This window comes from Oncorhynchus nerka, linkage group LG16 (genome assembly GCF_034236695.1).
Source record: "Oncorhynchus nerka isolate Pitt River linkage group LG16, Oner_Uvic_2.0, whole genome shotgun sequence".
NCBI lineage: Eukaryota > Metazoa > Chordata > Actinopteri > Salmoniformes > Salmonidae > Oncorhynchus > Oncorhynchus nerka.
In genome coordinates this window covers 44549699-44669108 of record NC_088411.1, presented here as the reverse complement: position 1 = coordinate 44669108, position 119410 = coordinate 44549699, and the positions used below count along the sequence as shown (strand labels likewise).

At 45.2% G+C, this 119410-nt stretch overlaps 2 protein-coding genes across 2 annotated transcripts; one reads left to right on the top strand and one right to left on the bottom strand.

Moving 5' to 3' along the window:
• The first annotated feature begins 41044 nt into the window (after window positions 1–41044).
• LOC115126539 (cadherin-related family member 1-like) lies at window positions 41045–91479 on the top strand. Its single transcript, XM_065002694.1, has 16 exons — window positions 41045–41137; window positions 42519–42664; window positions 44966–45016; window positions 45156–45245; window positions 45511–45597; window positions 51806–51922; window positions 59310–59453; window positions 62550–62628; window positions 62900–63000; window positions 63647–63853; window positions 71051–71203; window positions 71609–71773; window positions 73511–73578; window positions 75119–75347; window positions 79299–79553; window positions 88547–91479. The coding sequence occupies exons 1-16, from the start codon at window positions 41101–41103 to the stop codon at window positions 89165–89167; spliced, it is 2550 nt and encodes an 849-aa protein (XP_064858766.1). The 5' UTR covers window positions 41045–41100; the 3' UTR covers window positions 89168–91479.
• A 21198-nt stretch (window positions 91480–112677) lies between these two features.
• LOC115124367 (leucine-rich repeat, immunoglobulin-like domain and transmembrane domain-containing protein 2) lies at window positions 112678–119314 on the bottom strand. Its single transcript, XM_029653784.2, has 3 exons — window positions 118956–119314; window positions 117834–118621; window positions 112678–117136 (listed from the first exon to the last, which is right to left on the bottom strand). Exons 1-3 carry the CDS (start codon window positions 119063–119065, stop codon window positions 116292–116294), a joined length of 1743 nt encoding a protein of 580 aa, XP_029509644.1. The 5' UTR covers window positions 119066–119314; the 3' UTR covers window positions 112678–116291.
• Window positions 119315–119410: the final 96 nt, after the last annotated feature.

Sequence of the window (119410 nt, the reverse complement as noted above, 5' to 3'; positions counted from 1 at the left end):
TTCAGTGTCTGTATGTAACCTTGGAAACAAGCTCGTTTTGTTCTCTGTAAATACGGAACGCCTTTTGCGTGTCTAAAAAATATGTACCTTGACGCGTTCCGTACTCAAATGCCATTAAACGTCCTGTTTATGATGCCATTGGCACCTACATGAATAACATTATTCTAACGTTACTGTTAAAATAGCAGGTACATTTGTGTCTTTTTGTCGAGACCAAAACATTTTTCAATCAAAAATAATGGTTCTGAAACCAAAAACGAGGCCTTAAAGTAAAAAAAGAAACCGCAATCTAACACTTTGTAATAGAATGAAAAACTTTATGTATTTTGAAAAATGTATTTTTTATTATTATTATTTTTTAAATTCCGCTATCAACCACCCTTCATGTTGGCTAGACTGTCCCCTTTGCTTGCAGTGGTAAAAAAAAATAATCGCTTTTGAAACTGTTTTGTTCTTCGTTTGCACTTTTGAACCAAAGCTGTGGGCAGTCTTCCGTCCAACTTCTACATAGCTAAGTTAGTAGTTAGCTCCTACGATTCAGTGTCGGTTCATAACATTCTACTATATCACATACTGTACATACATACCGTAGAATGATAAATCACGCAATTATTATTCTCAAGCTAACCAAAAGCATTTAGCTACAAATGCCTGTTCTCGTCATTTTCAATTGAATTCATCGAACTTTTTTTCATGGCAACTCATAAGTAGGTCATGTCCTATTTGTTTCATAGTCGAAACATAGTCGCCTGTATGTACATACATACAGTACATACATACAGTACTGTACAGAAGTGTTAGGCACATGTACAATTCTGTAAAACACATCCGTTTTTAAATGTAAAAAAAAAAATACTATGAAGGAACATTTTCTTATTTCACCTTCTCTTGTATCAGGTGACATATTTGCAGTGAGCCTTGTACAAGGTGGACTCACCACGATTTATGCAGGAGTGGTGTTACCACCAGTGAGCCTTGTACAAGGTGGACTCACCACGATTTATGCAGGAGTGGTGTTACCACTATCTGTTGACCGGGACCCTGAAGGACCCTAACAAAAGGACAGTGTACATGACACAGAGTTGTCCCTATTAAGCGAAACGGTGTGTTGATGAAATTGAAAGCATATTCTTCTCATTAATCTTAGTTAGTGGTGTTACAGGATACAGTACTACAAATGAATAACATAAAGATAGACCTAGCACCTTTGCTTGTGTATAATGCACCTGTGCTTTCAGATCGAAGATGCCTTCGACCTGTCACCCTACACTGAAGGAATCCTCAACTGTGACTACACATGCCCCATCAACTTGGATCACAAGGAGAGCATAGTAAGGTATGTGAAATGTTTTCTTATTTGAACAAAGCACCCATTAGCCTTCATGGGTTGATACATTTGATCTGAGTTGAAATTGTGTTGATGTTGCAACAGCCCACAATTTGTGTGAACTGATTTCATTCAATAGGTTTCAAACTAATCTGTTTTTAGAGTACATTATCATGACCGTTCATACAGCAAGATATGCAGTAAGATATGCAAATCTCAATGAATGTCCATGTCTCTATCTTTTTAGAGCTATTTTGTGACATATCTTCGAACACCAAAACCCTTAGGTGGCTCCTGTAACGGTTCTCTTGTGGTGAAGGAGAGTCGGACCAAAACGCAGCGTGTAGATTGCGATCCATGTTTATTCAACAAACGTAAACACGAATCTATAATAAACGCTACAAAACAATAAACGTAACGAAAACCGAAACGCCTAATACTGGTGCACATACACACAGAACAAGGACATCAAGACACTAAGGACAATCACCCACGAAACACTCAAAGAATATGGCTGCCTAAATATGGTTCCCAATCAGAGACAACGATACACACCTGCCTCTGATTGAGAACCACTCCAGACAGCCATAGACTTTGCTAGATAACCCCACTAAGCCACACACCCAACACCCCACAAAACCCCAAGACAAAACACACCACAATAAACCCATGTCACACCCTGGCCTGACCAAATAAATGAAGAAACACAAAATACTTCGACCAGGGCGTGACAGAACCCCCCCCTAAGGTGCGGACTCCCGAACGCACCTCAAAACAATAGGGAGGGTCCGGGTGGGCGTCTGTCCATGGTGGCGGCTCCGGCGCCGGACGTGGACTCCACTCAAACACTGTCTTAGTCCCTCCTCCTCGCATCCTTGGATAGTCCACCCTCGCCGCCGACCATGGCCTAGTAGTCCTCACCCAGAACCCCACTGGACTGAGGGGCAGCTCGGGACTGAGGGGCAGCTCGGGACTGAGGGGCAGCTCGGGACTGAGGGAAGCTCAGGAGTGAAAGGAAGCTCAGGAGTGAAAGGAAGCTCAGGAGTGAGAGGAAGCTCAGGCAGGTTGATGGATCTACCAGACCTGGCTGGCTGGTGGTTTCGGCAGATCCTGGCTGACTGGCAGATCCTGGCTGACTGGCGGATCCTGGCCGACTGGCGGATCCTGGCCGACTGGCGGATCCTGCCCGACTGGCGGATCCTGGCCGACTGGCGGATCCTGGCCGACTGGCGGATCCTGGCCGACTGGCGGATCCTGGCCGACTGGCAGATCCTGGCCGACTGGCAGATCCCGGCCGACTGGCGGATCTGGCAGATCCCGGCCGACTGGCGGATCTGGCAGATCCCGGCCGACTGGCGGATCTGGCAGATCCCGGCCGACTGGCGGATCTGGCAGATCCCGGCTGACTGGCGGATCTGGAAGAGTCTGGTTGACTGGCGGATCTGGAAGAGTCTGGTTGACTGGCGGATCTGGAAGAGTCTGGTTGACTGGCGGATCTGGAAGAGTCTGGTTGACTGGCGGATCTGGAAGAGTCTGGTTGACTGGCGGATCTGGAAGAGTCTGGTTGACTGGCGGATCCTGGTTGACTGGCGGATCCTGGCTGACTGGCGGATCCTGGCTGACTGGTGGATCCTGGCTGACTGGCGGATCCTGGCTGACTGGCAGTTCTGGCAGATCCCGGCTGACTGGCGGATCTGGAAGAGTCTGGTTGACTGGCGGATCTTGAAGAGTCTGGTTGACTGGCGGATCTGGAAGAGTCTGGCCGACTGGCGGATCCTGGCCGACTGGCGGATCCTGCCCGACTGGCGGATCCTGGCCGACTGGCGGATCCTGGCGACTGGCGGATCCTGGCCGACTGGCGGATCCTGGCAGACTGGCAGATCCTGGCAGACTGGCAGATCCCGGCCGACTGGCGGATCTGGCAGATCCCGGCCGACTGGCGGATCTGGCAGATCCCGGCCGACTGGCGGATCTGGCAGATCCCGGCCGACTGGCGGATCTGGCAGATCCCGGCTGACTGGCGGATCTGGAAGAGTCTGGTTGACTGGCGGATCTGGAAGAGTCTGGTTGACTGGCGGATCTGGAAGAGTCTGGTTGACTGGCGGATCTGGAAGAGTCTGGTGACTGGCGGATCTGGAAGAGTCTGGTTGACTGCGGATCTGGAAGAGTCTGGTTGACTGGCGGATCCTGGTTGACTGGCGGATCCTGGCCGACTGGCGGATCCTGGCCGACTGGCGGATCCTGGCCGACTGGCAGATCCTGGCCGACTGGCAGATCCCGGCCGACTGGCGGATCTGGCAGATCCCGGCCGACTGGCGGATCTGGCAGATCCCGGCCGACTGGCGGATCTGGCAGATCCCGGCTGACTGGCGGATCTGGAAGAGTCTGGTTGACTGGCGGATCTGGAAGAGTCTGGTTGACTGGCGGATCTGGAAGAGTCTGGTTGACTGGCGGATCTGGAAGAGTCTGGTTGACTGGCGGATCTGGAAGAGTCTGGTTGACTGGCGGATCTGGAAGAGTCTGGTTGACTGGCGGATCCTGGTTGACTGGCGGATCCTGGCTGACTGGCGGATCCTGGCTGACTGGTGGATCCTGGCTGACTGGCGGATCCTGGCTGACTGGCAGTTCTGGCAGATCCCGGCTGACTGGCGGATCTGGAAGAGTCTGGTTGACTGGCGGATCTTGAAGAGTCTGGTTGACTGGCGGATCTGGAAGAGTCTGGCCGACTGGCGGATCCTGGCCGACTGGCGGATCCTGCCCGACTGGCGGATCCTGGCCGACTGGCGGATCCTGGCCGACTGGCGGATCCTGGCCGACTGGCGGATCCTGGCCGACTGGCAGATCCTGGCCGACTGGCAGATCCCGGCCGACTGGCGGATCTGGCAGATCCCGGCCGACTGGCGGATCTGGCAGATCCCGGCCGACTGGCGGATCTGGCAGATCCCGGCCGACTGGCGGATCTGGCAGATCCCGGCTGACTGGCGGATCTGGAAGAGTCTGGTTGACTGGCGGATCTGGAAGAGTCTGGTTGACTGGCGGATCTGGAAGAGTCTGGTTGACTGGCGGATCTGGAAGAGTCTGGTTGACTGGCGGATCTGGAAGAGTCTGGTTGACTGGCGGATCCTGGTTGACTGGCGGATCCTGGCTGACTGGCGGATCCTGGCTGACTGGTGGATCCTGGCTGACTGGCGGATCCTGGCTGACTGGCAGTTCTGGCAGATCCCGGCTGACTGGCGGATCTGGAAGAGTCTGGTTGACTGGCGGATCTTGAAGAGTCTGGTTGACTGGCGGATCTGGAAGAGTCTGGCCGACTGGCGGATCCTGGCCGACTGGCGGATCCTGCCCGACTGGCGGATCCTGGCCGACTGGCGGATCCTGGCCGACTGGCGGATCCTGGCCGACTGGCGGATCCTGCCGACTGGCAGATCCTGGCCGACTGGCAGATCCCGGCCGACTGGCGGATCTGGCAGATCCCGGCCGACTGGCGGATCTGGCAGATCCCGGCCGACTCGGATCTGGCAGATCCCGGCTGACTGGCGGATCTGGAAGAGTCTGGTTGACTGGCGGATCTGGAAGAGTCTGTTGACTGGCGGATCTGGAAGAGTCTGGTTGACTGGCGGATCTGGAAGAGTCTGGTTGACTGGCGGATCTGGAAGAGTCTGGTTGACTGGCGGATCTGGAAGAGTCTGGTTGACTGGCGGATCCTGGTTGACTGGCGGATCCTGGCCGACTGGCGGATCCTGGCCGACTGGCGGATCCTGGCCGACTGGCAGATCCTGGCCGACTGGCAGATCCCGGCCGACTGGCGGATCTGGCAGATCCCGGCCGACTGGCGGATCTGGCAGATCCCGGCCGACTGGCGGATCTGGCAGATCCCGGCTGACTGGCGGATCTGGAAGAGTCTGGTTGACTGGCGGATCTGGAAGAGTCTGGTTGACTGGCGGATCTGGAAGAGTCTGGTTGACTGGCGGATCTGGAAGAGTCTGGTTGACTGGCGGATCTGGAAGAGTCTGGTTGACTGGCGGATCTGGAAGAGTCTGGTTGACTGGCGGATCCTGGTTGACTGGCGGATCCTGGCTGACTGGCGGATCCTGGCTGACTGGTGGATCCTGGCTGACTGGCGGATCCTGGCTGACTGGCAGTTCTGGCAGATCCCGGCTGACTGGCGGATCTGGAAGAGTCTGGTTGACTGGCGGATCTTGAAGAGTCTGGTTGACTGGCGGATCTGGAAGAGTCTGGCCGACTGGCGGATCCATGGATCCTGCCCGACTGGCGGATCCTGGCCGACTGGCGGATCCTAGGCCGACTGGCGGATCAGAGCCGACTGGCGGATCCTGGCCGACTGGCAGATCCTGGCCGACTGGCAGATCCCGGCCGACTGGCGGATCTGGCAGATCCCGGCCGACTGGCGGATCTGGCAGATCCCGGCCGACTGGCGGATCTGGCAGATCCCGGCCGACTGGCGGATCTGGAAGAGTCTGGTTGACTGGCGGATCTGGAATAGTCTGGTTGACTTGCGGATCTGGAAGAGTCTGGTTGACTGGCGGATCTGGAAGAGTTATTGACTGGCGGATCTGGAAGAGTCTGGTTGACTGGCGGATCCTGGTTGACTGGCGGATCCTGGCTGACTGGCGGATCCTGGCCATTGGTGGATCCTGGCTGACTGGCGGATCCTGGCTGACTGGCAGTTCTGGCAGATCCCGGCTGACTGGCGGATCTGGAAGAGTCTGGTTGACTGGCGGATCTGGAAGAGTCTGGTTGACTGGCGGATCTGGAAGAGTCTGGTTGACTGGTGGATCTGGAAGAGTCTGGTTGACTGGCGGATCTGGAAGAGTCTGGTTGACTAGCAGATCTGGAAGGGTCTGGTTGACTAGCAGATCTGGAAGGGTCTGGCTGACTGGCAGATCTGGAAGAGTCTGGCTGACTGGCGGATCCTGGCAGACTGACGGATCTGGCTGCTCCATGCTGACTGGCGGCTCTGGCTGCTCCACACTGACTGGCGGCTCTGGCTGCTCCATATAGGCTGACAGCTCTGGCGGTCTTACAGAGGCAGCTCTGGCGGCTCCGTGCAGACTGGCAGCTCCTTGCAGACTGGCAGCTCCTTACAGACTGGCAGCTCCTTGCAGACTGGCAGCTCCGTGCAGACTGGCAGCTCCGTGCAGACTGGCAGCTCTGGCTGCTCCATGCAGACTGGCAGCTCTGGCTGCTCCATGCAGACTGGCATCTCTGGCTGCTCCATGCAGACTGGCAGCTACGTGCAGACTGGCAGCTCTGGCTGCTCCATGCAGACTGGCAGCTCTGGCTGCTCCATGCAGACTGGCAGCTCTGGCTGCTCCATGCAGACTGGCAGCTACGTGCAGACTGGCAGCTCCTTGCAGACTGGCAGCTCCTTGCAGACTGGCAGCTCCTTGCAGACTGACAGCTCTGGCTGCTCCATGCAGACTGACAGTTCTGGCTGCTTCAAAAACAGCTCTGGCTGCTCCATGCAGACTGGCAGCTCTGGCTGCTCCATGCAGACTGGCAGCTCTGGCTGCTCCATTTTGAGACTGGCAGCTCTGGCTGCTCCATCTACTGTAGCTCTGGCTGCTCCATGCAGACTGGCAGCTCTGGCTGCTCCATGCAGTTGTGTCACTGTAGCATTGTTATGTCACTGTAGCATTGTTATGTCACTGTAGCATTGTTGTGTCACTGTAGCATTGTTATGTCACTGTAGCATTGTTATGTCACTGTAGCATTGTTATGTCACTGTAGCATTGCTATGTCACTGTAGCAATGTTATGTCACTGTAGCATTGTTATGTCACTGTAGCATTGTTATGTCACTGTAGCATTGTTATGTCACTGTAGCATTGCTATGTCACTGTAGCATTGCTATGTCACTGCCTGTTTTTTGAGTTTCATGTTAAAAGACACTGGATGTCATGTACCACCAAACTGTAAAGGAGACAGCTCGATAAATTATATGGGGAGAGAAAGTCACCCCAGGAGCCATATGAGGAGAGAAAGTCACCCCAGGAGCCATATGAGGAGAGAAAGTCACCCCAGGAGTCATATGAGGAGAGAAAGTCACCTCAGGAGTCATATGAGGAGAGAAAGTCACCTCAGGAGTCATATGAGGAGAGAAAGTCACCTCAGGAGTCATATGAGGAGAGAAAGTCACCCCAGGGGCCATATGAGGAGAGAAAGTCACCTCAGGAGTCATATGAGGAGAGAAAGTCACCCCAGGGGCCATATGAGGAGAGAAAGTCACCCCAGGGGCCATATGAGGAGAGAAAGTCACCCCAGGAGCCATATGAGGAGAGAAAGTCACCTCAGGAGTCATATGAGGAGAGAAAGTCTCCTCAGGAGCCATATGGGGAGAGAAAGTCACCCCAGGAGCCATATGAGGAGAGAAAGTCACCCCAGGAGCCATATGGGGAGAGAAAGTCACCCCAGGAGCCATATGAGGAGAGAAAGTCACCCCAGGAGCCATATGAGGAGAGAAAGTCACCTCAGGAGTCATATGAGGAGAGAAAGTCACCTCAGGAGTCATATGGGGAGAGAAAGTCACCCCAGGAGCCATATGAGGAGAGAAAGTCACCCCAGGAGCCATATGAGGAGAGAAAGTCACCTCAGGAGCCATATGAGGAGAGAAAGTCACCTCAGGAGTCATATGAGGAGAGAAAGTCACCTCAGGAGTCATATGAGGAGAGAAAGTCACCTCAGGAGTCATATGAGGAGAGAAAGTCACCTCAGGAGTCATATGAGGAGAGAAAGTCACCCCAGGAGCCATATGAGGAGAGAAAGTCACCTCAGGAGCCATATTTTTTTATTTGATTTATTTCACCTTTATTTAACCAGGTAGGCAAGTTGAGAACAAGTTCTCATTTACAATTGCGACCTGGCCAAGATAAAGCAAAGCAGTTCGACAGATACAACGACACAGAGTTACACATGGAGTAAAACAAACATACAGTCAATAATACAGTATAAACAAGTCTATATACAATGTGGGCAAATGAGGTGCGATAAGGGAGGTAAAGGCAAAAAAGGCCATGGTGGCAAAGTAAATACAATATAGCAAGTAAAACACTGGAATGGTATATTTGCAATGGAAGAATGTGCAAAGTAGAAATAAAAATAATGGGGTGCAAAGGAGCAAAATAAATAAATAAATTAAATACAGTTGGGAAAGAGGTAGTTGTTTGGGCTAAATTATAGGTGGGCTATGTACAGGTGCAATAATCTGTGAGCTGCTCTGACAGTTGGTGCTTAAAGCTAGTGAGGGAGATAAGTGTTTCCAGTTTCAGAGATTTTTGTAGTTCGTTCCAGTCATTGACAGCAGAGAACTGGAAGGAGATGCGGCCAAAGAAAGAATTGGTTTGGGGGTGACTAGAGAGATATACCTGCTGGAGCGTGTGCTACAGTTGGGAGATGCTATGGTGACCAGCGAGCTGAGATAAGGGGGGACTTTACCTAGCAGGGTCTTGTAGATGACATGGAGCCAGTGGGTTTGGCACTGTATGAAGCGAGGGCCAGTCACTGAGCGTACAGGTCGCAATGGTGGTAGTATATGGGGCTTTGGTGACAAAACGGATTGCACTGTGATAGACTGCATCCAATTTGTTGAGTAGGGTATTGGAGGCTATTTTGTAAATGACATCGCCAAAGTCGAGGATTGGTAGGATAGTCAGGTTTATGAGGGTATGTTTGGCAGCATGAGTGAAGGATGCTTTGTTGCAAAATAGGAAGCCAATTCTAGATTTAACTTTGGATTGGAGATGTTTGATATGGGTCTGGAAGGAGAGTTTACAGTTTAACCAGACACCTAAGTATTTGTAGTTGTGCGTATTCTAAGTCAGAGCCGTCCAGAGTAGTGATGTTGGACAGGCACTAGGTGCAGGTAGTGATCGGTTGAAGAGTATGCATTTAGTTTTACTTGTATTTAAGAGCAATTGGAGGCCACGGAAGGAGAGTTGTATGGCATTGAAGCTTGCCTGGAGGGTTGTTAACACAGTGTCCAAAGAAGGGCCAGAAGTATACAGAATGGTGTCGTCTGCGTAGAGGTGGATCAGAGACTCACCAGCAGCAAGAGCGACCTCATTGATGTATACAGAGAAGAGAGTCGGTCCAAGAATTGAACCCTGTGGCACCCCCATAGAGACTGCCAGAGGTCCGGACAGCAGACCCTCCGATTTGACACACTGAACTCTATCAGAGAAAGTTTGTGAACCAGGCGAGGCAATCATTTGAGAAACCAAGGCTGTCGAGTCTGCCGATGAGGATGTGGTGATTGACAGAGTCGAAAGCCTTGGCCAGATCAATGAATACGGCTGCACAGTAATGTTTCTTATCGATGGCAGTTAAGATATTGTTTAGGACCTTGAGCGTGGCTGAGGTGCACCCATGACCAGCTCTGAAACCAGATTGCATAGCAGAGAAGGTATGGTGAGATTCGAAATGGTCGGTAATCTGTTTGTTGACTTGGCTTTCAAGACCTTAGAAAGGCATGGTAGGATAGATATAGGTCTGTAGCAGTTTGGGTCAAGAGTGTCCCCCCTTTGAAGAGGGGGACGACCCAGCTGCTTTCCAATCTTTGGGAATCTCAGACGACACGAAAGAGAGGTTGAACAGCCTAGTAATAGGGGTGGCAACAATTTCGGCAGATAATTTTAGAAAGAAAGGGTCCAGATTGTCTAGCCCAGCTGATTTGTAGGGGTCCAGATTTTGCAGCTCTATCAGAACATCAGCTGAACGGATTTGGGAGAAGGAGAAATGGGGAAGGCTTGGGCGAGTTGCTGTTGGGGGTGCAGTGCTGTTGACCGGGGTAGGAGTAGCCAGGTGGAAAGCATGGCCAGCCGTAGAAAAATGCTTATTGAAATTCTCAATTATGGTGGATTTATCAGTGGTGACAGTGTTTCCTATCTTCAGTGCAGTGGGCAGCTGGGAGGAGGTGTTCTTATTCTCCATGGACTTTACAGTGTTTCCTAGCCTCAGTGCAGTGGGCAGCTGGGAGGAGGTGTTCTTATTCTCCATGGACTTTACAGTGTTTCCTAGCCTCAGTGAAGTGGGCAGCTGGGAGGAGGTGTTCTTATTCTCCATGGACTTTACAGTGTCCCAGAACTTTTTTGAGTTAGTGTTGCAGGAAGCAAATTTCTGCTTGAAAAAGCTAGCCTTGGCTTTTCTAACTGCCTGTGTATAATGGTTTCTAGCTTCCCTGAACAGCTGCATATCACGGGGGCTGTTCGATGCTAATGCAGAACGCCATAGGATGTTTTTGTGTTGGTTAAGGGCAGTCAGGTCTGGGGAGAACCAAGGGCTATATCTGTTCCTGGTTCTAAATTTCTTGAATGGGGCATGTTTATTTAAGATGGTTAGGAAGGCATTTAAAAAAAATATCCAGGCATCCTCTACTGACGGGATGAGATCAATATCCTTCCAGGATACCCTGGCCAGGTCGATTAGAAAGGCCTGCTCGCTGAAGTGTTTCAGGGAGCGTTTTACAGTGATGAGTGGAGGTCGTTTTGACCGCTGACCCCATTATTTTTATTTCAATGAGGCAGTGATCACTGAGATCTTGGTTGAAGACAGCAGAGGTGTATTTAGAGGGGAAGTTGGTTAGGATGATATCTATGAGGGTGCCCGTGTTTAAGGCTTTGGGGAGGTACCTGGTAGGTTCATTAATAATTTGTGTGAGATTGAGGGCATCAAGCTTAGATTGTAGGATGGCTGGGGTGTTAAGCATGTTCCAGTTTAGGTCGCCTAGCAGCACGAGCTCTGAAGATAGATGGGGTGCAATCAGTTCACATATGGTGTCCAGAGCACAGCTGGGGGCAGAGGGTGGTCTATAGCAGGCGGCAACAATGAGAGACTTGTTTTTAGAGAGGTGGATTTTTAAAAGTAGAAGTTCAAATTGTTTGGGTACAGACCTGGATAGTAGGACAGAACTCTGCAGGCTATCTTTGCAGTAGATTGCAACACCGCCCCCTTTGGCAGTTCTATCTTGTCTGAAAATGTTGTAGTTTGGAATTAACATTTCAGAATTTTTGGTGGTCTTCCTAAGCCAGGATTCAGACACAGCTAGAACATCAGGGTTGGCAGAGTGTGCTAAAGCAGTGAATATAACAAACTTAGGGAGGAGGCTTCTAATGTTAACATGCATGAAACCAAATAAATAAAAAGAAGTATGTAAAAGAGAGCGCCCTGGGAATAGGAGGGAGCTAGGCACTGCAGGGCCTGGATTCACCTCTACATCGCCAGAGGAACATAGGAGGAGAGAATAAGGGTGCGGCTAAAAGCAATAAGAATTGCCTAGAACGTCTGGAACAGAGAGTAAAAGGAGGTTTCTGGGGACGATAAAATAGCATCAAGGTATAATGTACAGACAAAGGTATGGTAGAAAATACAGTGGAGGTAAACCTAGGTATTGAGTGATGAAGAGAGAGATATTGTCTCTAGAAACATCATTGAAACCAGGAGATGTCATTGCATGTGTGGGTGGTGGAACTAATAGGTTGGATAAGGTATAGTGAGCAGGACTAGAGGCTCTACAGTGAAATAAGCCAATAAACACTAACCAGAACAGCAATGGACAAGACATATTGACATTAAGGAGAGGCATGCTTAGTCGAGATCAAAAGGGTCCAGTGAGTGGAGAGGTTGGTTGGGGGTCACGAGCGATTTAGACAGCTAGCCAGGCCATCGGTAGGCTAGCATAGGATGGAGCTCTGTTATTAGCCACCTCTTGCGTTCCGGAGTAGATTAGTGGCGTTCCGTGGGTAGAGGGGATTAATCTAAATCACACAACAACAACAAAAATAAAAACAATAGATATAGTTATAGAGGCCCAAGAAGAAAACATAATAATAATAAAAATAAATCAATTGTCTGATTGTCTATTCAGATAGCAGCCGGTAAGACAGCTAACGGTTAGCAGGCCGCAGATGGGCGTTCAGGTAACGTCGCGACGGAGGAGCCAGCCGGATCTCCTTCGGGTAGATAACGGGCAGTCCAGTTGTGAAGGCCCGGTGGGGCTCCAGGAGTAAAACGGGTCCGGATAGGTGACTGCAGCCCAGGAGTGATTGATGGAACTCAGGAGTGATTGATGGAGCTGGCTAGCTCCGGATTAATTGATGTTTGCTCCGGAATCGACGAAAGCCGATAGTAACACGGATAGCAGCTAGGTAGCTGTGAGATCCAGGAATGAATGTCCAGAGAGCAGTTGAAATCCAGGGACATGGAGAGAAAAATTGGTCCGGTATGTTCCGTTCCGAGCCGCGCTGCGCTGCGCCGTACATGAGGAGAGAAAGTCACCTCAGGAGCCATATGAGGAGATAAAGTCACCCCAGGAGCCATATGAGGAGAGAAAGTCACCTCAGGAGCCATATGGGGAGAGAAAGTCAGCTCATGAGCCATATGACTCCTCTGCAACTGGATAGCGTTTTATAGATCACTGCATTACTAGAACGTACTACAGATTCACCTCTGAACTTGGAACCTGTATGTCCAACGGTATTGCCGTGAACATGTTACAATTATTCACACGTGATTATTTTGACGCTGTTCTACTACATACATGTTGATTGTTACACGGTATTTATCAGTTTCATATGTTCAAATGTTGGGTTTGTTTTTAGAGAGAAGTGTTAATTAACAAAGCTGCTTTGTGGAAAATAAATCGGTTTACAATACGTTTAATTGTAAAACATAAAAAAATACAAATTACATTTCATAAAAGCTCTTTTCAATGACTGAAACTGTTTGTTTACATCATACCAGTTAATAAGAGGGGTTGTTTTCTTTTCCAACAAAAAAAATACACATTTTTGCCGTTATCAAGAGTGGCACTGTGGCTAAAACAATATCCTACAGAGTGTGGGAGATCTGCACCTAAAGAGGCTGGAGACTCAGAACTAATCGTATATGTCCTGACCAAAAGATGAGCAGTCAGTGGTAGGGTTCACTTGACATTGCAGCACGGCAAGATTCTCAGGAGACAAAGGGGGCGTGGGATGTCCAGATGATCCTCCTCATGAAGCAGGTTCTCCACCTGCTGAATCTGGAATGCTCAAAATGAACAAATCTGTATTAGTGACGATACATTTAAAGGAAAATCTGTCAAGCCATCACACAGACACATACCTCTGCATAGTCTGGCTCAGACACAGGTGTGTGGAGCATTCCGATATGCCACAGCTGGTGAGGTGTCAGGTTCGCCCTCTGTACATAAAGGGTGATTATTCCAACTCTCTGTGAAATGCTGCAGATCTATTCCCTAGTGCACTACTTTAGGCCAGAGCCCTATGGCACCCTATTCCCTAGTGCACTACTTTAGATCAGAGCCCTATGGCACCCTATTCCCTACATAGTGCACTACTTTATATCAGAGCCCTATGGCACCCTATTCCCTACATAGTGCACACTTTTGACCAGGGGCCAATAAGGAATAGGGTGCCCTTGGGAACGTACTCCAGTCTGTTCATAGGGCCTTGAGTCCCTACCAGCGTATATTTCAAAAATATGGATCACTTTTTTCCCCTCAGATGTCCCACTTCGTCCTTCCCAGCCCTCAACATGTGCTCAGCTTTGAAGGCCTTATTAGGTCGCTAACCATGCTTTTCGCTAGAAGCAAATTAGAACAGACAAGCGGCATGTCGAACGGCATGAGGTAACAAGCGGAGTATTTTATTTAATACATTTTAGAATAAGGCTGTAACTTAACAAGAAAAAGTCTCTGGTTGAGAAAATGCCAAGAGTACAAAGCTGTCATCAAGGCAAAGGGTAGCTACTTTTGAAGAGGGGGTCAGATAATCAAATCAAATCAAATTTATTTATATAGCCCTTCGTATATCAGCTGATATCTCAAAGTGCTGTACAGAAACCCAGCCTAAAACCCCAAACAGCAAGCAATGCAGGTGTAGAAGCACGGTGGCTAGGAAAAACTCCCTAGAAAGGCCAAAACCTAGGAAGAAACCTAGAGAGGAACCAGGCTATGTGGGGTGGCGAGTCCTCTTCTGGCTGTGCCGGGTGGAGATTATAACAGAACATGGCCAAGATGTTCAAATGTTCATAAATGACCAGCATGGTCCAATAATAATAAGGCAGAACAGTTGAAATTGGAGCAGCAGCACGGCCAGGTGGACTGGGGACAGCAAGGAGTCATCATGTCAGGTAGTCCTGAGGCATGGTCCTAGGGCTCAGGTCCTCCGAGAGAGAGAAAGAAAGAGAGAATTAGAGAGAGCACACTTAAATTCACACAGGACACCGAATAGTACAGGAGAAGTACTCCAGATATAACAAACTGACCCTAGCCCCCCGACACATAAACTACTGCAGCATAAATACTGGAGGCTGAGACAGGAGGGGTCAGGAGACACTGTGGCCCCATCCGAGGACACCCCCGGACAGGGCCAAACAGGAAGGATATAACCCCACCCACATTGCCAAAGCACAGCCCCCACACCACTAGAGGGATATCTTCAACCACCAACTTATCATCCTGAGACAAGGCCGAGTATAGCCCACAAAGATCTCCGCCGCGGCACAACCCAGGGGGGGGAGGGGGCGCCAACCCAGACAGGAAGATCACATCAGTGACTCAACCCACTCAAGTGACGCACCCCTCCCAGGGACGGTATGAAAGAGCCCGTGACTCAGCCCCTGTATTAGGGTTAGAGGCAGAGAATCCCAATGGAAAGAGGGGAACCGGCCAGGCAGAGACATCAAGGGCGGTTCGTTGCTCCAGAGCCTTTCCGTTCACCTTCCCACTCCTGGGCCAGACTACACTCAATCATATGACCCACTGAAGAGATGAGTCTTCAGTAAAGACTTAAAGGTTGAGACCGAGTTTGCGTCTCTTACATGGGTAGACAGACCATTTCATAACAATGGAGCTCTATAGGAGAAAGCCCTGCCTCCAGCTGTTTGCTTAGAAATTCTAGGGACAATTAGGAGGCCTGCGTCTTGTGACCGTAGCGTACGTGTAGGTATGTACGGCAGGACCAAATCAGATAGATAGGTAGGAACAAGCCCATGTAATGCTTTGTAGGTTAGCAGTAAAACCTTGAAATCAGCCCTTGCCTTGACAGGAAGCCAGTGTAGGGAGGCTAGCACTGGAGTAATATAATCCAATTTTTTGGTTCTAGTCAGGATTCTAGCAGCCGTATTTAGCACTAACTGAAGTTTATTTAGTGCTTTATCCGGGTAGCCGGAAAGTAGAGCATTGCAGTAGTCTAACCTAGAAGTGACAAAAGCGTGGATTAATTTTTCTGCATCATTTTTGGACAGAAAGTTTCAGATTTTTGCAATGTTACGTAGGTGGAAAAAAGCTGTCCTTGAAATGGTCTTGATATATTTTTCAAAAGAGAGATCAGGGTCTAGAGTAACGCCGAGGTCCTTCACAGTTTTATTTGAGACTACTGTACAACCATTAAGATTAATTGTCAGATTCAACAGAAGATCTCTTTGTTTCTTGGGACCTAGAACAAGCATCTCTGTTTTGTCCGAGTTTAAAAGTAGAACGTTTGCAGCCATCCACTTCCTTATGTCTGAAACACATGCTTCTAGCGAGGGCAATTTTGGGGCTTCACCATGTTTCATTGAAATGTACAGCTGTGTGTCATTCGCATAGTAGTGAAAGTTAACATTATGTTTTCGAATGACATCCCCAAGAGGTAAAATATATAGTGAAAACAATAGTGGTCCTAAAACGGAACCTTGAGGAACACCGAAATTTACAGTTGATTTGTCAGAGGACAAACCATTCACAGAGACAAACTGATATCTTTCCGACAGATAAGATCTAAACCAGGCCAGAATTTGTCCATGTAGACCAATTTGGGTTTCCAATCTCTCCAAAAGAATGTGGTGATCGATGGTATCAAAAGCAGCACTAAGGTCTAGGAGCACGAGGACAGATGCAGAGCCTCGGTCTGATGCCATTAAAAGGTAATTTACCACCTTCACAAGTGCAGTCTCAGTGCTATGATGGGGTCTAAAACCAGACTGAAGCATTTCGTATACATTGTTTGTCTTCAGGAAGGCAGTGAGTTGCTACGCAACAGCCTTTTCAAAAAATTTTGAGAGGAATGGAAGATACGATATAGGCCGATAGTTTTTTTATATTTTCTGGGTCAAGGTTTGGCTTTTTCAAGAGAGGCTTTATTACTGCCACTTTTAGTGAGTTTGGTAAACATCCGGTGGATAGAGAGCCGTTTATTATGTTCAACATAGGAGGGCCAAGCACAGGAAGCAGCTCTTTCAGTAGTTTAGTTGGAATAGGGTCCAGTATGCAGCTTGAAGGTTTAGAGGCCATGATTATTTTCATCATTGTGTCAAGAGATATAGTACTAAAACACTTGAGCGTCTCTCTTGATCCTAGGTCCTGGCAGAGTTGTGCAGACTCAGGACAACTGAGCTTTGAAGGAATACGCAGATTTAAAGAGGAGTCTGTAATTTGCTTTCTAATAATCATGATCTTTTCCTCAAAGAAGTTCATGAATTTATCACTGCTGAAGTGAAAGCCATCCTCTCTTGGGGAATGCTACTTTTTAGTTAGCTTTGCGACAGTATCAAAAAGGAATTTCGGATTGTTCTTATTTTCCTCAATTAAGTTAGAAAAATAGGATGATCGAGCAGCAGTAAGGGCTCTTCGGTACTGCACGGTACTGTCCTTCCAAGCTAGTCAGAAGACTTTAGGTTTGGTGGAGCAGCAGTGAGGGCTCTTCGGTACTGCACGGTACTGTCTTTCCAAGCTAGTCGGAAGACTTACAGTTTGGTGTGGCGCCATTTCCGTTCCAATTTTCTGGAAGCTTGCTTCAGAGCTCGGGTATTTTCTGTGTACCAGGGAGCTAGTTTCTTATGAGAAATGTTTTTAGTTTTTAGGGGTGCAACTGCATCTAGGGTATTGCGCAAGGTTAAATTGAGCTCCTCAGTTAGGTGGTTAACTGATTTTTGTCCTCTGGCGTCCTTGGGTAGACAGAGGGAATCTGGAAGGACATCAAGGAATCTTTGTGTTGTCTGTGAATTTATAGCACAACTTTTGATGTTCCTTGGTTGGGGTCTGAGCAGATTATTTGTTGCAATTGCAAATGTAATAAAATGGTGGTCCGATAGTCCAGGATTATGAGGAAAAACATTAAGATCCACAACATTTATTCCAAGGGACAAAACTAGGTCCAGAGTATGACTGTGACAGTGAGTAGGTTCAGAGACATGTTGGACAAAACCCACTGACTCGATGATGGCTCCGAAAGCCTTTTGGAGTGGGTCTGTGGACTTTTCCATGTGAATATTAAAGTCACCAAAGATTAGAATATTATCTGCTATGACTACAAGGTCCGATAGGAATTCAGGGAACTCAAGGAGGAACTCTGTATATGGCCCAGGAGGCCTGTAAACAGTAGCTATAAAAAGTGATTGAGTAGGCTGCATAGATTTCATAACTAGAAGCTCAAAAGACGAAAACGTCATTTTTTTGTTTTGTAAATTGAAATTTCCTATCGGAAATGTTAGCAACACCTCCGCCTTTGCGGGATGCACGGGGGATATGGTCACTAGTGTAGCCAGGAGGTGAGGCCTTATTTAACACAGTAAATTCATCAGGCTTAAGCCATGTTTCAGTCAGGCCAATCACATCAAGATTATGATCAGTGATTAGTTCATTGACTATAATTGCCTTTGAAGTAAGGGATCTAACATTAAGTAGCCCTATTTTGAGATGTGAGGTATAATGATCTCTTTCAATAATGACAGGAATGGAGGAGGTCTTTATCCTACTGAGATTTCTAAGGCGAACACCGCCATGTTTAGTTTTGCCCAACCTAGGTCGAGGCACAGACACGGTCTCAATGGGGATAGCTGAGCTGACTACACTGACTGTGCTAGTGGCAGACTCCACTATGCTGGCAGGCTGGCTAACAGCCTGCTGCCTGGCCTGCACCCTATTTCATTGTGGAGCTAGAGGAGTTAGAGCCCTGTCTATGTTGGTAGATAAGATGAGAGCACCCCTCCAGCTAGGATGGAGTCCGTCACTCCCCAGCAGGTCAGGCTTGGTCCTGTTTGTGGGTGAGTCCCAGAAAGAGGGCCAATTATCTACAAATTCTATCTTTTGGGAGGGGCAGAAAACAGTTTTCAACCATCGATTGAGTTGTGAGACTCTGCTGTAGAGCTCTTCACTCCCCGTAACTGGGAGGGGGCCAGAGACAATTACTCGATGCCGACACATCTTTCTAGCTGATTTACATGCTGAAGCTATGTTGCGCTTGGTGATCTCTGACAAGATAATAACCATGAAGGTTATAGTAGAGGGGGTCAGATAATAACCATGAAGGTTATAGTAGAGGGTCAGATAATAACCATGAAGGTTATAGTAGAGGGTCAGATAATAACCATGAAGGTTATAGTGGAGGGGGTCAGATAATAACCATGACGGTTATAGTAGAGGGTCAGATAATAACCATGAAGGTTATAGTAGAGGGTCAGATAATAACCATGAAGGTTATAGTAGAGGGGGTCAGATAACCATAAAGGTTATATTGGAGGGGGTCAGATAATAACCATGAAGGTTATAGTGGAGGGGGTCAGATAATAACCATGAAGGTTATAGTGGAGGGGATCAGATAATAACCATGAAGGTTATAGTAGAGGGTCAGATAATAACCATGAAGGTTATAGTGGAGGGGGTCAGATAACCATGAAGGTTATAGTGGAGGGGGTCAGATAATAACCATGAAGGTTATAGTGGAGGGGGTCAGATAACCATGAAGGTTATAGTGGAGGGGGTCAGATAACCATGACGGTTATAGTAGAGGGTCAGATAATAACCATGAATGTTATAGTAGAGGGTCAGATATTAACCGTGAAGGTTATAGTGGAGGGAGTCAGATAATAACCATGAAGGTTATAGTAGAGGGTGAGATAATAACCATGAAGGTTATAGTGGAGGGGGTCAGATAATAACCATGAAGGTTATAGTGGAGGGGATAATCAGAAGGTTAAGGGGGTATAATAACCATGAAGGTTATAGTGGAGGGGGACAGATAATAACCACAAATATTGGAGGGGGTCAGATATAGTTATAGGAGGGGTCAGATAATAACCATGAAGGTTATAGTAGAGGGGGTCAGATAATAACCATGAAGGTTATAGTAGAGGGGGTTAGATAACCATGACGGTTATAATGGAGGGTGTCAGATAACCATGAAGGTTATATTGGAGGGGGTCAGATAATAACCACGAAGGTTATAGTGGAGGGGTCAGATAATAACCGTGAAGGTTATAGTAGAGGGGGTCAGATAATAACCATGAAGGTTATAGTAGAGGGGGACAGATAATAACCATGAAGGTTATAGTGGAGGGGGACAGATAATAACCATGAAGGTTATAGTAGAGGGGGTCAGATAATAACCATGAAGGTTATAGTGGAGGGGGTCAGATAATAACCATGAAGGTTATAGTGGAGAGGGGGATCCATGAGATAATAAATAACCATGAATGTTATAGTAGAGGGGGACAGATATTAACCGTGAAGGTTATAGTGGAGGGGGTCAGATAATAACCATGAAGGTTATAGTAGAGGGTCAGAGAAGGTTATAGTGGAGGTCAGATAATAACCATGAAGGTTATAGTAGAGGGGGTCAGATAATAACCATGAAGGTTATAGTGGAGGGGTCAGATAATAACCATGAAGGTTATAGTGGAGGGGGTCAGATAATAACCATGAAGGTTATAGTGGAGGGGCAGATAATAACCACAAAGGTTATAGTGGAGGGGTCAGATAATAACCATGAAGGTTATAGTAGAGGGGTCAGATAATAACCATGAAGGTTATAGTAGAGGGGGTCAGATAACCATGAAGGTTATAATGGAGGGGGTCAGATAATAACCACGAAGGTTATAGTAGAGGGGTCAGATAATAACCATGAAGGTTATAGTGGAGGGGTCAGATAATAACCATGAAGGTTATAGTAGATGGGGTCAGATAATAACCATGAAGGTTATAGTAGAGGGTCAGATAATAACCATGAAGGTTATAGTGGAGGGGGACAGATAATAACCATGAAGGTTATAGTGGAGGGGTCAGATAATAACCATGAAGGTTATAGTGGAGGGTCAGATAATAACCATGAATGTTATAGTAGAGGGGTCAGATAATAACCACGAAGGTTATAGTGGAGGGGGTCAGATAATAACCGTGAAGGTTATAATGGAGGGGGTCAGATAATAAACCACGAAGGTTATAATGGAGGGGTCAGATAATAACCACGAATGTTATAGTAGAGGGGTCAGATAATAACCATGAAGGTTATAGTAGAGGGGACAGATAATAACCATGAAGGTTATAGTAGAGGGGGGTCAGATAAACCATGAAGGTTATAATGGAGGGGTCAGATAATAACCATGAAGGTTATAATGGAGGGGTCAGATAATAACCATGAAGGTTATAGTAGAGGGGGTCAGATAATAACCATGAAGGTTATAGTAGAGGGTCAGATATTAACCATGAAGGTTATAGTAGAGGGGTCAGATATTAACCATGAAGGTTATAGTGGAGGGGGTCAGATAATAACCATGAAGGTTATAGTGGAGGGGTCAGATAATAACCATAAGGTTATAGTGGAGGGGGTTAGATAATAACCATGAAGGTTATAGTGGAGGGGGTCAGATAATAACCATGACGATTATAGTAGAGGGGGTCAGATAGCCATAAAGGTTATATTGGAGGGGGTTAGATAATAACCGTGAAGGTTATAGTAGAGTGTCTAGACAACACTGTGTGTACAGAACAGACAGGAGGCGTCCATCCACCTTGTATATCTCCACAGACAACATGCGTAGCTACTAGCGCCAGATGACAAAGGCTTAGTCAGATAATCCTCTTGTCAGCCATCTGCCCCACGGCCGTCCCACACTGCCCCTCTAAAATTAAACCACAAAACCAGGGCACTAACATCTGTAACTAGCCAGGTACTTCCATCAGAAAACCAGACATGTGTTGCTGCTCGGGTTGGATTTTAATCATTTAAATCACAGCAAATACTATTTACGTTATGATATGGTCTGATTGGACGGAATATGTTCGATATTTGTACGTAGAGAAACGGTAGGCTTTCAGTTAGATTATAATGCAATGCTTGATGTGTCCTGGCGGTTGCTGTGGATGTCTGCTGCTGCCTTGAATCTGTTAACGTTTCAGATAGGTTCACCAGTAGTGAGGGGTGAGAATGTCTTTACTTGAAGCCACAATCAACACATGGCGTACGATGTTTCAAGAAAACATCTGCAGACAATAGATTATATTGTTGCTCTTAAACAAAGTGGTAAATCCATCAAGTGGAGGTGGACATACAACCGTTTCAAGGATCCTGTCTATATAGTCCGGATCAGTAGGGTCTCTAGTGTAGACCAGGCCTACACTGCCTTGTCCTTGTCATTGTTGTGTATGTACAAATAGCTAATCTCACTGACCTGGCCCACAGGGCTTTCTCTCTGTCTGTCAAGCGAGGGTGGATAGGCCTTTACAAACCTTTAGCATATCATCCCAGGCACTACCAGTAGGGGACTAGCAGTAGACCACCCTGGTAACAGACTACTGAGTTCAGTAGACCACCCTGGTAACAGACTACTGAGTTCAGTAGACCACCCTGGTAATAGACTACTGAGTTCAGTAGACCACCCTGGTAACAGACTACTGAGTTCAGTAGACCACCCTGGTAACAGACTACTGAGTTCAGTAGACCACCCTGGTAATAGACTACAGAGTTCAGTAGACCACCCTGGTAACAGACTACTGAGTTCAGTAGACCACCTTACTTATAGACTACTTGTTCAGTAGACCACCCTAGTAACAGACTACTGAGTTCAGTAGACCACCCTAGTAACAGACTACTGAGTTCAGTAGACCACCCTGGTAACAGACTACTGAGTTCAGTAGACCACCCTGGTAACAGACTACTGAGTTCAGTAGACCACCCTAGTAACAGACTACTGAGTTCAGTAGACCACCTTACTTATAGACTGCTGAGTTCAGTAGACCACCCTGGTAATAGACTACTGAGTTCAGTAGACCACCCTGGTAACAGACTACTGAGTTCAGTAGACCACCCTAGTAACAGACTACTGAGTTCAGTAGACCACCTTACTTATAGACTACTGAGTTCAGTAGACCACCCTACTTATAGACTACTGAGTTCAGTAGACCACCTTACTTATAGACTGCTGAGTTCAGTAGACCACCCTGGTAATAGACTACTGAGTTCAGTAGACCACCCTGGTAACAGACTACTGAGTTCAGTAGACCACCCTAGTAACAGACTACTGAGTTCAGTAGACCACCTTACTTATAGACTACTGAGTTCAGTAGACCACCCCAGTAACAGACTACTGAGTTCAGTAGAGCACCCTAGTAACACTACTGAGTTCAGTAGACCACCCTGGTAACAGACTACTGAGTTCAGTAGACCACCCTAGTAATAGACTACTGAATTCAGTAGGGTCTAACAGTAGACCACCCTAGTAATAGACTACTGAGTTCAGTAGACCACCCTAGTAATAGACTACTGAGTTCAGTAGACCACCCTAGTAACACTACTGAGTTCAGTAGACCACCCTGGTAATAGACTACTGATTTCAGTAGACCACCCTAGTAATAGACTACTGAGTTCAGTAGGGTCTAACAGTAGACCACCCTAGTAACAGACTACTGAGTTCAGTAGACCACCTTGGTAACAGACTACTGAGTTCAGTAGACCACCCTGATAATAGACTACTGAGTAAGGACTGTCTAGCTCTGCAACTGACCTGGCCCACAGTTCTTTCTCTGTATCTCTGTCTTTTAGACAGACCCATTGACATACAGTGCCTTGCGAAAGTATTCGGCCCCCTTGAACTTTGCGACCTTTTGCCACATTTCAGGCTTCAAACATAAAGATATAAAACTGTATTTTTTTGTGAAGAATCAACAACAAGTGGGACACAATCATGAAGTGGAACGACATTTATTGGATATTTCAAACTTTTTAACAAATCAAAACTGAAAAATTGGGCGTGCAAAATTATTCAGCCCCTTTAACAGTGCAGCAAACTCTCTCCAGAAGTTCAGTGAGGATCTCTGAATGATCCAATGTTGACCTAAATGACTAAGGATGATAAATACAATCCACCTGTGTGTAATCAAGTCTCCGTATAAATGCACCTGCACTGTGATAGTCTCAGAGGTCCGTTAAAAGCGCAGAGAGCATCATGAAGAACAAGGAACACACCAGGCAGGTCCGAGATACTGTTGTGAAGAAGTTTAAAGCTGTAAACACAACAAAATGTGGAATTGTTTAAGTGAAATTATTATTATTATTATAGGTATGACAACTTAAGGCACTGCATCACGTTGTGAGATGAGGCGAGATATCTCCTAGTCTCTCTCTGTGGGGAACAGTCTGTTAGATATCTCCTAGTCTCTCTCTGTGGGGAACAGTCTGTTAGATATCTCCTAGTCTCTCTCTGTGGGGAACAGTCTGTTAGATATCTCCTAGTCTCTCTCTGTGGGGAACAGTCTGTTAGAATCAGTCTGTTAGATATCTCCTAGTCTCTCTCTGTGGGGAACAGTCTGTTAGATATCTCCTAGTCTCTCTCTGTGTCTCTCTCTGGGAACAGTCTGTTAGATATCTCCTAGTCTCTCTCTGTGGGGAACAGTCTGTTAGATATCTCCTAGTCTCTCTCTGTTAGATATCTCTAGTCTCTCTCTGTGGGAACAGTCTGTTAGATATCTCCTAGTCTCTCTCTGTGGGGAACAGTCTGTTAGATATCTCCTAGTCTCTCTCTGTGGGGAACAGTCTGTTAGATATCTCCTAGTCTCTCTCTGTGGGGAACAGTCTGTTAGATATCTCCTAGTCTCTCTCTGTGGGGAACAGTCTGTTAGATATCTCCTAGTCTCTCTCTGTGGGGAACAGTCTGTTAGATATCTCCTAGTCTCTCTCTGTGGGGAACAGTCTGTTAGATATCTCCTAGTCTCTCTCTGTGGGGAACAGTCTGTTAGATATCTCCTAGTCTCTCTCTGTGGGGAACAGTCTGTTAGATATCTCCTAGTCTCTCTCTGTGGGGAACAGTCTGTTAGATATCTCCTAGTCTCTCTCTGTGGGGAACAGTCTGTTAGATATCTCCTAGTCTCTCTCTGTGGGGAACAGTCTGTTAGATATCTCCTAGTCTCTCTCTGTGGGGAACAGTCTGTTAGATATCTCCTAGTCTCTCTCTGTGGGGAACAGTCTGTTAGATATCTCCTAGTCTCTCTCTGTGGGGAACAGTCTGTTAGATATCTCCTAGTCTCTCTCTGTGGGGAACAGTCTGTTAGATATCTCCTAGTCTCTCTCTGTGGGGAACAGTCTGTTAGATATCTCCTAGTCTCTCTCTGTGGGGAACAGTCTGTTAGATATCTCCTAACAGTCTCTTAGATATCTCCTAGTCTCTCTGGGAACAGTCTGTTAGATATCTCCTAGTCTCTCTCTGTGGGGAACAGTCTGTTAGATATCTCCTAGTCTCTCTCTGTGGGGAACAGTCTGTTAGATATCTCCTAGTCTCTCTGTGGGGAACAGTCTGTTAGATATCTCCTAGTCTCTCTCTGTGGGGAACAGTCTGTTAGATATCTCCTAGTCTCTCTGTGGGGAACAGTCTGTTACATTAGATATCTCCTAGTCTCTCTCTGTGGGAACAGTCTGTTAGATATCTCCTAGTCTCTCTCTGTGGGGAACAGTCTGTTAGATATCTCCTAGTCTCTCTCTGTGGGGAACAGTCTGTTAGATATCTCCTAGTCAGTCTGTTACATTAGATATCTCTAGTCTCTCTCTGTGGGAACAGTCTGTTAGATATCTCCTAGTCTCTCTCTGTGGGGAACAGTCTGTTAGATATCTCCTAGTCTCTCTCTGTGGGGAACAGTCTGTTAGATATCTCCTAGTCTCTCTGTGGGGAACAGTCTGTTAGATATCTCCTCTCTCTCTGTGGGGAACAGTCTGTTAGATATCTCTCTCTCTCTGTGGGGAACAGTCTGTTAGATATCTCTAGTCTCTCTCTGTGGGGAACAGTCTGTTAGATATCTCCTAGTCTCTCTCTGTGGGGAACAGTCTGTTAGATATCTCCTAGTCTCTCTCTGTGGGAACAGTCTGTTAGATATCTCCTAGTCTCTCTCTGTGGGGAACAGTCTGTTAGATATCTCCTAGTCTCTCTCTGTGGGGAACAGTCTGTTAGATATCTCCTAGTCTCTCTCTGTGGGGAACAGTCTGTTAGATATCTCCTAGTCTCTCTCTGTGGGGAACAGTCTGTTAGATATCTCTAGTCTCTCTCTGTGGGGAACAGTCTGTTAGATATCTCCTAGTCTCTCTCTGTGGGAACAGTCTGTTAGATATCTCTAGTCTCTCTCTGTGGGGAACAGTCTGTTAGATATCTCCTAGTCTCTCTCTGTGGGGAACAGTCTGTTAGATATCTCCTAGTCTCTCTCTGTGGGGAACAGTCTGTTAGATATCTCCTAGTCTCTCTCTGTGGGGTCTGTTAGATATCTCCTAGTCTCTCTGTGTTCTGTTAGATATCTCTAGTCTCTCTCTGTGGGGAACAGTCTGTTAGATATCTCCTAGTCTCTCTCTGTGGGGAACAGTCTGTTAGATATCTCCTAGTCTCTCTCTGTGGGGAACAGTCTGTTAGATATCTCCTAGTCTCTCTCTGTGGGGAACAGTCTGTTAGATATCTCCTAGTCTCTCTCTGTGGGGAACAGTCTGTTAGATATCTCCTAGTCTCTCTCTGTGGGGAACAGTCTGTTAGATATCTCCTAGTCTCTCTCTGTGGGGAACAGTCTGTTAGATATCTCTAGTCTCTCTCTGTGGGGAACAGTCTGTTAGATATCTCTAGTCTCTCTCTGTGGGGAACAGTCTGTTAGATATCTCCTAGTCTCTCTCTGTGGGGAACAGTCTGTTAGATATCTCCTAGTCTCTCTGTGGGGAACAGTCTGTTAGATATCTCCTAGTCTCTCTCTGTGGGGAACAGTCTGTTAGATATCTCCTAGTCTCTCTCTGTGGGGAACAGTCTGTTAGATATCTCTAGTCTCTCTCTGTGGGGAACAGTCTGTTAGATATCTCCTAGTCTCTCTCTGTGGGGAACAGTCTGTTAGATATCTCCTAGTCTCTCTCTGTGGGGAACAGTCTGTTAGATATCTCCTAGTCTCTCTCTGTGGGGAACAGTCTGTTACAGTCTCTCTCTGTGGGGAACAGTCTAGATATCTCCTAGTCTCTCTCTGTGGGGAACAGTCTGTTAGATATCTCCTAGTCTCTCTGTAGGAACAGTCTGTTAGATATCTCCTAGTCTCTCTCTGTGGGAACAGTCTGTTAGATATCTCCTAGTCTCTCTCTGTGGGGAAACAGTCTGTTAGATATCTCCTAGTCTCTCTCTGTGGGGAACAGTCTGTTAGATATCTCCTAGTCTCTCTGTGGGGAACAGTCTGTTAGATATCTCCTAGTCTCTCTCTGTGGGGAACAGTCTGTTAGATATCTCCTAGTCTCTCTCTGTGGGGAACAGTCTGTTAGATATCTCCTAGTCTCTCTGTGGGGAACAGTCTGTTAGATATCTCCTAGTCTCTCTCTGTGGGGAACAGTCTGTTAGATATCTCCTAGTCTCTCTCTGTGGGAACAGTCTGTTAGATATCTCCTAGTCTCTCTCTGTGGGGAACAGTCTGTTAGATATCTCCTAGTCTCTCAGTCTGTTAGATATCTCTAGGGAAACAGTCTGTTAGATATCTCCTAGTCTCTCTCTGTGGGGAACAGTCTGTTAGATATCTCCTAGTCTCTCTCTGTGGGGAACAGTCTGTTAGATATCTCCTAGTCTCTCTCTGTGGGGAACAGTCTGTTAGATATCTCCTAGTCTCTCTCTGTGGGGAACAGTCTGTTAGATATCTCCTAACAGTCTGTTAGATATCTCTCTCTCTCTGGGGAACAGTCTGTTAGATATCTCCTAGTCTCTCTCTGTGGGGAACAGTCTGTTAGATATCTCCTAGTCTCTCTCTGTGGGAACAGTCTGTTAGATATCTCCTAGTCTCTCTCTGTGGGAACAGTCTGTTAGATATCTCCTAGTCTCTCTCTGTGGGGAACAGTCTGTTAGATATCTCCTAGTCTCTCTCTGTGGGGAACAGTCTGTTAGATATCTCTAGTCTCTCTCTGTGGGGAACAGTCTGTTAGATATCTCCTAGTCTCTCTCTGTGGGGAACAGTCTGTTAGATATCTCTAGTCTCTCTCTGTGGGGAACAGTCTGTTAGATATCTCCTAGTCTCTCTCTGTGGGGAACAGTCTGTTAGATATCTCCTAGTCTCTCTCTGTGGGGAACAGTCTGTTAGATATCTCCTAGTCTCTCTCTGTGGGGAACAGTCTGTTAGATATCTCCCTAGTCTCTCTCTGTGGGGAACAGTCTGTTAGATATCTCCTAGTCTCTCTCTGTGGGGAACAGTCTGTTAGATATCTCCTAGTCTCTCTCTGTGGGGAACAGTCTGTTAGATATCTCCTAGTCTCTCTCTGTGGGGAACAGTCTGTTAGATATCTCCTAGTCTCTCTCTGTCTGGGTCTCTCTCTGTGGGGAACAGTCTGTTAGATATCTCCTAGTCTCTCTCTGTGGGGAACAGTCTGTTAGATATCTCCTAGTCTCTCTCTGTGGGGAACAGTCTGTTAGATATCTCCTAGTCTCTCTCTGTGGGGAACAGTCTGTTAGATATCTCCTAGTCTCTCTCTGTGGGGAACAGTCTGTTAGATATCTCTAGTCTCTCTCTGTGGGGAACAGTCTGTTAGATATCTCCTAGTCTCTCTGTGGGGGACAGTCTGTGGGGAACAGTCTGTTAGATATCTCCTAGTCTCTCTCTGTGGGGAACAGTCTGTTAGATATCTCCTAGTCTCTCTCTGTGGGGAACAGTCTGTTAGATATCTCCTAGTCTCTCTGTGGGGAACAGTCTGTTAGATATCTCTAGTCTCTCTCTGTGGGGAACAGTCTGTTAGATATCTCCTAGTCTCTCTGTGGGGAACAGTCTGTTAGATATCTCCTAGTCTCTCTCTGTTAACAGTCTGTTAGATATCTCCTAGTCTCTCTCTGTGGGGAACAGTCTGTTAGATATCTCCTAGTCTCTCTCTGTGGGGAACAGTCTGTTAGATATCTCCTAGTCTCTCTCTGTGGGGAACAGTCTGTTAGATATCTCTAGTCTCTCTCTGTGGGGAACAGTCTGTTAGATATCTCCTAGTCTCTCTGTGGGGAACAGTCTGTTAGATATCTCCTAGTCTCTCTCTGTGGGGAACAGTCTGTTAGATATCTCCTAGTCTCTCTCTGTGGGAACAGTCTGTTAGATATCTCTAGTCTCTCTCTGTGGGGAACAGTCTGTTAGATATCTCCTAGTCTCTCTCTGTGGGGATACAGTCTGTTAGATATCTCTAGTCTCTCTCTGTGGGGAACAGTCTGTTAGATATCTCCTAGTCTCTCTCTGTGGGGAACAGTCTGTTAGATATCTCCTAGTCTCTCTCTGTGGGGAACAGTCTGTTAGATATCTCCTAGTCTCTCTGTGGGGAACAGTCTGTTAGATATCTCCTAGTCTCTCTCTGTGGGGAACAGTCTGTTAGATATCTCCTAGTCTCTCTGTGGGAACAGTCTGTTAGATATCTCCTAGTCTCTCTCTGTGGGTCTGTTAGATATCTCCTAGTCTCTCTCTGTGGGAACAGTCTGTTAGATATCTCCTAGTCTCTCTCTGTGGGGAACAGTCTGTTAGATATCTCCTAGTCTCTCTCTGTGGGGAACAGTCTGTTAGATATCTCCTAGTCTCTCTGTGGGGAGTCTGTTAGATATCTCTGTCTCTCTCTGTGGGAACAGTCTGTTAGATATCTCTAGTCTCTCTGTGGGAACAGTCTGTTAGATATCTCCTAGTCTCTCTCTGTGGGAACAGTCTGTTAGATATCTCTAGTCTCTCTCTGTGGGGAACAGTCTGTTAGATATCTCCTAGTCTCTCTCTGTGGGGAACAGTCTGTTAGATATCTCCTAGTCTCTCTCTGTGGGGAACAGTCTGTTAGATATCTCCCTAGTCTCTCTCTGTGGGGAACAGTCTGTTAGATATCTCCTAGTCTCTCTCTGTGGGGAACAGTCTGTTAGATATCTCCTAGTCTCTCTCTGTGGGGAACAGTCTGTTAGATATCTCCTAGTCTCTCTCTGTGGGGAACAGTCTGTTAGATATCTCCTAGTCTCTCTCTGTGGGGAACAGTCTGTTAGATATCTCCTAGTCTCTCTCTGTGGGGAACAGTCTGTTAGATATCTCCTAGTCTCTCTCTGTGGGGAACAGTCTGTTAGATATCTCCTAGTCTCTCTCTGGGGAACAGTCTGTTAGATATCTCCTAGTCTCTCTCTGTGGGGAACAGTCTGTTAGATATCTCCTAGTCTCTCTCTGTGGGGAACAGTCTGTTAGATATCTCCTAGTCTCTCTCTGTGGGGAACAGTCTGTTAGATATCTCCTAGTCTCTCTCTGTGGGGAACAGTCTGTTAGATATCTCCTAGTCTCTCTCTGTGGGGAACAGTCTGTTAGATATCTCCTAGTCTCTCTCTGTGGGGAACAGTCTGTTAGATATCTCCTAGTCTCTCTCTGTGGGGAACAGTCTGTTAGATATCTCCTAGTCTCTCTCTGTGGGGAACAGTCTGTTAGATACGTAGATATCTCCTAGTCTCTCTCTGTAAGGGAACAGTCTGTTAGATATCTCCTAGTCTCTCTCTGTGGGAACAGTCTGTTAGATATCTCCTAGTCTCTCTCTGTGGGGAACAGTCTGTTAGATATCTCCTAGTCTCTCTCTGTGGGGTCTGTTAGATATCTCCTAGTCTCTCTCTGTTCTGTTAGATATCTCCTAGTCTCTCTCTGTGGGGAACAGTCTGTTAGATATCTCCTAGTCTCTCTCTGTGGGGAACAGTCTGTTAGATATCTCCTAGTCTCTCTCTGTGGGGAACAGTCTGTTAGATATCTCCTAGTCTCTCTCTGTGGGGAACAGTCTGTTAGATATCTCCCTAGTCTCTCTCTGTGGGAACAGTCTGTTAGATATCTCCTAGTCTCTCTCTGTGGGGAACAGTCTGTTAGATATCTCCTAGTCTCTCTGTGGGGAACAGTCTGTTAGATATCTCCTAGTCTCTCTCTGTGGGGAACAGTCTGTTAGATATCTCCTAGTCTCTCTCTGTGGGGGGGGAACAGTCTGTTAGATATCTCCTAGTCTCTCTCTGTGGGGAACAGTCTGTTAGATATCTCCTAGTCTCTCTCTGTGGGGAACAGTCTGTTAGATATCTCCTAGTCTCTCTCTGTGGGGAACAGTCTGTTAGATATCTCCTAGTCTCTCTCTGTGGGGAACAGTCTGTTAGATATCTCCTAGTCTCTCTCTGTGGGGAACAGTCTGTTAGATATCTCCTAGTCTCTCTCTGTGGGGAACAGTCTGTTAGATATCTCCTAGTCTCTCTCTGTGGGAACAGTCTGTTAGATATCTCCTAGTCTCTCTCTGTGGGGAACAGTCTGTTAGATATCTCCTAGTCTCTCTCTGTGGGGAACAGTCTGTTAGATATCTCCTAGTCTCTCTCTGTGGGGAACAGTCTGTTAGATATCTCCTAGTCTCTCTCTGTGGGGAACAGTCTGTTAGATATCTCCTAGTCTCTCTCTGTGGGAACAGTCTGTTAGATATCTCCTAGTCTCTCTGTGGGAACAGTCTGTTAGATATCTCCTAGTCTCTCTCTGTGGGAACAGTCTGTTAGATATCTCCTAGTCTCTCTCTGTGGGGAACAGTCTGTTAGATATCTCCTAGTCTCTCTCTGTGGTCTGGATATCAGTCTCTCTCTGTTCTGTTAGATATCTCCTAGTCTCTCTCTGTGGGGAACAGTCTGTTAGATATCTCCTAGTCTCTCTCTGTGGGGAACAGTCTGTTAGATATCTCCTCTGTGGGAGTCTCTAGTCTCTCTGTGGGGAACAGTCTGTTAGATATCTCCTAGTCTCTCTCTGTGGGGGAACAGTCTGTTAGATATCTCCTAGTCTCTCTCTGTGGGGAACAGTCTGTTAGATATCTCTAGTCTCTCTCTGTGGGGAACAGTCTGTTAGATATCTCCTAGTCTCTCTCTGTGGGGAACAGTCTGTTAGATATCTCCTAGTCTCTCTGTGGGGAACAGTCTGTACATTAGATATCTCCTAGTCTCTCTCTGTGGGAACAGTCTGTTAGATATCTCCTAGTCTCTCTCTGTGGGGAACAGTCTGTTAGATATCTCTAGTCTCTCTCTGTGGGGAACAGTCTGTTAGATATCTCCTAGTCTCTCTCTGTGGTCTCTCTGTGGGGAACAGTCTGTTAGATATCTCCTAGTCTCTCTCTGTGGGGAACAGTCTGTTAGATATCTCCTAGTCTCTCTCTGTGGGAACAGTCTGTTAGATATCTCCTAGTCTCTCTCTGTGGGGAACAGTCTGTTAGATATCTCTAGTCTCTCTCTGTGGGGAACAGTCTGTTAGATATCTCCTAGTCTCTCTCTGTGGGGAACAGTCTGATACATTAGATATCTCCTAGTCTCTCTCTGTGGGGAACAGTCTGTTAGATATCTCCTAGTCTCTCTGTGGGGAACAGTCTGTTAGATATCTCCTAGTCTCTCTCTGTGGGGAACAGTCTGATACATTAGATATCTCCTAGTCTCTCTGTGTGGGAACAGTCTGTTAGATATCTCCTAGTCTCTCTCTGTGGGGAACAGTCTGTTAGATATCTCCTAGTCTCTCTCTCTGTTAGGGGTGGGGAACAGTCTGTTAGATATCTCCTAGTCTCTCTCTGTGGGGAACAGTCTGTTAGATATCTCCTAGTCTCTCTCTGTGGGGAACAGTCTGTTAGATATCTCTAGTCTGTGGGGAACAGTCTGTTAGATATCTCCTAGTCTCTCTCTGTGGGGAACAGTCTGTTAGATATCTCCTAGTCTCTCTCTGTGGGAACAGTCTGTTAGATATCTCCTAGTCTCTCTCTGTGGGGAACAGTCTGTTAGATATCTCCTAGTCTCTCTCTGTGGGAACAGTCTGTTAGATATCTCCTAGTCTCTCTCTGTGGGGAACAGTCTGTTAGATATCTCCTAGTCTCTCTCTGTGGGGAACAGTCTGTTAGATATCTCCTAGTCTCTCTCTGTGGGGAACAGTCTGTTAGATATCTCCTAGTCTCTCTCTGTGGGGAACAGTCTGTTAGATATCTCCTAGTCTCTCTCTGTGGGAACAGAGATATCTCCTAGTCTCTCTCTGTGGGGAACAGTCTGTTAGATATCTCCTAGTCTCTCTGTGGGGAACAGTCTGTTAGATATCTCCTAGTCTCTCTGTTAGATATCTCCTAGTCTCTCTCTGTGGGGAACAGTCTGTTAGATATCTCCTAGTCTCTCTCTGTGGGGAACAGTCTGTTAGATATCTCCTAGTCTCTCTCTGTGGGGAAACAGTCTGTTAGATATCTCCTAGTCTCTCTCTGTGGGGAACAGTCTGTTAGATATCTCCTAGTCTCTCTGTGGGAACAGTCTGTTAGATATCTCCTAGTCTCTCTCTGTGGGGAACAGTCTGTTTAGATATCTCCTAGTCTCTCTCTGTGGGGAACAGTCTGTTTAGATATCTCCTAGTCTCTCTCTGTGGGAACAGTCTGTTAGATATCTCCTAGTCTCTCTCTGTGGGGAACAGTCTGTTAGATATCTCCTAGTCTCTCTCTGTGGGGAACAGTCTGTTAGATATCTCCTAGTCTCTCTCTGTGGGGAACAGTCTGTTAGATATCTCCTAGTCTCTCTCTGTGGGGAACAGTCTGTTAGATATCTCCTAGTCTCTCTCTGTGGGGAACAGTCTGTTAGATATCTCCTAGTCTCTCTCTCTGTGGGGAACAGTCTGTTAGATATCTCCTAGTCTCTCTCTGTGGGGAACAGTCTGTTAGATATCTCCTAGTCTCTCTCTGTGGGAACAGTCTGTTAGATATCTCCTAGTCTCTCTCTGTGGGGAACAGTCTGTTAGATATCTGTTAGATATCTCCTAGTCTCTCTCTGTGGGGAACAGTCTGTTAGATATCTCCTAGTCTCTCTCTGTGGGGAACAGTCTGTTAGATATCTCCTAGTCTCTCTCTGTGGGGAACAGTCTGTTAGATATCTCCTAGTCTCTCTGTGGGGAACAGTCTGTTAGATATCTCCTAGTCTCTCTCTGTGGGAACAGTCTGTTAGATATCTCCTAGTCTCTCTCTCTCTGTGGGAACAGTCTGTTAGATATCTCCTAGTCTCTCTCTGTGGGGAACAGTCTGTTAGATATCTCCTAGTCTCTCTCTGTGGGGAACAGTCTGTTAGATATCTCCTAGTCTCTCTCTGTGGGGAACAGTCTGTTAGATATCTCCTAGTCTCTCTCTGTGGGGAACAGTCTGTTAGATATCTCCTAGTCTCTCTCTGTGGGGAACAGTCTGATTTAGATATCTCCTAGTCTCTCTCTGTATCTCCTAGGGGGGAACAGTCTGTTAGATATCTCCTAGTCTCTCTCTCTGTGGGGAACAGTCTGTTAGATATCTCCTAGTCTCTCTCTGTGGGAACAGTCTGTTAGATATCTCCTAGTCTCTCTCTGTGGGGAACAGTCTGTTAGATATCTCCTAGTCTCTCTGTGGGGAACAGTCTGTTAGATATCTCCTAGTCTCTCTCTGTGGGGAACAGTCTGTTAGATATCTCCTAGTCTCTCTCTGTGGGGAACAGTCTGTTAGATATCTCTAGTCTCTCTCTGTGGGGAACAGTCTGTTAGATATCTCTAGTCTCTCTGTGGGGAACAGTCTGTTTAGATATCTCCTAGTCTCTCTCTGTGGGGAACAGTCTGTTAGATATCTCCTAGTCTCTCTCTGTGGGGAACAGTCTGTTAGATATCTCCTAGTCTCTCTCTGTGGGGAACAGTCTGTTAGATATCTCCTAGTCTCTCTCTGTGGGGAACAGTCTGTTAGATATCTCCTAGTCTCTCTCTGTGGGGAACAGAGATATCTCCTAGTCTCTCTGTGGGGAACAGTCTGTTAGATATCTCCTAGTCTCTCTCTGTGGGGAACAGTCTGTTAGATATCTCCTAGTCTCTCTCTGTGGGGAACAGTCTGTTAGATATCTCCTAGTCTCTCTCTGTGGGGAACAGTCTGTTAGATATCTCCTAGTCTCTCTCTGTGGGGAACAGTCTGTTAGATATCTCCTAGTCTCTCTCTGTGGGGAACAGTCTGTTAGATATCTCCTAGTCTCTCTCTGTGGGGAACAGTCTGTTAGATATCTCCTCTCTCTGTGGGGAACAGTCTGTACATTAGATATCTCTAGTCTCTCTCTGTGGGGAACAGTCTGTTAGATATCTCCTAGTCTCTCTCTGTAGGAACAGTCTGAACAGTCTCCTAGTTAGATATCTCCTAGTCTCTCTCTGTGGGGAACAGTCTGTTAGATATCTCCTAGTCTCTCTCTGTGGGGAACAGTCTGTTAGATATCTCCTAGTCTCTCTCTGTGGGGAACAGTCTGTTAGATATCTCCTAGTCTCTCTCTGTGGGGAACAGTCTGTTAGATATCTCCTAGTCTCTCTCTGTGGGAACAGTCTGATTTAGATATCTCCTAGTCTCTCAGTCTGTGGGGAACAGTCTGTTAGATATCTCCTAGTCTCTCTCTGTGGGGAACAGTCTGTTAGATATCTCCTAGTCTCTCTCTGTGAGGAACAGTCTGTTAGATATCTCCTAGTCTCTCTCAGTCTGTGGGGAACAGTCTGTTAGATATCTCCTAGTCTCTCTCTGTGGGGAACAGTCTGTTAGATATCTCCTAGTCTCTCTCTGTGGGGAACAGTCTGTTAGATATCTCCTAGTCTCTCTCTGTGGAAACAGTCTGATACATTAGAATCTCCTAGTCTCTCTCTGTGGGGAACAGTCTGTTAGATATCTCCTAGTCTCTCTCTGTGGGGAACAGTCTGTTAGATATCTCCTAGTCTCTCTCTGTGGGAACAGTCTGTTAGATATCTCCTAGTCTCTCTGTGTGGGGAACAGTCTGTTAGATATCTCCTAGTCTCTCTCTGTGGGGAACAGTCTGTTTAGATATCTCCTAGTCTCTCTCTGTGGGGAACAGTCTGTTAGATATCTCCTAGTCTCTCTCTGTGGGGAACAGTCTGTTAGATATCTTCTAGTCTCTCTGTGTGGGGAACAGTCTGTTAGATATCTCCTAGTCTCTCTCTGTGGGGAACAGTCTGATTTAGATATCTCCTAGTCTCTCTCTGTGGGGAACAGTCTGTTTAGATATCTCCTAGTCTCTCTCTGTGGGGAACAGTCTGTTAGATATCTCCTCTCTCTGTAGTCTCTCTCTCTCTGTGGGGAACAGTCTGTTAGATATCTCTAGTCTCTCTCTCTGTGGGGAACAGTCTGTTAGATATCTCCTAGTCTCTCTCTGTGGGGAACAGTCTGTTAGATATCTCCTAGTCTCTCTCTGTGGGGAACAGTCTGTTAGATATCTCCTAGTCTCTCTCTGTGGGGAACAGTCTGTTAGATATCTCCTAGTCTCTCTCTGTGGGGAACAGTCTGTTAGATATCTCTAGTCTCTCTCTGTGGGGAACAGTCTGTTAGATATCTCTAGTCTCTCTCTGTGGGGAACAGTCTGTTAGATATCTCCTAGTCTCTCTCTGTGGGGAACAGTCTGTTAGATATCTCCTAGTCTCTCTCTGTGGGGAACAGTCTGATATCTCCTAGTCTCTCTCTCTGTGGGGATTAGATATCTCCTAGTCTCTCTCTGTGGGGAACAGTCTGTTAGATATCTCCTAGTCTCTCTCTGTACATTAGATATCTCCTAGTCTCTCTCTGGGGAACAGTCTGTTAGATATCTCCTAGTCTCTCTCTGTGGGGAACAGTCTGATATCTCTAGTCTCTCTCTGTGGGGAACAGTCTGTTACATTATATCTCCTAGTCTCTCTGTGGGGAACAGTCTGTTAGATATCTCCTAGTCTCTCTCTGTGGGGAACAGTCTGTTAGATATCTCCTAGTCTCTCTCTGTGGGGAACAGTCTGTTAGATATCTCCTAGTCTCTCTCTGTGGGGAACAGTCTGTTAGATATCTCCTAGTCTTTCTCTGTGGGATATCTCCTAGTCTCTCTCTGTGGGGAACAGTCTGATACATTAGATATCTCCTAGTCTCTCTCTGTGGGGAACAGTCTGTTAGATATCTCCTAGTCTCTCTCTGTGGGGAACAGTCTGTTAGATATCTCCTAGTCTCTCTCTGTGGGGAACAGTCTGTTAGATATCTCCTAGTCTCTCTCTGTGGGGAACAGTCTGTTAGATATCTCCTAGTCTCTCTCTGTGGGGAACAGTCTGATACATTAGATATCTCCTAGTCTCTCTCTGTGGGGAACAGTCTGTTAGATATCTCCTAGTCTCTCTCTGTGGGAAACAGTCTGATACATTAGATATCTCCTAGTCTCTCTCTGTGGGGAACAGTCTGTTAGATATCTCCTAGTCTCTCTCTGTGGGGAACAGTCTGTTAGATATCTCCTAGTCTCTCTCTGTGAGGAACAGTCTGTTAGATATCTCCTAGTCTCTCTCTGTGGGGAACAGTCTGTTAGATATCTCCTAGTCTCTCTCTGTGGGGAACAGTCTGTTAGATATCTCCTAGTCTCTCTCTGTGGGGAACAGTCTGTTAGATATCTCCTAGTCTCTCTCTGTGGGGAACAGTATGTTAGATATCTCCTAGACACCATGTCATTTAAATAAATAAATAAATCAGTGTGATTATGTTGAATCAACGTGGAAAACTGATTAGATTTGCAAAAAGTTATCGACATAAGGGAATTGACTTTTTGTGTTGATTTTACAATGAATTCACGTTAGTTGATAACTCAACCAAACGTAAATCAAAACTAGAGGTTGAACTGACATCTGTGCCCAGTGGGTAGCCTCTGTGGGGAACAGTCTGTTAAATGAGATACCTCCTAGTCTCTCTCTGTGGGGAACAGTCTTACATTAGATATCTCCTAGTCTCTCTCTGTGGGGAACAGTCTGTTACATTAGATATCTCCTAGTCTCTCTCTGTGGGGAACAGTCTGTTAGATATCTCCTAGTCTCTCTCTGTGGGGAACAGTCTGTTAGATATCTCCTAGTCTCTCTCTGTGGGGAACAGTCTGTTAGATATCTTCTAGTCTCTCTCTGTGGGGAACAGTCTGTTACATTAGATATCTCCTAGTCTCTCTCTGTGGGGAACAGTCTGATACATTAGATATCTCCTAGTCTCTCTCTGTGGGGAACAGTCTGTTAGATATCTCCTAGTCTCTCTCTGTGGGGAACAGTCTGTTAGATATCTCCTAGTCTCTCTCTGTGGGGAACAGTCTGTTAGATATCTTCTAGTCTCTCTCTGTGGGGAACAGTCTGTTACATTAGATATCTCCTAGTCTCTCTCTGTGGGGAACAGTCTGATACATTAGATATCTCCTAGTCTCTCTCTGTGGGGAACAGTCTGATACATTAGATATCTCCTAGTCTCTCTCTGTGGGGAACAGTCTGTTAGATATCTCCTAGTCTCTCTCTGTGGGGAACAGTCTGTTAGATATCTCCTAGTCTCTCTCTGTGGGGCACAGTCTGTTACATATCTCCTAGTCTCTCTCTGTGGGGAACAGTCTGTTAGATATCTTCTAGTCTCTCTCTGTGGGGAACAGTCTGTTAGATATCTCCTAGTCTCTCTCTGTGGGAAACAGTCTGATACATTAGATATCTCCTAGTCTCTCTCTGTGGGGAACAGTCTGTTAGATATCTCCTAGTCTCTCTCTGTGGGGAACAGTCTGTTAGATATCTCCTAGTCTCTCTCTGTGGGGAACAGTCTGTTAGATATCTCCTAGTCTCTCTCTGTGGGGAACAGTCTGTTAGATATCTCCTAGTCTCTCTCTGTGGGAAACAGTCTGATACATTAGATATCTCCTAGTCTCTCTCTGTGGGGAACAGTCTGTTAGATATCTTCTAGTCTCTCTCTGTGGGGAACAGTCTGTTACATTAGATATCTCCTAGTCTCTCTCTGTGGGGAACAGTCTGTTAGATATCTCCTAGTCTCTCTCTGTGGGGAACAGTCTGTTAGATATCTCCTAGTCTCTCTCTGTGGGGAACAGTCTGTTACATTAGATATATCTTAGTCTCTCTCTGTGGGGAACAGTCTGTTAGATATCTCCTAGTCTCTCTCTGTGGGGAACAGTCTGTTAGATATCTCCTAGTCTCTCTCTGTGGGGAACAGTCTGTTAGATATCTTCTAGTCTCTCTCTGTGGGGAACAGTCTGTTAGATATCTTCTAGTCTCTCTCTGTGGGGAACAGTCTGTTACATTAGATATCTCCTAGTCTCTCTCTGTGGGGAACAGTCAGTTACATTAGATATTTCCTAGTCTCTCTCTGTGGGGAACAGTCTGTTAGATATCTCCTAGTCTCTCTCTGTGGGGAACAGTCTGTTAGATATCTCCTAGTCTCTCTCTGTGGGAAACAGTCTGTTACATTAGATATCTCCTAGTCTCTCTCTGTGGGGAACAGTCTGTTAGATATCTCCTAGTCTCTCTCTGTGGGAAACAGTCTGTTACATTAGATATCTCCTAGTCTCTCTCTGTGGGGAACAGTCTTACATTAGATATCTCCTAGTCTCTCTCTGTGGGGAACAGTCTGTTAGATATATTCTAGTCTCTCTCTGTGGGGAACAGTCTGTTACATTAGATATCTCCTAGTCTCTCTCTGTGGGGAACAGTCTTACATTAGATATCTCCTAGTCTCTCTCTGTGGGGAACAGTCTGATACATTAGATATCTCCTAGTCTCTCTCTGTGGGGAACAGTCTGTTAGATATCTTCTAGTCTCTCTCTGTGGGGAACATTCTGTTAGATATCTTCTAGTCTCTCTCTGTGGGGAACAGTCTGTTACATTAGATATCTCCTAGTCTCTCTCTGTGGGGAACAGTCTGTTAGATATCTCCTAGTCTCTCTCTGTGGGGAAGAGAGCAGCGGTAGGTCTGTCTAAGATGTCTGTTGTGACTGTGAGGTAAAGGAGTGGAAGACAGGATACGTCAGTGGACTAACGCCGTTCTGAGAACCCTGCCCCAGCCCCCCCCACTCTTCCACTGAGCTGAGACGTCTAGCGACTGAGCCGCCTAGCGAGAACGCCTGGATCCTGACAAGCCGTCTTCTTCTTCTTCTTCTTCTTCTTCTTCCACCTCCGTCAGGATGAAGAACCAAAAGAAAAAAAGACGATGTATTTTCCTCTTACTTTTCCTGGTCACTCTTCTTCTGTCTCCCTCTCTGGGTAGGTTTTCTGTTCTCTGTCCTGTCCTGATACTATAGGAGTTCCTGCACCTTCTTTTCCCTTCCTAATCCCCTCCCCTGCATGTGTCTGTATGTGTTTGTGGTGTGGGTAAGATGTATCATTTTATTGACCTCTGTTGACTTTGAACTCTCTTGTTTCTTTCCGCTGCCCTGCCGTTTCAGCAAGTGAGTACAAACTTACTGTTAGAATATTCAGATAAATATTACCACAGGCGTTTAACGTATTGAATTGATTATGAAAACATGTGTTATATTGTGTGAACTGGACACTATCTATAGCATGGACACTATGATAGCATGTGTTATATTGTGTGAACTGGACACTATCTATAGCATGGACACTATGATAGCATGTGTTATATTGTGTGAACTGGACACTATCTATAGCATGGACACTATGATAGCATGTGTTATATTGTGTGAACTGGACACTATCTATAGCATGGACACTATGATAGCATGTGTTATATTGTGTGAACTGGACACTATCTATAGCATGTGTTATATTGTGTGAACTGGACACTACCTATAGCATGTGTTATATTGTGTGAACTGGACACTACCTATAGCATGTGTTATATTGTGTGAACTGGACACTATCTATAGCATGGACACTATGATAGCATGTGTTATATTGTGTGAACTGGACACTATCTATAGCATGTGTTATATTGTGTGAACTGGACACTACCTATAGCATGTGTTATATTGTGTGAACTGGACACTATCTATAGCATGGACACTATGATAGCATGTGTTATATTGTGTGAACTGGACACTACCTATAGCATGGACACTATGATAGCATGTGTTATATTGTGTGAACTGGACACTATCTATAGCATGGACACTATGATAGCATGTGTTATATTGTGTGAACTGGACACTACCTATAGCATGGACACTATGATAGCATGTGTTATATTGTGTGAACTGGACACTATCTATAGCATGGACACTATGATAGCATGTGTTATATTGTGTGAACTGGACACTATCTATAGCATGGACACTATGATAGCATGTGTTATATTGTGTGAACTGGACACTACCTATAGCATGGACACTATGATAGCATGTGTTATATTGTGTGAACTGGACACTATCTATAGCATGGACACTATGATAGCATGTGTTATATTGTGTGAACTGGACACTATCTATAGCATGGACACTATGATAGCATGTGTTATATTGTGTGATCTGGACACTACCTATAGCATGTGTTATATTGTGTGAACTGGACACTACCCAAAGCATGGACACTACCTATAGCATGTGTTATAATGTGTGAACTGGACACTATCTATAGCATGGACACTATCTTTAGATTGTCATATACCTGTTTGTGTTTGTGAACACGCCGTAAAGTGCTGCTTGTTATAAATGACATGTTCAACTCTTAAGTTTCGATACATGTTTTGTCTTCTCCACCCAGGGCAAACTGACTACGCTCCCTATTTCCATGACAACGGACCGAGCAGCACCAATGGGAATATGGCTCTGTTCAGTATCTCAGAAGACACAGAAGTTGGTGAGTGTTGCAAACTATTATATAAATGCGATGATTATTTAGTTAATTATTTACATTTTAATGTGGCTAAATTCTAAGAAAATCTCAATGTGGTTGTGATTGATCCTGTGTTTCAAGAGCAAACATTTTAAACATTTTAAATACTATTTTAACACTTTTAAATTATATTTAAAAACATTTTAAATAATATTTTAAAACATTTTAAGTCGCTCTGGATAAGAGCGTCTGCTAAATGACTTAAATGTAAATGTAAATAAAAAACATTTTAAATACTATTTTTAAACATTTTAAATACTATTTTTAAACATTTTAAATCATTTATCCGTGATTGCGCTTGCTTAATTCCAGGAGGGGGTTCCCAGGACTGAAAGATTTCAAAAAGTATTTGAACCCAGGTCTTCTAATGATAGACTGATCAGTGATCACATGAGCAGCATTGAGCTGCATCACCATAATGCCCTTCAGTGGAGGTGGACGCACAGTAATAGGCTTAGCCAGGAAAACAAAAGAGATGAAGGAGTGGCTGTCAACAATATAACTAAAATCTGACAATAAAATAATACACCATAGAAATAGAATCACTAGAATGGGAATTCTCATTCGAGTCAATGGGCCTGTCATGATATAGAATCAATGATATACATCTCAGAATTAACTTTAAGTCTAGATCCGGTTAACGGTATGATCGTCTTTCTTATAATTATCTTCTGTACAACTGTAGAGATGGGTTGCCTTTCCTGTACTTGATAGGCAATGCTTTAACCAAATTCAGTATCTCTATTATTTGAAGGGTACCTACATAGACTCCATAACACATGTATAACCATTTATGGCACATTCATAAGCATTCATACCACATTCATAACCATTCATACGGCATTCATAACCATTCATACCCATTCATAAGCATTCATACCACATTCATAACCATTCATACCACATTCATAACCATTCATACCCATTCATAAGCATTCATACCACATTCATAACCATTCATACCACATTCATAACCATTCATACCACATTCATAACCATTCATAACCATTCATACCCATTCATAACCATTCATACCCATTCATAACGATTCATACCCATTCATAAGCATTCATACCCATTCATAACCATTCATGACACATTCATGACACATTCATAACCATTCATACCACATTCATAACCATTCATACCCATTCATAACCATTCATACCACATTCATAACCATTCATACCACATTCATACCCATTCATAACCATTCATACCCATTCATAACCATTCATACCACATTCATAACCATTCATACCACATTCATAACCATTCATGACACATTCATAAACATTCATAACAAATGAATAAGCAGGTGCGATTTCTGTCTGTGACCCCACAGGAACACAGCTATATATCCTAAACGGTACCGACCCAGAGGGGGATGCCGTGTGGTTTGGCCTGACCTTTGAGAAGGGCACCAGAGAATACCTGAGAGTGGACCCTAAGTCAGGAAACATAACTCTCATTCAGGAACTAGACAGAGAGGTGAGTGTAACGTAGGGCGCTTTGACAACATTATGTCCAGTAAATCTCAGGAGAACCAGAACCAAGTCTTGTGTGTGTTGGTGAGTCTGTCATTACCCACAGTGCTGTGCGTGTTGGTGAGTCTGTTATACCCACAGTGCTGTGCGTGTTGGTGAGTCTGTCATTACCCACAGTGCTGTGTGTGTTGGTGAGTCTGTCATTACCCACAGTGCTGTGTGTGTTGGTGAGTCTGTCATTACCCACAGTGCTGTGTGTGTTGGTGAGTCTGTCATTACCCACAGTGCTGTGTGTGTTGGTGAGTCTGTCATTACCCACAGTGCTGTGTGTGTTGGTGAGTCTGTCAATACCCACAGTGCTGTGTGTGTTGGTGAGTCTGTCAATACCCACAGTGCTGTGTGTGTTGGTGAGTCTGTCATTACCCACAGTGCTGTGCGTGTTGGTGAGTCTGTTATTACCCACAATGCTGTGCGTGTTGGTGAGTCTGTTATACCCACAGTGCTGTGCGTGTTGGTGAGTCTGCCATTACCCACAGTGCTGTGAGTGTTGGTGAGTCTGTCATTACCCACAGTGCTGTGTGTGTTGGTGAGTCTGTCATTACCCACAGTGCTGTGTGTGTTGGTGAGTCTGTCATTACCCACAGTGCTGTGTGTGTTGGTGAGTCTGTCAATACCCACAGTGCTGTGTGTGTTGGTGAGTCTGTCATTACCCACAGTGCTGTGCGTGTTGGTGAGTCTGTTATTACCCACAATGCTGTGTGTGTTGGTGAGTCTGTCATTACCCACAGTGCTGTGTGTGTTGGTGAGTCTGTCATTACCCACAGTGCTGTGTGTGTTGGTGAATCTGTTATTACCCACAGTGCTGTGTGTGTTGGTGAGTCTGTCATTACCCACAGTGCTGTGCGTGTTGGTGAGTCTGTCATTACCCACAGTGCTGTGTGTGTTGGTGAGTCTGTCATTACCCACAGTGCTGTGTGTGTTGGTGAGTCTGTCATTACCCACAGTGCTGTGCGTGTTGGTGAGTCTGTTATTACCCACAATGCTGTGTGTGTTGGTGAGTCTGTCATTACCCACAGTGCTGTGTGTGTTGGTGAGTCTGTCATTACCCACAGTGCTGTGTGTGTTGGTGAATCTGTTATTACCCACAGTGCTGTGTGTGTTGGTGAGTCTGTCATTACCCACAGTGCTGTGCGTGTTGGTGAGTCTGTCATTACCCACAGTGCTGTGTGTGTTGGTGAGTCTGTCATTACCCACAGTGCTGTGTGTGTTGGTGAGTCTGTCATTACCCACAGTGCTGTGTGTGTTGGTGAGTCTGTCATTACCCACAGTGCTGTGTGTGTTGGTGAGTCTGTCATTACCCACAGTGCTGTGTGTGTTGGTGAGTCTGTCATTACCCACAGTCTTGTGTGTGTTGGTGAGTCTGTCATTACCCACAGTGCTGTGTGTGTTGGTGAGTCTGTCATTACCCACAGTGCTGTGTGTGTTGGTGAGTCTGTTATTACCCACAGTGCTGTGCGTGTTGGTGAGTCTGTTATTACCCACAGTGCTGTGTGTGTTGGTGAGTCTGTCATTACCCACAGTGCTGTGTGTGTTGGTGAGTCTGTCATTACCCACAGTGCTGTGTGTGTTGGTGAGTCTGTCATTACCCACAGTGCTGTGTGGGTTGGTGAGTCTGTCATTACCCACAGTGCTGTGTGTGTTGGTGAGTCTGTTATTACCGACAGTGCTGTGTGTGTTGGTGAGTCTGTCATTACCCACAGTGCTGTGCGTGTTGGTGAGTCTGTTATACCCACAGTGCTGTGTGTGTTGGTGAGTCTGTTATTACCCACAGTGCTGTGCGTGTTGGTGAGTCTGTTATACCCACAGTGCTGTGTGTGTTGGTGAGTCTGTCATTACCCACAGTGCTGTGCGTGTTGGTGTGTCTGTTATACCCACAGTGCTGTGTGTGTTGGTGAGTCTGTTATTACCCACAGTGCTGTGCGTGTTGGTGAGTCTGTTATACCCACAGTGCTGTGAGTGTTGGTGAGTCTGTCATTACCCACAGTGCAGTGTGTGTTGGTGAGTCTGTCATTACCCACAGTGCTGTGTGTGTTGGTGAGTCTGTCATTACCCACAGTGCTGTGTGTGTTGGTGAGTCTGTTATACCCACAGTGCTGTGTGTGTTGGTGAGTCTGTCATTACCCACAGTGCTGTGTGTGTTGGTGAGTCTGTCATTACCCACAATGCTTTGCGTGTTGGTGAGTCTGTTATTACCCACAGTGCTGTTTCGAAGTGCTGTTAACAACGCGTTCTTTGTTTTTATCAGAAACAAGGTGAAATCTTGGCTTTTGTTAGCATAACAGATGGTCGGAATAAGGTGAGCTGAGCTTTGACAACAACAGCATTAGTTGCAAATCCATATGCATCCCATGTATAGGCCTATACGCTAATACAATAATCATACCTGGCTTCTCAGCTGGGCTATTGTGATGTCATCTGTTTGTTCCTTCCTTTAGGTTGTCGAGACGATACGGGTGTTTGTCACCGACGCCAACGACGAGCAACCAGAGTTCCAGAACCTGCCTTTCACCGTGGACGTCCCCGAGGTCAGTGTTAAAACCCGTCCTCGACGTGAAGACAGCTCTGTCATTTGGTTTAAAATGTCATCGGAGATAATGCTTAAAGATAACGATAGATGTGAAATTAGTGTCATCATGTGTTTAGAGATGATGCGATTTCAGTAACCCAGGGGCCTGTATGACATGTCGACCAGTAAAGACACCCTGTTATTAGAGCTCTACCGGATATGTACTTAGATAAGCGCACAGGCAATGTTCTAATTAATGTCATTGATGTTTGTGTCATCTGCAGGACACCGCAGCTGGAAGCAGCGTTTACAGAGTACAAGCGGTGGATAAAGACATGGGCTCTGGAGGCAGTGTCAACTACTACTTACTGGTAGATCATGTCCACAGCCCTGGGTCTGGCTCATACATAGACAGAACATGTTCTGAAACAGGGAGGGACTCTATGAACTTGTCAAATAAAACCTTTTTTTTCACCCTACAGTTTGCCCTAATGAACACTGTCCTGGTCTGACAGAAAGTTAGAGAGTTCAGAGTTAGATCAAAGGTTATATGGGGGATCCATTGTCATACAGTACATAATATATAATAATATATGTATAAATATACTGTATATATAACAGTGGCCAGTTTATTAGGTTTGGACCCCCTCCATTTAGTACCAGTTTGGACCCCCTCCATTTAGTACCAGTTTGGACCCCCTCTATTTAGTACCGGTTTGAACCCCCTCCATTTAGTACCAGTTTGGACCCCCTCCATTTAGTACCAGTTTGGACCCCCTCCATTTAGTACCAGTTTGGACCCCCCCATTTAGTACCAGTTTGGACCCCCTCCATTTAGTACCAGTTTGGACCCCCCTCCATTTAGTACCAGTTTGGACCCCCTCCATTTAGTACGAGTTTGGACCCCCCTTTGCCTCCAGAACAGCTGAATCATTCGGGGCCTGGATTCTAGAAGGTGTGGCATTCAAACATTGCTCAATTGTTATCAAGGGACCCGACATGATTCAGGAAAAACATTCCCCCTCACCATTACAGCACCGCCACCAGCCTGTACTGTTGACACCAGCCTGTACTGTTGACACCAGCCTGTACCGCTGACACCAGCCTGTACTGTTGACACCAGCCTGTACCGTTGACACCAGCCTGTACTGTTGACACCAGCCTGTACTGTTGACACCAGCCTGTACTGTTGACACCAGCCTGTACCGTTGACACCAGCCTGTACCGTTGAGCCTGTACTGTTGACACCAGCCTGTACTGTTGACACCAGCCTGTACTGTTAACACCAGCCTGTACCGTTGACACCAGCCTGTACTCTTGACACCAGCCTGTACTGTTGACACCAGCCTGTACTGTTGACACCAGCCTGTACTGTTAAAACCCTAGACGCTGTCGTGCGTGAAAAGCCCAGGAGGCCAGCCTGGCCGAACCCACAACCTTGGTGTTACAGCACCATTCTGTACCAACTGATATACACTGAACAAAAATATAAACGCAACAAGTATTGGTCTCATGTTTCATGATCTGAAATAAAACATTAGGCTTCTTCTCCTTTGGGATCGTATGAGACCAGCCACCCGAACAGCTGATGAATCTGTGGGTTTACACAACCGAAGAATTTCTGCACAAACTGTCAGAAACGTCCCAGGAAGCTCATCTGCGTGCCCGTCGTCTTCCCCAGGGTCTTGACCTGACTGCAGTTCGGCTTCGTAAACGACTTCAGTGGGTAAATGCTCATCTTCTATGGCCACTGGCCTTGCTGGAGAAGTGTGCTCTTCACGGATTAATCCTGGTATCAACTGTACCGTGCAGATGACAGACAGCGTGTATGGGATTGCATGGGGGAGCGGTTTGCTGATGTCAACGTTGTGAACAGAGTTTGACAACATTTCACAGGCCACAATCAGCAGCCTGATCAACTCTATGCGAAGGAGATGTGTCACGCTGCATGAGGCAAATGGTGGAACCAGATACTGACTGGTTTTCTGATCCACAGCAGATACTGACTGGTTTTCTGATCCACGGCAGATACTGACTGGTTTTCTGATCCACGGCAGATACTGACTGGTTTTCTGATCCACGGCAGATACTGACTGGTTTTCTGATCCACGGCAGATACTGACTGGTTTTCTGATCCACGGCAGATACTGACTGGTTTTCTGATCCACGGCAGATACTGACTGGTTTTCTGATCCACACCAGATACTGACTGGTTTTCTGATCCACGGCAGATACTGACTGGTTTTCTGATCCACACCAGATACTGACTGGTTTTCTGATCCACAGCAGATACTGACTGGTTTTCTGATCCACAGCAGATACTGACTGGTTTTCTGATCCACAGCAGATACTGACTGGTTTTCTGATCCACAGCAGATACTGACTGGTTTTCTGATCCACACCAGATACTGACTGGTTTTCTGATCCACACCAGATACTGACTGGTTTTCTGATCCACGGCAGATACTGACTGGTTTTCTGATCCACACCAGATACTGACTGGTTTTCTGATCCACATCAGATACTGACTGGTTTTCTGATCCACAGCAGATACTGACTGGTTTTCTGATCCACACCAGATACTGACTGGTTTTCTGATCCACACCAGATACTGACTGGTTTTCTGATTCACACCAGATACTGACTGGTTTTCTGATCCACACCAGATACTGACTGGTTTTCTGATCCACACCAGATACTGACTGGTTTTCTGATCCACACCAGATACTGACTGGTTTTCTGATCCACACCAGATACTGACTGGTTTTCTGATCCACACCAGATACTAACTGGTTTTCTGATCCACGGCAGATACTGACTGGTTTTCTGATCCACACCAGATACTAACTGGTTTTCTGATCCACGGCAGATACTGACTGGTTTTCTGATCCACAGCAGATACTGACTGGTTTTCTGATCCACAGCAGATACTGACTGGTTTTCTGATCCACAGCAGATACTGACTGGTTTTCTGATCCACAGCAGATACTGACTGGTTTTCTGATCCACACCAGATACTGACTGGTTTTCTGATCCACACCAGATACTGACTGGTTTTCTGATCCACACCAGATACTGACTGGTTTTCTGATCCACACCAGATACTGACTGGTTTTCTGATCCACACCAGATACTGACTGGTTTTCTGATCCACACCAGATACTGACTGGTTTTCTGATCCACAGCAGATACTGACTGGTTTTCTGATCCACACCAGATACTGACTGGTTTTCTGATCCACACCAGATACTGACTGGTTTTCTGATCCACACCAGATACTGACTGGTTTTCTGATCCACACCAGATACTGACTGGTTTTCTGATCCACACCAGATACTGACTGGTTTTCTGATCCACACCAGATACTGACTGGTTTTCTGATCCACAGCAGATACTGACTGGTTTTCTGATCCACAGCAGATACTGACTGGTTTTCTGATCCACACCAGATACTGACTGGTTTTCTGATCCACAGCAGATACTGACTGGTTTTCTGATCCACACCAGATACTGACTGGTTTTCTGATCCACACCAGATACTGACTGGTTTTCTGATCCACACCAGATACTGACTGGTTTTCTGATCCACAGCAGATACTGACTGGTTTTCTGATCCACAGCAGATACTGACTGGTTTTCTGATCCACACCAGATACTGACTGGTTTTCTGATCCACACCAGATACTGACTGGTTTTCTGATCCACACCAGATACTGACTGGTTTTCTGATCCACACCAGATACTGACTGGTTTTCTGATCCACACCAGATACTGACTGGTTTTCTGATCCACACCAGATACTGACTGGTTTTCTGATCCACACCAGATACTGACTGGTTTTCTGATCCACACCAGATACTGACTGGTTTTCTGATCCACACCAGATACTGACTGGTTTTCTGATCCACACCAGATACTGACTGGTTTTCTGATCCACACCAGATACTGACTGGTTTTCTGATCCACACCAGATACTGACTGGTTTTCTGATCCACACCAGATACTGACTGGTTTTCTGATCCACACCAGATACTGACTGGTTTTCTGATCCACACCAGATACTGACTGGTTTTCTGATCCACACCAGATACTGACTGGTTTTCTGATCCACACCAGATACTGACTGGTTTTCTGATCCACACCAGATACTGACTGGTTTTCTGATCCACAGCAGATACTGACTGGTTTTCTGATCCACAGCAGATACTGACTGGTTTTCTGATCCACACCAGATACTGACTGGTTTTCTGATCCACACCAGATACTGACTGGTTTTCTGATCCACACCAGATACTGACTGGTTTTCTGATCCACACCAGATACTGACTGGTTTTCTGATCCACACCAGATACTGACTGGTTTTCTGATCCACACCAGATACTGACTGGTTTTCTGATCCACAGCAGATACTGACTGGTTTTCTGATCCACACCAGATACTGACTGGTTTTCTGATCCACACCAGATACTGACTGGTTTTCTGATCCACACCAGATACTGACTGGTTTTCTGATCCACACCAGATACTAACTGGTTTTCTGATCCACACCAGATACTAACTGGTTTTCTGATCCACACCAATAACCTTTTTTATGAAGGTCTCTGTGACCAACAGATGCATATCTGCGTTCCCAGTCATATGAAATTCATAGATTAGGATATAATGAATTTATTTCCTTATATGAACTGTAACTCAGTAAAATCATTGAAGTTGTTGCATGTTATGATTTATATTTTTGTTCATTGTACAAAGGACCAGATGGATGGTAAGGGCATGTATTTGATAAAAACAGGAAGGGAGCCATCTGTGGAGAGAAAACAATTAATTTTACACTAGAGTGGAGGCAGGAAATGGTGCCCCTCTAGTGGATTACATTTCAATTACATTTTAGTAAGTTATTGAGGGCTTAGCTGAAGCTTAGGGTAGCTTTTGGCCATCAGCAAACAAACAGTAGTTGGCACTGTTCATATGTCGACTGTTATTGGTTGTTTTAGCTATATTTAGATGTGTGACGTTATTGGTTGGTTTGATGTGTGATGTGGTTTTGGTTGGATTTGATGTCTGTTGTGGAATTGGTTGGGTTTTATGTGTGAATGTTAGTCATTGAATGGAGGGTGTGATTAGTCATTGAATGGGTGCAATTAGTCATTGAATTGAGGGTGTGATTAGTCACTGAATGGAGGGTGTGATTAGTCACTGAATGGAGGGTGTGATTAGTCACTGAATGGAGGGTGCGATTAGTTACTGAATGGAGGGTGCGATTAGTCATTGAATGGAGGGTGCGATTAGTCATTGAATGGAGGGTGTGATTAGTCACTGAATGGAGGGTGTGATTAGTCACTGAATGGAGGGTGCGATTAGTCACTGAATGGAGGGTGTGATTAGTCACTGAATGGAGGGTGCGATTAGTCATTGAATGGAGGGTGTGATTAGTCACTGAATGGAGGGTGTGATTAGTCACTGAATGGAGGGTGCATTTAGTCATTGAATGGAGGGTGTGATTAGTCACTGAATGGAGGGTGTGATTTGTCATTGAATGGAGGGTGCGATTAGTCATTGAATGGAGGGTGCGATTAGTCACTGAATGGAGGGTGTGATTAGTCACTGAATGGAGGGTGCGATTAGTCATTGAATGGAGGGTGTGATTAGTCACTGAATGGAGGGTGTGATTTGTCATTGAATGGAGGGTGCGATTAGTCATTGAATGGAGGGTGTGATTAGTCACTGAATGGAGGGTGTGATTAGTCACTGAATGGAGGGTGCGATTAGTCATTGAATGGAGGGTGTGATTAGTCATTGAATGGAGGGTGCGATTAGTCATTGAATGGAGGGTGTGATTAGTCACTGAATGGAGGGTGTGATTAGTCACTGAATGGAGGGTGCGATTAGTCACTGAATGGAGGGTGTGATTAGTCACTGAATGGAGGGTGCGATTAGTCATTGAATGGAGGGTGCGATTAGTCATTGAATGGAGGGTGTGATTAGTCACTGAATGGAGGGTGTGATTAGTCACTGAATGGAGGGTGCGATTAGTCATTGAATGGAGGGTGTGATTAGTCACTGAATGGAGGGTGTGATTTGTCATTGAATGGAGGGTGCGATTAGTCATTGAATGGAGGGTGTGATTAGTCACTGAATGGAGGGTGTGATTAGTCACTGAATGGAGGGTGCGATTAGTCATTGAATGGAGGGTGTGATTAGTCATTGAATGGAGGGTGCGATTAGTCATTGAATGGAGGGTGGATTTGTCATTGAATGGAGGGTGCGATTAGTCATTGAATGGAGGGTGCGATTAGTCACTGAATGGAGGGTGCGATTAGTCACTGAATGGAGGGTGCGATTAGTCACTGAATGGAGGGTGCGATTAGTCATTGAATGGAGGGTGCGATTAGTCATTGAATGGAGGGTGCGATTAGTCATTGAATGGAGGGTGGATTTGTCATTGAATGGAGGGTGCGATTAGTCATTGAATGGAGGGTGCGATTAGTCATTGAATGGAGGGTGCGATTAGTTAGATGTAGTTAAGTTTAGATCTCAGTATGCATTATCATAATCCAGGGTTTTACTGTCTGTTCCCAGGGTGCCACTACTACCAGGTTCACCATGGACGGCCACAGTGGGGTCCTGCGGATCAAACCAGGCGAGACGCTCGACTACGAGACCACAGCAACACACTTTGTGATAGTGGTTGCCAAGGTGAGTGTAGGCTAGCTATGTGTCAATCAATCCATCAATCAATTAACCCCCCCCCCAAAAAAAATAATTATTAAAGCTCTTTTAACACAGTTGTCACAAAGTGCTTTATAGATGTGAAAGACCTAAAAACCCAAAGAGCAATGTATCACACCTGTCTGGTCTGGTTTGGTTTGGTCTGGTTTGGTTTGGTCTGGTCTGGTCTGGTTTGATCTGGTCTGGTTTGGTTTGGTTTGATCTGGTCTGGTCTGGTTTGGTTTGGTTTGGTTTGGTTTGATCTGGTCTGGTCTGTTTTGGTCTGGTTTGGTTTGGTCTGGTTTGGTTTGATCTGGTCTGGTCTGGTTTGGTTTGGTTTGGTCTGGTCTGGTCTGTTTTGGTCTGGTCTGGTCTGGTTTGTTCTGGTCTGGTTTGGTTTGGTCTGGTTTGATCTGGTCTGGTCTGTTTTGGTCTGGTCTGGTTTGTTCTGGTCTGGTTTGGTCTGGTTTGGTCTGGTTTGATCTGGTCTGGTCTGTTTTGGTCTGGTCTGGTCTGGTTTGTTCTGGTCTGGTTTGGTCTGGTCTGGTCTGGTCTGGTTTGGTCTGGTTTGGTCTGGTCTGGCCTGGTCTGGTTTGGTCTGGTTTGGTTTGGTTTGATCTGGTCTGGTCTGTTTTGGTCTGGTCTGGTCTGGTTTGTTCTGGTCTGGTTTGGTCTGGTCTGGTCTGGTTTGGTCTGGTTTGGTCTGGTCTGGTCTGGTCTGGTTTGGTTTGGTTTGATCTGGTCTGGTCTGTTTTGGTCTGGTTTGGTCTGGTCTGGTTTGGTCTGGTCTGGTTTGGTTTGATCTTGTCTGGTCTGGTTTGGTCTGGACTGGACTGGTCTGGTCTGGACTGGTCTGGTTTGATCTTGTCTGGTCTGGGAATGCTGATATCTTCTGGCCCTGTCTCTGGGCTTGAGAGGAATGGTAAACTCTCTCTCTTCCATCTCTATCTCAGGGCCTCAGAGGGAGGGAGGGTAAATTCTCTCTCTTCCGTCTCTGGGCCTCAGAGGGAGGGAGGGAGGGAGGGTAAACTCTCTCTCTTCCGTCTCTGTCTCTGGGCCTCAGAGGGAGGGAGGGTAAACTCTCTCTCCTCCTTCCCTGTCTTTCAGGGGGAGGAAAACTTGTCCCCTTCTCTGAGCCATGGGGGAAGGTGAAGGGCTGGGGGTCTCTCTTCCGTCTCTGTCTTTTAGCCTCAGTGGGAGGGTCAGCTCCTCTCCTATATCCCTGTGTGTCCGTCTCTAAGCTCTTGTGATGGGTCAGCCCTGATTTACCTAAGGCTACACTACAACGCCTCCCTTGACCCCACCACATGGCAGCTGATCGACTAATTGTCTTGGGTGAAGGAGCAAGTTGTTCTACGACAGGATGTTTGTAAACAACAACACAAGCCCTTTATTATATGTTAAGTGTGTATTTTAACGGAAGCCTGATCACATAGAAAGCAGGATGAAATGTACATGGTGCATCTGTAGCAGATGGGGGGTGGTCTGTAGCAGATGGGGGGGTCTGTAGCAGATGGGGGGATCTGTAGCAGATGGGGGGTCTGTAGCAGATGGGAGGGGGGATCTGTAGCAGATGGGGGATCTGTTGCAGATGGGGGGATCTGTTGCAGATGGGAGGGGGATCTGTTACAGATGGGAGGGGGTCTGTAGCAGATGGGGGGTCTGTAGCAGATGGGGGGGATCTGTAGCAGATGGGGGGTCTGTAGCAGATGGGGGGATCTGTAGCAGATGGGGGGATCTGTAGCAGATGGGAGGGGATCTGTTGCAGATGGGAGGGGTCTGTAGCAGATGGGGGGTCTGTAGCAGATGGGGGTCTGTAGCAGATGGGGGGTCTGTAGCAGATGGGGGGGGAGGGGTCTGTAGCAGATGGGGGGGGTCTGTAGCAGATGGGGGGATCTGTTGCAGATGGGGGGATCTGTTGCAGATGGGAGGGGGGATCTGTTACAGATGGGAGGGGGGGTCTGTAGCAGATGGGGGGATCTGTAGCAGATGGGGGGGTCTGTAGCAGATGGGCGGGGATCTGTAGCAGATGGGGGGTGGATCTGTAGCATATGGGGGATCTGTGGCAACCCGCTCCTCAGTCTGACGTATCGCCTCTTTGCGCCATTGGAGAAGGCATTTTTCATGAGTGGGATGGAGTCTCTGGATGTGCAGATCAGGGGGATGTGGTACCTCCTCTATTAAGGGGGGGGATGTGGTACCTCCTCTATTAAGGGGGGGGGGATGTGGTACCTCCTCTATAAAGGGGGAAGTGGTACCTCCTCTATTAAGGGGGGATGTGGTACCTCCTCTATTAAGGGGGATGTGGTACCTCCTCTATTAAGGGGAAGTGGTACCTCCTCTATTAAGGGGGATGTGGTACCTCCTCTATTAAGGGGGATGTGGTACCTCCTCTATTAAGGGGGATGTGGTACCTCCTCTATTAAGGGGGATGTGGTACCTCCTTTATTAAGGGGGATGTGGTACCTCCTCTATTAAGGGGGATGTGGTACCTCCTCTATTAAGGGGGGCTGTGGTACCTCCTCTATTAAGGGGGATGTGGTACCTCCTCTATTAAGTGGGGAATGTGGTACCTCCTCTATTAAGGGGGAAGTGGTACCTCCTCTATTAAGGGGGATGTGGTACCTCCTCTATTAAGGGGGTGTGGTACCTCCTCTATTAAGGGGGATGTGGCACCTCCTCTATTAAGGGGGAAGTGGTACCTCCTCTATTAAGGGGGATGTGGTACCTCCTCTATTAAGGGGGAAGTGGTACCTCCTCTATTAAGGGCGGGATGTGGTACCTCCTCTATTAAGGGGGATGTGGTGCCTCCTCTATTAAGGGGATGTGGTACCTCCTCTATTAAGGGGGATGTGGTACCTCCTCTATTAAGGGGGACGTGGTACCTCCTCTATTAAGGGGGGATGTGGTACCTCCTCTATTAAGGGGGAAGTGGTACCTCCTCCATTAAGGGGGATGTGGTACCTCCTCTATTAAGGGGGAAGTGGTACCTCCTCTATTAAGGGGGATGTGGTACCTCCTCTATTAAGGGGGAAGTGGTACCTCCTCTATTAAGGGGGAAGTGGTACCTCCTCTATTAAGGGGGAAGTGGTACCTCCTCTATTAAGGGGGAAGTGGTACCTCCTCTATTAAGGGGGAAGTGGTACCTCCTCTATTAAGGGGGAAGTGGTACCTCCTCTATTAAGGGGATGTGGTACCTCCTCTATTAAGGGGGAAGTGGTACCTCCTCTATTAAGGGGGAAGTGGTACCTCCTCTATTAAGGGGAAGTGGTACCTCCTCTATTAAGGGGGAAGTGGTACCTCCTCTATTAAGGGGGAAGTGGTACCTCCTCTATTAAGGGGGAAGTGGTACCTCCTCTATTAAGGGGGCTGTGGTACCTCCTCTATTAAGGGGGAAGTGGTACCTCCTCTATTAAGGGGGAAGTGGTACCTCCTCTATTAAGGGGGAAGTGGTACCTCCTCTATTAAGGGGGAAGTGGTACCTCCTCTATTAAGGGGGAAGTGGTACCTCCTCTATTAAGGGGGAAGTGGTACCTCCTCTATTAAGGGGGAAGTGGTACCTCCTCTATTAAGGGGGAAGTGGTACCTCCTCTATTAAGGGGGAAGTGGTACCTCCTCTATTAAGGGGGAAGTGGTACCTCCTCTATTAAGGGGGAAGTGGTACCTCCTCTATTAAGGGGGAAGTGGTACCTCCTCTATTAAGGGGGAAGTGGTACCTCCTCTATTAAGGGGGAAGTGGTACCTCCTCTATTAAGGGGGAAGTGGTACCTCCTCTATTAAGGGGGAAGTGGTACCTCCTCTATTAAGGGGGAAGTGGTACCTCCTCTATTAAGGGGGAAGTGGTACCTCCTCTATTAAGGGGGAAGTGGTACCTCCTCTATTAAGGGGGGAAGTGGTACCTCCTCTATTAAGGGGGATGTGGTACCTCCTCTATTAAGGGGGAAGTGGTACCTCCTCTATTAAGGGGGAAAGTGGTACCTCCTCTATTAAGGGGGGTACCTCCTCTATTAAGGGGAAGTGGTACCTCCTCTATTAAGGGGGAAGTGGTACCTCCTCTATTAAGGGGGAAGTGGTACCTCCTCTATTAAGGGGGAAGTGGTACCTCCTCTATTAAGGGGGAAGTGGTACCTCCTCTATTAAGGGGGAAGTGGTACCTCCTCTATTAAGGGGGAAGTGGTACCTCCTCTATTAAGGGGGAAGTGGTACCTCCTCTATTAAGGGGGAAGTGGTACCTCCTCTATTAAGGGGGAAGTGGTACCTCCTCTATTAAGGGGGAAGTGGTACCTCCTCTATTAAGGGGGGAAGTGGTACCTCCTCTATTAAGGGGGAAGTGGTACCTCCTCTATTAAGGGGGAAGTGGTACCTCCTCTATTAAGGGGGAAGTGGTACCTCCTCTATTAAGGGGGAAGTGGTACCTCCTCTATTAAGGGGGAAGTGGTACCTCCTCTATTAAGGGGGGAAGTGGTACCTCCTCTATTAAGGGGGAAGTGGTACCTCCTCTATTAAGGGGGAAGTGGTACCTCCTCTATTAAGGGGGAAGTGGTACCTCCTCTATTAAGGGGGAAGTGGTACCTCCTCTATTAAGGGGGGAAGTGGTACCTCCTCTATTAAGGGGGAAGTGGTACCTCCTCTATTAAGGGGGAAGTGGTACCTCCTCTATTAAGGGGGAAGTGGTACCTCCTCTATTAAGGGGGATGTGGTACCTCCTCCATTAAGGGGGAAGTGGTACCTCCTCTATTAAGGGGGAAGTGGTACCTCCTCTATTAAGGGGGAAGTGGTACCTCCTCTATTAAGGGGGAAGTGGTACCTCCTCTATTAAGGGGGAAGTGGTACCTCCTCTATTAAGGGGGATGTGGTACCTCCTCTATTAAGGGGGAAGTGGTACCTCCTCTATTAAGGGGGAAGTGGTACCTCCTCTATTAAGGGGGAAGTGGTACCTCCTCTATTAAGGGGGAAGTGGTACCTCCTCTATTAAGGGGGAGTGGTACCTCCTCTATTAAGGGGGAAGTGGTACCTCCTCTATTAAGGGGGAAGTGGTACCTCCTCTATTAAGGGGAAGTGGTACCTCCTCTATTAAGGGGGAAGTGGTACCTCCTCTATTAAGGGAAGTGGTACCTCCTCTATTAAGGGGGAAGTGGTACCTCCTCTATTAAGGGGGGAAGTGGTACCTCCTCTATTAAGGGGGAAGTGGTACCTCCTCTATTAAGGGGAAGTGGTACCTCCTCTATTAAGGGGGAAGTGGTACCTCCTCTATTAAGGGGGAAGTGGTACCTCCTCTATTAAGGGGGAAGTGGTACCTCCTCTATTAAGGGGGAAGTGGTACCTCCTCTATTAAGGGGGAAGTGGTACCTCCTCTATTAAGGGGGAAGTGGTACCTCCTCTATTAAGGGGGAAGTGGTACCTCCTCTATTAAGGGGGAAGTGGTACCTCCTCTATTAAGGGGGAAGTGGTACCTCCTCTATTAAGGGGGAAGTGGTACCTCCTCTATTAAGGGGGAAGTGGTACCTCCTCTATTAAGGGGGAAGTGGTACCTCCTCTATTAAGGGGGAAGTGGTACCTCCTCTATTAAGGGGGAAGTCCCTCCTCTATTAAGGGGGAAGTGGTACCTCCTCTATTAAGGGGGAAGTGGTACCTCCTCTATTAAGGGGGAGTGGTACCTCCTCTATTAAGGGGGAAGTGGTACCTCCTCTATTAAGGGGGAAGTGGTACCTCCTCTATTAAGGGGGAAGTGGTACCTCCTCTATTAAGGGGGAAGGGTACCTCCTCTATTAAGGGGGAAGTGGTACCTCCTCTATTAAGGGGGAAGTGGTACCTCCTCTATTAAGGGGGAAGTGGTACCTCCTCTATTAAGGGGGAAGTGGTACCTCCTCTATTAAGGGGGAAGTGGTACCTCCTCTATTAAGGGGAAGTGGTACCTCCTCTATTAAGGGGGAAGTGGTACCTCCTCTATTAAGGGGGAAGTGGTACCTCCTCTATTAAGGGGGAAGTGGTACCTCCTCTATTAAGGGGGAAGTGGTACCTCCTCTATTAAGGGGGAAGTGGTACCTCCTCTATTAAGGGGGAAGTGGTACCTCCTCTATTAAGGGGGAAGTGGTACCTCCTCTATTAAGGGGGAGTGGTACCTCCTCTATTAAGGGGGAAGTGGTACCTCCTCTATTAAGGGGGAAGTGGTACCTCCTCTATTAAGGGGGAAGTGGTACCTCCTCTATTAAGGGGGATGTGGTACCTCCTCTGGGGAAGTGGTACCTCCTCTATTAAGGGGGAAGTGGTACCTCCTCTATTAAGGGGGAAGTGGTACCTCCTCTATTAAGGGGGAAGTGGTACCTCCTCTATTAAGGGGGAAGTGGTACCTCCTCTATTAAGGGGGAAGTGGTACCTCCTCTATTAAGGGGGACGTGGTACCTCCTCTATTAAGGGGGACGTGGTACCTCCTCTATTAAGGGGGAAGTGGTACCTCCTCTATTAAGGGGGAAGTGGTACCTCCTCTATTAAGGGGGAAGTGGTACCTCCTCTATTAAGGGGGAAGTGGTACCTCCTCTATTAAGGGGGAAGTGGTACCTCCTCTATTAAGGGGGAAGTGGTACCTCCTCTATTAAGGGGGAAGTGGTACCTCCTCCATTAAGGGGGGGATGTGGTACCTCCTCTATTAAGGGGGAAGTGGTACCTCCTCTATTAAGGGGGAAGTGGTACCTCCTCTATTAAGGGGGATGTGGTACCTCCTCTATTAAGGGGGAAGTGGTACCTCCTCTATTAAGGGGGAAGTGGTACCTCCTCTATTAAGGGGGAAGTGGTACCTCCTCTATTAAGGGGGAAGTGGTACCTCCTCTATTAAGGGGGAAGTGGTACCTCCTCTATTAAGGGGGAAGTGGTACCTCCTCTATTAAGGGGGACGTGGTACCTCCTCTATTAAGGGGGGACGTGGTACCTCCTCTATTAAGGGGGGAAGTGGTACCTCCTCTATTAAGGGGGGAAGTGGTACCTCCTCTATTAAGGGGGGAAGTGGTACCTCCTCTATTAAGGGGGAAGTGGTACCTCCTCTATTAAGGGGGAAGTGGTACCTCCTCTATTAAGGGGGAAGTGGTACCTCCTCTATTAAGGGGGGAAGTGGTACCTCCTCTATTAAGGGGGGAAGTGGTACCTCCTCTATTAAGGGGGGAAGTGGTACCTCCTCTATTAAGGGGGGAAGTGGTACCTCCTCTATTAAGGGGGGAAGTGGTACCTCCTCTATTAAACACTGTTACAGCCTTAACATAGAGGGTTAACTTCTGCAGAGGACCGTTGCTTCACAATAGTGATTTTAGCTCGTAACATCAGCACTGGGTAATCAGTCATTATGTACCATGTCCAATGTCTACCCTTCTGTTGTATCCATCAGGATGGGGGCGGCCAGTACAAAGGGAAGCATCAGGTGTTGACATCTACAGCCACCATAACCATCAACGTCCTCGACGCCCAAGACACTCCTCCAGCCTTCGTTGGAACTCCTTACTTTGGCTACGTCTACGAGGTCTCACTTCCTGTAAGTACAACACCACCTCCTTACTTTGGCTACGTCTACGAGGTCTCACTTCCTGTAAGTACAACACCACCTCCTTACTTTGGCTACGTCTACGAGGTCTCACTTCCTGTAAGTACAACACGACCTCCTTACTTTGGCTACATCTACGAGGTCCCACTTCCTGTAAGTACAACACGACCTCCTTACTTTGGCTACGTCTACGAGGTCTCACTTCCTGTAAGTACAACACGACCTCCTTACTTTGGCTACGTCTACGAGGTCTCACTTCCTGTAAGTACAACACGACCTCCTTACTTTGGCTACGTCTACGAGGTCTCACTTCCTGTAAGTACAACACGACCTCCTTACTTTGGCTACGTCTACGAGGTCTCACTTCCTGTAAGTACAACACCACCTCCTTACTTTGGCTACGTCTACGAGGTCTCACTTCCTGTAAGTACAACACGACCTCCTTACTTTGGCTACGTCTACGAGGTCTCACTTCCTGTAAGTACAACACCACCTCCTTACTTTGCCTACGCCTACGAGGTCTCACTTCCTGTAAGTACAACACCACCTCCTTACTTTGGCTACGTCTACGAGGTCTCACTTCCTGTAAGTACAACACGACCTCCTTACTTTGGCTACGTCTACGAGGTCTCACTTCCTGTAAGTACAACACGACCTCCTTACTTTGGCTACGTCTACGAGGTCTCACTTCCTGTAAGAACAACACCACCTCCTTACTTTGGCTACGTCTACGAGGTCTCACTTCCTGTAAGTACAACACGACCTCCTTACTTTGGCTACGTCTACGAGGTCTCACTTCCTGTAAGTACAACACGACCTCCTTACTTTGGCTACGTCTACGAGGTCTCACTTCCTGTAAGTACAACACGACCTCCTTACTATGGCTACGTCTACGAGGTCTCACTTCCTGTAAGTACAACACGACCTCCTTACTTTGGCTATGTCTACGAGGTCTCACTTCCTGTAAGTACAACACGACCTCCTTGCTTTGGCTACGTCTACGAGGTCTCACTTCCTGTAAGTACAACACGACCTCCTTACTTTGGCTATGTCTAGAGGTCTCACTTCCTGTAAGTACAACACCACCTCCTTACTTTGGCTACGTCTACGAGGTCTCACTTCCTGTAAGTACAACACGACCTCCTTACTTTGGCTACGTCTACGAGGTCTCACTTCCTGTAAGTACAACACGACCTCCTTACTTTGGCTACGTCTACGAGGTTTCACTTCCTGTAAGTACAACACGACCTCCTTACTTTGGCTACGTCTACGAGGTCTCACTTCCTGTAAGTACATCACGACCTCCTTGCTTTGGCTACGTCTACGAGGTCTCACTTCCTGTAAGCACATCGTAACCTGATGATCCTCTGGTCTTTAACACAGAACCCTGTTATAGAAAAGCTGTAAACACTTTCTTGAGAGCTTTTTCAAGTATTTTCTTTATAATCAATACATCGTATTTGAATAATTTTTTTGAATACCATCTTGCCATATTAACATACGCTACATGACCAAAAATATGTGGACACCTGCTCGTCGAAAATCTCATTCCAAAATCATGGGTATTAATATGGAGTTGGTCCCCCCTTTACTGCTATAACAGATTCCACTCTTCTGGGAAGGCTTTCCACTAGATGTTGGAACATTGCTGCTATAACAGCCTCCACTCTTCTGGGAAGGCTTTCCACTAGAGGTTGGAACATTGCTGCTATAACAGCCTCCACTCTTCTGGGAAGGCTTTCCACTAGATGTTGGAACATTGCTGCTATAACAGCCTCCACTCTTCTGGGAAGGCTTTCCACTAGATGTTGGAACATTGCTGCTATAACAGCCTCCTCTCTTCTGGGAAGGCTTTCCACTTTTACATTGCTGCTATAACAGCCTCCACTCTTCTGGGAAGGCTTTTCCACTAGATGTTGGAACATTGCTGTGGGGATTTGCTTCCATTCAGCCACAAGAGCATTAGTGAGGTCGGGCACTGATGTTGGGCGATTAGGCCTGGCTCGCAATCGGTGTGCCAATTCATCCCAAAGCTGTTCGATGGGGTTGAGGTCAGAGTTCTGTGCAGGCCAGTAAAGTTCTTCCACACCGATGTCAACAAAACATTTCTGTATGTACCTCGCTTTGTGCACAGGGGCATTTTCATGCTAACACAGGAAAGGGCCTTCCCCAAACCGTTGCCACAAAGTTGGGAGTTCAGAATCGTGTTGAATGTCATTGTATCCTGTAGCGTTAGGATTTCCCTTCACTGGATCTAAGAGGCCTGAACCATGAAAAACAGCCCCAGATCATTATTCCTCCTCCACCATACTTTACAGTTGGCACTATATATTGGGGAAGGTAACGTTCTCTTGGAATCTGCCAAACCCAGATTTGTCCATCAGACTGCCAGATGGTGAAGAGTGATTCATCTCTCCAGAGAACGTGTTTCCAATGCTACGGAGTCCATTGGCGGCGAGCTTTACACCACTCCAGACGACGCTTGCGCATTCATTGCGCATGGTGATCTTAGGCTTGTGTACGGCTGCTCGGCCATGGAAACCCATTTCACGAAGCTCCCGACGAACAGTCCTTGTGCTGATTACGTTGCTTCTAGAGGAAGTTTGCAACTCGGTAGTGAGTGTTGTATTGTATTGTTGTATAGTATTGTTACGCACTTCAGCAGTCTGCTGTCCCCGTTCTGTGAGCTTGAGTGGCCTACCACTTAATGGCTGAGCCATTGTTGCTCCTACATGTTGCTCCACTTCACAATAACAGCACTTACAGTTGACCAGGAGCAGCTCTAGAGGGCAGGGCAGAAATTTCACGAACTGACTTGTTGGAAAGTTGACATCCTATGACGGTGCCACATTGAAAGTCCTTGAGCTCTTCATTACGGGCCATTCTACTGCCAATGTTTGTCAATGGAGATTGCATGGATGTGTGCTCGATTTTATACACCTGTTCGCAACGGGCGTGGCTGAAATAGCCGAATCCACTAATTTGAAGGGGTGTCCACATAGTTTTGTGTATGTAGTGTATGTTCCAGTACTTTTTATAAAATATTTTTCATGCCATTTCTTTATGATTTATAATTTGTATTTGCAGGGTTCTGAAATATCCACTGTGTTTGCCAAAGATGGAGACGAAGGAAACCCTAATCCTATTCATTACTCTATTACCAATGGTATGTTCTAAACACACACAAACACACACACACACGCACGTACGCACGCACGCACGCACGCACACACACACACACACACACGCACGCACGCAAGCACGCACGCGCACACACACACACACACACACACACACACACACACACACACACACACACACACACAATACAAAGCTATTTCTTTACATACTGATAAACCGTGTGTTTGTATACAGTTTGACAGATATTTGTGATTTCTGTATGAGTCATGATTCACACGCGTTCCTTTCTTCTGCAGGCAGTGAGGGTGTCTTCACCATCAACAGCACAAGTGGTTGTATCAGCCTAACAGCTTATCCAGTCACGCTGAGGAAGGAATTATATGAAATCCAAGTCAAAGTAATAAGCCTTTCCTTATCCGGTTATTACATGGTTATTACATGGTTATTACATGGTTGGCACATGGTTATTACATGGTTATTACATGGTTGGCACATATGTTTTATTGTCTAATCTCTTTTTAATTTTTCTTTCTTTCTCTCTCTCTCTCTCCTCTCTCTCTCTCTCTCTCTCTCTCTCTGTCTCTCTGTCTCTGTCTCTGTCTGAGTCTCTGTCTCTTTCTCTCTCTGTGTCTCTCCCCTCTCTCCCTCCTCTCTGTCTCTCTCTGTCTCTGTCTCTCCTCTCTCTCTCTCTCTCTCTCTCTCTCTCTCTCTCTCTCTCTCTCTCTCTCTGTCTCTCACCTCACTCTCTCTCTGTGTTTCTGTCTCTGTCTCTCTCTGTCTCTGTCTCTCCCCCCTCTCTCTCTGTCTCTCTCTGTCTCTCTCTGTCTCTCTCTCTGTCTCTCTCCTCTCTGTCTCTCTCTGTCTTTGTCTCTCCCCTCTACCCCTCCTCTCTGTCTGTCTCTGTCTCTCCCCTCTCTCTCTCTCTCTCTCTCTCTCTCTCTCTCTCTCTCTCTCTGTCTCTGTCTCTGTCTCTGTCTCTCTCTCTGTCTCTGTCTCTCTGTCTCTGTCTCTGTCTCTGTCTCTGTCTCTCTCCTCTCTCTCAGGCCACTGAGCTGGGGCCGAGTGAGGAGCTGTTGGACTACTATACCATGACTGTGGTGACGGTTCGAGTGGTGGACCTCAACAACCACCCTCCTACCTTCTACGGAGAGAACGGGCCCCAGAGCCAATTTGAGGTGACCATGTATGAGCACCCTCCAGAGGGGGAGATCCTCAGGGGGCTGAAGATAACGGTAAACGACTCTGATCAGGTACTGAAAGGCAGACGCTGTATCCCAAATCGCACCATATTCCCTATATAGTGCACTACTTTTGACTAGGGTCCTATATTATATCACCCCATTACCCTATCACACTATATCACTCCATTACCATATCACACTATATCACCCCATTACCCTATCACACTATATCACCCCATTACCCTATCACACTATATCACCCCATTACCCTATCACACTATATCACACCATTACCCTATCACACTATATTACCCTATCACAATATATCACCCCATTACCCTATCACAATATATCACCCCATTACCCTATCACACTATATCACCCATTACCATATCACAATATATTCACCCATTACCCTATCACACTATATCACCCATTACCCTATCACACTATATCACCCCATTACCCTATCACAATATATCACCCCATTACCCTATCACACTATATCACCCCATTACCCTATCACACTATATCAACCCCATTACCCTATCACAATATATCACCCCATTACCCTATCACACTATATTACCCCATTACCCTATCACACTATATCACCCCATCACACTATATCACACTATTACCCTATCACACTATATCACACTATATCACCCCATTACCCTATCACACTATATCACACTATATCACCCCATTACCCTATCACACTATATCACCCCATTACCCTATCACACTATATCAACCCATTACCCTATCACACTATATCACCCCATTACCCTATCACACTATATCACACTATATCACCCCATTACCCTATCACACTATATCACCCCATTACCCTATCACACTATATCACACTATATCAACCCATTACCCTATCACACTATATCACCCCATTACCCTATCACACTATATCACCCCATTACCCTATCACACTATATCACACTATATCACCCATTACCCTATCACACTATATCACACTATATCACCCCATTACCCTATCACAATATATCACCCCATTACCCTATCACACTATATCACACTATATCACCCCATTACCCTATCACACTATATCACCCATTACCCTATCACACTATATCACCCCATTACCATATCACACTATATCACCCCATTACCCTATCACACTATATCACCCCATTACCCTATCACACTATATCACCCCATTACCATATCACACTATATCTCCCCATTGCCCTATCACACTATATCACCCCATTACCCTATCACACTATATCACCCCATTACCCTATCACACTATATCAACCCATTACCCTATCACACTATATCACCCCATTACCCTATCACACTATATCACCCCATTACCCTATCACACTATATCACACTATATCACCCATTACCCTATCACACTATATCACACTATATCACCCCATTACCCTATCACACTATATCACCCATTACCCTATCACACTATATCACACTATATCACCCCATTACCCTATCACACTATATCACACTATATCACCCATTACCCTATCACACTATATCACACTATATCACCCCATTACCCTATCACACTATATCGCGCTTTATCACCCCATTACCCTATCACACTATATCACCCCATTACCCTATCACACTATATCACCCCATTACCCTATCACAATATATTACCCTATCACACTATATCACCCCATTACCCTATCACACTATATCACACTATATCACCCATTACCCTATCACACTATATCACCCCATTACCCTATCACACTATATCTCACCCATTACCCTATCACACTATATCACCCCATTACCCTATCACACTATATCACCCCATTACCCTATCACACTATATCAACCCATTACCCTATCACACTATATCACCCCATTACCCTATCACACTATATCACCCCATTACCCTATCACACTATATCACACTATATCACCCATTACCCTATCACACTATATCACACTATATCACCCCATTACCCTATCACAATATATCACCCCATTACCCTATCACACTATATCACACTATATCACCCCATTACCCTATCACACTATATCACCCATTACCCTATCACACTATATCACCCCATTACCATATCACACTATATCACCCCATTACCCTATCACACTATATCACCCCATTACCCTATCACACTATATCACCCCATTACCATATCACACTATATCTCCCCATTGCCCTATCACACTATATCACCCCATTACCCTATCACACTATATCACCCCATTACCCTATCACACTATATCAACCCATTACCCTATCACACTATATCACCCCATTACCCTATCACACTATATCACCCCATTACCCTATCACACTATATCACACTATATCACCCATTACCCTATCACACTATATCACACTATATCACCCCATTACCCTATCACACTATATCACCCATTACCCTATCACACTATATCACACTATATCACCCCATTACCCTATCACACTATATCACCCATTACCCTATCACACTATATCACACTATATCACCCCATTACCCTATCACACTATATCACCCATTACCCTATCACACTATATCACACTATATCACCCCATTACCCTATCACACTATATCGCGCTTTATCACCCCATTACCCTATCACACTATATCACCCCATTACCCTATCACACTATATCACCCCATTACCCTATCACAATATATTACCCTATCACACTATATCACCCCATTACCCTATCACACTATATCACACTATATCACCCCATTACCCTATCACACTATATCACCCCATTACCCTATCACACTATATCTCACCCATTACCCTATCACACTATATCACCCCATTACCCTATCACACTATATCACCCCATTACCCTATCACACTATATCACCCCATTACCCTATCACACTATATCAACCCATTACCCTATCACACTATATCACCCCATTACCCTATCACACTATATCACCCCATTACCCTATCACACTATATCACACTATATCACCCATTACCCTATCACACTATATCACACTATATCACCCCATTACCCTATCACAATATATCACCCCATTACCCTATCACACTATATCACACTATATCACCCCATTACCCTATCACACTATATCACCCATTACCCTATCACACTATATCACCCCATTACCATATCACACTATATCACCCCATTACCCTATCACACTATATCACCCCATTACCCTATCACACTATATCACCCCATTACCATATCACACTATATCTCCCCATTGCCCTATCACACTATATCACCCCATTACCCTATCACACTATATCACCCCATTACCCTATCACACTATATCAACCCATTACCCTATCACACTATATCACCCCATTACCCTATCACACTATATCACCCATTACCCTATCACACTATATCACACTATATCACCCCATTACCCTATCACACTATATCACACTATATCACCCATTACCCTATCACACTATATCACACTATATCACCCCATTACCCTATCACACTATATCGCGCTTTATCACCCCATTACCCTATCACACTATATCACCCCATTACCCTATCACACTATATCACCCCATTACCCTATCACAATATATTACCCTATCACACTATATTACCCCATTACCCTATCACACTATATCACACTATATCACCCCATTACCCTATCACACTATATCACCCCATTACCCTATCACACTATATCGCGCTATATCACCCCATTACCCTATCACACTATATCACCCCATTACCCTATCACACTATATCACCCCATTACCCTATCACACTATATCAACCCATTACCATATCACACTATATCAACCCCATGACCCTATCACAATATATCACCCCATTACCCTATCACACTATATCACCCCATTACCCTATCACACTATATCACCCCATTACCCTATCACACTATATCAACCCATTACCATATCACACTATATCACCCCATTACCCTATCACACTATATCTCACCCATTACCCTATCACACTATATCACCCCATTACCCTATCACACTATATCACCCCATTACCCTATCACACTATATCACCCCATTACCCTATCACACTATATCAACCCATTACCATATCACACTATATCACCCCATTACCCTATCACACTATATCACCCCATTACCCTATCACACTATATCACACTATATCACCCATTACCCTATCACACTATATCACAATATATCACCCCATTACCCTATCACACTATATCACACTATATCACCCCATTACCCTATCACACTATATCACCCATTACCCTATCACACTATATCACCCCATTACCATATCACACTATATCACCCCGTTACCCTATCACACTATATCACCCCATTACCCTATCACACTATATCACCCCATTACCATATCACACTATATCTCCCCATTGCCCTATCACACTATATCACCCCATTACCCTATCACACTATATCACCCCATTACCCTATCACACTATATCAACCCATTACCCTATCACACTATATCACCCCATTACCCTATCACACTATATCACCCCATTACCCTATCACACTATATCACACTATATCACCCATTACCCTATCACACTATATCACACTATATCACCCCATTACCCTATCACACTATATCACCCATTACCCTATCACACTATATCACACTATATCACCCCATTACCCTATCACACTATATCACACTATATCACCCATTACCCTATCACACTATATCACACTATATCACCCCATTACCCTATCACACTATATCACCCCATTACCCTATCACACTATATCGCGCTATATCACCCCATTACCCTATCACACTATATCACCCCATTACCCTATCACACTATATCACCCCATTACCCTATCACACTATATCAACCCATTACCATATCACACTATATCAACCCCATTACCCTATCACAATATATCACCCCATTACCCTATCACACTATATCACCCCATTACCCTATCACACTATATCACCCCATTACCCTATCACACTATATCAACCCATTACCATATCACACTATATCACCCCATTACCCTATCACACTATATCAACCCATTACCCTATCACAATATATCACCCCATTACCCTATCACACTATATCGCGCTATATCACCCCATTACCCTATCACACTATATCACCCCATTACCCTATCACACTATATCACCCCATTACCCTATCACACTATATCACCCCATTACCCTATCACAGTATATCAACCCATTACCATATCACACTATATCACCCCATTACCCTATCACACTATATCAACCCATTACCCTATCACAATATATCACCCCATTACCCTATCACACTATATCGCGCTATATCACCCCATTACCCTATCACACTATATCACCCCATTACCCTATCACACTATATCACCCCATTACCCTATCACACTATATCAACCCATTACCATATCACACTATATCACCCCATTACCCTATCACACTATATCACACTATATCACCCCGTTACCCTATCACAATATATCACCCCATTACCCTATCACACTATATCGCGCTATATCACCCCATTACCCTATCACACTATATCACCCCATTACCCTATCACAATATATTACCCTATCACACTATATCACCCCATTACCCTATCACAATATATTACCCTATCACACTATATCACCCATTACCCTATCACACTATATCACACTATATCACCCCATTACCCTATCACACTATATCGCGCTATATCACCCCATTACCCTATCACACTATATCACCCCATTACCCTATCACAATATATTACCCTATCACACTATATTACCCCATTACCCTATCACACTATATCACCCCATTACCCTATCACACTATATCACCCCATTACCCTATCACACTATATCGCACTATATCACCCCATTACCCTATCACACTATAACACCCCATTACCCTATCACACTATATCGCGCTATATCACCCCATTACCCTATCACACTATATCACCCCATTACCCTATCACACTATATCACCCCATTACCCTATCACACTATATCAAACCATTACCATATCACACTATATCAACCCCATTACCCTATCACAATATATCACCCCATTACCCTATCACACTATATCACCCCATTACCCTATCACAATATATCACCCCATTACCCTATCACACTATATCACCCCATTACCCTATCACACTATATCAACCCATTACCCTATCACAATATATCACCCCATTACCCTATCACACTATATCACCCCATTGCCCTATCACAATATATCACCCCATTACCCTATCACACTATATCGCGCTATATCACCCCATTACCCTATCACACTATATCACCCCATTACCCTATCACACTATATCACCCCATTACCCTATCACACTATATCACCCCATTACCCTATCACACTATATCAACACATTACCATATCACACTATATCACCCCATTACCCTATCACACTATATCACCCCATTACCCTATCACACTATATCAACCCATTACCCTATCACACTATATCACACTATATCACCCCATTACCCTATCACACTATATCACACTATATCACCCCATTACCCTATCACACTATATCACACCATTACCCTATCACACTATATCAACCCATTACCCTATCACACTATATCACCCCATTACCCTATCACACTATATCACCCCATTACCCTATCACACTATATCACCCCATTACCCTATCACACTATATCACCCCATTCCTGATTTCTTTCCCCTCTTACTCTCATGGAAACCACTGTGATAGCCCTATAGTGTGTGTCCTAAAAACCGGTGGAACCCTAACCTCTGACTTCTTGACTGATACTAAGGTGTTGATCATATCCAACCATGACTATGGTTTCATTCATGTTTGCTGGTTGATTTCTGAAGGCCCTAACATTTATTTTTATTTGATATTTTTTTTAAATCTAAATTTCATGAAGGATTCTTTATCCATCTGAAACAGTATGTTGACAGTATGTCACATTACGTAACCCCATTTCAGAAATAAATATCATAATCCTTTATTCAGCGAATCATTATCATTATGTTGATGTTCCCAGAAAACAGGATTTTAGCAGATTTCCTTGTCTGCGTTTTTTTAAATATGTTTTTTTTTTTTAACATTACATAATATTTTCTACTTGTATCCATTGACAGTTTTCTCCCTCAGCCCTTAGGCTAAATTAAAGTGACTGTTATCAGACAAGAGGTCAAAATATTCTGGTATTTGCCACGAATATTGTCATCGACGGCAGCCTCAATTTAGGTGTGCTTTTTTTCTCTGACAGGGTGCGAATGCTAAATTTAAACTGAGGTTGGTGGGGCCTGGTCGTGTACTCAGAGTGGTGCCCCAGATGGTCCTCAATGAAGCACAGGTCACCGTCATCGTTGAAGACTCTGCTGCCATCGATTACGAAAAAGGCAAATCCTTAACATACAAGGTATTTCAGACTGTCTTCAGCTGTACTTACGACAGACTGGGATGTCGAATATTTGCTCCTAGGAGGGACACTGTAAAATGGATTTGGTTGAAATTTTTAAAAATAAAACGGTGCAGAAATTTCCATGGTAAATTATAATGGTTATTATACAGTAATAACCTATGAGTTGCTTAATATAATATAAGAATAATTGTGACTTAAGTGACCTACAGTAATGTTTGCATATATTTTTTATGTTTGGTCCCAGAGGAAATCCAACCCACAATCCTAGGCGTTGCAATCGCCATGTTCATTCCATAATATATATTTTGTTACTTTAGTACAACAGCAGAAATAGCGCTGAGTATTTGATAGATTTGACATGTTTTTTCTCCCTCCCCCCCCCCCCCAAAAAAACCCCCACAGTTACTAGCGGTGGAGATTGACACCCCTGAGAGGTTCAGTGCAACGGCTGATATTGTGATTCATCTTTTGGACACCAATGACAACACTCCCAGGTTCACCTCAGAGTATTACATGGCACGTATCCCGGAGAACTCCCCCGGAGGCTCCAACGTTGTGTCTGTCACCGTGAGTACATCTGGATTATTCACCTCATATGTTTACGTAATCCCCTAGCAATAATCCCCCGATAGATGGATATTAATGGTTAAGGTTCATTGGAAACTGAAGGGAAGCAGGGGTTTTTTTCAGGCTTGTAGGAGTTCCACAAAATGTGATATTTTTTTTTTTTTTGCCAGGAGAGAGAGAACTAACACCTGTATGATTGACCTGCAAGCATAGTGTCACTGGATGTTGATATTAATTGGTAGAGATAACCTACTTTCTCCGTACAATACTCAACTAACTGTCTTAAAAGATGAATGCACTTGACTATAAGTCGCTCTAGATAAGATCCTCTGCTAAATGACTAAAATGTCAACAGAAACTGTGTAACCAGATTCATGCCCGAAAGAAGTACAAAGTAGTATTGAAACAACGATGATAACAATGTTGAAATACAGGTCATATTGGACTATTATTTCTTTTGGCACGAATCTGCTTCCATAGCAGTATTATTATTTATACTGGGATATTACTACTAGTAAATGTTTAGCAGGAATTACAGTTTGGTGAGATGGAAAAAATCCCGTTAGGGTTTATCATATTGACCTTTACCCTGTGATGTCCTTGTGTGGCCGTGTGCTACTCACCCCCAGGGAATTGGATAGAGCTGAGTAGACAGCCCCTGCTGGGGTGAAATCCCCCTCACATCGTGTTTGACCTTATCCTCACACTGTTCCAATCAGCTAATGGATAGTCATTCTATGATCTTCTCTCAGGAGATGAGTCCCAATGGACTCCCTACTCAACAATATTGTCCACAAAAATATAAGTTGTTAATATTATCAATAAATTGATACCATAATATGTTTATACATTAATTATGGATAAATAAAATGTTTGATAAGTGTTTATTGCCGGTGGGATTAGATTATTTTTGAAGAGCCCGGAAATTCTCGTGAGCTTGATGTAACTTCTACTGTATCCTCTATGTTCCGTTCCAGTATTCTACCAGCATTCTAACTTCTACTGTATCCTCTATGTTCCGTTCCAGTATTCTACCAGCATTCTAACTTCTACTGTATCCTCTATGTTCCGTTCCAGTATTCTACCAGCATTTTAACTTCTACTGTATCCTCTATGTTCCGTTCCAGTATTCTACCAGCATTCTAACTTCTACTGTATCCTCTATGTTCCGTTCCAGTATTCTACCAGCATTCTAACTTCTACTGTATCCTCTATGTTCCGTTCTAAATTCTCTCCTCTAGTCTACTCTATGTTCCGTTCCAGTGTTCTATCAGCATTCTAAATTCTCTCCTCTAGTCTACTCTATGTTCCGTTCCAGTGTTCTATCAGCATTCTAAATTCTCTCCTCTAGTCTACTCTATGTTCAGTTCCAGTGTTCTATCAGCATTCTAAATTCTCTCCTCTAGTCTATTCTATGTTCCGTTCCAGTGTTCTATCAGCATTCTAAATTCTCTCCTCTAGTCTACTCTATGTTCCGTTCCAGTGTTCTATCAGCATTCTAAATTCTCTCCTCTAGTCTACTCTATGTTCCGTTCCAGTGTTCTATCAGCATTCTAAATTCTCTCCTCTAGTCTACTCTATGTTCCGTTCCAGTGTTCTATCAGCATTCTAAATTCTCTCCTCTAGTCTACTCTATGTTCCGTTCCAGTGTTCTATCAGTATTCTAAATTCTCTCCTCTAGTCTACTCTATGTTCTGTTCCAGTGTTCTAACTCCCCTTTTCTTGGTTGCGTTCCAGGCCAATGATCCAGACTCTGGCCTTTGGGGTGAAGTCAAGTACTCCATCTATGGATCCAGATATGATCTGTAAGTGCAGTAGAGTCCTGCCAACACCAGTGATTGTCGGACATGATGATCTGTGTAAAATCACTTCCTCGGTTGATGTGGAGCCAGTTGAATAGATCAAAATGGGCAAAAGAAATGATCACTTATACAATATCATTATTTGTAACATCATTGGCTCTGCTGGTAGACTGTAGCTCCTCCCCTTTCCCCTGTACCAGCTTCCTCTAAGATGGCAGCAAGATACTGACTGGTTAATCTCGTAATTGGATTGTAGGGTAAGAAATAGCCTGCCAGGCTTGGATGCCCCATGTAGAGAGGGCCAATTAACATGCAATGTGACAGCTGGAGCTCTGCTATGGAAAGCAAGGCAGGCAGTACATTGAAAAAAACAAGTCTCAATTTATCTTCCAGCTTTGCTAGCCGTCTTGACACGGGAAATTTAATTCTAAACGTGTTAAAGTTAACAGGTTGCTTTGTATTTGTTAATTTTCACAGGGAATACATTGTGAAAGGAAAATGATTGAAAATGGCTGAATATGTGCCACTTTAACAACATTGGACATACAAAATGTGTACTGGACGAATAATTACCTTTGTGGATAATACAGAAAACTTTATCCAGCATCTGGACCACAGGACTTTCTTGACATACGTTTTAATCCAAGATTAAACTGTAACTGTCAATATACAACCAATATACTTCGAATATACTGCCAATATACTGCTAATATACTGCCAATATACTGCCATACTGTCAATATACTGCCAATATACTGCCAATATACTGCCAATATACTGCCAATATACTGCTAATATACTGCCAATATACTGCTAATATACTGCCAATATACTGCCATACTGTCAATATACTACCAATATACTTCTAATATACTGCCAATATACTGCTAATATAGTGCCAATATACTGCTAATATACTGCCAATATACTGCCATACTGTCAATATACTGCCAATATACTGCTAATATACTGCCAATATACTGCCAATATAGTGCCAATATACTGCCAATATAGTGCCATACTGTCAATATACTGCCAATATACTGCCATACTGTCAATATACTGCCAATATACTGCCAATATACTGCCATACTGTCAATATACTACCAATATACTGCTAATATAGTGCCAATATACTGCCAATATACTGCCATACTGGCAATATACTACCAATATACTCCTAAAATATTGCCAATATACTGCTAATATACTGCCAATATACTGCCAATATACTCCTAAAATACTGCCAATATACTGCCAATATAGTGCCATACTGTCAATATACTGCCAATATACTGCCAATATACTACCAATATACTGCCATACTGTCAATATACTACCAATATACTCCTAAAATATTGCCAATATACTGCTCATATACTGCCAATATACTGCCAATATACTCCTAAAATACTGCCAATATACTGCTAATATACTGCCAATATGCCGCTAAAATTCTGCCAATATAAGGCTATCAAACAGCCATTATACTCCCAATATACTACTATTATACTGCCAATCCACTCTCTGTTGTGTATTCCAGGTTTCTCATCCATCCGTCTTCAGGCGTCATATACACCCAGGCCTGGGCCATTCTGGATGCTGAGGTCAAGTCCAAGTACAACTTCTACGTGAAGGCAGAGGACACCGAGGGAAAGTACAGCCTGGCGGAGGTGTTTGTCACTGTCCTGGACATCAACGACCATGCTCCAGAGTTCGACGACAGCCTTGTGGAGAGGACCATGGTCATTGGTGCACCTGTTAAAGTAGAGGTATGTACAGTAGCTATAAGATAAGATGAGAGTGGCCTCCTGAGTGGCGCAGCGGTCTAAGGCACTGCTAGAGGCGTCACTACTGACCCGGGTTCGATCCCGGGCTGTATTACAACCGGCCGTGACCAGGAGTCCCATAGGGCAGCGCACAATTGGCCCAGCGTCGTCCGGATTAGGGGAGTGTTTGGCCGGGGGGACTTTACTTGTCTCATCGCACTCTAGCTACTCCTTGTCGCAGACCGGGCGCCTGCAGGCTGACCTCGGTCGTGAAGTTGAACGGCGTTTCCTCCGGCTGGCTTCCGGGTTAAGTGGAAGGGTGTTAAGACGTGCGGTTTGGCAGGTCATGTTTCGCGGGACGCATGACTCGACCTTCGCCTCTACAGAGCCCGCTGCGGAGTTGCAGCGATGAGACAAGATCGAAATTGGGGAGAAAAAGGGGGCAAATTATAGATCCCTAAAGGAGGTACAGTGTGGTGTGTAGAGGTGTTCCCTAGGGGTTCACTGGCCATCGGTTTGGTCCGAGTAAACACTGTATGAATCAATACGACCCTAGTAAACACTGTATGAATCATTACGACCCTAGTAAACACTGTATGAATCATTACGACCCTAGTAAACACTGTATGAATCATTACGACCCTAGTAAACACTGTATGAATCATTACGACCCTAGTAAACACTGTATGAATCGTTACAACCCTAAATACACTGTATGAATCGTTACAACCCTAGTAAACACTGTATGAATCATTACGACCCTAGTAAACACTGTATGAATTGTTACAACCCTAAATACACTGTATGAATCGTTACAACCCTAGTAAACACTGTATGAATCGTTACAACCCTAGTCAACACTGTATGAATCATTACAACCCTAGTAAACACTGTATGAATCGTTACAACCCTAGTAAACACTGTATGAATCATTACGACCCTAGTATACACTGTATGAATCATTACAACCCTGGTAAACACTGTATGAATCATTACGACTCTAAATACACTGTATGAATCATTACAACCCTGGTAAACACTGTATGAATCATTACGACTCTAAATACACTGTATGAATCGTTACAACCCTAGTAAACACTGTATGAATCATTACAACCCTAGTAAACACTGTATGAATCGTTACAACCCTAGTAAACACTGTATGAATCGTTACAACCCTAGTAAACACTGTATGAATCATTACAACCCTAAATACACTGTATGAATCGTTACAACCCTAGTAAACACTGTATGAATCATTACAACCCTGGTAAACACTGTATGAATCATTACAACCCTGGTAAACACTGTATGAATCATTACGACCCTAAATACACTGTATGAATCGTTACAACCCTAGTAAACACTGTATGAATCGTTACCACCCTAGTAAACACTGTATGGATCGTTACAACCCTAAATACACTGTATGAATCGTTACAACCCTAAATACACTGTATGAATCGTTACAACTCTAGTAAACACTGTATGAATCGTTACAACCCTAGTAAACACTGTATGAATCATTACAACCCTAGTAAACACTGTATGAATCATTACAACCCTAGTAAACACTGTATGAATCGTTACGACCCTAGTCAAAACTGTGTAGTGAATGTTTGGATGATAATTACCTGAAATGTAAAATGTGAGTGTATCCAGAACCGCTTCAGAGTATATACAGTATATATTTCAACAAACAGGTCACTGACCATCTCGAATCCCACCGTACCTTCTCCGCTGTGCAATCTGGTTTCCGAGCCGGTCACGGGTGCACCTCAGCCACGCTCAAGGTACTAAACGATATCATAACCGCCATCGATAAAAGACAATACTGTGCAGCCGTCTTCATCGACCTTGCCAAGGCTTTGGACTCTGTCAATCACCATATTCTTATCGGCAGACTCAGTAGCCTCGGTTTTTCGGATGACTGCCTTGCCTGGTTCACCAATTACTTTGCAGACAGAGTTCAGTGTGTCAAATCGGAGGGCATGCTGTCCGGTCCTCTGGCAGTCTCTATGGGGGTGCCACAGGGTTCAATTCTCGGGCCGACTATTTTCTCTGTATATATCAATGATGTTGCTCTTGCTGCGGGCGATTCCCTGATCCACCTCTACGCAGACGACACCATTCTATATACTTCCGGCCCGTCCTTGGACACTGTGCTATCTAACCTCCAAACGAGCTTCAATGCCATACAACACTCCTTCCGTGGCCTCCAACTGCTCTTAAACGCTAGTAAAACCAAATGCATGCTTTTCAACCGTTCGATGACTGCACCCGCACGCCTGACCAGCATCACCACCCTGGATGGTTCCGACCTTGAATATGTGGACATCTATAAGTACCTAGGTGTCTGGCTAGACTGTAAACTCTCCTTCCAGACTCATATCAAACATCTCCAATCGAAAATCAAATCAAGAGTCGGCTTTCTATTCATACAAGTCATCTACAAAATTGCTTCCAACACTCTACTCAGCAAACTGGATGCAGTTTATCACAGTGCCATTAGTTTTGTCACTAAAGCACCTTATACCACCTACCACTGCGACTTGTATGCTCTAGTCGGCTGGCCCTCGCTACATATTCGTCGCCAGACCCACTGGCTCCAGGTCATCTACAAGTCCATGCTAGGTAAAGCTCCGCCTTATCTCAGTTCACTGGTCACGATGGCAACACCCATCCGTAGCATGCGCTCCAGCAAGTGTATCTCACTGATCATCCCTAAAGCCAACACCTCATTTGGCCGCCTTTCGTTCCAGTTCTCTGCTGCCTGTGACTGGAACGAATTGCAAAAATCGCTGAAGTTGGAGACTTTTATCTCCCTCACCAACTTCAAACATCTGCTATCTGAGCAGCTAACCGATCGCTGCAGCTGTACATAGTCTATCGGCAAATAGCCCACCCATTTTTACCTACCTCATCCCCATACTGTTTTTATTTATTTACTTTTCTGCTCTTTTGCACACCAATATCTCTACCTGTACATGACCATCTGATCATTTATCACTCCAGTGTTAATCTGCAAAATTGTAATTATTCGCCTACCTCCTCATGCCTTTTGCACACAATGTATATAGACTCCCTTTTTTTTCTACTGTGTTATTGACTTGTTAATTGTTTACTCCATGTGTAACTCTGTGTTGTCTGTTCACACTGCTATGCTTTATCTTGGCCAGGTCGCAGTTGCAAATGAGAACTTGTTCTCAACTAGCCTACCTGGTTAAATAAAGGTGTTCTCAACTAGCCTACCTGGTTAAATAAAGGTGTTCTCAACTAGCCTACCTGGTTAAATAAAGGTGTTCTCAACTAGCCTACCTGGTTAAATAAAGGTGTTCTCAACTAGCCTACCTGGTTAAATAAAGGTGTTCTCAACTAGCCTACCTGGTTAAATAAAGGTGTTCTCAACTAGCCTACCTGGTTAAATAAAGGTGTTCTCAACTAGCCTACCTGGTTAAATAAAGGTGTTCTCAACTAGCCTACCTGGTTAAATAAAGGTGTTCTCAACTAGCCTACCTGGTTAAATAAAGGTGTTCTCAACTAGCCTACCTGGTTAAATAAAGGTGTTCTCAACTAGCCTACCTGGTTAAATAAAGGTGTTCTCAACTAGCCTACCTGGTTAAATAAAGGTGTTCTCAACTAGCCTACCTGGTTAAATAAAGGTGTTCTCAACTAGCCTACCTGGTTAAATAAAGGTGTTCTCAACTAGCCTACCTGGTTAAATAAAGGTGTTCTCAACTGGCCTACCTGGTTAAATAAAGGTGTTCTCAACTAGCCTACCTGGTTAAATAAAGGTGTTCTCAACTAGCCTACCTGGTTAAATAAAGGTGTTCTCAACTAGCCTACCTGGTTAAATAAAGGTGTTCTCAACTAGCCTACCTGGTTAAATAAAGGTGAAATATTATTTTTAAGTCATGTGTTTGGTTTTTGCCGATTTTTCCTCGTTTCATTCAGGCAATAGATGCCGATGCAGGGTCGCCCAATAACATCATTGAGTATTCCATCATGCAAGCTGAGCCGAACAACATCTTCGACATCAACGCAGAGACTGGAGAGATCAACCTGAAGTCCTACATCAAGTCCATGGAGATCGTGCAGAACATCACCAAGCAGAAGGACTGCAGGTGGTCTCTGGTGGTCCAAGCCCGGGACCGAGGGTCTCCGTCCTTCAGCACTACCGCCGTGGTCATCATCGACATCATTGAGGCGGTAAGTTCAATGTTTCCTGACCTTAACCCTAACCGTAGAGTTATATCCCTAACCTAAACCTAAACCTAATTCTAACCTTAACCTATCTCTAACCCTAACTGTAGAGTTAGAAACTTAACCTAACTCTAACCTAAACCTAAACCTAATTCTAACCTTAACCTATCTCTAACCCTAACTGTAGAGTTAGAAACTTAACCTAACTCTAACCTTAACCTAACTCTAACCTTAACATAACTCTAACCTTAACCTAACTCTAACCTTAACCTAACTCTAACCTTAACCTAACTCTAACCTTAACATAACTCTAACCTTAACCTAACTCTAACCTTAACCTAACTCTAATCTTAACATAACTCTAACCTTAACCTAACTCTAACCTTAACCTAACTCTAACCTTAACCTAACTCTAACCTTAACATAATTCTAACCTTAACCTAACTCTAACCTTAACATAACTCTAACCTTAACCTAACTCTAACCTTAACCTAACATAACTCTAACCTTAACCTAACTCTAACCTTAACATAATTCTAACCTTAACATAATTCTAACCTTAACCTAACTCTAACCTTAACATAATTCTAACCTTAACATAATTCTAACCTTAACCTAACTCTAACTTTAACCTAACTCTTACCTTAACCTAACTCTAACCTTAACATAACTCTAACCTTAACCTAACTCTAACCTTAACCTTATCCTAACTCTAATCTTAACATAACTCTAACCTTAACATAATTCTAACCTTAACCTAACTCTAATCTTAACATAACTCTAACTTTAACCTAACTCTAACCTTAACATAACTCTAACCTTAACCTAACTCTAACCTTAACCTTAACCTAACTCTAACCTTAACCTAACTCTAACCTTAACCTAACTCTAACCTTAACCTAACTCAAACCCTAACCATAGAGTTACAACCCTAACCTAAACCTAAACCTAATTCTAACCTTAACCTATCTCTAAACCTAACTGTAAAGTTACAAACTTAACCTAACTCTAACCTTAACATAACTCTAACCTTAACCTAACTCTAACCTTAACCTAACTCTAACCTTAACATAAATCTAACCTTAACCTAACACTAACCTTAACATAACTCTCACCTTAACCTAACTCGAACCCTAACCTTAACCTAACCTTAACCATAACCTAACTCTAACCTTAACATAACTCTAACCTTAACCTAACTCTAACCTTAATATAACTCGAACCTTAACCTAACTCGAACCTTAACCTTAACCTAACCATAACCTTAACCTAACTCTAACCCTAACTGTAGAGTTATAAACTTAACCTAACTCTAACCTTAACATAACTCTAACCTTAACATAACTCTAACCTTAACATAATTCTAACCTTAACCTAACTCTAACCCTAACCTTAACCTAACTCTAACCTTAACCTAACCTTAACATAATTCTAACCTTAACCTAACTCTAACCCTAACTGTAGAGTTATAAACTTAACCTAACTCTAACCTTAACCTAACTCTAATCTTAACCTAACTCTAACCTTAACATAACTCTAACCATAACCTAACTCTAACCTTAACCTAACTCTAACCATAACCTAACTCTAACCTAACCTAACTCTAACCATAACCTAACTCTAACCTTAACATAACTCTAACCTTAACCTAACTCTAACCTTAACCTAACATAACTCTAACCTTAACCTAACTCTAACCTTAACATAATTCTAACCTTAACCTAACTCTAACCTTAACATAACTCTAACCTTAACCTAACTCTAACCTTAACCTTATCCTAACTCTAATCTTAACATAACTCTAACCTTAACATAATTCTAACCTTAACCTAACTCTAATCTTAACATAACTCTAACTTTAACCTAACTCTAACCTTAACATAACTCTAACCTTAACCTAACTCTAACCTTAACCTTAACCTAACTCTAACCTTAACCTAACTCTAACCTTAACCTAACTCTAACCTTAACCTAACTCAAACCCTAACCATAGAGTTACAACCCTAACCTAAACCTAATTCTAACCTTAACCTATCTCTAAACCTAACTGTAAAGTTACAAACTTAACCTAACTCTAACCTTAACATAACTCTAACCTTAACCTAACTCTAACCTTAACCTAACTCTAACCTTAACATAACTCTAACCTTAACCTAACTCTAACCTTAACATAATTCTAACCTTAACATAATTCTAACCTTAACCTAACTCTAACTTTAACCTAACTCTAACCTTAACCTAACTCTAACCTTAACCTAACTCTAACCTTAACCTAACATAACTCTAACCTTAACCTAACTCTAACCTGAACATAATTCTAACCTTAACATAATTCGAACCCTAACCTTAACCTAACCCTAACCATAACCTAACTCTAACCGTAGAGTTATAACCCTAACCCTAATCTAACCGTAATGCTGACCCAATGTTCCCTCTAAGATGCAGCTCCCCATGACTGCCACTTAGAAATATCAGTCCACAGAGAGATGCAGGAGATAGAATTTTCACTCAACTTTCTAGAGCACGATCGACTGGTCCATCTCCTAAGCATTCCTAGTCGATCGCCAAACGTTTCTGTAAAAAAACAAAACAATGATAAAGCCTTGTATTCCTTTTTAATGATTTAGTCTTGTGCTGTCGGTGGTACTTGGTGCACCTGATTCAGCTGCCCTGCGCGCTGGCTAGGAGAACTGTTGCCATTTTGAACATGTCTTATGTCTGAAGGTAATAACTGCCGTGTCTGGTGGGCCCAGAGAGCAAATCAAGTGCACTATAAACCTACCGCTGGCCAATCGGATGTCTCAGATGACCGTGTCTGGTGGGCCCAGAGAGCAAATCAAGTGCACTATAAACCTACCGCTGGCCAATCGGATGTCTCAGATGACCGTGTCTGGTGGGCCCAGAGAGCAAATCAAGTGCACTATAAACCTACCGCTGGCCAATCGGATGTCTCAGATGACCGTGTCTGGTGGGCCCAGAGAGCAAATCAAGTGCACTATAAACCTACCGCTGGCCAATCGGATGTCTCAGATGACCGTGTCTGGTGGGCCCAGAGAGCAAATCAAGTGCACTATAAACCTACCGCTGGCCAATCGGATGTCTCAGATGACCGTGTCTGGTGGGCCCGGAGAGCAAATCAAGTGCACTATAAACCTACCGCTGGCCAATCGGATGTCTCAGATGACCGTGTCTGGTGGGCCCAGAGAGCAAATCAAGTGCACTATAAACCTACCGCTGGCAAATCGGATGTCTCAGATGACCGTGTCTGGTGGGCCCGGAGAGCAAATCAAGTGCACTATAAAACTACCGCTGGCCAATCGGATGTCTCAGATGACCGTGTCTGGTGGGCCCGGAGAGCAAATCAAGTGCACTATAAACCTACCGCTGGCCAATCGGATGTCTCAGATGACCGTGTCTGGTGGGCCCGGAGAGCAAATCAAGTGCACTATAAACCTACCGCTGGCCAATCGGATTTCTCAGATGACCGTGTCTGGTGGGCCCAGAGAGCAAATCAAGTGCACTATAAACCTACCGCTGGCCAATCGGATGTCTCAGATGACCTTGTCTGGTGGGCCCAGAGAGCAAATCAAGTGCGCTATAAACCGCTGGCCAATCGGATGTCTGCAGTGACGTGAGCAGGCATAAAATAAATCTACAGCAAAATTGAGACTTCAAAACGTTTAAAACCACGACTAGAGAGAGACTGTCAACAAATACAGCAAAAGAACTGTTGTTTTTATACTTTCTACAAGAGTCCAAAATATGTACATTTCTAGATGTCTTTGAAAAGCCAGTCAGGTAAATAACTGATTATTATTATTTATTTTTTTAAACTTAAAGTGGCAGTGTTTTATTTTGAGACAGGCTTGAATAAGCTCAGTAGCCAATAGGCAGAGGGGAGCATAATGTGTCTGACTCTGTAATAATGCTATGGGAATGATAATGCATTTTATTTTGTAAAGTGGTATTTTGCATCGAACAACACAACAACATTTTCAGTCACCTCCGTGTCTGAAGGACACGTAGATAAACAGGTTAATGTGAAGCCCTGCATGTTATCTGGGAATGTAGGCTTACATTGAACACCACACATTGGCAGCTACTGTAGGCTGAATGATAGAACAGCTATTTCCATGTTAACATATTATGGGATGCATTTTCTCCATAGTTTTTGATGGTAGGCCACTCTGGTAGGCCCTACATCACGATCAAATAGCCACAGCAGCCTACTTGACCACTGTTAAAACTGTAACTTATTACAGGACATGGGTGTTTACAGGACATGGGTGTTTACAGGACATGGGTGTTTACAGGACGTGGGTGTTTACAGGACGTGGGTGTTTACAGGACGTGGGTGTTTACAGGACATGGGCGTTTACAGGACATGGGCGTTTACAGGACGTGGGTGTTTACAGGACGTGGGTGTTTACAGGACGTGGGTGTTTACAGGACATGGGTGTTTACAGGACGTGGGTGTTTACAGGACGTGGGTGTTTACAGGACATGGGTGTTTACAGGACGTGTTTACAGGACGTGGGTGTTTACAGGACGTGGGTGTTTTACAGGACGTGGGTGTTTACAGGACGTGGGTGTTTACAGGACGTGGGTGTTTACAGGACATGGGTGTTTACAGGACGTGGGTGTTTACAGGACGTGGGTGTTTACAGGACGTGGGCGTTTACAGGACATGCGCGCTGGAAGTTGCACAGAAGTTTCACAACGCTCAAGTTTGTGCTCAGCAGACCTGAAATTATCTCTGGGTCAATTTATTTTTTTGCTGACTATGGCTGTGGTGAGCATCGGCATCACTGGGTTGTAAAGAGTTTAAACCTACGTTACCTAACCCTTACCTTAACTATCCCAAACCCTTACCACAGCCTTCTAACCTTAACTAACCCAAACCCTTACCATAGCCTTCTAACCTTAACTAACCCAAACTCTTACCATAGCCTTCTAACCTTAACTAACCCTTACCATAGCCTTCTAACCTTAACTAACCCAAACCCTTACCATAGCCTTCTAACCTTAACTAACCCAAACCCTTACCATAGCCTTCTAACCTTAACTAACCCTTACCATAGCCTTCTAACCTTAACTAACCCTTACCATAACCTTCTAACCTTAACTAACCCAAAACCTTACCATAGCCTTCTAATCTTAACTAACCCAAACCCTTACCATAACCTTCTAACCTTAACTAACCCTTACCATAACCTTCTAACCTTAACTAACCCAAACCCTTACCATAGCCTTCTAACCTTAACTAACCCTTACCATAACCTTCTAACCTTAACTAACCCAAAACCTTACCATAGCCTTCTAATCTTAACTAACCCTTACCATAACCTTCTAACCTTAACTAACCCTTAGCATAGCCTTCTAACCTTAACTAACCCTTACCATAGCCTTCTAACCTTAACTAACCCTTACCATAGCCTTCTAACCTTAACTAACCCAAAACCTTACCATAGCCTTCTAATCTTAACTAACCCTTACCATAGCCTTCTAACCTTAACTAACCCAAACCCTTACCATAGCCTTCTAACCTTAACTAACCCAAACCCTTACCATAGCCTTCTAACCTTAACTAACCCAAACCCTTACCATAGCCTTCCAACCTTAACTAACCCAAACCCTTACCATAGCCTTCTAACCTTAACTAACCCAAACCCTTACCATAGCCTTCCAACCTTAACTAACCCAACTACTTAACATAGCCTTCCAACCTTAACTAACCCAACTACTTAACATAGCCTTCTAACCTTAACTAACCCAAACCCTTACCATAGCCTTCTAACCTTAACTAACCCAACTACTTAACATAGCCTTCCAACCTTAACTAACCCAACTACTTAACATAGCCTTCCAACCTTAACTAACCCAACTACTTAACATAGCCTTCCAACCTTAACTAACCCAACTACTTAACATAGCCTTCTAACCTTAACTAACCCAACTACTTAACATAGCATACTTTAAACAGTTTACTATACTAACAACTATACTGAAGGAACAAACATGTCATTTAAAAATAAAAAACAAGTCATTTAATTTCAGGCCCAGTGTCTATTTGAGTTCCTTTGTCAGAAGAACAGAATAATCTCTCACATCAACCAGGGAGACCCAGTAGCTGTCAATGCAGTGCTTTGTGAACCTGTCACAGGAACTTAATCCTCATCAGAAACATGCTAGTGAACAGATGGAACAGACAGTTCTGATGAGCCCACCGGGCAGGGCACCATGTAGGGAATAGGTTGTAATTTGGGTCACATCCTAAGCCTCGATGATCAACAGTCACAGCAGGCTGGGATGAATGGATCAGCGTCAAACGCATATATCGTAATATCATACAGTGGGGAGAACAAGTATTTGACAAACTGCAGATTCTGCAGGTTTTCCTACTTACAAAGCATGTAGAGGTCTGTAATTGTTTATCATAGGTACACTTCAACTGTGAGAGACGGAATCTAAAACAAAAATCCAGAAAATCACATTGTATGATTTTTAAGTAATTAATTAGCATTTTATTGCATGACATAAGTATTTGATCACCTACCAACCAGTATGAACTCTGGCTCTCACAGACCTGACAGTTGTTCTTTAAGAAGCCCTCCTGTTCTCCACTCATTACCTGTATTAACTGCACCTGTTTGAACTCGTTACCTGTATAAAATACACCTGTCCACACACTCCAACTTCTCCACAATGGCCAAGACCAGAGAGATGTGTAAGACATCAGGGTAAAATTGTAGATCTGCACATGGCTGGAATGGGCTACAGGACAATTTTAATTTATTTTACCAGGCAAGTCAGTTAAGAACAAATTCTTATTTTCAATGATGGCCTAGGAACAGTGGGTTAACTGCCTGTTCAGGGGCAGAACGACAGATTTGTACCTTGTCAGCTCAGGGGTTGCAACCTTCCGGTTACTAGTCCAACACTCTAACCACTAGGCTACCCTGCCGCCCCAATAGGCAAGCAGCTTGGTGAGAAGGCAATAACTGTTGGCGCAATTATTTGAAAATGGAAGAAGTTCAAGATGACGGTCAATCACCCTCGGTCTGGGGCTCTATGCAAGATCTCACCTCATGGGGCATCAATGATCATGAGGAAGGTGAGGGATCAGCCCAGAACTACACGGCAGGACCTGGTCAATGACCTGAAGAGAGCTGGGACCACAGTCTCAAAGAAAACTATTAGTAACACACTACGCCATCATGGATTAAAATCCTGCAGCGCACGCAAGGTCCCCCTGCTCAAGCCAGCGGATGTCCAGGCCCATCTGAAGTTTGCCAATGACCATCTGGATGATCCAGAGGAGGAATGGGAGAAGGTCATGTGGTCTGATGAGACAAAAGGAGTGGCTCCGTAAGAAGCATCTCAAGGTCCTGGATTGGCCTAGCCAGTTTCCAGACCTGAACCCAATAGAAAATCTTTGGAGGGAGCTGAAAGTCTGTATTGCACAGCGACCGCCCCGAAACCTGAAGGATCTGGAGAAGGTCTGTATGGAGGAGTGGGCCAAAATCCCTGCTGCAGTGTGTGCAAACCTGGTCAAGAACTACAGGAAACGTATGATCTCTGTAATTGCAAACAAAGGTTTCTGTACCAAATATTAATTTCTGCTTTTCTGATGTATCAAATACTTACGTCATAAAATAAAATGCAAATTAATTACTTAGAAATCATACAATGTGATTTTCTGGATTTTTGTTTTAGATTCCGTCTCTCACAGTTGAAGTGTACCTATGATACAAATTACAGACCTCTACATGCTTTGTAAGTGGGAAAACCTGCACAATCGGCAGTGTATCAAATACTTGTTCTCCCCACTGTATATGCCTGTTAACAGATGTTTTTATCCAGTAGAGTGAGTACATACTTCATTGGCGCATCTATGAGCTTCCTGTGGGAATTAAACCCCCAACGTTGGTGTTTCTGAACCCATGCTTTCCCCCCCCAACTGAGCCACAAAGGACCACCTGCAGTCATCATGTTGTTACTGTTATAGAGATAGTCTGTCTGAGGCTCCTCTGTCAGTACTGTTACTGTTATAGAGATGTAGTCTGTCTGGAGCTCCTCTGTCAGTACTGTTATAGAGATGTAGTCTGTCTGAGGCTCCTCTGTCAGTACTGTTATAGAGATGTAGTCTGTCTGGGGCTCCTCTGTCAGTACTGTTATAGAGATGTAGTCTGTCTGAGGCTCCTCTGTCAGTACTGTTATAGAGATGTAGTCTGTCTGAGGCTCCTCTGTCAGTACTGTTACTGTTATAGAGATGTAGTCTGTCTGGAGCTCCTCTGTCAGTACTGTTACTGTTATAGAGGTGTAGTCTGTCTGGAGCTCCTCTGTCAGTACTGTTATAGAGATGTAGTCTGTCTGAGGCTCCTCTGTCAGTACTGTTACTGTTATAGAGGTGTAGTCTGTCTGAGGCTCCTCTGTCAGTACTGTTATAGAGATGTAGTCTGTCTGAGGCTCCTCTGTCAGTACTGTTATAGAGATGTAGTCTGTCTGGGGCTCCTCTGTCAGTACTGTTATAGAGATGTAGTCTGTCTGGAGCTCCTCTGTCAGTACTGTTATAGAGATGTAGTCTGTCTGGGGCTCCTCTGTCAGTACTGTTATAGAGATGTAGTCTGTCTGAGGCTCCTCTGTCAGTACTGTTACTGTTATAGAGATGTAGTCTGTCTGGAGCTCCTCTGTCAGTACTGTTATAGAGATGTAGTCTGTCTAAGGCTCCTCTGTCAGTACTGTTACTGTTATAGAGATGTAGTCTGTCTGGAGCTCCTCTGTCAGTACTGTTATAGAGATGTAGTCTGTCTGGAGCTCCTCTGTCAGTACTGTTATAGAGATGTAGTCTGTCTGAGGCTCCTCTGTCGGTGCTTGGATCATCCATGTCTGACCTCACTGCTTGCCTACATGCTTTGGACCCTAAAATGGTGAATGTTTAAAATGTTTGATAATCTAGTCCCGTGATTAAAAGTATTTCTCTTTGTGCTTTTTTACAGACTCAAATCAATGGGCCTCTGGCAGACTTTTTATTGCAAAGTAGGGACAACCCAATGAAGGCCCTTGGCATGGTCGCTGGTGTCATCAGCATATTGGTAGGGATCACTGTCTTGATCTCCACGGCTACGTTCTTGCGCAACACCAAGTCCAACAGGATAATGCCGGCACGTCGCATCGTCATCAGACGGAGACCGCCAAGGGACCGCAAGCCGTGGACTTTTAACGTACCGTTCCGTGGTAGCGGAAATGACTCGTCAAACAAGTTCATTGTAGGCGACCAGGAAGCAGGGAGTGTCAACGTAAACCTCAACAACAAAGGCGGCCCCCGGTGCTCCAGGTCAAAACCCAAGCCTACGCCCCCTAGAGCTCCCTGCCTGCCCCCTCCATCCTGCCCTCCTCCATCCTCCAACCCCAGGCCCAGTGAGAGGCCCCGGCACTGGGCAGCAGTGCCCACCGTCTCTGGGGGCCTGACCTCCACTGGTTCCAGGAGATCCAGCCCGAGCAGGGAGATCAACATCAGCTCTGACACTTCTAGGATCCCCGTCAGCTCAGCCCTGGTCTCTGAACTCAAAATGAGACTAGAGCAGAAAATCATTGAGAGCAACTCAAGCTATTATTAAATCTGATTGTTGTAGTGTGTTTTCACTCTAACCAATCTGTCAGTAATTGTCTCGACTTCTGAAAGTTACTCAGTCCTAGGATTGTAAAACTGCAAATGTAAAGGAAGGTTGAGGACAGCATGTTCATTTCCTTTAAAATGTTATTGACGACACAATTTCAAAGCAAGTCCTTTGTCAAAGCAATGTTGCAACACATTTTATTGAACCTATTTAATCCAACCACTTCTACACGTGTTCTTAAAGATGTTAACATCACGTTGGATACTTGGGCCCTGGTCCAGAATAGTGCAGTATTTAGGGAATAGGGTGCCTCTTGGGATGCACCCTCTGTCATCCAGCATTAGAAATACCTAGACATGTTTCTGCGCTGCCATCTTGAAGATCGTGTAATGGGATCCCTGTTAGATAAATCTTTTGCATTGCTGCCATCTTGAGGGAAACAACATGTTAACAAGAATGTCCGAGGGGGAACTACTGAGCCATGTCTGAGGGAAGGATTACTGAGCATTTATGTGTATACAGAACTGAACGTGTGTTCCTGACATTTCCTGAAAAGTTGTATTTTATTTGCCTAAGATCATGCAATGTTTTCATTAATAGTGCTATAATATAGAATACGGATTAATGTGTAAACTATGTTGCCTGGCAAATGTACTCACTTTGACTTGTGCATCAAAGTGATAATGCAGCTAACGGTATATAAAGACTATAGTATAGCTATAAAATATGAGATATTCTTGACAGGATAAATGCCGTTGCTTTTAAACATGAAGTGCTCATAGACCTCTGAAGTGACATTCTTTTTTTTTTTTTTTTTTTTTCAATTTAAAGTTTTATTTCTTTAGTGTTTCAATCAACCAACAAAACACATTCCACATTCACAGATGTGACAGACAAAATACATTAAAAAAACAACTGACAAATAATAATAAAAAAAACTGTAAAAAAATAAAATAAATAAACTTGCAGCAGCACTATCAAGGTTCTTGTTAGCTATTTCCAACCTTAACTGAGAAGACGAGCAAATAATTTGTTTTAACAGCACCTTACACAATATGTATCTGCTCATTTCCCCTAATCACCCCATTCACTCTGTCCAGTTTGAAATATAGTTGAGTCGTGGAGACCAGAGTCTATCAAACTTGGTTCTGTTTCTTGCGGAGGTCATACGTGAGCTTTTCAAGAAGAAAGTCAACAATCTGGTCAGTCCACATGTTAAATGTAGGAGAAGTATTAGTGTAGTGACATTCTAATGGTGTTGGTCATATTTTGAAGTAGAGAAGATTCTGAAGCTCTTGTTTCAAATCACTTGCTTTTTCTTCTTAAATGCTTTTGCATTTCTAAAGGGTAATCTTTTAATTGGGTGGATTACTGTTGGATTGGTGTTGGATTGATGTTGGATTGGTGGTGGATTGGTATTGGATTGGTATTGGATTGGTGTTGGATTGGTGGTGGATTGGTGTTGGATTGGTGTTAGATTGGTGTTGTATTGGTATTGGATTGGTGGATTGGTGTTGGATTGGTGTTGGATTGGTGTTGGATGGGTGGTGGGTTGGTATTGGATTGGTTACTGGATTGGTATTGGATTGGTGGTGGATTAGTGTTGGATTGGTGGATTGGTGGTGGATTGGTGTTGGATTGGTGGTGGATTGGTATTGGATTGGTGTTGGATTGGTGGTGTATTGGTGTTGGATTGGTGGTGTATTGGTGTTGGATTGGTGTTGTATTGGTGTTGGATTGGTGTTGTATTGGTGTTGGATTGGTGGTGGATTGGTGTTGGATTGGTGGTGGATTGGTGTTGGATTGGTGGTGTATTGGTGTTGGATTGGTGTTGTATTGGTGTTGGATTGGTGGTGGATTGGTATTGGATTGGTGGTGTATTGGTGTTGGATTGGTGGTGGATTGGTATTGGATTGGTGGTGGATTAGTGTTGGATTGGTGTTAGATTGGTGTTGGATTGGTGTTGGATTGCTCATTTAACTGAAGGGATCTTTTTGTTGCTTCAGTCAATAAACTGTAGAAATCAGTCACCCTAGATTAGGCAGATTAGCTAATAATTTATTTACACGTGAGTCAATATAATCACTGTTTCTCAAAATTGGCCATAAACTTGGTCAGGATTTTTAAGCATTCACTTCCACGCTGTGTACAGTATGTACACACTTTATGAAAATGTTTTGGATACATAATAATCAAATAGTTTCTGTGTATGTACTGTATGTATGCTGTATAACACATGCCTGTCCCTTTAGGTGAAAACTTTATATTGTCTTTATATTTATCATTTTGAATAAATATTTGAAAAATAATTATATTATGTGGGGATCTTGTTTGTTCTTATGAACTAGATTTAAGTTTCAGAAAACAATAAATTAAAACTAGAACTACAGAAATATGTTTGTGGGAGTGTACTGAGATATCAAACGGGCTGGACGATTATTTTCTCATTAAACATCTTGGGAAAAAAAACAATCAATGACTCCTCCATCATTAACACAAAGGAAAAACATCATGATTTATTGAAATAGTAACCAAGAAAAACAAATTGGTACAATTTAAGGCCATGTGGCAAACAATAATGGTACTACACTAGGGATGGAGGAGTGACCAGGCAGGTACTAGGGATGGAGGAGTGACCAGGCAGGTACTAGGGACGGAGGAGTGACCAGGCAGGTACTAGGGATGGAGGAGTGACCAGGCAGGTACTAGAGATGGAGGAGTGACCAGGCAGGTACTAGAGATGGAGGAGTGACCAGGGAGGTACTAGGGATGGAGGAGTGACCAGGCAGGTACTAGGGATGGAGGAGTGACCAGGCAGGTACTAGGGATGGAGGAGTGACCAGGCAGGTACTAGAGATGGAGGAGTGACCAGGCAGGTACTAGGGATGGAGGAGTGACCAGGCAGGTACTACAGTAGGGATGGAGGAGTGACCAGGCAGGTACTAGGGATGGAGGAGTGACCAGGCAGGTACTACAGTAGGGATGGAGGAGTGACCAGGGAGGTACTAGGGATGGAGGAGTGACCAGGCAGGTACTAGGGATGGAGGAGTGACCAGGCAGGTACTACAGTAGGGATGGAGGAGTGACCAGGCAGGTACTACAGTAGGGATGGAGGAGTGACCAGGCAGGTACTACAGTAGGGATGGAGGAGTGACCAGGCAGGTACTAGGGATGGAGGAGTGACCAGGCAGGTACTACAGTAGGGATGGAGGAGTGACCAGGCAGGTACTAGGGATGGAGGAGTGACCAGGCAGGTACTAGGGATGGAGGAGTGACCAGGCAGGTACTACAGTAGGGATGGAGGAGTGACCAGGTAGGTACTAGAGATGGAGAAGTGACCAGGCAGGTCTGGGCAGAGGAGATATAGTTGTTGTTTGTTTGTGTCTATCAGTTATTGGTATGTGTATGTTGGAATTTGATTTGAAAGAAGAAAAAAATATTATTTTGTGTGGTGCAATAAATTATGAATAAAGTAAATAAAAATAAATGTTTGTGTCTGTACTGTATAGTACTGTATAGTACTGTATGTCATTATTCAGTTCAAGCACACAAAGTCTGGGATTCAATCAAAGGTGTGCAGTAGTCAAACCCACCTAACTCAGTTCAGTAGTCAAACCCACCTAACTCAGTTCAGTGGTCAAACCCACCTAACTCAGTTCAGTAGTCAAACCCACCTAACTCAGTTCAGTAGTCAAACCCACCTAACTCAGTTCAGTAGTCAAACCCACCTCACTCAGTTCAGTAGTCAAACGCACCTAACTCAGTTCATGAGTCAAACCCACCTAACTCAGTTCATGAGTCAAACCCACCTAACTCAGTTCATGAGTCAAACCCACCTAACTCAGTTCATGAGTCAAACCCAACAACAGGCAGTTCAGTAGTCAAACCCACCTAACTCAGTTCAGTAGTCAAACCCACCTAACTCAGTTCATGAGTCAAACCCACCTAACTCAGTTCATGAGTCAAACCCAACAAAAGACAGTTCAGTAGTCAAACCCACCTCACTCAGTTCATGAGTCAAACCCAACAACAGGCAGTTCAGTAGTCAAACCCACCTCACTCAGTTCATGAGTCAAACCCAACAACAGGCAGTTCAGTAGTCAAACCCACCTCAGTCAGTTCAGTAGTCAAACCCACCTAACTCAGTTCAGTAGTCAAACCCACCTAACCCAGTTCAGTAGTCAAACCCACCTAACTCAGTTCATGAGTCAAACCCACCTAACTCAGTTCATGAGTCAAACCCACCTCACTCAGTTCATGAGTCAAACCCAACAACAGGCAGTTCAGTAGTCAAACCCACCTCACTCAGTTCATGAGTCAAACCCAACAACAGGCAGTTCAGTAGTCAAACCCACCTCACTCAGTTCATTAGTCAAACCCAACAACAGGCAGTTCAGTAGTCAAACCCACCTCAGTCAGTTCAGTAGTCAAACCCAACAACAGGCAGTTCAGTAGTCAAACCCACCTGTCAGTTCAGTAGTCAAACCAACCTGTCAGTTCAGTAGTCAAACCCACCTGTCAGTTCAGTAGTCAAACCCACCTCAGTCAGTTCAGTAGTCAAAACCACCTGTCAGTTCAGTATTCAAACCCACCTCAGTCAGTTCAGTAGTCAAACCCACCTCAGTCAGTTCAGTAGTCAAACCCACCTGTCAGTTCAGTAGTCAAACCCACCTCAGTCAGTTCAGTAGTCAAACCCACCTCAGTCAGTTCAGTAGTCAAACCCACCTCACTCAGTTCAGTAGTCAAACCCACCTAACTCAGTTCAGTAGTCAAACCCACCTAACTCAGTTCAGTAGTCAAACCCACCTAACTCAGTTCATGAGTCAAACCCACCTAACTCAGTTCATGAGTCAAACCCACCTAACTCAGTTCATGAGTCAAACCCAACAACAGGCAGTTCAGTAGTCAAACCCACCTCACTCAGTTCATGAGTCAAACCCAACAACAGGCAGGTCAGTAGTCAAACCCACCTCAGTCAGTTCAGTAGTCAAACCCAACAACAGGCAGTTCAGTAGTCAAACCCACCTAACTCAGTTCAGTAGTCAAACCCACCTGTCAGTTCAGTAGTCAAACCCACCTGTCAGTTCAGTAGTCAAACCCACCTCAGTCAGTTCAGTAGTCAAAACCACCTGTCAGTTCAGTATTCAAACCCACCTCAGTCAGTTCAGTAGTCAAACCCACCTCAGTCAGTTCAGTAGTCAAACCCACCTCAGTCAGTTCAGTAGTCAAACCCACCTGTCAGTTCAGTAGTCAAACCCACCTGTCAGTTCAGTAGTCAAACCCAACAACAGGCAGTTCAGTAGTCAAACCCACCTCACTCAGTTCATGAGTCAAACCCACCTCAGTCAGTTCAGTAGTCAAACCAACCTCAGTCAGTTCAGTAGTCAAACCCACCTAACTCAGTTCATGAGTCAAACCCACCTAACTCAGTTCATGAGTCAAACCCAACAACAGGCAGTTCAGTAGTCAAACCCACCTCACTCAGTTCATGAGTCAAACCCAACAACAGGCAGTTCAGTAGTCAAACCCACCTCAGTCAGTTCAGTAGTCAAACCCAACAACAGGCAGTTCAGTAGTCAAACCCACCTCACTCAGTTCATGAGTCAAACCCACCTCAGTCAGTTCAGTAGTCAAACCAACCTCAGTCAGTTCAGTAGTCAAACCCACCTAACTCAGTTCATGAGTCAAACCCACCTAACTCAGTTCATGAGTCAAACCCAACAACAGGCAGTTCAGTAGTCAAACCCACCTGTCAGTTCAGTAGTCAAACCAACCTGTCAGTTCAGTAGTCAAACCCACCTGTCAGTTCAGTAGTCAAACCCACCTCAGTCAGTTCAGTAGTCAAAACCACCTGTCAGTTCAGTATTCAAACCCACCTCAGTCAGTTCAGTAGTCAAACCCACCTCAGTCAGTTCAGTAGTCAAACCCACCTCAGTCAGTTCAGTAGTCAAACCCACCTCAGTCAGTTCAGTAGTCAAACCCACCTCAGTCAGTTCAGTAGTCAAACCCACCTAACTCAGTTCAGTAGTCAAACCCACCTAACTCAGTTCAGTAGTCAAACCCACCTAACTCAGTTCATGAGTCAAACCCACCTAACTCAGTTCATGAGTCAAACCCACCTAACTCAGTTCATGAGTCAAACCCACCTAACTCAGTTCATGAGTCAAACCCAACAACAGGCAGTTCAGTAGTCAAACCCACCTCACTCAGTTCATGAGTCAAACCCAACAACAGGCAGGTCAGTAGTCAAACCCACCTCAGTCAGTTCAGTAGTCAAACCCAACAACAGGCAGTTCATGAGTCAAACCCACCTAACTCAGTTCATGAGTCAAACCCACCTAACTCAGTTCATGAGTCAAACCCAACAACAGGCAGTTCAGTAGTCAAACCCACCTCACTCAGTTCATGAGTCAAACCCAACAACAGGCAGGTCAGTAGTCAAACCCACCTCAGTCAGTTCAGTAGTCAAACCCACCTCAGTCAGTGGGTTTGACTACTGAAGGTGGGTAGTCAAACCCACCTAACTCAGTTCAGTAGTCAAACCCACCTAACTCAGTTCAGTAGTCAAACCCACCTAACTCAGTTCAGTAGTCAAACCCACCTGTCAGTTCAGTAGTCAAACCCACCTGTCAGTTCAGTAGTCAAACCCACATCAGTCAGTTCAGTAGTCAAACCCACCTAACTCAGTTCATGAGTCAAACCCACCTAACTCAGTTCATGAGTCAAACCCACCTAACTCAGTTCATGAGTCAAACCCAACAACAGGCAGTTCAGTAGTCAAACCCACCTCACTCAGTTCATGAGTCAAACCCAACAACAGGCAGTTCAGTAGTCAAACCCACCTCAGTCAGTTCAGTAGTCAAACCCAACAACAGGCAGTTCAGTAGTCAAACCCACCTCACTCAGTTCATGAGTCAAACCCACCTCAGTCAGTTCAGTAGTCAAACCAACCTCAGTCAGTTCAGTAGTCAAACCCACCTAACTCAGTTCATGAGTCAAACCCACCTAACTCAGTTCATGAGTCAAACCCAACAACAGGCAGTTCAGTAGTCAAACCCACCTGTCAGTTCAGTAGTCAAACCAACCTGTCAGTTCAGTAGTCAAACCCACCTGTCAGTTCAGTAGTCAAACCCACCTCAGTCAGTTCAGTAGTCAAAACCACCTGTCAGTTCAGTATTCAAACCCACCTCAGTCAGTTCAGTAGTCAAACCCACCTCAGTCAGTTCAGTAGTCAAACCCACCTCAGTCAGTTCAGTAGTCAAACCCACCTCAGTCAGTTCAGTAGTCAAATCCACCTCAGTCAGTTCAGTAGTCAAACCCACCTAACTCAGTTCAGTAGTCAAACCCACCTAACTCAGTTCATGAGTCAAACCCACCTAACTCAGTTCATGAGTCAAACCCAACAACAGGCAGTTCAGTAGTCAAACCCACCTCACTCAGTTCATGAGTCAAACCCAACAACAGGCAGGTCAGTAGTCAAACCCACCTCAGTCAGTTCAGTAGTCAAACCCAACAACAGGCAGTTCAGTAGTCAAACCCACCTAACTCAGTTCAGTAGTCAAACCCACCTAACTCAGTTCAGTAGTCAAACCCACCTGTCAGTTCAGTAGTCAAACCCACCTGTCAGTTCAGTAGTCAAACCCACCTCAGTCAGTTCAGTAGTCAAAACCACCTGTCAGTTCAGTATTCAAACCCACCTGTCAGTTCGGTAGTCAAACCCACCTCAGTCAGTTCAGTAGTCAAAACCACCTGTCAGTTCAGTATTCAAACCCACCTCAGTCAGTTCAGTAGTCAAACCCACCTCAGTCAGTTCAGTAGTCAAACCCACCTCAGTCAGTTCAGTAGTCAAACCCACCTCAGTCAGTTCAGTAGTCAAACCCACCTCAGTCAGTTCAGTAGTCAAACCCACCTGCCAGTTCAGTAGTCAAACCCACCTGTCAGTTCAGTAGTCAAACCCACCTCAGTCAGTTCAGTAGTCAAACAAACCTGTCAGTTCAGTAGTCAAACCCACCTCAGTCAGTTCAGTAGTCAAACAAACCTGTCAGTTCAGTAGTCAAACCAACCTGTCAGTTCAGTAGTGAAACCCACCTCAGTCAGTTCAGTAGTCAAACCCAACAACAGGCAGTTCAGTAGGCTAACCCAACAACAGGCAGTTCAGTAGACTAGGGATACCTGTTAGTTCAGTAGACTAGGGATACCTGTCAGTTCAGTAGACTAGGGATACCTGTCAGTTCAGTAGACTAGGGATACCTGTCAGTTCAGTAGTTTAGGGATACCTTTTAGTTCAGTAGTCTAGGGATACCTGTCAGTAGGTGAGGGATACCTGTCAGTTCAGTAGACTAGGGATACCTGTTAGTTCAGTAGTCTAGGGATACCTGTCAGTTCAGTAGTCTAGGGATACCTGTCAGTTCAGTAGTCTAGGGATACCTGTCAGTTCAGTAGACTAGGGATACCTGTCAGTTCAGTAGACTAGGGATACCTGTCAGTTCAGTAGACTAGGGATACCTGTCAGTTCAGTAGACTAGGGATACCTGTCAGTTCAGTAGACTAGGGATACCTGTCAGTTCAGTAGACTAGGGATACCTGTCAGTTCAGTAGACTAGGGATACCTGTCAGTTCAGTAGTCTAGGGATACCTGTCAGTTCAGTAGACTAGGGATACCTGTCAGTTCATAGACTAGTGATACCTGTCAGTTCAGTAGACTAGGGATACCTGTCAGTTCAGTAGTCTAGGGATACCTGTTAGTTCAGTAGTCTAGGGATACCTGTCAGTTCAGTAGACTAGGGATACCTGTCAGTTCAGTAAACTAGGGATACCTGTCAGTTCAGTAGACTAGGGATACCTGTCAGTTCAGTAGACTAGGGATACCTGTCAGTTCAGTAGACTAGGGATACCTGTTAGTTCAGTAGACTAGCGATACCTGTCAGTTCAGTAGTCTAGGGATACCTGTCAGTTCAGTAGACTAGCGATACCTGTCAGTTCAGTAGTCTAGGGATACCTGTCAGTTCAGTAGTCTAGGGATACCTGTCAGTAGGTGAGGGATACCTGTCAGTTCAGTAGGTGAGGGATACCTGTCAGTTCAGTAGGTGAGGGATACCTGTCAGTTCAGTAGACTAGGGATACCTGTCAGTTCAGTAGTCTAGGGATACCTGTCAGTTCAGTAGACTAGGGATACCTGTCAGTTCAGTAGACTAGGGATACCTGTCAGTTCAGTAGTCTAGGGATACCTGTCAGTTCAGTAGACTAGGGATACCTGTCAGTTCATAGACTAGTGATACCTGTCAGTTCAGTAGACTAGGGATACCTGTCAGTTCAGTAGTCTAGGGATACCTGTTAGTTCAGTAGTCTAGGGATACCTGTCAGTTCAGTAGACTAGGGATACCTGTCAGTTCAGTAGACTAGGGATACCTGTCAGTTCAGTAGACTAGGGATACCTGTCAGTTCAGTAGACTAGGGATACCTGTCAGTTCAGTAGACTAGGGATACCTGTTAGTTCAGTAGACAAACCCACCTGTCAGTTCAGTAGTCTAGGGATACCTGTCAGTTCAGTAGACTAGCCCACCTGTCAGTTCAGTAGTCAAATACCTGTCAGTTCAGTAGTCTAGGGATACCTGTCAGTAGGTGAGGGATACCTGTCAGTTCAGTAGGTGAGGGATACCTGTCAGTTCAGTAGGTGAGGGATACCTGTCAGTTCAAACCCACCTACTAGGGATACCTGTCAGTTCAGTAGTCTAGGGATACCTGTCAGTTCAGTAGACTAGGGATACCTGTCAGTTCAGTAAACACTAGGGATCCCCTGTCAGTTCAGTAGACTAGGGATCCCAGGTCAGTTCAGTAGACTAGGGATACCTGTCAGTTCAGTAGACTAGGGATACCTGTCAGTTCAGTAGACTAGGGATACCTGTCAGTTCAGTAGACTAGGGATACCTGTCAGTTCAGTAGTCTAGGGATACCTGTCAGTTCAAACCCAGTAGACTAGGGATACCTGTCAGTTCAGTAGGTGAGGGATCCCTGCCAGTTCAGTAGACTCGGGATACCTGTCAGTTCAGTAGACTAGGATACCTGCTAGTTCAGTAGACTAGGGATACCTGTTAGTTCAGTAGACTAGGGATACCTGTTAGTTCAGTAGTCAAACCCACCTCATTCAGTTCATGAGTCAAACCCAACAACAGGCAGTTCAGTAGTCTAGGGATACCTGTCAGTTCAGTAGTCTAGGGATACCTGTCAGTTCAGTAGTCTAACCCATATCTGTCAGTTCAGTAGTATAGGGATACCTGTCAGTTCAGTAGTCTAGGGATACCTGTCATTTCAGTAGACTAGGGATACCTGTCAGTTCAGTAGTCTAGGGATACCTGTCAGTTCAGTAGACTAGGGATACCTGTCAGTTCAGTAGACTAGGGATACCTGTCAGTTCAGTAGACTAGGGATACCTGTCAGTTCAGTAGACTAGGGATACCTGTCAGTTCAGTAGACTCAAACCCACCTAACTCAGTCAGTCAGTTCAGACTAGGGATACCTGTCAGTTCAGTAGTCAAACCCACCTCACTCAGTTCATGAGTCAAACCCAACAACAGGCAGTTCAGTAGTCTAGGGATACCTGTCAGTTCAGTAGTCTAACCCATACCTGTCAGTTCAGTAGACTAGGGATACCTGTCAGTTCAGTAGTCAATACCTGTCAGTTCAGTAGACTAGGGATACCTGTCAGTTCAGTAGACTAGGGATACCTGTCAGTTCAGTAGACTAGGGATACCTGTCAGTTCAGTAGACTAGGGATACCTGTCAGTTCAGTAGTCAAACCCACCTACCTGTCAGTTCAGTAGACTAGGGATACCTGTCAGTTCAGTAGTCTAGGGATACCTGTCAGTTCAGTAGTCTAGGGATATCTGTCAGTTCAGTAGTATAGGGATACCTGTCAGTTCAGTAGTCTAGGGATACCTGTCATTTCAGTAGACTAGGGATACCTGTCAGTTCAGTAGTCTAGGGATACCTGTCAGTTCAGTAGACAACAGGCAGTAGGGATACCTGTCAGTTCAGTAGACTAGGGATACCTGTCAGTTCAGTAGACTAGGGATACCTGTCAGTTCAGTAGACTAGGGATACCTGTCAGTTCAGTAGACTAGGGATACCTGTCAGTTCAGTAGTCAAACCCACCTCACTCAGTTTATGAGTCAAACCCAACAACAGGCAGTTCAGTAGTCTAGGGATACCTGTCAGTTCAGTAGTCTAGGGATACCTGTCAGTTCAGTAGACTAGGGATACCTGTCAGTTCAGTAGGTGAGGGATACCTGTCAGTTCAGTAGACTAGGGATACCTGTCAGTTCAGTAGACTAGGGATACCTGTCAGTTCAGTAGACTAGGGATACCTGTCAGTTCAGTAGACTAGGGATACCTGTCAGGTCAGTAGTCTAGGGATACCTGTCAGTTCAGTAGACTAGGGATACCTGTCAGTTCAGTAGACTAGTGATACCTGTCAGTTCAGTAGACTAAATACCTGTCAGTTCAGTAGTCTAGGGATACCTGTTAGTTCAGTAGTCTAGGGATACCTGTCAGTTCAGTAGACTAGGGATACCTGTCAGTTCAGTAGACTAGGGATACCTGTCAGTTCAGTAGACTAGGGATACCTGTCAGTTCAGTAGACTAGGGATACCTGTCAGTTCAGTAGTCAAACCCACCTCACTCAGTTCATGAGTCAAACCCAACAACAGGCAGTTCAGTAGTCTAGGGATACCTGTCAGTTCAGTAGTCTAGGGATACCTGTCAGTTCAGTAGACTAGGGATACCTGTCAGTTCAGTAGGTGAGGGATACCTGTCAGTTCAGTAGACTAGGGATACCTGTCAGTTCAGTAGACTAGGGATACCTGTCAGTTCAGTAGACTAGGGATACCTGTCAGTTCAGTAGACTAGGGATACCTGTCAGGTCAGTAGTCTAGGGATACCTGTCAGTTCAGTAGACTAGGGATACCTGTCAGTTCAGTAGACTAGTGATACCTGTCAGTTCAGTAGACTAGGGATACCTGTCAGTTCAGTAGTCTAGGGATACCTGTTAGTTCAGTAGTCTAATACCTGTCAGTTCAGTAGACTAGGGATACCTGTCAGTTCAGTAGACTAGGGATACCTGTCAGTTCAGTAGACTAGGGATACCTGTCAGTTCAGTAGACTAGGGATACCTGTCAGTTCAGTAGACTAGGGATACCTGTTAGTTCAGTAGACTAGCGATACCTGTCAGTTCAGTAGTCTAGGGATACCTTTCAGTTCAGTAGACTAGCGATATCTGTCAGTTCAGTAGTCTAGGGATACCTGTCAGTTCAGTAGTCTAGGATACCTGTCAGTAGGTGAGGGATACCTGTCAGTTCAGTAGGTGAGGGATACCTGTCAGTTCAGTAGGTGAGGGATACCTGTCAGTTCAGTAGACTAGGGATACCTGTCAGTTCAGTAGACTAGGGATACCTGTCATTTCAGTAGACTAGGGATACCTGTCAGTTCAGTAGACTAGGGATACCTGTCAGTTCAGTAGACTAGGGATCCCTGTCAGTTCAGTAGACTAGGGATCCCTGTCAGTTCAGTAGACTAGGGATACCTGTCAGTTCAGTAGACTAGGGATACCTGTCAGTTCAGTAGACTAGGGATACCTGTCAGTTCAGTAGACTAGCGATACCTGTCAGTTCAGTAGTCTAGGGATACCTGTCAGTTCAGTAGACTAGGGATACCTGTCAGTTCAGTAGGTGAGGGATCCCTGTCAGTTCAGTAGACTAGGGATACCTGTCAGTTCAGTAGACTAGGGATACCTGCTAGTTCAGTAGACTAGGGATACCTGTTAGTTCAGTAGACTAGGGATACCTGTTAGTTCAGTAGTCAAACCCACCTCACTCAGTTCATGAGTCAAACCCAACAACAGGCAGTTCAGTAGTCTAGGGATACCTGTCAGTTCAGTAGTCTAGGGATACCTGTCAGTTCAGTAGTCTAGGGATACCTGTCATTTCAGTAGACTAGGGATACCTGTCAGTTCAGTAGACTAGGGATACCTGTCAGTTCAGTAGTCTAGGGATACCTGTCAGTTCAGTAGACTAGGGATACCTGTCAGTTCAGTAGACTAGGGATCCCTGTCAGTTCAGTAGACTAGGGATAACTGTCAGTTCAGTAGACTAGGGATACCTGTCAGTTCAGTAGACTAGGGATCCCTGTCAGTTCAGTAGACTAGGGATACCTGTCAGTTCAGTAGACTAGGGATACCTGTCAGTTCAGTAGACTAGGGATACCTGTCAGTTCAGTAGACTAGGGATACCTGTCAGTTCAGTAGACTAGGGATACCTGTCAGTTCAGTAGTCTAGGGATACCTGTCAGTTCAGTAGACTAGGGATACCTGTCAGTTCAGTAGGTGAGGGATCCCTGTCAGTTCAGTAGACTAGGGATACCTGTCAGTTCAGTAGACTAGGGATACCTGCTAGTTCGGTAGACTAGGGATACCTGTTAGTTCAGTAGACTAGGGATACCTGTTAGTTCAGTAGTCAAACCCACCTCACTCAGTTCATGAGTCAAACCCAACAACAGGCAGTTCAGTAGTCTAGGGATACCTGTCAGTTCAGTAGTCTAGGGATACCTGTCAGTTCAGTAGTCTAGGGATACCTGTCAGTTCAGTAGTCTAGGGATACCTGTCATTTCAGTAGACTAGGGATACCTGTCAGTTCAGTAGACTAGGGATACCTGTCAGTTCAGTAGTCTAGGGATACCTGTCAGTTCAGTAGGTGAGGGATACCTGTCAGTTCAGTAGACTAGGGATACCTGTCAGTTCAGTAGTCTAGGGATACCTGTCAGTTCAGTAGACTAGGGATACCTGTCAGTTCAGTAGACTAGAGATCCCTGTCAGTTCAGTAGACTAGGGATCCCTGTCAGTTCAGTAGACTAGGGATACCTGTCAGTTCAGTAGACTAGGGGTACCTGTCAGTTCAGTAGACTAGGGATACCTGTCAATTCAGTAGACTAGGGATACCTGTCAGTTCAGTAGTCTAGGGATACCTGTCAGTTCAGTAGACTAGGGATACCTGTCAGTTCAGTAGGTGAGGGATCCCTGTCAGTTCAGTAGACTAGGGATACCTGTCAGTTCAGTATACTAGGGATACCTGCTAGTTCAGTAGACTAGGGATACCTGTTAGTTCAGTAGACTAGGGATACCTGTTAGTTCAGTAGTCAAACCCACCTCACTCAGTTCATGAGTCAAACCCAACAACAGGCAGTTCAGTAGTCTAGGGATACCTGTCAGTTCAGTAGTCTAGGGATACCTGTCAGTTCAGTAGTCTAGGGATACCTGTCAGTTCAGTAGTCTAGGGATACCTGTCATTTCAGTAGACTAGGGATACCTGTCAGTTCAGTAGACTAGGGATACCTGTCAGTTCAGTAGACTAGGGATACCTGTCAGTTCAGTAGTCTAGGGATACCTGTCAGTTCAGTAGTCTAGGGATACCTGTCAGTTCAGTAGTCTAAACCTGTCAGTTCAGTAGACTAGGATACCTGTCAGTTCAGTAGACTAGGGATACCTGTCAGTTCAGTAGACTAGGGATACCTGTCAGTTCAGTAGTCTAGGGATACCTGTTCAGTAGACTAGGGATACCTGTCAGTTCAGTAGACTAGGGATACCTGTCAGTTCAGTAGACTAGGGATACCTGTCAGTTCAGTAGACTAGGGATACCTGTCAGTTCAGTAGACTAGGGATACCTGTCAGTTCAGTAGACTAGGGATACCTGTCAGTTCAGTAGACTAGGGATACCTGTCAGTTCAGTACACTAGGGATCCCTGTCAGTTCAGTAGACTAGGGATCCCTGTCAGTTCAGTAGACTAGGGATACCTGTCAGTTCAGTAGACTAGGGATACCTGTCAGTTCAGTAGACTAGGGATACCTGTCAGTTCAGTAGACTAGGGATACCTGTCAGTTCAGTAGTCTAGGGATACCTGTCAGTTCAGTAGACTAGGGATACCTGTCAGTTCAGTAGGTGAGGGATCCCTGCCAGTTCAGTAGACTCGGGATACCTGTCAGTTCAGTAGACTAGGGATACCTGCTAGTTCAGTAGACTAGGGATACCTGTTAGTTCAGTAGACTAGGGATACCTGTTAGTTCAGTAGTCAAACCCACCTCATTCAGTTCATGAGTCAAACCCAACAACAGGCAGTTCAGTAGTCTAGGGATACCTGTCAGTTCAGTAGTCTAGGGATACCTGTCAGTTCAGTAGTCTAGGGATATCTGTCAGTTCAGTAGTATAGGGATACCTGTCAGTTCAGTAGTCTAGGGATACCTGTCATTTCAGTAGACTAGGGATACCTGTCAGTTCAGTAGTCTAGGGATACCTGTCAGTTCAGTAGACTAGGGATACCTGTCAGTTCAGTAGACTAGGGATACCTGTCAGTTCAGTAGACTAGGGATACCTGTCAGTTCAGTAGACTAGGGATACCTGTCAGTTCAGTAGACTAGGGATACCTGTCAGTTCAGTAGTCAAACCCACCTCACTCAGTTCATGAGTCAAACCCAACAACAGGCAGTTCAGTAGTCTAGTTCAGTAGTCTAGGGATACCTGTCAGTTCAGTAGACTAGGGATACCTGTCAGTTCAGTAGACTAGGGATACCTGTCAGTTCAGTAGACTAGGGATACCTGTCAGTTCAGTAGACTAGGGATACCTGTCAGTTCAGTAGACTAGGGATACCTGTCAGTTCAGTAGACTAGGGATACCTGTCAGTTCAGTAGACTAGGGATACCTGTCAGGTCAGTAGTCTAGGGATACCTGTCAGTTCAGTAGACTAGGGATACCTGTCAGTTCAGTAGTCTAGGGATACCTGTCAGTTCAGTAGTCTAGGGATATCTGTCAGTTCAGTAGTATAGGGATACCTGTCAGTTCAGTAGTCTAGGGATACCTGTCATTTCAGTAGACTAGGGATACCTGTCAGTTCAGTAGTCTAGGGATACCTGTCAGTTCAGTAGACTAGGGATACCTGTCAGTTCAGTAGACTAGGGATACCTGTCAGTTCAGTAGACTAGGGATACCTGTCAGTTCAGTAGACTAGGGATACCTGTCAGTTCAGTAGACTAGGGATACCTGTCAGTTCAGTAGTCAAACCCACCTCACTCAGTTCATGAGTCAAACCCAACAACAGGCAGTTCAGTAGTCTAGGGATACCTGTCAGTTCAGTAGTCTAGGGATACCTGTCAGTTCAGTAGACTAGGGATACCTGTTAGTTCAGTAGGTGAGGGATACCTGTCAGTTCAGTAGACTAGGGATACCTGTCAGTTCAGTAGACTAGGGATACCTGTCAGTTCAGTAGACTAGGGATACCTGTCAGTTCAGTAGACTAGGGATACCTGTCAGGTCAGTAGTCTAGGGATACCTGTCAGTTCAGTAGACTAGGGATACCTGTCAGTTCAGTAGACTAGTGATACCTGTCAGTTCAGTAGACTAGGGATACCTGTCAGTTCAGTAGTCTAGGGATACCTGTTAGTTCAGTAGTCTAGGGATACCTGTCAGTTCAGTAGACTAGGGATACCTGTCAGTTCAGTAGACTAGGGATACCTGTCAGTTCAGTAGACTAGGGATACCTGTCAGTTCAGTAGACTAGGGATACCTGTCAGTTCAGTAGTCAAACCCACCTCACTCAGTTCATGAGTCAAACCCAACAACAGGCAGTTCAGTAGTCTAGGGATACCTGTCAGTTCAGTAGTCTAGGGATACCTGTCAGTTCAGTAGACTAGGGATACCTGTCAGTTCAGTAGGTGAGGGATACCTGTCAGTTCAGTAGACTAGGGATACCAGTCAGTTCAGTAGACTAGGGATACCTGTCAGTTCAGTAGACTAGGGATACCTGTCAGGTCAGTAGTCTAGGGATACCTGTCAGTTCAGTAGACTAGGGATACCTGTCAGTTCAGTAGACTAGTGATACCTGTCAGTTCAGTAGACTAGGGATACCTGTCAGTTCAGTAGTCTAGGGATACCTGTCAGTTCAGTAGTCTAGGGATACCTGTCAGTTCAGTAGACTAGGGATACCTGTCAGTTCAGTAGGTGAGGGATACCTGTCAGTTCAGTAGACTAGGGATACCTGTCAGTTCAGTAGACTAGGGATACCTGTCAGTTCAGTAGACTAGGGATACCTGTCAGGTCAGTAGTCTAGGGATACCTGTCAGTTCAGTAGACTAGGGATACCTGTCAGTTCAGTAGACTAGTGATACCTGTCAGTTCAGTAGACTAGGGATACCTGTCAGTTCAGTAGTCTAGGGATACCTGTTAGTTCAGTAGTCTAGGGATACCTGTCAGTTCAGTAGACTAGGGATACCTGTCAGTTCAGTAGACTAGGGATACCTGTCAGTTCAGTAGACTAGGGATACCTGTCAGTTCAGTAGACTAGGGATACCTGTCAGTTCAGTAGACTAGGGATACCTGTTAGTTCAGTAGACTAGCGATACCTGTCAGTTCAGTAGTCTAGGGATACCTTTCAGTTCAGTAGACTAGCGATATCTGTCAGTTCAGTAGTCTAGGGATACCTGTCAGTTCAGTAGTCTAGGGATACCTGTCAGTAGGTGAGGGATACCTGTCAGTTCAGTAGGTGAGGGATACCTGTCAGTTCAGTAGGTGAGGGATACCTGTCAGTTCAGTAGACTAGGGATACCTGTCAGTTCAGTAGACTAGGGATACCTGTCAGTTCAGTAGACTAGGGATACCTGTCAGTTCAGTAGACTAGGGATACCTGTCAGTTCAGTAGACTAGGGATCCCTGTCAGTTCAGTAGACTAGGGATCCCTGTCAGTTCAGTAGACTAGGGATACCTGTCAGTTCAGTAGACTAGGGATACCTGTCAGTTCAGTAGACTAGGGATACCTGTCAGTTCAGTAGACTAGCGATACCTGTCAGTTCAGTAGTCTAGGGATACCTGTCAGTTCAGTAGACTAGGGATACCTGTCAGTTCAGTAGGTGAGGGATCCCTGTCAGTTCAGTAGACTAGGGATACCTGTCAGTTCAGTAGACTAGGGATACCTGCTAGTTCAGTAGACTAGGGATACCTGTTAGTTCAGTAGACTAGGGATACCTGTTAGTTCAGTAGTCAAACCCACCTCACTCAGTTCATGAGTCAAACCCAACAACAGGCAGTTCAGTAGTCTAGGGATACCTGTCAGTTCAGTAGTCTAGGGATACCTGTCAGTTCAGTAGTCTAGGGATACCTGTCAGTTCAGTAGACTAGGGATACCTGTCAGTTCAGTAGACTAGGGATACCTGTCAGTTCAGTAGTCTAGGGATACCTGTCAGTTCAGTAGACTAGGGATACCTGTCAGTTCAGTAGACTAGGGATCCCTGTCAGTTCAGTAGACTAGGGATACCTGTCAGTTCAGTAGACTAGGGATACCTGTCAGTTCAGTAGACTAGGGATCCCTGTCAGTTCAGTAGACTAGGGATACCTGTCAGTTCAGTAGACTAGGGATACCTGTCAGTTCAGTAGACTAGGGATACCTGTCAGTTCAGTAGACTAGGGATACCTGTCAGTTCAGTAGACTAGGGATACCTGTCAGTTCAGTAGTCTAGGGATACCTGTCAGTTCAGTAGACTAGGGATACCTGTCAGTTCAGTAGGTGAGGGATCCCTGTCAGTTCAGTAGACTAGGGATACCTGTCAGTTCAGTAGACTAGGGATACCTGCTAGTTCAGGTAGACTAGGGATACCTGTTAGTTCAGTAGACTAGGGATACCTGTTAGTTCAGTAGTCAAACCCACCTCACTCAGTTCAGAGTCAAACCCAGGGAACAGGCAGTTCAGTAGTCTAGGGATACCTGTCAGTTCAGTAGTCTAGGGATACCTGTCAGTTCAGTAGTCTAGGGATACCTGTCAGTTCAGTAGTCTAGGGATACCTGTCATTTCAGTAGACTAGGGATACCTGTCAGTTCAGTAGACTAGGGATACCTGTCAGTTCAGTAGTCTAGGGATACCTGTCAGTTCAGTAGGTGAGGGATACCTGTCAGTTCAGTAGACTAGGGATACCTGTCAGTTCAGTAGTCTAGGGATACCTGTCAGTTCAGTAGACTAGGGATACCTGTCAGTTCAGTAGACTAGAGATCCCTGTCAGTTCAGTAGACTAGGGATCCCTGTCAGTTCAGTAGACTAGGGATACCTGTCAGTTCAGTAGACTAGGGATACCTGTCAGTTCAGTAGACTAGGGATACCTGTCAGTTCAGTAGACTAGGGATACCTGTCAGTTCAGTAGTCTAGGGATACCTGTCAGTTCAGTAGACTAGGGATACCTGTCAGTTCAGTAGGTGAGGGATCCCTGTCAGTTCAGTAGACTAGGGATACCTGTCAGTTCAGTAGACTAGGGATACCTGCTAGTTCAGTAGACTAGGGATACCTGTTAGTTCAGTAGACTAGGGATACCTGTTAGTTCAGTAGTCAAACCCACCTCACTCAGTTCATGAGTCAAACCCAACAACAGGCAGTTCAGTAGTCTAGGGATACCTGTCAGTTCAGTAGTCTAGGGATACCTGTCAGTTCAGTAGTCTAGGGATACCTGTCAGTTCAGTAGTCTAGGGATACCTGTCATTTCAGTAGACTAGGGATACCTGTCAGTTCAGTAGACTAGGGATACCTGTCAGTTCAGTAGACTAGGGATACCTGTCAGTTCAGTAGTCTAGGGATACCTGTCAGTTCAGTAGACTAGGGATACCTGTCAGTTCAGTAGACTAGGGATACCTGTCAGTTCAGTAGACTAGGGATACCTGTCAGTTCAGTAGACTAGGGATACCTGTCAGTTCAGTAGACTAGGGATACCTGTCAGTTCAGTAGACTAGGGATACCTGTCAGTTCAGTAGACTATGGATACCTGTCAGTTCAGTAGACTAGGGATACCTGTCAGTTCAGTAGACTAGGGATACCTGTCAGTTTAGTAGACTAGGGATACCTGTCAGTTCAGTAGGTGAGGGATCCCTGTCAGTTCAGTAGACTAGGGATACCTGTCAGTTCAGTAGTTTAGGGATACCTGTCAGTTCAGTAGACTAGGGATACCTGTCAGTTCAGTAGGTGAGGGATCCCTGTCAGTTCAGTAGACTAGGGATACCTGTCAGTTCAGTAGTTTAGGGATACCTGTCAGTTCAGTAGTTTAGGGATACCTGTCAGTTCAGTAGACTAGGGATACCTGTCAGTTCAGTAGACTAGGGATACCTGTCAGTTCAGTAGTCTAGGGATGCCTGTCAGTTCAGTAGTCTAGGGATACCTGTCAGTTCAGTAGTCTAGGGATACCTGTCAGTTCAGTAGACTAGGGATACCTGTCAGTTCAGTAGACTAGGGATACCTGTCAGTTCAGTAGACTAGGGATACCTGTCAGTTCAGTAGACTAGGGATACCTGTCAGTTCAGTAGGTGAGGGATCCCTGTCAGTTCAGTAGACTAGGGATACCTGTCAGTTCAGTAGTTTAGGGATACCTGTCAGTTCAGTAGTTTAGGGATACCTGTCAGTTCAGTAGTCTAGGGATACCTGTCAGTTCAGTAGACTAGGGATACCTGTCAGTTCAGTAGGTGAGGGATCCCTGTCAGTTCAGTAGACTAGGGATACCTGTCAGTTCAGTAGACTAGGGATACCTGTCAGTTCAGTAGTCTAGGGATACCTGTCAGTTCAGTAGTCTAGGGATACCTGTCAGTTCAGTAGACTAGGGATACCTATCAGTTCAGTAGACTAGGGATACCTGTCAGTTCAGTAGTCTAGGGATACCTGTCAGTTCAGTAGACTAGGGATACCTGTCAGTTCAGTAGTCTAGGGATACCTGTCAGTTCAGTAGACTAGGGATACCTGTCAGTTCAGTAGACTAGGGATACCTGTCAGTTCAGTAGACTAGGGATACCTGTCAGTTCAGTAGGTGAGGGATACCTGTCAGTTCAGTAGGTGAGGGATACCGGTCAGTTCAGTAGGTGAGGGATACCTGTCAGTTCAGTAGGTGAGGGATACCGGTCAGTTCAGTAGGTGAGGGATACCTGTCAGTTCAGTAGGTGAGGGATACCTGTCAGTTCAGTAGGTGAGGGATCCCTGTCAGTTCAGTAGGTGAGGGATCCCTGTCAATTCAGTAGGTGAGGGATACCTGCATATTCTCTTCCGATTCCAGGGAATCTTCCAACTGGGATATCTGGAAAATCTAATCATTTTGGAAAAGTTACCGGAATTGTTCACTTAATAAAGTGAAAAGTATGATGATACAAATCACAGAGGTAGAATATCTTCAACTCCACAATAGATGTGAATTTATTGAAGACTATATAGGTTTGGATCACATTGACATGTGAAAGACAGATATTTTAGACCATTGTTGAATACAAAAGTACATTCAAGTCAATTTAAGAGTAGACTATTTACCCTCTAATGTGATAGATAATGTCTATTTTATATACAGTACCAGTCAAAAGTTAGGACACACTGTAACGGTTTTCTTTAGGTGAAGGAGAGGCGGACCAAAATGCAGCGTGGTTGTTCATGTTCTTTAATTTATAAAGACACTACACATGAGATAACTAACAAAAACAACAAACGTGAGAAAACCTAAAACAGTCCTATCTGGTGCAAAACACAGAGACAGGAACAATCACCCACAAAACCCAACACAAAACAGGCTACCTAAATATGGTTCCCAATCAGAGACAATGACTAACACCTGCCTCTGATTGAGAACCATATCAGGCCAAACATAGAAATAGACAAACCAGACACACAACATAGAATGTCCACCCAGCTCACGTCCACACCAACACTAAAACACGGAAAACACATACGAACGATGGTCAGAACGTGACAGTACCCCCCCCCAAGGTGCGGACTCCGAACGCACAACCTAAACCTATAGGGGAGGGTCTGGGTGGGCATCTGTCCGCGGTGGCAGCTCTGGCGCTGGACGTGGACCCCACTCCATAATTGTCTTAGTCCACCTCCTTAGCGTCCCTTGAGTGGCGACCCTCACCGCTAACCTTGGCCTAGGAAACCTAACAACGGGCCCCACTGGACTGAGGGGCAGCTCGGGACTGAGGGGAAGCTCGGGACTGAGGGGAAGCTCGGGACTGAGAGGAAGCTCCGGCAGGTTGATGGATCTAGCAGATCCTGGCTGGCTGGTGGTTCCGGCAGATCCTGGCTGACTGGCGGATCCTGGCTGACTGGCGGATCTAACTGATCCTGGCTGACTGGCGGCACTGGCAGCTCCTGGCTGACTGGCGGCACTGGCGGCTCCTGGCAGACTGGCGGCACTGGTGCCGCTGGGCAGACTGGCGGCACTGGCGGCTCCTGGCTGACTGGCGGCACTGGCAGCTCCTGGCTGACTGGCGGCTCCTGGTTGACTGGTGGCACTGGCGACTCCTGACTGACTGGCGGCACTGGCGGCTCCTGGCAGACTGGCGGCACTGGCGCCGCTGGGCAGACTGGCGGCACTGGCGGCGCTGGGCAGACTGGCGGCACTGGCGGCGCTGGGCAGACTGGCGGCACTGGCGGCGCTGGGCAGACTGGCGGCACTGGCGGCGCTGGGCAGACTGGCGGCACTGGCGGCACTGGGCAGACTGGCGGCGTTGGGCAGACGGGTAGCTCAGACGGCGCTGGGCAGACTGGCGACTCTGATGGCGCTGGGCAGACGGGAAGCTCCGGCAACGCTGGAGAAGGCTCTGGCAGCGCTGGACTGAGGAGCACTGGCGCCTCTGGAATGAGGGGCTCTGGCACCTCTGGCATGAGCTCTGACAGCGCCGGACAGGCGGGACACTCTGGCTGCGCTGTAGAGGAGGAAGGCTCCGGCAGCGCTGGACAGGCGGGACGCACTGTAGGCCTGATGCGTGGTGCTGGCACTGGTGGTACTGGGCCGAGGAGACGCACAGGAAGCCTGGTGCGGGGAGCTGCCACCGGAGGGCTGGTGTGTGGAGGTGGCACTGGATGGACCGACCGTGAAGGCGTACTGGAGATCTTGAGAGCAGGGCTGGCACCAACCGCACTGGCTGGATCATCACCCTAGCCCGGCAGATGTGGAAAGCTGGGATGTAGCGCACCGGGCTAAGCACACGTACTGGGGACACCGTGCGAACCACCGCATAACACGGTGCCTGACCAGCACCACGCTTGCCACGGTTAGCACTGCTAGGAGCACTGTAGTGCTGAGATGGCACAGGACGTGCAAGGCTAGGGAGATGCACAGGAGGCCTTGTGCGTGAGGCTGGCACAGTCTTCAGCAGACAACTAGCACGCACCTCAGGACGAGTATGGAGAGCTGACCCAGGTGTCATCAAATTCTCGACACGCTCCGTCGGGCGAATTCCGTGTCTCATGCACCAACACAGCAACTCCCTCATTACTCTCTCCTCCACTCTCCCCATTAACTCCTTCACCGTCTCTGCTTCGCTCACCTCCAACACTGGCTCTGGTTCTGGTTTGCTCCTTGGCTCCTTACGATAAACAGGGGGAGTTGGCTCAGGTCTGACTCCTGACTGCCACACTCTCCCTGTTCCCCCCCCCCCCCAATACATTTTTGGGGCTGACTCTCGGGCTTCCATCCACTCTGCCGTGCTAGCTCCTCATAATGTCGCCTCTCTGATTTTGCTGCCTCCAGCTCGGCTTTGGGGCGGCAATATTCCCCTGGCTCTGCCCAGGGTCCTTTCCCATCTAGGATCTCCTCCCAAGTCCATTTCTCCAAGTAGTGCAGCCTCTCCCACTGCTGCTGCTGCTCCTGCTGCTGTTGCCTCTGTTGCCTCTCCTGCTGCTGCTTTTGCCGTTGCCCGTCACCACGCCGCTTGGTCCTGTTGTGGTGGGTGATTCTGTAACGGTTTTCTTTAGGTGAAGGAGAGGCGGACCAAAATGCAGCGTGGTTGTTCATGTTCTTTAATTTATAAAGACACTACACATGAGATAACTAACAAAAACAACAAACGTGAGAAAACCTAAAACAGTCCCATCTGGTGCAAAACACAGAGACAGGAACAATCACCCACAAAACCCAACACAAAACAGGCTACCTAAATATGGTTCCCAATCAGAGACAATGACTAACACCTGCCTCTGATTGAGAACCATATCAGGCCAAACATAGAAATAGACAAACCAGACACACAACATAGAATGCCCACCCAGCTCATGTCCTGACCAACACTAAAACAAGGAAAACACATACGAACGATGGTCAGAACGTGACACACACCTACTCATTCAAGGGTTTTTCTTTATTTTTTACAATTTTCTACATTGTAGAATAATAGTGAAGACATCACAAATATGAAATAATACATATGGAATCATGTAGTAACCAAAAGAATGTTAAACAAATCAAAATATATTTTATATTTGAGATTCTTCAAAGTAGCCACCCTTTGCCTTGATGACAGCTTTGCACACTCTTGGCATTCTCTCAACCAGCTTCATGAGGTAGTCACCTGAATTGCATTTCAATTAACAGGTGTGCCTAATTTGTGGAATTTCTTTCTTTCTTAATGCGTTTGAGCCGATCAGTTGAGTTGTGACAAGGTAGGGTTTGTATACAGAAGACATCTCTATTTGGTAAGGGTTAGGGTTAGGGTTAGGGCAAGAACAGCTCAAATAAGCAAAGAGAAGCGACAGTACCTCATTACTTCAAAACTGAAAATTTCCAGAACTTTGAAAGTTTCGTCAAGTGCAGTCGGAAATACAATCAAGCGCTATGATGAAACTGGCTCTCATGAGGACCGCCATAGGAAAGGAAGACCCAGAGTTACCTCTGCTGCAGATGAAAAGTTCATTAGAGTTACCAGCCTCAGAAATTGCAGCCCAAATAAATGCTTCACAGAGTTCAAGTAAACAGACACATCTCAACATCAACTATTCAGAGGAGACTGCGTGAATCAGGCCTTCATGGTCCAATTGCCACATAGAAAACACTACTAAAGGACACCAATAAGAAGAAGAGACTTGCTTGGGCCAAGAAACATCAGCAAAGGACATTAGACCGGTGGAAATCTGTCCTTTGGTCAAATTTGAGATTTTTAGTTCAACCACCGTGTCTTTGTGAGACGCAGAGTAGGTGAATGGCTGATCTCTGTATGTGTGGTTCCCGCCCGTGAAGCATGGAGGAGGAGGTGTGATAGTGTGGGGGTGCTTTGCTGGTGACGCTGTCTGTGATTTATTTAGAATTCAAGGCACACTTAACCAGCATGGCTACCATAGCATTCTGCAGCGATACACCATCCCATCTGGTTTGCACTTAGTGGGACAATAATTAGTTTTTCAACAGGACAATGACCCAACACATCCACAGGCTGTGTACGGGCTATTTGACCAAGAAGGAGAGTGATGGAGTGCTGCATCAGGTGACCTGGCCTCCATAATCACCAAACCTCAACCCAATTGAGATGGTTTGGGATGAGTTGGACCGCAGAGTGAAGGAAAAGCAGCCAAGATGTGAGAACTCCTTAAGCATTCCAGGTGAAGCTGGTTGAGAGAATGCCAGGAGTGTGCAAAGCTGTCATCAAGGCAAAGGGTGGCTACTTTGAAGAATCTAAAATATGTTTTTATTTGTTTAACGCTTTTTTGGTTACTACATGATTCCATAAGTTTTATTTCATAGTTGTAATGTCTTCACTATTATTCTACAATGTGGAACAAATTTATAAAAAAAAAAAAAAAAACCCTTGAATGAGTAGGTGTGTCCAAACTTTTGATTGGTATTGTATAAAAACTAGATATCAGAAAGGATAATCTAATGCAGTCACTCAGAGAAGATCTCATGTTGCCTATTCTCTCTGAGAGACATGGTTAAGATCTAACTATAGAACCCTATTCTCTCTGAGACATCCTATTCTCTCTGAGACATGGTTAAGATCTAAGTAGAACCCTATTCTCTCTGAGCCATGGTTAAGATCTAACTATAGAAACATATTCTCTCTGAGACATGGTTAAGATCTAAGTAGAACCCTATTCTCTCTGAGAGACATGGTTAAGATCTAACTATAGAACCCTATTCTCTCTGAGACATGGTTAAGATCTAACTATAGAACCCTATTCTCTCTGAGACATGGTTAAGATCTAAGTAGAACCCTATTCTCTCTGAGACATGGTTAAGATCTAACTATAGAACCCTATTCTCTCTGAGACATGGTTAAGATCTAAGTAGAACCCTATTCTCTCTGAGACATGGTTAAGATCTAAGTATAGAACCCTATTCTCTCTGAGAGACATGGTTAAGATCTAAGTAGAACCCTATTCTCTCTGAGACATGGTTAAGATCTAAGTAGAACCCTATTCTCTCTGAGACATGGTTTAGATCTAAGTAGAACCCTATTCTCTCTGAGAGACATGGTTAAGATCTAAGTATAGAATCCTATTCTCACTGTTAGACATGGTTAATATCTAACTATAGAACCCTATTCTCTCTGAGAGACATGGTTTATATCTAAGTATAGAACCATATTCTCACTGAGATACATGGTTAAGATCTAAGTATAGAACCCTATTGTCACTGAGAGATATGGTTAAGATCTAACTATAGAACCTTATTGTCACTGAGAGACATGGTTAAGATAGAACCCTATTCTCTGTGTAGGGCACTACGTTTGACCTACAGTACCTATGGGATTTTGGTAGGGAGCTATTAGGACCCTGCTGTCTATAGTGTCCAGCTTCACCCCCAACTCTAATCCCCATTATCCCACAGGAAAACAATAGCAAAGAAGCCTCATTCATTACAAAGGTTATAGTGCAAAGGCATGGTTATTGTATATTTGACTGAACTTAGTGTGGCTCTGAAATAATTATTTTCAATGAGCAGAATACAGTTCATGACATTCGGAAGACAAGGAAATGTTTTGAAGCATCATTCGTGATTTCTTGCCAGATTGGTTATTTCTTTTAAAACAGAGAAGAACAATGAAGCTAAGAAAAAACACCATATCCCAAAGGTACAGCATATAAAGTTGAAAAAACAACAACATTTGATTACTTAGAGACAGGCCATTTTGATAAAAACAATACAATACTTCCCTACAGTCATGGAAGAAAGGCATTTCAGTCTTCATAACTTGTAACTTTACAGATGTGTTTCCTGAAGCTTCACTTCACAGAAGACTGCTCTGCATTTCTACCACTAGGTATCTTTGTACATTTTATTTTTTCATTTTTTAAACGTTAAACCTAGAGCTAATAAAGCTTTGCTCCAATGTTTGTCTCTTGTGGATCTTGTACTCTGCCCTTGTGGTTGTTTTTATCCTGGGAGGACCTCCTCTTCATCATCAACTCTTCAGAGTCACGACAGAGTCCTTCATCGCTGGCGGCTTGGAGGCTGTCGAAGGTCCCCTGTCTCTCCCCATTGGTCCTCAGGGTCTTCTCCTGCCTCCTCCTCCTCTTACACTGCTCCGTACAGCGGTCCACGTAGCTGAACGTACATCTGGTGTCGGTGGTGCAGGCGTACATCCCCACGGGCACCGCCAGCACCATGGCGCACATGATCACGATAATATGGATGAACTTCTCCCGTTGTTCCAGCTGGCTGATGTCACTTCCTGTTAAGAACACGATGCACTGACCGGCGCGGGGTGTCTGGTTCTTCAGCGTCACACACACCTCGTATTTAGTAACCGGTAGGAGGTCGTTGACCTCATAGGTGTTGATGCCCGGCCCAATGTATGTCAACTCCTTTTTGTCAGAGTGGTATTTCCCCAAGTGGATGGTGAACCAGGTCTCTGCAGGGTTGTCCGTCGCCGCGTACCACTCCAGAGTGATGCCGTAGACCGTCTGCTTGGAGATGCGGATGTCAATGTAGACGTTCTCGTCGGCCGAGGACAGGGGGAACGGGGGACGAGACATGGCGACACCGCCGGAGGAGGAGGAGGCGTTGAAAGACTTGATGTTGATCAGGAAACTGACGGAGAAGTTGCCGATAAAGTTGTTGGCGAAGCAGGTGTAGACGCCTCGGTCTTCCAGGTGCATGGATGGGATGACCAGTTGAGATCTGATGGTCTCATCGTCCACACGGGTCTCTGCCACTGAAGAGGGAGAGAAAGGAGAATTATCCCACTTGGCATACACTGGTTGAATCAACGTTGTTTCCAAGTCATTTAAATGAAATGACGTTGAACCAACGTGGAATAGACGTTGAATTGACATCTGCACCCAGTGGGATGTTGAGTTGTTGGTGTTTAAATATGTACATATTGTATATTTACAATATTTACAGTAATATGTTGCATTATGAATAGGGAAATGGGGGTTAACTAGACAGTATTGTTGAGTTTGCCTACAAGAAAAGGGGGGGGGGGGGGCTGCCATAATCGACATCCACGTCTTCAGCGCCCAGGGAAATGGGGGTTAACTAGACAGTATTGTTGAGTTTGCCTACAAGAAAAGGGGGGGGGGCTGCCATAATCGACATCCACGTCTTCGGCGCCCGGGGAAATGGGGGTTAACTAGACAGTATTGTTGAGTTTGCCTACAAGAAAAGCTGTTGCAATCAATCTATGGCGGCTTTTCTACTTACAAACGTAGAAACATCAAGAGCCTACCAAAGTCATGAATGACATACACATGCATTAGCCTGCTTGTCCTAAATCCTGTCATCAAAGTGGTGTAGCTTACAATAAACTAGGACTGACATATGATATCGTGGTAAATACCCCCACTGCGACAAAGTCACAGCATTCTAATGGATGGTAGCCTAGAATTTGCAATGAAATAAAACCTTACCAGTAAATCCCTTTATAATCTTCAGGTTGTATGACCAATGGATGGAGGGTTCAGGCCTGGCTTTGACTAAGCACTGGAGGGTTACCTTGTCCCCCAGTGACACCGTCATGTTGCTTTCTGTGGCTGAGGCCTCGGGCTTCATGCATGTTTTCAAACCGACTTCGTGGAAGAACTTTCCCGTCCTGGAACTGGGGCCTGTGCACGTCAGGTACGAGTTCATCAGAATTAGAGGTGGACTAATGGTTTTGATAAACTCAATGAAACCTTTGAGGCGGCAGTCACACAGCCAAGGGTTGTCGTGCAGCGCTAAAACAACGTTGGCCTCTCCACTGCTGGCCTCTTTACGTCCTTTTCTCTCCTGAGTGTTGAGGAGAGGCCAGTTGACGAAGACATCCCTGGATATGACAGTAAGCTGATTGAAGGATAAGTCTAAATAGGTCAAGCCCGGTAGTTGTCTCAGGGCGGATTCCGGGAGCACGTCTAGTCGATTGAGTTTCAGGTCCAAAATGTTCAGGTTCGGCGTGTCCTGGAATGCTGTCCATGGGACTGAACGCAGCTTGTTTCCCTGGAGCCGCAGTTCCGTTAAATTCGTCAGCCCCTCCAGACTCTTGATGTTCATTAGGGTGATGTCGTTGAAATTCAACCATAGAGACGCCAAGGCAGTGACTTTAGAGAAGGAGCCGCTCGGTATTTCGGTCAGGTGGGAATTTTCTATTCGAATTTTACTGAAATAATTTGGGACGTTGTCTGGGATTCGTCCCATGGCTGTTTCCATACAAAGTAAGGATCTAAAAATAAAACCAAAACATGATGGAAATACGGTTAGAGTAAGTTATCTATATTCCTTTCATCATAGACACATGCGGCAGGTAGCCTAGCGGTTAAGTGCCGACTATGTGAACAATTTGTGGATGTGCTCCTGTAAATCACTCTGGATAAAAAGCGTCTGCTAAATGACTTAAAATTTCAATGTAAAATGTTATCTCTCCATATTGTCTATTGTTAAAACCAGTCATGAAAAGCCACCATTGAGTTCAGTAATAGCCTACACTTGAACCAGTCAATACTGCATGAAACTCGGTACAAAACTAGCTACACAAGAACTGACAACAAACGACTTACCTTCCCAAGTTATCATTTGTGCAAGAGCAGCCGGGTAAACAAGATGTCGAGGCAGGAGTTACTTTATAGAATAGCCAAGCTATAGCTAATACTGTATACAAGGTGGCCATAATTCCTTTAACAGAAACCCATGTGAAGCATTAGAGCCGAGCATCTCCACAGGGAGGGACGGGCAGTAGAGGTAAACCTATTACCTTAATCTTCCTTGGTGCAATTCCCTTTGAGACACCAAATGATAAGTTAAAACACGCTGAAAGTTTGTCTTTTTTAAATATTTTTTTGAGCTATAATCCTCCTTGTGGGGTGGCAGGTAGTTAGTGGTTAGAGAGGCAAGCCAGTAAACCGGAGAGTTGCCCGTTTGAAAACCGGGTCCAACTGGAAAAATCTGCCAGGAAGTGAGCTGGCAACCGGAGGGTTGCTGGTATCAAATCCTAGATGCCATTACCTGGCGTTGT

Bases quoted from the DNA above. Each gene is read 5' to 3' on its own strand.
- LOC115124367 (XM_029653784.2), bottom strand. From the start codon at position 119,065: ATGGCCACCTTGTATACAGTATTAGCTATAGCTTGGCTATTCTATAAA. The intron at 118,622-118,955 runs GTAAGTCGTTTG...TTTTATTTTTAG, and splicing joins ACAAATGATAACTTGGGAAG to ATCCTTACTTTGTATGGAAA. The intron at 117,137-117,833 runs GTAAGGTTTTAT...CTCCCTCTTCAG, and splicing joins GATTATAAAGGGATTTACTG to TGGCAGAGACCCGTGTGGAC.
- LOC115126539 (XM_065002694.1), top strand. From the start codon at position 41,101: ATGGCTCTGTTCAGTATCTCAGAAGACACAGAAGTTG. The intron at 45,017-45,155 runs GTGAGCTGAGCT...TCCTTCCTTTAG, and splicing joins TAACAGATGGTCGGAATAAG to GTTGTCGAGACGATACGGGT. The intron at 71,774-73,510 runs GTGAGTACATCT...GTTGCGTTCCAG, and splicing joins CCAACGTTGTGTCTGTCACC to GCCAATGATCCAGACTCTGG.